At 45.9% G+C, this 144,179-nt stretch overlaps 1 protein-coding gene and 1 long non-coding RNA gene across 3 annotated transcripts; one reads left to right on the top strand and one right to left on the bottom strand.

Annotated features, from left to right (window-relative positions):
* Positions 1 to 22,164: 22,164 nt before the first annotated feature.
* On the top strand, positions 22,165 to 25,760 carry LOC135051003 (uncharacterized). The gene is made up of 2 exons (XR_010241985.1): positions 22,165 to 22,217; positions 25,572 to 25,760. It is a non-coding gene; the product is annotated as an uncharacterized LOC135051003 (long non-coding RNA).
* A 39,318-nt stretch (positions 25,761 to 65,078) lies between these two features.
* Positions 65,079 to 129,877, bottom strand: LOC135038474 (lysophospholipid acyltransferase 2-like). 2 transcript variants are annotated; one of them, XM_063954655.1, is made up of 13 exons: positions 120,587 to 120,678; positions 106,726 to 106,871; positions 105,679 to 105,756; positions 98,794 to 98,883; positions 98,633 to 98,688; positions 97,960 to 98,014; positions 94,634 to 94,763; positions 90,852 to 91,026; positions 90,037 to 90,140; positions 76,798 to 76,862; positions 73,534 to 73,666; positions 72,518 to 72,669; positions 65,079 to 70,371 (listed from the first exon to the last, which is right to left on the bottom strand). In XM_063954655.1, the coding sequence occupies exons 1-13, from the start codon at positions 120,662 to 120,664 to the stop codon at positions 70,242 to 70,244; spliced, it is 1,392 nt and encodes a 463-aa protein (XP_063810725.1). In that variant the 5' UTR covers positions 120,665 to 120,678; the 3' UTR covers positions 65,079 to 70,241. The 2 variants fall into 2 exon arrangements, with proteins under 2 accessions (XP_063810725.1, XP_063810726.1); XM_063954656.1 differs by lacking the exon at positions 120,587 to 120,678 and adding an exon at positions 129,654 to 129,877 and having other exon boundaries at positions 65,080 to 70,371.
* Between the last annotated feature and the right edge of the window lie 14,302 nt (positions 129,878 to 144,179).

Here is a 144,179-nt window from a genome sequence, read left to right as displayed (position 1 = left end):
CGTGTGTGGGGCATTTGTCCAGTTATCGCGGCCCGGTCTCATTCGTCCGTACGGCCTCCAGTGCCTTCCGGGTGGCTCGTCCATAGTGACGGTTACCCGTTGACTAGATTTCAATTTCGGTCGGTTTTGGGACGTTGTGTCTTATACCTGGGTCTATCTCCGGCCGACTATGGGACTCACTCTTTCTGCATCGGCACTGCTTCAGCTGCTACTGCGGCGGGTTGGTACGAAGTCGAAGTCCGGGCACTGGGTAGGTGGAGGTCTGGTGCAGTCAGGCGCTATATCAGGCCTTTTCCTCCCAGTGCACCTATTTGAGGATTAGCTGCTTGTCGCAGTTGCACTTTGCGACTGCGGGGGCCTTGAGGAATTTTTGTTTTATCGTTGGTTTTAATTACGGCTGTTGCCAGCTGACGAAGTTTTGCGTTTTTGCCTCAAGTCAAATTGGGCGACCCCCCCCCCCCCCCCTCCCCACCTCCCCCTGTTAGGGACGCAGGTTAGGTTACCCATTTTCTCCATACCATGTTTCATTTATTAACCTCAGTCACACCCTTCTTTTGCAGGAAGGCGGCAAGACCCGCGCTTTATATGGCTTGTCGGCCGTGGGTGGCAATGATCTGGTCTTTTTAGCTTTGTGTTCTGTTTTCTTTAGTTTGAGTGAGTTGAGTCTTCTTCGTGTTATGCTTTTATTAGTTGAGTTGAGTTTTTTGGTTCAGGTGGCGGTGGCAGGTTGGTAACCTGGCAGTTGGCCGGTTTCTGAACGGTTATTTTAGTTTAACTTAAGGACTTTATTGTTAGTAAGTTCGGGTGAACTTTTAGGTATTATTATAGTCTTAGTATTAATTGATGGGCACCACCGTACCTGGTGGGGCCCATATCATAGACCATAAACATGTGTGGATATAGGGGCCGGAGGCCCAATTTTTTACCCAGTAGGGGCGGAGCGTACCTCCGTCCATACAACTGTTGGTGGGCAGGGGTAGTGGCAGAAGGTCGACCCCTGGCCTTGGATTTTGGATTTCCGATGTCTGGGATGGAGGCAGGAGGCCGATCCCGGAACATCTGGGGCAGAAGGCCCCCTCACACATATGTTTTTATTGCCCGGGATGGAGGCAGGAGGCCGATCCCGAAACATCTGGGGCAGAAGGCCCCCTCACACACATATGTTTATTGCTCTATTTTGTCATATAATTTTGGATCACCCTTATTAAGTTGTTTATCATGCTTAACCGTTCTTCTCCCCGCCACCTTAGTTAGAGAGGGAAGTCTGCATTTTTAGTTTTAGTATTAATAGGCCTTCCTCTCAGTCAAAATAAAAAGCTGACCCCTTTCACGCCAATTACGGTTGTTGTGTCTTTATTTACTAAGATAAGTGTGCTTGAATGGCGTGCGGATGCATCTGACGTGTGAAGTTTAAGACTGCGTAGGTCATGAATGTGGCCGAAACAGCATAAACTCACCGGCAGGGCTTGCGGCACGCCTCTTAATGCAACACCCTGGCACTGAAGGGGTTACAGTTTTTGTGGGAGGAACTTAAGAAAAACTGCCTGGATTGTGATTGGCTGGATTCTGTATAGGGGCTGGTCTGACATACATATAGTCTTCAGACCTAGGACATCCTGCCTCTTCCAGTTTTTTCCGTGACCCACCCTCCCGCCCTGGGGAGTTGTTTTTTTGTTGCTCCAATGGGGTTACTTGTGTCGGCTTTTGGTGGCTGGTTTCTGAACGGTTATTTTAGTTTAACTTAAGGACTTTATTGTTCGTAAGTTCGGGTGAACTTTTAGGTATTTTTATAGTCTTAGTATTAATTGATGGGCACCACCGTACCTGGTGGGGCCCATATGATAGACCATAAACATGTGTGGATATCAGGGCCGGAGGCCCAATTTTTTACCCAGTAGGGGCGGAGCGTACCTCCGTCCATACAACTGTTGGTGGGCAGGTAGTGGCAGAAGGTCGACCCCTGGCCTTGGATTTTAGATTTCCGATGTCTGGGATGGAGGCAGGAGGCCGATCCCGGAACATCTGGGGCAGAAGGCCCCCTCACACATGTTTTTATTGCCCGGGATGGAGGCAGGAGGCCGATCCCGAAACATCTGGGGCAGAAGGCCCCCTCACACACATATGTTTATTGCTCTATTTTGTCATATAATTTTGGATCACCCTTATTAAGTTGTTTATCATGCTTAACCGTTCTTCTCCCCGCCACCTTAGTTAGAGAGGGAAGTCTGCATTTTTAGTTTTAGTATTAATAGGCCTTCCTCTCAGTCAAAATAAAAAGCTGACCCCTTTCACGCCAATTACGGTTGTTGTGTCTTTATTTACTAAGATAAGTGTGCTTGAATGGCGTGCGGATGCATCTGACGTGTGAAGTTTAAGACTGCGTAGGTCATGAATGTGGCCGAAACAGCTGACAATACTAAATTCCGTTGTCGTATAAACAACCCTTTATGAAGTCTAAGAACACTGTACGCTGTTTGCTTAAGAAGTACCGTAATGGTACGCTAGTTGCGTAACGATCGCTCAGCCGTAGGCGAGACGCTCAAGCGTCACGTTCGCTCACGGCCCAGTGATCACAGGACACGTTATTGGTTATGACTAGAGTAATGATTCGCTATGGCGTAGCATACGCTCGAGACCACGAGGAGGTCACCAGCGGCGCAGACGCTCACAACGCTATACCTTAATGTTTAAACCTTATACCAATGAAATACACAGAATAACTTAATGTGAATACAGGGTGTAAGTGCAACCTTGTGTAACCTGACTACCTACAAAGCTGCTTGAGCGTCACCGACGCTCAAGTGAACACTTAACACTATAGAAAATACACAGATACTGGTTTAGGTTCCAAAGCCTATTAACTGTATTATATCTAATATTTTTGAAAAAGGGGATAACAGTACAAATGATACACTACAATATAACAGAGACTTCCTAACCACAGAACTAAACAATAAATACAAAAAGACAATACTACACTGACCTAAATGCAATACAATACAATACTATCTAATACAATACAATACTAGCCTAGTCTAGGGGAGATATGAGAGAACAGAACAGAGAGAGAGAGAGAGAGAGAGAGAGATGAGAGAAATTGGCTCACAGAAAGACAATGATTACGGAGAGAAACTTACGCACAAAGGGTATGATCGCCTGCGCCTCGATATCCAGCTCCCGGCTATCAGCAGATAACCGTTGATGAGAGAGAGTGAGCTGGATGTGGTCGGCCTGCCTATTTATGCCCCACACACAATGCAATCTCCTGGTCCTACAATCCCATTGTCCATTGGCCGAAGGAATTCGGCCCTGCATCATAACAAAAGGTCATAGGGTGATTCATACAGGTGGGCTGTGACGATTTCCAACAGCTCAGGTGGGTGGGAAACTAGGTTTCCCGCCGCATACCTGAGTATGTGTAAATAATAGAAATGGACATAAACTTCTTATGTCCATAACTATTCGCACGAGCGATTAATACGCTCCAAACCAACACCGGAATATTACTAATTAAATACTCTTCCGATGGGTACCAAACACTGCTGTATGATTCCTGTCAGACCCTTCGTACAATACAAAGAGGGATTCCTTTAAACAGGGACCTTCTATTTTAACCAGACTTTCAGAATCTATCAAGGTGACCATGATCTACAAACTACATTAATTGTGAACATTTGTAACGAATGAGTCGCACGCTACGACTACATAAACTCTACCGTAAATACGCATACCGCGCCTGCGAGTGCACGCTATCGCGGGTATGCGCCTTCACGGGAGAGCGTACGCATGCGCAGCGCGGACCAGTGTGCGGTGCAAATATGGCAACGTGCATAGAGACATTTTTCTGACTTTGACAGTCCACCCTTTGGCAGTCAATAATAACTGCCACCTTCTAAAATATTTAAGGAGAAAAATGTAAGTCAGGGGTTAATTAATTTCCATGGTTGGGTAGGGGAGAAGAGTGGAGTAGGTGTGAAGAGGGTATGACCTAGTGAGAAAGCAGAAGCATGTGTGTATGAGTCCATGTTTGGAGGGTCATGTATCATCGTGCCGTACGTGTGGTAAATCAAGCTTCGAGGTATTGCGAAGTATACATTTGAATTCCTTCTTATCCTGTGGTACAGGTCTGTGGATGGGCTGTCAAACTCTACCGAGCTCATTTCGGCTGTGGTTGTAACAAAATGGGGATGCACATTTTAGTTGATGATACATGAATGGGGGAGGTATGTGGTTGCTGCTATCTGTGCCTGTATTCCCTATCGTCTATGTGTGTCATTACCTGGGGGTTGTAGAGATGAAGATAAAGAACACTTACGAAAAATGCAATGATATTCTATGTCAGGGAAATGTACATCTGTTGTTGAAGTTGTGTTCGGTATCTGTTGAGAGTCGTCTTCTTTGCGCTGTATTGCTCCTTGGGCATGAGCAAATAGCTTTGTCTGAGCCATCAGATTTACAAAAATGTTGGGCTAGCGTGAGTTTAAAAATACTAGGGAAACTGGGGATCCATGGCAAAGTTCATCAAGTGTCCATATTTAAAGTTGTCAAATCTTCTTCTTTGGTGCTTGTCTGTTGTCTGTATAGCGTCTCGTCAACTTCCTCGTCCAAGGGGGTCTTTGTATCTTGGGGAAAAGCAGAAAAACAGGTGAAAGAAACGGACCGTATAATCGCATTTTCATCACATTCTGGTTTCTATCATTGGGTCATAAATCAAATCCAGGTTAATTACAGTTTCCTCACTCCTCAAGCTCATCACTTTTGTACTTTGTTTGCACATCATTAAAGCCTGCCCGCATCTAAATATCAATCCAATCGATATAACAACACCCAAGATACATAGTAGAAACTTTCCAACATCCATTATGACTCCTTGAGCCCAGTCTCCTAAACCGGAGAACCAATTTCGCGGGTTCAACCATGACACCCAACCAGTCAGCTCATTACCTACAGCAGCAAGGGTGAGATTGTGTTTTCGACGAAATTCCCACTTCAATTGGAGAATATCGTCCATCTTTTGGTCTATGACCTCTACCGGGTCCTCGGTGCTATTTGTGATATACGTGCAACACTTTATGCCGTACTGTGTTGCCAATGTAACACAATATCCGCCTGTTACTGCTGTAAGATAATTAAGAACCATCCTATGCTGAACTAGTTCTGTTTTGTAAGCTTGAAGTTCTCTTCCAGTGTATCTAAACGTGTCATCATACATTTCAGTGATATTATCTAACAAATTGGCGAGTGCGGAAATGTATCTATAATTCATCACACCTCGAGCGGTGCGAGTGAAATCTAACGCTACCAGAACCTGAATCCCGGTGGATTCATGGATAAGATCAGAGGCCGGATGCTCTAACCTTTCTGACAGTTGTCTCTTAACTCGGTGCTCGTAATGAGTGTGAGTATAAGGAGCTTGGGCACCACGGTGTATGTCCTTCATTTTGTCATGTGTAACAGTCATCACTTCAGGCAATACTTTTCCAATATAACACAATCCTTCAGAGTTTGGGGCAAGCCACTTGTACGCCTTTCTCCCGCATATGAAATATGCATCATCGGGGAGAACATAAGGGACGGAGAAGGACATGACCATGTTACAAACCTTCCAGGTGAAATCTCCTGACCCTAATTCTTCCAACTGCTTAATGCACGTATCAGTTTGTACGATATGTGCACAGTATCCTGGTGATACCTCTCCAACTCTAGTAATCCTATTTCCTAAGGTATATCGATACCGAAAAGATTTTCCTCTACTGGCTATATGGCGTACGAGCTCTGTATCTGTAGGCATTCTATCTGCTCTGTGTGAAAAGGTCATGGTAAGGTTGCTCCACGACACTTCCCAATTTCCCGGTTTTCTGGGATTGGAGATGTTGAAACATAAGAGGGACCTATCCACATGGTATTGGTGAAGCTTCAAACTAGGAGGGCTGGAGATGTTAAACCTCCGATCCACCGGTCTCCCACCACTTAGCTCAAGTACCTCCCCTAACGTTAAAGGAAATGGTACTAGCCCTGATTTGCTGTGACCCTGAGGTACTTGAGAGCATACCCAACAATCTGTTTGGTTTAACACGTTACCCACTAAGGAGTGATAGTCACTCAATGGATGCCGGTCCATATGGATATTAAAACTAGATTGGCATTTCTTTATGCATCCATCTTCAACCAGATTATCACAGAGCCTACAGATACAATTTTCTTCAGCTAACAATCCATCACAATTTCTTCTATCGGATCGTTTTCTGATACTCGCCTTTGCTTGTTGGTTTGGTTGATCTTGGAAAACTACGCCTCCATCATCATAATCGGAACCCATTCCAGAACCTCTCTCGACCTCTATGGTACTCTCGCCGGAACAGACTGCTCTGGTCAACATCATGGTTAACATCAAAATCCGGATCACAGTCTCTTGGGGCAAGTCCATCTTTGAGGAGGAAATAGAGAAGAATGAGAAGGGGGAAAAAGAAATTTTTTTTTAAGGGAGAGGGGCTGGGAAGTGGAGAAAAACAATAAAAGGGAGAAGGGAGTCGACAACTGCTTTCGGTCTTCAAGGCTCAGGTGCCGCCTCAGTCCTCCTGGAACAGACACTCTAGTGATACAACCTCTACCGTCTGTTCCTTATCACGGGACTTCTCTGGATCAGCAACCTTTTTGCAGTGGGATGAATGGACCCAAGTCTCTCTCTCAGCAACCTTCAATGCTGTGGTGCTAGTCAATAAGACCTGGTATGGTCCTTCCCATCTATCAATAAGACAACCTGAGCGTAGAAAATTTCGTATCATTACATAATTCCCAGGTTCAATGTCATGACAATTACTATCTGGTAAATCAGGAATCACCAACTTCAGATTATCATTTTGATTCCTCAACTGTTTACTCATGTTAATTAAGTATTTTACAGTTACTTCATTGTTACATTTCAAATCATCCTGAGGGTTAATCATGACATGCGGTTGTCGACCAAACAAGATTTCAAAAGGAGACAGATTAAGAGGGGACCTGGGAGTGGTTCTGATGCTATACAAAACAATGGGTAAAGCTTCTGGCCACGTCAATCCTGTCTCTGTCATTACTTTACTCAATTTATTTTTAATAGTGCTGTTCACTCTTTCGACCTTCGCACTCGCCTGTGGACGGTACGGAGTGTGCAGCTTACTATCAATTCCCATCAACTTACACATTCCTTGAAAGACATCACCTGTAAAATGGGTACCCCTATCACTTTCAATGATTCTAGGGATACCATATCTACATACAAATTCCTGCACAATTTTCTTAGCTGTAAACATAGCGGTATTTGTAGCTGCTGGAAAAGCTTCGACCCAATTCGAGAAAACATCTATACAAACAAGTACATATTTCAAATTTCGACATGGGGGTAATTGAATGAAGTCAATTTGTATTACCTGGAAAGGCCCGCCGGCAGGTGGGATATGGGATGGTTCTGTAGGTATTGCTTTTCCAATATTCTTTCTCAGACAGGTAAGGCATGACATTGCTCTTTTACTCGCATGAGAGGAGAATCCTGGGGCGCACCAGTATGCTCTTACCAATTTGCACATCCCCTCCTTGCCTAGATGAGTCAGCCCGTGAGCTGCTTCAGCCAGACATGGAAGGTATGCCCTGGGGGCCACCGGTTTACCATGTCCATCCGTCCAGAGCCCTGAGGACTCCTGGCCATATCCCTTTGCCTTCCAGACTGCTCTCTCCTGTGTGGAACACAAATTCTGCATCTCACACAACTTTTGTGTGTTGATGGTATTAAATACCATCAGTTGTGTGGTGTCTGTCTGTATGGGGGTAGCAGCTGCAAGCTTTGCGGCTTCGTCTGCTCGGCTGTTACCAAGGGACACTGGGTCTTGACTATATGTATGTGCTTTACATTTGATAACAGCCACTCTGTCGGGTTCCTGTATCGCTGTTAGAAGCCTTTTTATATGAGCTGCATGCGCTATCGGTGTGCCAGCTGCCGTCATGAAATTTCTGAGCCGCCATAGGGCTCCGAAATCATGGACTACCCCGAAGGCGTATCTGGAATCGGTGTAGATATTGGCAGACTTACCCTTAGCCAATTCACATGCTCTGGTTAGGGCGACCAGTTCAGCAACCTGGGCTGAGTGAGGTGGGCCTAGCGGTTCCGCTTCTATGGTGTCTTGGTCATCTACGACTGCGTATCCAGTACACAAGTCTCCCGAGTCTGACTGTCTGTGGCAACTACCGTCCGTGTAGAACGTGAGTTCTGCATCTTCCATTGGATTGTCACTGATGTCAGGCCTTGCGGTAAAATTTTGGGTCAAATATTCCATACAATCATGTGTATCTTCCTTTGCATTAAATCCTCCTTCCCCATCACTCTCACCTTCCACCCTTTGTGCCTGACCAGGCACACCTGGGAGAAATGTTGCAGGGTTTAATGCGCTGCATCTCCTTATGGTGATGTTTACTGGGGCCATTAATGCCAATTCCCATCTTGTAAACCTTGCTGATGAGACGTGTCTGGTTTGGGCAGAATTCAATAAGGCAGATACCGCATGCGGTGTATGGATTGTGAGGTTGTGGCCTAGCACGACATCTTCGCTTTTTGTCACTAGCAATGCTATCGCCGCAACGCTACGCAAGCATGTGGGGAGGGATCGCGCTACCGTATCTAGCTGAGCGCTGTAATATGCAACTGGCCTGCTGGCATCACCGTGTTTTTGTGTTAGTACACCTGCTGCGCACCCAGCACTTTCTGTTCCGTATAGTTCAAAGGGTTTCCCATAGTCTGGCATACCTAGTGCTGGTGCCTGCGTTAGACACTGTTTGAGTCTCTCAAATGCTGTTTCGGATTCGTCTGTATGCGAAATCCGATCAGGTTTGTTTGAAGAGACCATTTCCTGCAAAGGTAGCGCCAATATGGAAAACCCTGGGATCCAATTACGGCAATACCCACACATTCCTAGAAACGTCCTGATCTGTTGTTGGGTTTGTGGCAGTGTCATGTCTCTAATGGCTTGGATTCTATCAGCGGTCAGGTGTCTCAGTCCTTGTGTTAGACAGTGTCCCAAATATTTTACCTTAGCTTGGCATAATTGCAACTTGTCTTTGGAAACCTTGTGACCTGTGTCTGAAAGATGAAACAGGAGCTGTTTCGTATCCTTCAGGGATGCCTCCAATGAATCAGAACACAGTAGTAGATCATCCACGTACTGTATCAACACTGATCCACTCTCCGGTTGGAAAGACTGTAAACAATCATGCAAAGCTTGAGAAAATATACTTGGACTATCTATGAAACCTTGGGGTAACCGAGTCCACGTGTATTGGACTCCTCTGTATGTGAATGCAAACAAATATTGGCTGTCAGGATGCAGAGGTACCGAAAAGAATGCGGAGCAGAGGTCAATAACAGTGAAAAATTTGGCAGTGGGAGGAATTTGCATTAGGATGACAGCTGGATTAGGCACTACGGGGAACTGACTCTCAACTATTTTATTAATCCCCCTTAGATCCTGCACTAGCCTGTAACCCCTCCCCCCACTCTTTTTAACAGGGAAGATGGGACTATTTGCTGTGCTGGACGTTCTTACTAGAATGCCCTGTTGTAGCAAGCGCTCTATTACTGGGAAAACTCCTAACTCCACCTCTGTCTTCAGAGGATACTGTGGGATTTTTTGGAGCTATCCTACCATCTTTTACTTGTACAACTACTGGAGCTACATTTGCCATTAATCCAGTGTCCTGTCCATCTTTTGTCCAAAGTGACTCTGGTATCTGAGATGTCATCTCTTCTACTTGGGATGGATTCCTATTTGTCATAATGGAATGTGACATTAATTTTGATGGGGAGTCTAACATGTCTCGTACTTCCTGAGCGTGATTCTCAGGGATGTCCAAGAATACACCTTCAGGAGTACAATAAATGACGCAACCCATTTTACATAGTAAGTCTCTTCCCAGGAGATTAGTTGGTGCCGATGCAGCCAGCAAAAAGGAATGCTTGGTATGCAAAGGCCCTATTGTAATCTCGGCTGGTTTGCTAACAGGGTAGTGCTGGACTACTCCTGTTACTCCCATGGCTGGAATTGTCCTACCAGTGGTTCTCATGCCCACTGTCGAATTTATCACTGACTTGGCCGCCCCTGTGTCTACAAGAAAGTTTAAAGTTTTACCAGCTACATTGATTGCAATTTCTGGTTCGCTTCCAAGACTAGCAATCAACTTAACTGGGTGCAGATTACAGGTATGGCCACACCCCTATTGGGTATGCTGACCTCCCTGAATCCCGTTGGCAGCAACTACTTGTGAGGGGGTTAGCTGGGAACTACCAGAGGCATGCCAATCTCTGTTCGGGGGATATCTTTTTGTTTCCCCTGTATGTGGCTCAAAACTCCGCCTCTGTGGACCCTGCTCCCAATGTCGTGTGTTGTGTTGCTGTCTAGGGGGTTGAAAAGATCTTTGTACATTCTTTGTTCTACATTCTCGTGCAAAGTGTCCCGGTCTGTTACAAGAAAAACATGTTATTACACTTGCCTTACCCACAGGATTCGGTGGTACATACGCAGGCTGCTTTGTGGTCAGCGCCTGTATACTTACTGACATCAACTTATCACTTTGCGACTCCCTGTGCCTAGTGATATTTCTGTCGTGATCAATAGCAGCCTCTCTCAATGTGGACACTGACAGACCTCGCCAGCATGGTTGCGTGGTCTGTACCCTAGCTTTTAATGTTTCTTTCAAACCATCCATCAGTACAGATACTGCTACTTCTCGATGGTTTGGGTTGGTCTTAATGTCTTCTATACCAGTGTACTTTGCCATTTCTAATAGTGCCCGGTGAAAATATTCTGTTGCCGTTTCGGACTCCTTTTGCTTAATGGAAAATATTTTATTCCATTTAACAACGGCTGGGAAATACTCCTTTAGCTGTAAATTTATCCTTTTTACATTATCCTTGTTGTACACGTCTGTAAGCGGTACATCTTTATCCAATGCACAGTCAGCTAGAAATTGAGTTGCGTCAACATTGGAAGGTAAACAAGCTCTTAGCAGTATCTGCCAATCCTTGTTGTTGGGTTCTACAGTGTTACCTAGATCCCTGATGTATTTTTGGCTAGCAACTAAATCCTTCCTGGGGTCAGGAAATTCGGACACTATTGTTCTTAATTCCATTCTGGAAAATGGAGTGTACATGGCAATGTTCCTTATGGGAGTGGCTCCAGACACATCTGTTTTTCCATTGGGAACTGCTATTACCCTTACAGGAGCAATTCTAACAGCCTCTTCCTGTGTAGATTCTACAGCTTGTTGTGGTACAATTGTTTCAGTGTAGTGCATGGTGCCGTACTTACCCGTTGACACGACCTCACCTATCCCTCCGCTAGGGGCTTTCACTAATCTCGTGGGTGTCGCTGTGCCTACTGTGGTCTCTGCTATGGTGGCTGCAAGAGAGAGAGCTGAAATTGTTGCTGAATCGTCTTCTTGATCACACTCCTGAGGAAGGTTCAAAACAGGGTACATCTTGCACGGGTTAATACTTGCATGAGTTATTTGGTTAACATCATTAACATTTACAAGGTTACTAAGAGTTTTTGTTTTATAACCCAGTGCGTTTCTCTCCGCAATCAACTTCTCTCCTGCAATGTATGGTGGAGGAGGAGCTGTGGCTATCAGCTTCCTGACTGCCCCAGATCCTGCCGCCAGAGCCAAACCTCTCTGTATCTCACCTTCCTGGTGCCATAACTGTAAATAATCATGATGCTGAATTCGTCTCTTTGCTGATTTTACGAGACATATCCTCCTCCTTAAATTTTGTAACACTTCTGGACTAAAGCTACCTATTCTTGGGAATTTGTCCCTGTCTTGTACAGTCATTCTCTCCCATTCATCACATAAAGATTCGGTGTGACTTCCATATTTTTCACACATTACATATCGTGCCGACCCAACTGGTCGGTTCACAGAATCAACCTGAACCAAGGTTGATCGCCCCCTACCTGAGCAACTGGCCCCCATAGTCTGCAGGTGTTGCTTAGTCCTCCTTGGATCTCTGTATCAAGGTTTTCAGCAAGCCTTTACAGACAACCAAATTACTCCACAGTAGGCCGGCGGTGGCGGTTTACCGAGTACCCCACTCACTCGCCCACCTCGACCAATACGACCTGATCACACCGACGTGGTGCTGGCGTACTCGATACAGGGCCCCTATGGAACCTTCAGTTTACTGGAACATATGAGGGTTACCCGCAGGACACTTACTCTTTCCAGTAAAGTTGGGGTTGTTAGATAGTTCCTGAGTGACCAGCGAACTTCCCTTTAAAAATAAAAAAATTACACAAATCACGTCAGAATGTACAAATAGCGTTTGTGACCACTTTACTCTAATGGTATTAGGTCAGATTACTAACTACTGCACACAATTACGTGTGGTCCAATCGTTCAGTACACAAGCACTACTTGTTATGTACTGAAAGATCAATGGAATCGATGTTTCCGGCCGCGATTCCTTCAGCAAGAGCTTGTATGGCCTATATGGGTTCTGCACCAACACCCCAGGCGTTGTGCCACTGGACTTTTATAGCGGACCTTTTACCTTACGACCTCCTGGTCTTGTTACCTTATGACCTCCTGGTCTTGTTACCTTATGGTCCGCTATACTCTAATGCTCAAATATTATTTAACCAGGGATGCCTCCCTAGCCACCGTATATGTCACTTACACGTATGTCCCTTGACGAGTACCCGGCTTTCCTTTTGGTTCCACCTTAAAGTTGTATAAACTTATGTATACAAAACCACACTCACTCAACACATGTACACTTTGTTTCTATATCTATTTCTGCGCAGAAATTGTCTTCAGTCCAACAGTGTTACCAATTAGGAGCAGGATCTGTTAAACTAAATTTCAGATTTTTTTTTTTTCCAAAAATAGATTTGCGTTATTTACCGCTTCGCGTTATCTACCGCTGTGCGTTACTTATCGCCTTTGCGCTAATTCTCGCTTTGCGCTAATTCACCTTTTTCGTGACTTGAGCTACGTGAGCGTAACCAGACGCTACGTTGCGTAATGTACGCTGCGTGCGTCTGCCTTTTGGATTGCGTACGCTAGTCTTTGTTAGCGACACGTGTACGCAATGCAAAGATCCAGCTTAACACAATATATACTTTTATCAATGTAAATGATCCCTGATCATCTACCGCAATCCACACTGACTGCCTTGTATCTCAGACAAATCGTGTGTTGTTCTATACTTTAACTATTACCTCTATTATGAAATAACAGCAAATCTCTTTTTAGCACTTTCTATCAACTATAAAAATTGGCAAACAGGAATAGTGATATACGAAATTGAAAAAGAAATGCAGATAAATGTATGCGTGCGTGTATACGCAAGACAGAAGAGAAATAAAACAGTTTTAAAAGACACAAGCGTTTTGTTCTTACTTCCGGTTCCCGGATTCCTTCAGCACTCTTTATCTAAGCGAAGCAGACGCTTATCCCGTCAGCACTGGGAGACAACCTCCCACCCTTTGCTGGGGGATAATGTCTGCTGATCTACCTAGTGCAGATATGAGAAGGATAGGACGAGTCCCCAATTGACAATACTAAATTCCGTTGTCGTATAAACAACCCTTTATGAAGTCTAAGAACACTGTACGCTGTTTGCTTAAGAAGTACCGTAATGGTACGCTAGTTGCGTAACGATCGCTCAGCCGTAGGCGAGACGCTCAAGCGTCACGTTCGCTCACGGCCCAGTGATCACAGGACACGTTATTGGTTATGACTAGAGTAATGATTCGCTATGGCGTAGCATACGCTCGAGACCACGAGGAGGTCACCAGCGGCGCAGACGCTCACAACGCTATACCTTAATGTTTAAACCTTATACCAATGAAATACACAGAATAACTTAATGTGAATACAGGGTGTAAGTGCAACCTTGTGTAACCTGACTACCTACAAAGCTGCTTGAGCGTCACCGACGCTCAAGTGAACACTTAACACTATAGAAAATACACAGATACTGGTTTAGGTTCCAAAGCCTATTAACTGTATTATATCTAATATTTTTGAAAAAGGGGATAACAGTACAAATGATACACTACAATATAACAGAGACTTCCTAACCACAGAACTAAACAATAAATACAAAAAGACAATACTACACTGACCTAAATGCAATACAATACAATACTATCTAATACAATACAATACTAGCCTAGTCTAGGGGAGATATGAGAGAACAGAACAGAGAGAGAGAGAGAGAGAGAGAGATGAGAGAAATTGGCTCACAGAAAGACAATGATTACGGAGAGAAACTTACGCACAAAGGGTATGATCGCCTGCGCCTCGATATCCAGCTCCCGGCTATCAGCAGATAACCGTTGATGAGAGAGAGTGAGCTGGATGTGGTCGGCCTGCCTATTTATGCCCCACACACAATGCAATCTCCTGGTCCTACAATCCCATTGTCCATTGGCCGAAGGAATTCGGCCCTGCATCATAACAAAAGGTCATAGGGTGATTCATACAGGTGGGCTGTGACGATTTCCAACAGCTCAGGTGGGTGGGAAACTAGGTTTCCCGCCGCATACCTGAATATGTGTAAATAATAGAAATGGACATAAACTTCTTATGTCCATAACTATTCGCACGAGCGATTAATACGCTCCAAACCAACACCGGAATATTACTAATTAAATACTCTTCCGATGGGTACCAAACACTGCTGTATGATTCCTGTCAGACCCTTCGTACAATACAAAGAGGGATTCCTTTAAACAGGGACCTTCTATTTTAACCAGACTTTCAGAATCTATCAAGGTGACCATAATCTACAAACTACATTAATTGTGAACATTTGTAACGAATGAGTCGCACGCTACGACTACATAAACTCTACCGTAAATACGCATACCGCGCCTGCGAGTGCACGCTATCGCGGGTATGCGCCTTCACGGGAGAGCGTACGCATGCGCAGCGCGGACCAGTGTGCGGTGCAAATATGGCAACGTGCATAGAGACATTTTTCTGACTTTGACACAGCATAAACTCACCGGCAGGGCTTGCGGCACGCCTCTTAATGCAACACCCTGGCACTGTAGGGGTTACAGTTTTTGTGGGAGGAACTTAAGAAAAACTGCCTGGATTGTGATTGGCTGGATTCTGTATAGGGGCTGGTCTGACATACATATAGTCTTCAGACCTAGGACATCCTGCCTCTTCCAGTTTTTTCCGTGACCCACCCTCCCGCCCTGGGGAGTTGTTTTTTTGTTGCTCCAATGGGGTTACTTGTGTCGGCTTTTGGTGGCTGGTTTCTGAACGGTTATTTTAGTTTAACTTAAGGACTTTATTGTTAGTAAGTTCGGGTGAACTTTTAGGTATTTTTATAGTCTTAGTATTAATTGATGGGCACCACCGTACCTGGTGGGGCCCATATGATAGACCATAAATATGTGTGGATATCAGGGCCGGAGGCCCAATTTTTTACCCAGTAGGGGCGGAGCGTACCTCCGTCCATACAACTGTTGGTGGGCAGGGGTAGTGGCAGAAGGTCGACCCCTGGCCTTGGATTTTAGATTTCCGATGTCTGGGATGGAGGCAGGAGGCCGATCCCGGAACATCTGGGGCAGAAGGCCCCCTCACACATGTTTTTATTGCCCGGGATGGAGGCAGGAGGCCGATCCCGAAACATCTGGGGCAGAAGGCCCCCTCACACACATATGTTTATTGCTCTATTTTGTCATATAATTTTGGATCACCCTTATTAAGTTGTTTATCATGCTTAACCGTTCTTCTCCCCGCCACCTTAGTTAGAGAGGGAAGTCTGCATTTTTAGTTTTAGTATTAATAGGCCTTCCTCTCAGTCAAAATAAAAAGCTGACCCCTTTCACGCCAATTACGGTTGTTGTGTCTTTATTTACTAAGATAAGTGTGCTTGAATGGCGTGCGGATGCATCTGACATGTGAAGTTTATTTAAATATAGTGGCAATGGAAGTCCATCTCTACCAACCTCAAATAAAAACTTATCTAAAGTGGCATTTTGAAGCGATGTCTACGCTCTGTCACAAGATCAGCACTCACTTGAGCCTGACATATAGTTAATCAAAAATAACCACATGGTCTGTCTAAGAGGTATATTTATTAATATTTGTGGCCAGCCCCTGAAAATAAAGATTCCAATTCACGACAGTAAGGAATCTTTATTTCTCCTGATGTATCATTTCTGAGTTGCAGGTAAAGGTGATCAGTGAGAAGTAATGTGATTTCATTGCAATCGCATTACTTCCTGCTTCACCCCCCTTAGCTGCGCTACTACACATTCACGGATAGACGCTACTAGAGAGGGATCCTTTATATCCATCTCCCCCCCCCCCCCCAAAAAAAAAAAAAAACAACCTATGAAAGGTAGCCCATAGGCCACTATAGGCTAAGAAGATGGTTTTAGCAGCTAATAAATCCAGCAGCACAATAGCTCCCTCATACCCCTTTTATACCTAAAATGTTGGTCACAGCCGGGAGCCTGACACGGGTGCTACCAGGCTGCAACCCGCATCAGTCCCCTTTCCTACTGCAGTCACCATCCCGGCATATCACATGATCTCCCAGCGATGCCCTTCCATACACTGTGACCGAGAGCCAGGTCGCATCGACCTGGCTTCTGTTTACACAGCACAGCTTACAGTGCCGGATTTCCCACTAGGCACATGAGGCACATGCCTAGGGGCGGCACAGGAATCCAACCCCCCCCCCCCCTCCTCGTTTTGCTTGTAAGTGCGGCGGCGTTGTTAGAGTGGGCAGGCAGCTGCTGAATGGAGTAAATAGTGTGAGGTTTGACCTTCACACTGGTAGCCTCCTGCTGGCCGCACCTCCCCTGTAGTGTGCAAATCCTGTTCCACGCAACTGTCCACGCAGCAGCCGGTCGGTAGGGAACTGACCACACACACACACACACACACACACACACACACACACACACACACACACACACACTCTTGCTTTCTCTCTCCCCCCCAACTCCCCCATCCCCAGTGCTATAAGGGGCTACCTGGTGCAACGTGTATAAGGGGTAACCTTGCGCAATGTGAATAAAAGGCTCGACCTGGCGCAGTGTGTATAGAGCAGTACCTGCCCCCCCCTCCGCATCAGAGCAGCAGCGCAGCACAGCATTCTCCCCTCCTGCCGCCGCATCAGAGCAGCAGCGGATGGAAAGCGGACGGACCTACGGGTCGTGAGGAATGGCTGTAGAGGCACCGAGCAATATACAGCAATATACAGCTGGAGAGTTATTAAGCCGGGGGAGGGGGGGGGGGGGGGTTGGATGCCCAGTGGCAGATATCATTGTGCTTGAAAGGGGGGTGGCCTATATCATTGTGCCTAGGGGCGGCCTGACCGCTAAATCCGGCTCTGACAGCTTAACGAGTTGAACCAGTGTTCAACCCTGCAAACTACCCGAGTTGGAATACTGGGTCACTCGATCCGGATTATTCCAACTCAGCCCTTTTACACCAACCAGCAATTTGGGTTATGCGCGTTCGTGTGCAATAACCCGTGTTCTATGCTGGATGGTGTAAAAGGGGTATTAGAAACCTATGGGGGCTTTTGTTGCTGTTGGAAACACAGGACTGTACAGATATCGGTACAGCTCAGGGATACTAAATAGTTTAGGAGTTGCGATAAAGGTCGGGGACTAATAATTTAATTTTAATGATAGTTCATTTATTGGAATCATTTAATGGGTAATGGGGCATCCTATTAATTTAAGGAGGGGTGATGGGACTAATCATTTAATGGTGGGATGATATAGGTGCTATTAATTGATAGTGGGTCTAAATTTAGGAAAAAAGGAGAGTTATTTATTAAATGTGAATGTTCATTTTTTTACTGTAGGGACTCGGAGGCATGTCAAACTCAAAATCCCAACTGGGCAGAATAATCCAGGTCTAAGTCTTGTGTGGGCCGCAATAAAAATAAAAGTCTTATATGCAATTTTAAAAGGTTTAATAGAAAACCAACAAAGAGAGATGTCTAGTATAAGGAATAAAACAACTTTAATAGTGTGTGCCGTGAACCGTGTCATTCCCCCTCATTAAGGCCGTAGCTACCATAGGTACAGAGGATGCGGCTGCATTGGGGCCCAATTCGTCTCTGGGGCCAGAGCCTTCCCCTGCACCTAGGTGCTGAGCCCCAGCGCTGGCAGCTATTATTACCTTACAAGTGTGCTGCTGTACTGCAGCCACACCTGTTCACCCAGCCGGCTCCGCCTCCCCTGGGTACTAAGTAATGCTGGGAGGAAGCATGGCTGAGTATGCAGGGGCATCCCTGGAACAAGGCCACGCCTCCTCCCAGCACCTGTGAGGAGACAGGAGAAGGAACCGCGCTGGACGGGAGAGCGGATGTGGCGGCAGGTTAAAAACAAATGGGGCCCCAATGGTGAGTGCTGCTGACAGTTTACTGGGGAAGGGGATCTTTAAGTAGTCGTGGGGGGGGGGGAGTAACTTAGGGTAATTCATAGGGGGCGCCTCTGTGCAGTCATGGGGGGGGGGGAGGGGACATGGAACTATGCTATGGGGCCCCAAATGGCATAGCTACGCCCCTGCTCCTCATCGGTGCTGTTTCTTGCTGTGAAGGAGCCGTGCAACCGCACAGGGTGCCCGCCGCAGCCCTTACTGCTCCCCCTCCTCTTCCCGTTCCTAGTACTCCGCTCGGGGGGGGGGGGGGAGTTTTACAGAATGACGCGGTTGCGTTGTGACGTCACAACACAATCGCATCATCGTGCCAAACTCTGCCCCCTAAACGGAATACTAGGGAGGATGGGGAGCAGAGCACAGCCCGCCTACTTGCTATGTAATCACAGCGGGGGTTGCCCACTATGGAGTGCTGCTGTCATTGGGCAAATGTCTTCTCTGCCTACTTGGACCTTTAGAGGCTCATAACCTCCCCATAAATACCTGCATTCACCCCCATGTACACACAGCAAGTAGAGTCCATCACTGTCCAAACATGCTAAGCCTGTCCTGGGGTGCACAGGATTGGGCTGTGGGTCGTGCCCAATAAGATGCCACATTTTGCAGTGCTGCTTACTGACCTGATATCTTTACCATCCCAGCTCTAAGGTACCGAGCCAGTTTCTACTCATCGCGTATGCAAATATTTATCACACGGGTGGAGTAAAAGATTAGACATTTAGGAGCCAATCTGTCAAATCTAGGAGCTAGCATTCAATTTTGAGGAGCCAAGGAAATCATCCACTAAGATCAATAGAACATAACACTGACGATGACCCTCCCATCCTACTGTATATGGATTTTCTTTTTACTTTTTGGAGCCTAAAGCTCTCCATTCTTACAGCCACCCCATCTATACCCCTTTCCCACATACAGGAAAATCCTGGATTTATTCTAAAAGGGGTATTATTGATTCATTGAGCAGCTGATCTCCGGGTCACGGAGGAACAGGAGGAGGACGCTGGCAGCAGCAGCAGCAGCCTCAGCGGATTCAGCTTTTCCCTGCTGCCCTGCGCATCGGCAGGAGGACGCAGCCATCCCTCAGCTGGCAGCCCCAGACACCCAGCACATGAAACCCCTGGCAACAAGCATGACACCCAGCACATGAAATCCCTGGCAACAAGCATGGCACCCAGCGCATGATACCCCTAGCAACAAGCAGGTAATTTTAAAGTAATTAGAAGCTTTACTATGGGGTATAATTTATCACGGGCATTGCGGTGTATTGCACAATATGGTGCAGGGAGCATAATATTATGCAAGGGGCTTAATATGTGTGGGGCTTAATATGGTGGAATTTTTTTTTCCCCCCTGTGGTGGCCAAGGTCTTTTGGTGAAGGGTAAAAAACTGGGGTGTAAGGTAGTCTTTTCAGGTGAGACCACACCCATTTTAATGAGACTACGGGCATTTTAGTGAGGTCATGCCCACTCGTTTCTTATAATATATATATATAAAAAGGGCCACGTTTTTTAATGTTGATGGGGGGTGCGCATTTTTAAATCTCGCGCTGGAAGATTGGCTAGAAACAGCCCTGCCCCTCATATATCACTGTGCGGTCCCCTCTCCTTTATAATAAATCAGTGTGGGCTAGTAAAATGTGTCACTTCCAACCCCCCTCTATCCCTCCAGTCCAGCCACATGCTCCCTGGCATCCCCTCTTGCTCCTTGTGTCCCCTTCAGCCACCTCTCTGTGCCTCCTGTGTCTATTCAACCTCCAACACCTGTGCCAGCACCCTCCAATTTACCTTCTTCGTTAAGAGACGTTTTTCTATCATTTGGACTCACACATACAGGGTGTGACGGCTTCAGTGCAGCTGCCCCCGTGGACATTTCCCCATCTCTATAGGGGGGTACACGCGGAGAGACCCGTGTTTAAAATCTAAGCAATCTGACCAGATTGCTTAGATTTTGAGCACGGATCTGCCGTGTGTATGCCCCCCAGCGATAGCGATGCGCAGCCCTGCGTATCGCTATTGCCGGTGCTAGATTGAGCCTGCATGCAGGCCAATCTAGCGGGTCACTCACTTCACCATTGTGTGATGTGAGCAGCCCCCCGTCCGTCCGTCCCCTCGCTCAGCACATCGCGCTGTGCTGAGCGGGGTGAGAGATGTGTGCTGAGCGGTCTGTGTTAAGATCGCTCAGCACACATCTCTCCCGTCAGTACCCCCCTTATCACCATCTTCTTACACATGCTCCCATTCGAAGCCAAGCTTCGATCACAGCAGATGGGCCAACAGTAACTCATCCAACAGTGACGGGCCGCATTCCATTGTTTAAAAAAAAGTAAACTTGGGCCGCAAAAGTATGCGTTGTTGGCCACAAGCGGTCCACGGGCCGTGCATGTGACGCGTCTGCTGTAGGGTTTTATGGTGATATAGTTATTTATTAATAATAATACTACATAAAGTAACTGTGAATGCTATTAATAATGCTGGTTTGTTGGGGACAATAAACTTATTTATTAAATGTGAATGCTACTTTAATATCTGGTGATGTTTGAGAGGCAGATGTCTTTATTAAATGTGAACACAACTAATTTAATATTGTTTTTTTGTTTTTGGGGATGTCTATTACAGGTTGCGTCTACCGTATCCGTTATTCTGTTATCTGAAATATTCAAAAAACTTTCAATATTCTTGGGCAGCCATGACATCATCAAACCTGGAAGCTGAGACACAGCAGAGTCTCCCTGACGTGTCCTCCAGCAAGCAGGCTGCCCCCAGGACCCCCGCAGAGTGTTCCGGCGTGTCCTCCAGGAACCAGGCTGCTCCCAGGACCCCAGCAGAGTGTTCCGGCGTGTCCTCCAGGAAGCAGGCTGCCCTCAGGACCCCCGCAGAGTGTTCCGGCGTGTCCTCCAGGAAGCAGGCTGCCCCCAGGACCCCCGCAGAGTGTTCCGGCGTGTCCTCCAGGAAGCAGGCTGCCCTCAGGACCCCCGCAGAGTGTTCCGGCGTGTCCTCCAGGAAGCAGGCTGCCCCCAGGACCCCCGCAGAGTGTTCCGGCGTGTCCTCCAGGAAGCAGGCTGCCCTCAGGACCCCCTTCAGAGTGTCCTGGTGCATTCTCCAGTAAGCAGACTGTCTCCAGGACCCCTGCAGAATGTACCGGCGTGTTCTCCAACAAACAGGCTACCCCAGGACCCCTGCAGAGTGTCCCCGGGCGACATCATTACGGGTATGTAAATATTCGAAAATCCGGAAAAATCCCATATGGGAGACTCAACCTGTATTTTAAAAGTCAGGGCATCTGGGTGCTTACTTTAGACAAATCCATAATAGTAAGAAATCGAGCCACTTCGTATGACATCAGCAGTGCATACGCATACACCTCTGAATCAGACCGAAACTTTCATGTGGAATTATAAATAGAAACCACTGATTATTCCTTAATTTCTATGGTACAATAGTGTGCTTGTTAAAAATGACGGTCCTTTACTGTACCAAAATAACCACCTCCTTTTAAGATTATAAAAGTTTACAGAACTTTTTTTTTTTTTACATTCACTTGACCGATGCATTGATGGCAATAGTTTTTCACAGCAGTACAGACGGACATATTAAGAGTTAAGTCATTCTTGGGTGCTGTCCAACTTAAATTCTGCTGTGGAGGGACGTCACTGCTAGGCACCTGCAGGTACAGAACCTATGTCATGCGCATTCCACTGCAAGTCTTTCTGTGGTAGGAAAAGTTCTCACTTGGCTGAGAGTGAAGGAGATAAGCTACAATAAATAAGGTATATTTCTACTGCAAAACATAGGATGCGATAATTTCTAGAGATAGAAAAGAATGTAAATAAATAGCTGGGGCTATGTTCTGAGGAAGATTTTAGTCCAGCTGTTATGCACTATGCTAGTGGTTTCTGCAAAATTACATGCATTGTTAAGCAACACTTGTTGTGCACTCAGTATTTGTGACATGTTCACTAATGCAAGATATTGTAAAAAACAACGCAATACGCTAGCACTATATAAATATTAATGAATAAAAAATAAGCATGTTTTCCTATATAGCTGGGGCATATCTGCCTACTTCTGGAAAAAAAAATTCAGGGAGACGTGAAAGTAAAACCTATATCAGTGCTGAATGTGATGTATACGTCTACATCTGAGAGGCGTGTCATAAAAATACCTTACATCCAAATGGAAATGAGCCCCAAAGTAAGATCTACTTGTTGAAGAAAAGACTGATATTTTACAGGATTTGTTTGCGTATTGTGTTGTACAAGAGGTTCCATATATTTGTAAGTGGCCACGAGAACCTTATTTAAAATGCATGTAGCCATAGGGATCATTGTGCCTTATAACCAATGCAGGGGAATGGCACTGATGATCCCATTTGAATGTATGTAGCTCTGATTTCTCTTCTTGGCCAAGAATGTAACAGCTACATAATGGGGGTAAGGTGCAATCAGGGAGATTGTTGCTATTTTAGGGAGTCTCCTGCAGAATGCAACTATGAGCTGGGGCCACTATCCTGTTGGTGCTCTATCACTAAATGTATTCAGGGCCGGCTCCAGGCCTACTAGCAGCCTCAGTGAAAAAATTTTGCACGCAGAAGGCGCTCAGGCTCCTGGTAAAGTGGGCGTGGCCTCGCAACTTCATATTATCAGACTATAAATAAATATATTTTCTCACCTCCTCTACACACACACACAATTAGCAGCCTTACATATAACAGCCACAGTAGTGTTCCTTACACATAATGGGGGTAATCCAGAGTTGATCGCAGCAGCAAATTTGTTAGCAGTTGGGCAAAACCATGGCCCTCATTCCGAGTTGATCGCTAACTGTTTTCGGACGCAGCGCGGCTATTAGGTGAAAAAGCGGCATTTCTGCGCATGCGTACTGGCCGCAGTACGCACGCGCGAAGTACTTTCACACAAAACTATGCAGTTTTACACAAGGTCGAGCAACGCTTTTTTGTTGCTCTGTTGATCGTTGAGTGATTGACAGGAAGTGGGTGTTTCTGGGTTGTAACTGAGCGTTTTCCGGGAGTGTGCTAAAAAAACGCAGGCGTGACAGGTAAAAACGCAGGCATGCCTGGGGAAACGGGGGAGTGGCTGGCCGAACGCAGGGCGTGTTTGTGACGTCAAAGCAGGAACTACACTGACTGAAGTGATCGCAAGGTAGGAGTAGGTTTTGAGCTGCTCAGAAACTGCATGAAAATTTTACAAGCAGTTCTGCTAACCTTTCGTTCGCACTTCTGCTAAGCTAAGATACACTCCCAGAGGGCGGCGGCCTAGCGTGTGCACTGCTGCTAAAAGCAGCTAGCGAGCGATCAACTCAGAATGAGGGCCCATGTGCACTGCAGGGGGGCAGATATAACATGTGCAGCGTGAGTTAGATTTGGGTGGGGTGTGTTCAAACTGAAATCTAAATGGCAGTGTAAAAATAAAGCAGCCAGTATTTACTCTGCACAGAAACAAAATAACCCACCCAAATCTAACTCTCTGTGCAAATGTTATATCTGCCCCACCTGCAGTGCACATGGTTTTGCCCAACTGCTAACAAATTTGCTGCTACAATTATGTCTGATTTACCCCCACTGTCTCCAGTATAGTGTCAGATACATATAATGACCCTAGTAGTGCAGTGTCAGATACACATAATGACCCCAGTAGTGCCAGATACACATGATATGCCCCCACAGTGCCAGATACACATACTTCCCCAGTAGTGCCAAATACACGATATGCTCGCCAGCAGTGCCAGATACACATACGCCCCCAGTAGTGCGTGCCAGATACACATGATCTGCCCCCCCGCAGTGCCAGATACACATGATCTGCCCCCCAGCAGTGCCAGATACACATGATATGCCCTGCAGCAGTGCCAGATACACATGATATGCCCCCCAGCAGTGCCAGATACACATGATATGCCCCCCCAGCAGTGCCAGATACACATGATATGCCCCCCAGCAGTACCAGATACACATGATATGCCCCCCAGCAGTGCCAGATACTCAATATGCCCCCAGCAGTAACAGATACGCATGATATGCCCCCAGCAGTGCCAGATACACATGTCCCCACAGTGACAGATACATATATACCCAGAGTGCCAGATACTCATCTCCCCACAGTGCCAGATACATATATACCCCACAGTGCCAGATACATATATGCCCCCAGTGCCAGATACACATGTCCCACAGTGCCAGATACATATATGCCCCACAGTGCCAGATACACATGTCCCACAGTGCCAGATATGCCCCCAGTGCCAGATACACATGTCCCCACAGTGCCAGATATGCCCCAATGCTCGATACACATGTCCCCACAGTGGCAGATATGCCCCCAATGCCAGATACACATGTCCCCACAGTGCCAGATATGCCCCCAATGCCAGATACACATGTCCCCACAGTGCCAGATATGCCCCCAATGCCAGATACACATGTCCCCACAGTACCAGATATGCCCCTAATGCCAGATACACATGCCCCACAGTGCCCCCCCCCCCCCCCCAAGTGCCTCTCCTGTCTCCAGCGACGGCGTCTAGCTCTATTTAGGCGCCAGTCTGTGAGCCAATCAGGAGCCTTAGCTGCCGGTCCGTGAGCTCTGATTGGCTCACGGGCCGGCGCAGGTTAGCGGGGAGGGGGTGTACTTGTGGGATGCAGTGCAGCAGTGTGCACACGTCTCTGCTAGGATTGCGGGCCACGGGACAGACCTGGCTCCAGGCTAGCAGCGCCCATTAAGTGTGGCGCCCTGTTCGGCCGCTCTATTGGAATGTGCCTCGAGCTGGCCCTGAATGTATTTATATGGTTCCAGTAGTTATGCATAAAAGCTATTTGTTCCTTCTGCATAATATGCAATCATTAAATACAGAAAACATGAGAACTGTTTTTGCTAAACTTCTGCACTGAAGTTGCTATAGAAACCTGGCAACCTCATAGTGACATCTCAGGGATCTGCTTCCATAAAGGGGCAACTCAGTCTCCACTGCACCAGTGAAATAACAGATAACTTGTAATAAAGATCTAATGCATTTAACCTCTGGTTAAGAGTATTATGTACTAACAAAAATTAATATTAACAATTAAAAATTACTTTTTTTTTTTTCAATGTATGTGTTTTACACAGGATGAAGGTCACCTCAGCTCACAGATGGTGGCAATTTATAACTGCACAGAACTGGGCAGCAATTGAATTGCGCCTATACACACACACACGCCCCTAGAATACATAGCAAACGTGTAAATGCCCCTTTGTCACCCCTTTCGTCACACCCATTCAGACACAAATGTTATAAAATAAAGTTTTTTTTCCAGGCACCAGTGTTATACATATTTCCCAACATCAGTGGTCTCCAATGTGTGATGTGGGTGAGGCCGTTGCACATTGCTCCCAGAAGTCAGTTTTGGTTTATTGTTTCTGAAGAAAGAACATTTTTATGCCTAAATGCTGTGAGCCTAGCTCCACAGAATAACTCCCCATGCAACTCAAGACAAACTTCCTGATGGAGGGAATCTAAAATTGTGACTGTCCCACCAAAATAGGATGGCTCAGAGACACTGGCGTATCTATAATGAGTGCAGTGTGTGTGGTGCACGGGAAATGCTTGCAGTATCACGGGACCCGTTCTGCACATGCGCAGCATGGAGATGTTTGTCAATCGACGGATTAATGTACATCACTGAATAAGGCCCTAAGAGGACTACCATCACACTCGGAGCAGAGCCTTGGGGAAGGTAAGATGTACATACCTAGGGGCTAGGGCTCATTACTATGTCTTATTGCATACCTCCTAGCATGACCCATTCCGGGAGGGACAAAATGCTCTGTTGCTGGAATTCCCTCTTGATGTATGATTGCCCCCACCTGTGTTGAACTAGTTAATTGATAAGAAAGGTGTTTCAAAACAAGTGAGGGTAATCCTAAATTAAGAGCGAAGTCCACGAATAGAGCTTTCTGAAATGGGTCATGTTGGACTCGGAGGTATGTTATTGGACTTAAAACTGTTCATGTTCTATCGGCTCACCAGAATATCCCTTAAATTTGGGATACCTATGATTTATAAGTTATAACCCTTTTCAACTTCCACTGCCACAATAACCTGGGTATATAAGCTGAGTCTACCCAGGTTGTGGCTCATTGTAAAAGGGTCCTTGAAAACTAACCCTGGTCAAATGAGTAGCTATCAGGGTTGGGCTTGGGTAAGGGTGCAGTGTAAATGGCGCAACATGGGTTATCCCATGCGGGTTATGCTTAAAAGCTGCTGATTGGCTGTTTATGCAGAGGTCCACCTCAAGGGAGTGTCCATACCTCCCAACATGACCCTCTCCAGGAGGGACAGAATGTTCTGCTCCTGGACTTCCCTCTTTATTTATGATTGCCATCACCTGTGCTGAAACACCTTTCTTATCCATTAACCTGTTCAACACAGGTGCCGGCAATCATAAACTAAGAGAAAAGTCCAGAAGCAGAGCATTCTGTCCCTCCTGGAGAGGGTCATGTTGGGAGGTATGAGCATACTTGCCTACTCTCCCGGAATGGCCGGGAGGCTCCCGAAAATCGGGTGACCCTCCCGCCCCCCCGGAAGAGCAGGCAAGTCTCCCGGAATCAGGGGTCCCCCTGCCCGTCCGCCCACTTAGTGTGTAAAGTGGGCGGTCCGGGCAGTTGATGACGCAATTCTTGCTGAATCGCGTCATCATAGCCACGCCCCCTGCAGTGTAATGCCGGGGATCGCGGCATTACAGAGCAGGGGCGTGGCTTAAAGGATGTGCCCCTGAAACTCCGCCCCCGGCCCACCCCTGCTCCACCCCCGTCCCGCCTCCGGTCCACCTCCTCCCCACGTCACAGCCCTCCCCTGCCCCCCTGCTGAGCCGACCTGGCTGCTCTCTCCCGCAGAGAGCAGCCAGAATGTCGGCAAGTATTGGTATGAGTGTCTGTGAGTAACATGCAGAGCAGACACGACTGCTGTGTAAAGGTCTGACCTGGGTTGGAACCGTGGGGGTTATTCCGAGTTGTTCGCTCGCTAGCAGTTTTTAGCAGCCGTGCAAAGGCTATGCCGCCGCCCACTGGGAGTGTATTTTAGCTTAGCAGAAGTGCGAACGAATGTATCGCAGAGCGGCTACAAAGTTTTTTTGTGCAGTTTCAGAGTAGCTCAAAACCTACTCAGCGCTTGCGATCACTTCAGACTGTTCAGTTCCTGTTTTGACGTCACAAACCCGCCCAGCGTTCGCCCAGCCATGCCTGTGTTTTTTCTGGCACGCCTGCGTTTTTCCGAACACTCCCTGAAAACCGTCAGTTGACACCCTGAAACGCCCACTTCATGTCAATCACTCTGCGGCCACCAGTGCGACTTAAATACTTTGCTAGACCCTGTGCAAAACTACATAGTTTGTTGTGCGCATACGACGCGCGTGCGCATTGCGCCACATACGCATGCGCAGAACTGCTGATTTTTAGCCTAATCGCTGCGCTGCAAACAAATGCAGCTAGCGATCAACTCGGAATGACCCCCCGTGTCCAGAAACCTGAGTTGAACCTGGGTTTTCGGTGGAAAAGTCGTATAACACAGGCTCTATGGCTCATTAAAAACAGGTGAAATGCAGTCTCGAATTTAGCCAGCCACAGAACCTGTGTACTTCATATGTGTCCCGCATTAATATGCTTCTCTATTTTATACATATATCACAGCTAGATAACGGGGATATGGTGCAAATGTGAGCCAAGTGATTCTAAGTTTTGAAAACCATAAACAGTCACACAGTGACGTGCGGTGTGGTCAATGGCTGGGGAGGCACTGGCTAGTAGCAGGGCCGGTTCTAAACCTTGTGGCGCCCAGAGCCAGGGTTTTCTTTGCCCGACAGGTAAAATAGAGTAGGTGCGCGGTGAAGGGGCGTGGCCACAGTTATGGCCCCTGTAGTTGTGCCCCCTGTAGTTGTGACCCCCTGCTATTCCCCCAGTAGATTTGCCCCCTGTAGTTGTGCCCCCAGTAGCGCCGCTTACAAACACAAACACACAATACTTACCAGCCCCACTCCTGCTTCCCGCCTGCTGCTGCGCTGCCCCCTGTCTCTGGCCGCCCGCTCCTCTCTATGGTAGAGACGTCTCTCCCATAGCAGCGCCGCACAGACGCTAGAGGTCAATTATGACTTCTAGCGTCTGACAGTGGCGCCGGCTGCAGCGGGTGCCCACACAGCCCACGGCGCCTGCTGCAGCCGGGGTGCAGGATGTGGGGTGCGGGTGGGCGGCGGGCGCCAGCGGGGTGACTGCGGCCTTGCCTTGAACCACTCCTGCTAGTAGCCGCCCTGCTTGCCCGTACCTTGAACCACTCCTGCTAGTAGCAGGTTTACACACATAAATAAACCTGATGGTTCATGTGAACATTATACAAAGGTGCAGCAGTGTATATACTGTATAAAGGGAACACTTAAACAACACATCCTAGATCTGAATGAATGAAATATTCTTATTAAATACTTTGTTCTTTACATAGTTGAATGTGCTGACAACAAAATCACACAAAAATTATCAATGGAAATCAAATTTATTAACCCATGGAGGTCTGGATTTGGAGTCACACTCAAAATTAAAGTGGAAAAACACACTACAGGTTGATCCAACTTTGATGCAATGTCCTTAAAACAAGTCAAAATGAGGCTCAGTAGTGTGTGTGGCCTCCACGTGCCTGTATGACCTCCCTACAACGTCTGGGGATGCTCCTGATGAGGTGGCGGATGGTCTCCTGAGGGATCTCCTCCCAGACCTGGACTAAAGCATCCGCCAACTCCTGGATAGTCTGTGGTGCAACGTGGCGTTGGTAGATGGAGCGAGACATGATGTCCCAGATGTGCTCAATTGGATTCAGGTCTGGGGAACGGGCGGGCCAGTCCATAGCATCAATGCCTTCGTCTTGCAGGAACTGCTGACACACTCCAGCCACATGAGGTCTAGCATTGTCTTGCATTAGGAGGAACCCAGGGCCAACCGCACCCGCATATGGTCTCGCAAGGGGTCTGAGGATCTCATCTCGGTACCTAATGGCAGTCAGGCTACCTCTGGCGAGCACATGGAGGGCTGTGCGGCCCCCCAAAGAAATGCCACCCCACACCATTACAGACCCACTGCCAAACCGGTCATGCTGGAGGATGTTGCAGGCAGCAGAACGTTCTCCTTGGCGTCTCCAGACTCTGTCACGTCTGTCACATGTGCTCAGTGAGAACCTGCTTTCATCTGTGAAGAGCACAGGGCGCCAGTGGCGAATTTGCCAATATTGGTGTTCTCTGGCAAATGCCAAACGTCCTGCACGGTGTTGGGCTGTAAGCACAACCCCCACCTGTGGACGTCGGGCCCTCATACCACCATCATGGAGTCTGTTTCTGATCATTTGAGTAGACACATGCACATTTGTGGCTTGCTGGAGGTCATTTTGCAGGGCTCTGGCAGTGCTCCTCCTGTTCCTCCTTGCACAAAGGTGGAGGTAGCGGTCTTGCTGCTGGGTTGTAGCCCTCCTTCGGCCTCCTCCACGTCTCCTGATGTACTGGCCTGTCTCCTGGTAGCGCCCCCATGCTCTGGACACTACGCTGACAGACACAGCAAACCTTCTTGCCACAGCTCGCATTGATGTGCCATCCTGGATGAGCTGCACTACCTGAGCCACTTGTGTGGGTTGTAGACTCCGTCTCATGCTACCACTAGAGTGAAAGCACCGCCAGCTTTCAAAAGTGACCAAAACATCAGCCAGAAAGCATAGGAGCTGAGAAGTGGTCTGTGGTCACCACCTGCAGAACAACTCCTTTATTGGGGGTGTCTTGCTAATTGCCTATAATTTCCACCTGTTGTCTATTCCATTTGCACAACAGCATGTGAAATTGATTGTCAATCAGTGTTGCTTCCTAAGTGGACAGTTTGATTTCACAGAAGTGTAATTGACTTGGAGTTACATTGTGTTGTTTAAGTGTTCCCTTTATTTTTTTTGAGCAGTGTACTTTGTTACTCTATAAGAGGGGAGTTATAAATAGCTTCTTTGTATTATTCTAATAATTTTTACAGTCAAATTTCTGGAGTATACTGGAGTATGACAGGTGAGGTTCTATATCCTCTGCCTACCCTGACCAGAGGCGGAACTCCGGGAGGCAGCGGAGTCGGCTGCCGCCGGGCTCCTGCCCTGAAGAGGGCGTCTCGCCTCCATGTGAGTTCTTCTGTGCAGCGCGCAATGAGTCAAACTGACTCATTCCTGTAAGCCGCGGGCTGTAAAGAGGCCACTCCAGCGCTAACCCCGGGAGAGTACGCTGGTGCGCGCCTGCTGTGGGACGGGAGTTAGGAGAGGAGCTGCTGCTGCTGCCGCTGCCCCGCTGCTGTGGGGAAGGGGGGGACGGGACGGATGGACACACGTGCGAAGCGGTGTTCAAGAGCTGGTGCCACGCTTGCCTTGGATTCCACTGCCTAATTGCGCTCTGCCTCCGGTAATTGGGGAGGAGAGAAGAGCCTTCTTTCACTACACAAGGTATCCATCCATGCTCCCTTTGTCCCTCTGTGAGTGCACTGCCAGTATAGTGTGTGTGTGTGTGTGTGTGTGTGTGTGTGTGTGTGTGTGTGTGTGTGTGTATATATGCACTTTTTGGATAATCGACACCAGGTTGCTAACCTCAAGTGCATGCTGATTGATTGGGTACCTCCCTTTCCAAATGGGGGAGACCGGCTGTTGGCACTGAAGAGAAGAGAGAGTTATTGGATCAGTGTTCTTGATACAGTAGCACCTAGAGGTTTTAACGAATATAACACCATGTAGATTGGTTGCCTAGATTACTATATAATTATAGGATAGATATTCATTACACAGATCTAGTTATATACACCTGAGATAGGAATTTTTTAGCTTTATGATTTTTTCTGTTTTGTCTTTATATACATGTAGTTATTTGTGTATACTTAGTTATAGATATACATGTAAGATACATGCACACTGATGCATTTGCTCTGTGTTATTTTATATTTTTGTCTATTTGTATATACCTAATATTTTTTGCAGTTAAGTTAAATGTATGTCTCTCTCACACGGGCCTGGACATGCATTGCAACCACCATATTTAATTACTCATTTTTTGAGAAACAGTTTTCTGTTTCGTTTAGTTAGTTGTGGCTTGATATTGAAATTGTGATCTGTATTGAGATATGGTCCGTGGCTCACAGTGTGGGTTAAATTGGGACCATGATAGGGGTGTATTTTGTGTTACTAGGGATGCTGGGTCTTTGGTGGAGCGCATGTTGTGTAACACTCAATGGTGATTCGAGTTTGGGCTTCAACTAAGTAATTTCCCTTCATTCATTCTCATTGTTCTCTTACCAGGTATGTCTAGTGGAACAACACTGCCCAGCAAGCTGTACTGAGTCTGCTAATTATCATACAGGAATATCCTGAATGCTTAGCCATAGGTATGTCTAGTGGAACAACACTGCCCAGCAAGCTGTACTGAGTCTGCTAATTATCATATAGGAATATCCTGAATGCTTAGCCATAGGTATGTCTAGTCACTAGTGTATTAAATATTAGCAGATTTATTCAAGTTTTATTTGTAGTTATTTGGGGAATGTGTAATGGTTTCATCCCTACACATCATTTGCTTAAGTTTTATTGCTCCAAATGGGTGATGGGCTAGGGGAGGGTCCAATCAATCAATGTGCTTACATACACATGTTTGGGCTTTATATTAGTGTGTAGTTTAGCTGAATTAGCGTAGCTGAATCATTGTGTGGAGAAAATCTCTAAGGGATTCGTCTGGGACTTATACTGGACTTTAACTGGACGGAAACTGCATGGAAACTCCAAACAAAAGCAAATAAATCATCACAATCCACCAAAACTTGGACTGCAGCTACAAATGTATGTACACACCTATTATTCTCCAAACCTCACTTACCCGGACACTAAACATTCACTTTCTGCAAAAAACCTGCAATACAACTTTTACTCTGACCCTGCAAATACCTGGAAAACAAATGTTTAATTGAGAAGCATATTTGATGAAGTAACACTGACTTGTGGTTTGCCAACACTGTGTAATTTTCCATCTAACATCAACAAATATTTGATTTACTGGTAATCTGTAGATATTATCATTTTAAATACTTGCAAATCGTATTTCTTTCGGCAAACTTCACTGCTCTCTCAAACAGCCACCACTCCTTCTCCTATTCTCATTTTACTACCAGTTTACACACCATCCACACTATGGCCAGGCTGGCAACCCCCATTACTCATTGTCCTTCTAATCCTTTATTCTGTCCCCTGTTACCACCTCTATCCCTCTCTCACAGTCTCCTACATCTCATCCTCTCTCCTCTCCTCTGTCTGCCTCCCTACCCCTCTTCTGTTTCCCCATTGCAATTCACTTCTGCCCCTTCACACCACTTATACCCCACCACTCAACCCTGCTCTCTCCCTCCTCTGCCTGTCTCCTCACCTCTCCTCCACCAGTATCAAACTGCACTCCCTCCCTGTTTCACGCATGCAGTCTCCCTTCCTAGCCAAGGCCCCACCACCATCATCACACCCTCTTTATCCTCTCCTTCCAAATTACTCCTACCTCAACGCTACAGCAATCCTGATAATCTCATTCACATCTCTCCCACAAACTCATACCCCCTATCTTGTGCACTCTGGAATGCCAGATCTATTTGCAACAAACTGGCCCCCACTCATGACCTTTTCATTTCCAACTCCCTGCACCTCCTGGCCATTACAGAAACCTGGATTACTCCTCATGACACCACTTCTCCTGCTGCTCTCTCTGCTGGGGGCCTCACATTCTCACACACACCCCGACCCGGGGGTCGCCATGGGGGTGGTGTTGGGATCCTTTTACCCTCAAGCTACACATACCAACTTATACCTCCAGAACCTTCTCTTACATTCTCTACATTTGAGGTCCATGCATTACGCCTCTACCAACCTACTAATCTTCGAGTTGCTGTAATTTACCGTCCACCTGGCATTTCCTCCAAATTCCTTGACAACTTTGCTTCCTGGCTACCTCACTTCCTCTCTTCTGACATTCCCTCCATTATTCTAGGTGATTTCAACATCCCTATCGATAACCCCACAAAATCACCTGCCTCTAAACTCCTTAACCTCACCTCTTCACTTGGACTCTCCCAGTGGACCACCTCACCCTCCCATGTGAACGGGAGCTCACTGGATCTGGTTTTCACTCACCGCTGTGATATTTCTGATTTCTCCAATTCCCCTTTTCCCCTCTCTGACCACCACTTGCTCTCTTTCAACTTATCTATCTCTGCTTCCCCATCTCTCCCTCCTAAGGCTACCATCACGAAGCGTAACATTGAGGCTATTGACACCTCATCCCTGTCCTCCCTGTTTGACTCCCTTCTCTCTCCTCTTCTCTCTCTCACATGCCCTGAACAAGCCACATCCCTATACAATGCATCTCTTACTTCTGCCCTTGACTCTGTTGCTCCGCCAACCACTATTCACCCTCGCAGATCAACACCTCAACCCTGGCACACCAAATGCACCAGATACCTACAAAAATGCTCACGTACTGCCGAGCGACAGTGGAGGAAATCACGCTCTAAAGCAGACTTCCTCCATTTCAAATTCATGCTCTCATCCTTCAGTACTGCCCTTTCCCTTGCTAAACAATCATACTTCAAAATCCTCATTTCTACACAGTCTTCCAACCCCCGGCGCCTCTTTGCCACTGTCAACTCCCTCCTCTGCCCACCACCACCTCCTCTCTCTTCCTCATTGTCTGCTCTTGACTTTGCCACTTATTTCACATCCAAGATTGACTCCATACGTCAGGATATCACTTCCCACCAGACCAGCAACCAGCCACCACCCATCCCTTGCCACCCCTCCCCTTCCCTCTTACCAACTCTGACATCTTTCTCCCATGTATCTGGCGAGGAAGTCATGGCCCTCATCCGTTCCTCCCCCCCCCCCCACAACCTCCCCGCTCGACCCTATCCCCTCCCACCTCCTCCGTTACCTCTCCCCTTCTGCCTGTTCCAATCTTGCCCACCTTCTCAATCTCTCCCTTTCATCAGGCACTGTCCCCTCTGCCTTCAAGCATGCTCTTGTCTCCCCTATTCTTAAAAAACCTACCCTTGATCCTAACACTCTCTCCAACTATCGACCCATCTCTCTCCTCCCCTTTGCCTCCAAACTTCTTGAGCGTATTGTCTATAATCGCCTCACTGCCTTTCTTTCCTCTCACTCACTGCTTGACCCATTCCAGTCTGGTTTCCGTTCTCTCCACTCCACTGAAACTGCCCTCACAAAAGTCTGCAATGACCTCCATGCAGCCAAATCTAAGGGCCACTACTCTCTGCTTATTCTTCTTGACCTCTCTGCTGCTTTTGACACTGTGGACCATCCTCTCCTTCTGCAAATCCTTCACTCTCTTGGTCTGCGTGATACTGCCCTCTCCTGGCTGTCCTCCTACCTCTCTGATCATTCCTTCTCTGTCTCCTCTCATGATGCTACCTCCCCCCCACTTCCACTAACTGTTGGTGTCCCCCAAGGCTCTGTTCTTGGTCCTCTCCTTTTCTCTCTCTATACGTCCTCTTTATGTGAACTCATTAGTTCTTTTAACTTCCAATATCACCTCTATGCTGATGACACTCAAATCTACCTCTCCTCCCCTGATCTCTCCACGGCTCTCCTCACTCGTACCTCAAACTGTCTTTCTGCTATCTCTTCCTGGATGTCTCAGCGCTTTCTTAAACTCAACATGTCTAAGACTGAGCTGATCATCTTCCCACCCTCCCGCACAGCCTCACCTCCCACAATCTCATTATCCATTGATGGCACGACTATCTCCCCTAGCCCCCAAGTACGCTGTCTTGGCGTAATCCTTGACTCCTCCCTCTCCTTCAAACCACACATTCAGCACCTCTCACACACCTGTCATTTTCATCTCAAAAACATTTCTAGAATCAGACCTTTTCTCACACAGGATGCCACTAAGATCATTATTCACTCACTGATTATTTCCAGACTGGACTACTGTAATCTCCTCTTAACTGGCCTCCCTGACAATCACCTCTCTCCACTCCAATCTATCCTCAATGCTGCTGCCCGGCTCATCTTCCTCACCAAACGCACTACGTCTACCTCCCCTCTCCTACAGGCCCTCCACTGGCTTCCCTTCCCTTTCAGAATCCAATTCAAACTTCTCACACTCACTTACAAAGCCCTCACCCACTCCTCTCCCATCTACATCTCTGACCTTATCTCCCTTTACTCTCCCACCCGTCCTCTTCGCTCTGCTAATGCACGCCGTCTCTCCTGTCTTCTGATTACTTCCTCCCACTCCTATCTCCAAGATTTTTCACGTGCTGCTCCCTTTCTCTGGAATTCTTTACCTCTCCCCCTCAGACTCTCCACCTCTCTACAAAACTTCAAACGGGCTCTTAAGACCCATTTCTTTACCAAACCTAGCCAAATCTCAACATAACCCTCTGTTCCACGCTCTCTATGTACCCCATCTGTGTCATCCCTGTCTGTCTACCCCTCCCCTTAGAATGTAAGCTCTCACGAGTAGGGCCCTCTTCCCTCATGTGCTTATACTTTTCTTACTTTAATAATCCTCAACTGCCCAGATCCCACAGTTTTTTGACCACCTGGAACTTATCTCTATGTTTACTGGTGTAGTTATGCTTAGTTGCCCTGTACTTGTCCTATATTGTATTCAACTGTAAGTCACTGTTTTCCTATTTTTTATGTGCATTTGTACTCTGTAATTGGGCGCTGCGGAACCCTTGTGGCGCCATATAAATAAAGGATAATAATAATAATAATAATAATAATAATAATAATTCATGGGCCCTCTGGTACTTTACATCTGTCAAAGTCAGAAAAATAGCACGATGCACACTGCCATATTTGCACCTCATACAGGTCCGCGCTGCGCATGCGTGCGCTCTCCCGTGCGTGCGCATACTCGCTGTTGCGGGCACCCGCGGGCGCGCAGTATGTGCATTTACGGTAGAGTTCATGTGTTCGTAGCGTGCGACTCAATCGTTACATATTTTCACTATATAATGTATTTTGTAGATTATGGTCCCTTTGATAGAATCTGAAAGTTTAGTTAATGTAGCATGTTCATGGACAGAGAAATCCCTCTTTGTTTGATACGAAGGGTCAGACAGGAGTAATACAGTGGTGTTTAGTATCCATCGGAAGAATATTTAATTAGCAGTATTCCGGTGTTGGTTTGAAGCGGATTAATCGCTCGTGCGAATAGTTATGGACATAAGAAGTTTATGTCCATTTACTATTATTTGCACTTACTTATCCACCCACCTGACCTGAGCAGTTGGAAATCGTCACAGCCCACCTGTATGAATCAACCTATGACCTTTTGTTATAATGCGAGGAGGAATTCCTGTGTCCAATGAACAATGAGATTGTAGGGACCATTGAATTGTATTGTGTGTGGGGCATAAATAAACAAGCCGATCACATCCAGCTCACTCTTCAACGGTTCTCATTGCTGAAAATCGGGAGCTGGATGTCCAGAGGCGCATGCGATCGTTCCCCTTGTGCGTAAGTTTTCTCCGCAATCATATTGTCTTTCTTGTTATTATGGGCCATATCTCTCTCTCTCTCTTCTCTTTCTCTCGTATTCTCTTAAACGTAATAGTATTGTATTGTATTTCATGTGTAGTTACCTGGTTAGTTAGTCTATGTTATATTGTAGTGTGTGACTTGTATTGTATTATTCTTTTTGCAAGTATAACATTCATATAAGGCGTTAGACCCTAAGCACGGTATCTGTGTATTTCTTATAGTGTTAAGTATTCACAGAGCGTCGGTGACGCTCAAACAGCTTTTAAGTTAATAAGGTTACACTGTGTTGCATCTACACCCTATCTCTACACTAAGGTTTTACAGCATATTACATTGTTTATGGTTTAGATATAAAGGTTTAACATTGTGAGCGTCTGCGCCGCTGGTGATCTCCTCGTGGTCCCGAGCGTCCGCCACGCTATAGCGAACCATTACGTTAGTCAGCAGCCAATAGTGTGCCTGCCTGTGATCTCTTGGCCGTGAGCGAACGTGACGCTTGAGCGTCTCGATCTCGGCTAAGCGATTGCTACGCAACGTGCGTACCCTTACGGTACTCCATACGTCAATAGCGTACAGTGTTCTTAGGCCTCTCAAAGGGTTTTAAATAAGATAAATATTTAGCTTTATTAATTGGCGGCTCGTCCTGTCCTTCACATGTCTCTGCTAGGTAATTTCAGCAGACATTATCCAGCAGCAAAGGGCGGGAGGTCATATTCCTCGTAGTGCTGTTTGGATAAGCGTCTGCTTCGCTTAGTAAAGGGTGCTGAAGGAATCCGGAACCGGAGGTAAGAACAACACGCTAGTGTCTTTTAAAACTGTTTATTTCTGTCTTGCGTACACACGCACATATCTGCATTTCTTTTTCATTCATGTATTTTCATATCACTCTCCTGTTTGCCATTTTATAATTGATAAAACGTGCTAAGAGAGATTTGTCGCTATTTCATAGTTAAAGTGTAAATGTAATATATAAAGGGATAAAGTGTAAAGCCCACACGCAACTCTACCTAAGGTATAAAGGAGAGATTGGTGTGTTGCGCGGTAGACGATCGAGGATCATCTACATTGATAAAACGTGTTAGTTGTGTTACGGTGGATATTTGCTTTGCGTACACGTGTCTCTAACAAAGGGTGAGACTCGCGTACGCAACTCAAAGGCCGACGCACGCAGCGTAAATTACGCAACGGAGCGTCCGGGTACGTCCACGTAACTCAAAATCACACGATAGTGTTATTGCAACAAGCGGAAAGGTGGCAACGTGGTAAGTAGCGCAAGTCTATTTTAGTGTCCGAAATTTAGATTAACAGATCCTTCTCCAAATTCACAACACATCTGGTCTAAAGAAAATTTCTGCGCAGAAATAGAAATAGAAACAAAAAGTGTACATGTGATGAGTGAGTGTTTTTAAGTTTATACAATTTTTGAGGTTGAACCACAAGAAGTCGAGTTCTCGCAGGAGTACATACATGTAAGTGACGTGCATGGTGGCTAGGGAGGCATCTCTGGTTAAACATAAAATTTGAGCAGTAGAGTATAGTAGACCAGGAGGTCATACTACAGATCAGGAGGTCCAGGTACAGCAGACTAAGAAGTCTGCCATAAATAAGAGAAAAGGGCACAACCCAGGGGGTTGGTGCAAAACCCATATAGGCCAATAAAGCTCTGGCTGAAGGAATTCGCAGCCGAAATTTTCAATTCCACTGGTCGCTCAGCACATAAGATTAGTTGCTTATGTGCTGAACGATTGTACCGCACGTAATTGTGTACATTAGTTAATCTGACCAGTACCATTTGTGTACGAACCCGGTCATAAAACTATTTGTACACTCTGATGTGATTTGTGTAATTTTTTTATTTTCTGAAGGGAAGTTCGCTGGTCACTCAGGAATTGTCCAACAACCAATAGTTACTGGAAAGAGTAAGTGTTCTGCGGATATCCCTCGCATGTTCCAGTAAATAGAGGTTCATAGGGGCCCTGGGTCGAGTACGCCAGCGCTAAGGCAGTGTGTGGGTCGTATTGGTCGGCGTGGGCGAGTGAGTGGGGTACTCGGTAAACCGCCACCGTCAGCCTATCGTGAACATTTTGGTTTTTGTAAGGGTTCGCTGAAGACCCTGATTGAAGGTCAGAGGTGGTGAAAGCAACGCCTGCAAGTTATGGGGGCCAATTGTTCAGGAAGGGGGGCGATCAACCTCGGTTCGGGTTGATTCAGTAAACCGACCAGTCGGGTCGGCAAGGTACGTAATGTGTGAAAAATATGGTTCACATACAGAGGTTTTATGTGATGAATGGGAGAGAATGACAGTGCATGACGGGGAGAAATTCCCAAGAGTAGGTAGCTTTAGCCCAGAAGTGTTGCAAAATTTAAGGAGGAGGATATGTCTCATTAAATCAACAAAGAGACGAATCCAACATTATGATTATTTGCAGTTATGGCAACAGGAGGGTGAAATACAGAGAGGATTGGCTCTGGCGGCGGGATCTAATCCTATCAAGAAATTGATAGCGACGGCCCCGCCGCCACCATACATATCAGGAGAGAAATTGGTTGCGGAGAATGACGCATTAGGGTGTAACAAACAAACACTTAGCAACTGTGTAAATGTTAATAAGTTAACAAATGCAAGTATTAACCCGTGCAAGTTGTACCCTGTTTTGAACTTTCCCCAGGAGTGTGATCAAGAGGACGAATCGGCAACAATATCGGCGCTCTCTCTAGCAGCCACCATAGCAGAGACAACAGTAGGCACGGCTCCACCCACGAGATTAGTAACAAAAGCCCCTAGCGGAGGGATAGGTGAGGTCGTATCTACAGGTAAGTACGGCACCATACACTACGCTGAAACCATTTCACCACAGGCTGTAGAACCTACACAGAGTGATGTTAGTAGACTTAATCCTGTTAGGGTAATAGCAGTGCCAAATGGGAAAACTGACACGACAGGAATCACACCTGTTAGGAACATTGCCATGTACAGCCCATTTTCCCGAATGGAATTAAGAACCATAGTGTCTGAATTCCCTGATCCTAGAAAAGATTTAGTTGCTAGCCAGAAATACATCAGAGACCTAGGAAACACTTTAGAGCCCAATAACAAAGACTGGCAGGTATTGCTGAGGGCATGTTTACCCTCCAATGTCGACGCAGCTCAATTTTTAGCTGACTGTGGATTAGATCAGGATGTACCTCTTACAGATGTGTACAACAAAGATAACGTAAAAAGAATAAGTTTACAGTTAAAGGAGTATTTTCCAGCGGTAGTTAAGTGGAACAAGATTTTCTCCATTAGACAGAAAGAGTCAGAAACTGCTGCAGAATATTTTCACAGGGCATTACTAGAAATGGCAAAATACACAGGTATAGAGGACATTAAAACAAACATAAACCATCGAGAAGTAGCAGTATCTGTACTAATGGATGGTTTAAAAGAGACATTAAAGACAAGGGTACAGACCACGCAACCATGTTGGCGAGGTCTGTCGGTGGCTACTTTGAGAGAGGCTGCTATTGATCATGACCGGAATATCACCCGACACAGGGAGTCACAAGGTGATAAGTTAATGGCCGTAAGTATACAGGCCCTGACCACAAGGCAGCCTTTGTATAAATCAGCAAACCCTGTGGGCAAGTCAAATGTGGTAACTTGTTTTTCATGTCATAGACAGGGACACATGGCACGAGACTGTAGAGTGAAAAATTCACAAAACTCATATCAACCCCCTAGACAACGACACGACACACGACATTGGGAGCAGGGTCCGCAGAAACGGAGTTATGAGCCACATGCAGGGGAAACAAAAAGATACCCCCCGAACAGAGACTGGCAAGCCTCTGGCAGTTCCCATTTGACCCCTTCACAAGTAGTTGCTGCCAGCGGGATTCAGGGAGGTCACCATACCCAATAGGGGTGTGGCCATACCTGGAATCTGCAGCCAGTAAAATTGATTGCAAATCTTGGAAGTGAACCCGAAATTGCAATCAATGTAGCTGGTAAATCATTAAACTTTCTTGTAGATACAGGGGCGGCCAAATCAGTGATAAATTCAACAGTGGGCATGAGAACCACTGGTAAGACAATTCCAGCCATGGGAGTAACGGGAGTAGTCCAGCACTACCCTGTTAGCAAACCAGCCGAGATTACAGTAGGGCCTTTACATACCAAGCATTCCTTTTTGCTGGCTGCATCGGCACCGACTAATCTCCTGGGAAGAGACTTATTGTGTAAAATGGGGTGCGTCATCTATTGTACTCCTGAAGGTGTATTCTTGGACATACCTGAGAATCACGCTCAGGAAGTGCAAGACATGTTAGACTCCCCATCAAAATTAATGTCACATACCATTATGACAAATAGGACTCCATCCCAAGTAGAAGAAATGACATCCCAGATACCAGAGTCACTTTGGACTAAAGACGGACAAGACACTGGATTGATGGCAAACGTAGCTCCAGTAGTTGTACAAGTAAAAGATGGTAGGATAGCTCCAAAAATCCCACAGTACCCTCTGAAGCCTGAGGTGGAGTTAGGAGTTTACCCAGTAATAGAGCGCTTGCTACAACAGGGCATTCTGGTAAGAACGTCCAGCACTGCCAATAGTCCCATCTTCCCTGTGAAAAGGAGTGGGGGGAGGGGTTACCGGCTAGTGCAGGATCTAAGGGGGATTAACAAAATAGTTGAGAGTCAGTTCCCCGTAGTGCCAAATCCAGCTGTCATCCTTATGCAAATCCCTCCCACTGCGAAATTTTTCACTGTTATTGACCTCTGCTCCGCTTTCTTTTCGGTACCCCTGCACCCTGACAGCCAATATTTGTTTGCATTCACATACAGAGGAGTCCAATACACATGGACTCGATTACCACAAGGTTTCATAGACAGTCCAAGTATATTTTCCCAGGCTTTGCATGATTGTTTACAGTCTTTCCAACCAGAGAGTGGATCAGTATTAATACAGTACGTGGATGATCTACTACTGTGTTCTGATTCATTGGAAGCATCCCTGAAGGATACAAAACAGCTCCTGTTTCATCTTTCAGACACAGGACACAAGGTTTCCAAAGACAAGTTGCAATTATGCCAAACTAAGGTAAAATATTTGGGACACTGTCTAACACAAGGACTGAGACACCTGACCGCTGATAGAATTCAAGCAATTAGAGACATGACTCTGCCACAAACCCAGCAAAAGATCAGAACATTTTTAGGAATGTGTGGGTATTGCCGTAACTGGATCCCAGGGTTTTCCATTCTAGCGTTACCTTTGCAGGAGATGGTCTCCTCAAACAAACCTGATCGGATTTCGCATACAGACGAGTCCGAGATGGCATTTGAGAGACTTAAACAGTGCCTAACGCAGGCACCAGCATTAGGTATGCCAGACTATGGGAAACCCTTTGAGCTGTACGGAACAGAAAGTGCTGGTTGCGCGGCAGGCGTCTTCACCCAAAAGCACGGTGATGCCAGCAGGCCAGTAGCATACTACAGCGCTCAGCTAGACACGGTAGCGCGATCCCTCCCCACATGCTTGCGAAGCGTTGCTGCGATAGCATTGCTAGTAACGAAAAGCGAAGATGTAGTGCTAGGTCACAACCTCACAATTCATGCACCACATGCAGTGTCAGCCTTGCTAAATTCTGCCCAAACCAGGCACGTCTCATCAGCGCGGTTTACAAGATGGGAATTGGCACTAATGGCCCCCGTAAACATCACCATAAGGAGATGCAGTGCATTAAATCCTGCAACATATCTCCCAGGTGTGCCTGGACAGGCACAAAGGGTGGAGGATGAGAGTGGTGGGGAAGGAGAATTTAATACAAAGGAGGACACACATGATTGTATGGAATATTTGACCCAAAATTTTACCGCAAGGCCTGACATCAGTGACAACCCACTGGAAGATGTAGATCTAACTTTCTACACGGACGGTAGTTGTCACAGACAGTCAGACTCGGGAGACTTGTGTACTGGATACGCAGTCGTAGATGACCAAGGCACCATAGAAGCGGAACCGCTAGGCCCACCTCACTCAGCCCAGGTTGCTGAACTGGTCGCCCTAACCAGAGCATGTGAATTGGCTAAGGGCAAATCAGCCAATATCTACACCGATTCTAGATACGCATTCGGGGTAGTCCATGATTTCGGAGCCCTATGGCGCCTCAGAAATTTCATGACGGCAGCTGGTACACCGGTAGCGCATGCAGCTCACATCAAAAGGCTTCTAACAGCGATACAGGAACCCGACAGAGTGGCTGTTATCAAGTGTAAAGCACACACATATAGCCAAGACCCAGTATCACTTGGTAACAGCCGAGCAGACGAAGCAGCTAAGTTAGCAGCTGGGACCCCCAGACAGACAGACACCACACAACTGATGGTATTTAATACCATCAACACACAGAAGTTGTGTGAGATGCAAAATTTGTGTTCCACACAGGAAAAGGCAGTCTGGAAGGCAAAGGGATATGGCCAGGAGTCCTCAGGACTCTGGACGGATGGACAAGGTAAACCGGTGGCCCCCAGAGCATATCTCCCATGTTTAGCTGAGGCAGCTCACGGGCTGACTCATCTGGGCAAGGAAGGAATGTGCAAGTTGGTAAGAGCATATTGGTGCGCCCCAGGATTTTCATCTCATGCAAGTAAGAGAGCAATGTCATGCCTTACATGCTTGAGAAAGAATATCGGAAAGGCAATACCAACAGAACCATCTCATATCCCACCTACAGGCGGTCCTTTTCAGGTAATACAGATTGACTTTATTCAATTACCCCCTTGTCGAAATTTGAAATATGTACTTGTTTGTATAGATGTATTCTCAAATTGGGTCGAAGCATTTCCTGCGGCCACAAATACCGCCATGTTTACTGCTAAGAAAATTGTGCAGGAATTTGTATGTAGATATGGTATCCCTAGAATAATTGAAAGTGATAGGGGTACCCATTTTACAGGTGATGTCTTTCAAGGAATGTGTAAGTTGATGGGAATTGATAGCAAGCTGCACACTCCATACCGTCCACAGGCGAGTGCGAAGGTGGAAAGAGTGAACAGCACTATTAAAAATAAACTGAGCAAAGTTATGGCAGAAACAGGATTGACATGGCCAGAAGCTCTACCCATTGTACTGTACAGCATCAGAACCACTCCCAGGTCCCCTCTTAATCTGTCTCCCTTTGAAATCTTGTTTGGTCGACAACCGCATGTTATGATTAACCCTCAGGATGATTTGAAGTGTAACAATGAAGTGACTGTAAAGTACTTGATTAACATGAGTAAACAGCTAAGAAATCAAAATGATAATTTGAAGTTGGTGATTCCTGATTTACCAGATAGTAATTGTCATGACATTGAACCTGGGGATTATGTAATGATACGGAATTTTCTACGCTCAGGTTGCCTTATTGACAGATGGGAAGGACCATACCAAGTCTTATTGACTAGCACTACAGCATTGAAAGTTGCCGAGAGAGAGACTTGGGTTCATTCGTCCCATTGTAAGAAGGTTGCTGATCCAGAGAGGTCCCGTGATAAGGAACAGACGGTAGAGGAAGTTGTATCACTGGAGTGTCTGTTCCAGGAGGACTGAGGCGGCACCTGAGCATTGAGAATCACAAGATCAAAAGCAGTTGTCGATTCCCTGTTCCCTTTTATTGTTTTTCTCCACTTCCCATCCCCCCTCCCTCAAATTATTTTTCCCCCTTCTCATTCTTCTTCGTTTCCTCCTATAAGATGGACTTGCCCCAAGAGACTGTGATCCGGATTTTCCTGTTGACCATGATGTTGACCAGAGCAGTCTGTTCCGGCGAGAGTACCATGGAGGTCGAGAGAGGTTCTGGAATGGTTTCTGATGACAGAGATGGAGGCGTAGTTTTCCGAGAACAACATAATCAACAAGCAAAGGCGAGTATCAGAAAACGACCTGATAGCATTGACCATAGAAGGAATTGTGAAGGATTGTTAGCTGAAGAAAACTGTATCTGTAGGCTCTGTGACAATGTAGTTGAGGATGGATGCATCAAGAAATGCCAATCCAGTTTTAATATCCACATGGACCGGCATCCCTTGAGTGACTATCACTCCTTAGTGGGTAGTGTGCTAAATCAAACAGATTGTTGGGTATGCTCTCAAGTACCTCAAGGTCATAGCAAATCAGGACTAGTACCATTTCCTTTAACGATAGGGGAGGTACTTGAGCTAAGTGGTGGGAGGCCGGTGGACAGGAGGTTTAATATCTCCAGTCCTCCTAGTTTGAAGCTCCACCAATATCATGTGGATAGATCCCTCATATGTTTTAACATTTCCAATCCCTGAAAGCCGGGAAATTGGGAAGTGTCATGGAGTAACCAAACCATGACCTTTTCATATAGAGCAGATAGAATGCCGACAGATACAGAGCTTATACGCCACATAGCCAGTAGAGGAAAATCTTTCCGATATAGGTATACCCTAGGAAATAGGATTACGAGAGTTGGAGAGGTATCACCAGGATACTGTGCACATATCGTACAAGCTGATACGTGTACTAGACAGATGGGAGAATTAGGGTTAGGAGATTTCACATGGAAGATGTGTAATATGGTTATGTCCTACTCCGTCCCATATGTTCTCCCCGATGATGCATATTTCATATGCGGGAGGAAGGCGTATAAGTGGCTTGCCCCAAACTCTGAAGGATTGTGTTATATTGGAAAAGTATTGCCTGAAGTAATGACTGTATCACATGCCAAAATGAAAGATATACACCGTGTTGCCCAAGCTCCTTATACTCACACCCATTACGAGCACGTAGTTAAACGGCACCTGATAGAAAGAACAGAGCATCCGGCCTCTGACATGATCCATGAATCCACCGGGATTCAGTTTCTAATCGCGTTAGACATCACTCGCACCGCCAGAGGAGTGTTGAATTATAAATACATATCTGCGCTCGCAAATTTGTTAGACAATATCACAGAAATGTATGATGACACGTTTAGGTATACTGGAAGAGAACTTCAAGCTTATAAAACAGAACTGGTTCAGCATAGAATGATTCTCAATTATCTCACGGCAGTGACAGGTGGATATTGTGTCACACTGGCAACGCAGTACGGCGTGAAATGTTGCACATATATTACAAATAGTACCGAGGACCCGGTCGAGGTCATAGACCAAAAGATGGACGATATTCTCCAACTGAAGTGGGAATTTCGCAGGAGACACAATCTCACTCTTGCTGCTGTAGGTAATGAGCTGACTGGTTGGGTGTCATGGTTGAACCCGCAAAATTGGTTCTCTGGTTTAGGAGAATGGGCTCAAGGAGTCATAATGGATGTTGGGAAGTTTCTCCTATGTATCTTAGGTGTTATCATAACGATTGGCTTGATATTTAGATGCGGTCAGGCTGTAACGAAGTGTAAACGAAGTACCAGGGTGATGAGTTTAAGGAGTGAGGAAATTGTAATTCCAATGGATTTGATTTATGACCCAAATGTAGAAACAATGATGTGATGAAAATGCGATTTCTACGGTCCGTTTCTTTCACCTGTTTTTCCGTTTTCTCCAAGGTAAAAAGACCCACTTGGACGAGGAATTTGATGATCCTGTATACAGACAACTGATGGATTAAAGAAGAAGTTTTGACAACCTTATACACAGATATTTGATGAACTTTGCCATAGACCCCCAGTTTCCCTAGAAATTTTAAAATTACGCTAGCCCAACACTTTTGTAAGTCTATGGACATTGACAAAGCTTTTTGCCCACACGCCTTTTGGCAAAAGCACAAAGAAGACTGCATTCAACAGACACCGAACAAGACTTCAACCGACAAATGTTCATTTACCTGACATAGAATACCACTGCATTTACCGTAATTATGTCTTTTCTTCATCTCTACAACCTTCAGGTAATTACACACATAGTCGATAGGGAATACAGGCACAGATATCAGCAATCACATATTCCCCCATTCATGTATCATCAACTAAAATGTGCTCCCCATTTTGTTACAACCACAGCCGTAAAAGAGCTCGGTAAAGTTTGACAGCCCATCCACAGACCCGTACCACGGGATAAGAAGGAATTCAAATGTATACTTCGCAATGCCTCGAAGCTTGATTTAAAACACGTACGGCACGATGATACATGACCCCCAAACACGGATTCATACACACATGCTTCTGCTATCTCACTAGGTCATACCCTTTTCCTACCTTCTCCTCTCCTCCCCTACCCAACCATGTAAATGTATTAACCCCTGACATATATTTTTCTCTTTTTGAAATGTTTTAGGAAGTGGCAGTTATTGTTGACTGCCAAAGGGTGGACTGTCAAAGTCAGAAAAATAGCACGATGCACACTGCCATATTTGCACCTCATACAGGTCCGCGCTGCGCATGCGTGCGCTCTCCCGTGCGTGCGCATACTCGCTGTTGCGGGCACCCGCGGGCGCGCAGTATGTGCATTTACGGTAGAGTTCATGTGTTCGTAGCGTGCGACTCAATCGTTACATATTTTCACTATATAATGTATTTTGTAGATTATGGTCCCTTTGATAGAATCTGAAAGTTTACTTAATGTAGCATGTTCATGGACAGAGAAATCCCTCTTTGTTTGATACGAAGGGTCAGACAGGAGTAATACAGTGGTGTTTAGTATCCATCGGAAGAATATTTAATTAGCAGTATTCCGGTGTTGGTTTGAAGCGGATTAATCGCTCGTGCGAATAGTTATGGACATAAGAAGTTTATGTCCATTTACTATTATTTGCACTTACTTATCCATGCGGCGGGAAACCCAGTTTCCCACCCACCTGAGCAGTTGGAAATCGTCACAGCCCACCTGTATGAATCAACCTATGACCTTTTGTTATAATGCGAGGAGGAATTCCTGTGTCCAATGAACAATGAGATTGTAGGGACCATTGAATTGTATTGTGTGTGGGGCATAAATAGACAAGCCGATCACATCCAGCTCACTCTTCAACGGTTCTCATTGCTGAAAATCGGGAGCTGGATGTCCAGAGGCGCATGCGATCGTTCCCCTTGTGCGTAAGTTTTCTCCGCAATCATATTGTCTTTCTTGTTATTATGGGCCATATCTCTCTTCTCTTTCTCTCGTATTCTCTTAAACGTAATAGTATTGTATTGTATTTCATGTGTAGTTACCTGGTTAGTTAGTCTATGTTATATTGTAGTGTGTGACTTGTATTGTATTATTCTTTTTGCAAGTATAACATTCATATAAGGCGTTAGACCCTAAGCACGGTATCTGTGTATTTCTTATAGTGTTAAGTATTCACAGAGCGTCGGTGACGCTCAAACAGCTTTTAAGTTAATAAGGTTACACTGTGTTGCATCTACACCCTATCTCTACACTAAGGTTTTACAGCATATTACATTGTTTATGGTTTAGATATAAAGGTTTAACATTGTGAGCGTCTGCGCCGCTGGTGATCTCCTCGTGGTCCCGAGCGTCCGCCACGCTATAGCGAACCATTACGTTAGTCAGCAGCCAATAGTGTGCCTGCCTGTGATCTCTTGGCCGTGAGCGAACGTGACGCTTGAGCGTCTCGATCTCGGCTAAGCGATTGCTACGCAACGTGCGTACCCTTCTGGTACTCCATACGTCAATAGCGTACAGTGTTCTTAGGCCTCTTAAAGGGTTTTAAATAAGATAAATATTTAGCTTTATCACATCTGTCAGGAGCGGGGTTTTTTTTTCTTCTCCCCTCTGTGCGTCCACTTCCAGTAAGTGGAACGCATGACGTGGTTCCACTTTCGGTCGTTGGAACGCACGCCGCGCCGCGGTCTGTTCTGGCTGAGTATCTGATCTGGCTATCACACTATGCACTGGTTTAACTCTACCCATTGTTTATATTTCGGTGATATAGAGGGTATATTTTTACATTAGAGATTAGGCTGTATGATTTACAGAGTGCACACTCCGGGTAGCGTCACTTCCGGTCACGGACCTATTTAAACAGTGTGTATGTGACATGCCACCATCCAGCTCCCATTCCTTGACAGTGGTCCTCCTAATTGCAGGGTGAGTCTGAGCATAACCCCTCTTCTATGGGTTAGTGTCTTTATGGGTTATTGTGCTTTTTCTTGGCTTAGAGCATATTGTATGTTTGATATTATCTAGCACACTATTTAGTGCTATTGTTTAACAATTGGGATTGTCCCTTTAGGACTGCAGTTACACCGGTTGTCTGATATGAGGATAGTAGGCCATTTGATCCCCTGTTCTGAGTAAGTTTGACTCTATACGTACCTTTATTACCTTTATTATCCTTGGATGTGATCTGCATTTTCTACCTTATCTGTAATGGTTGAAGTTCATTCATGTTCCTTTTAGGACTGTTACATTGAGTAGGTCGTAGGACCACAGGGCCACTTGTCTGTGGAGTTGGTGCAAATTGCATGAGTGAGTATATAGCTTATGAGTATTGGTGTTGTGGCATCTCTTGTGACCCATATCTACCCCCTATACCTGGGCACTTATTTCTGGGTGCTAGGTAATTTTTCTTTCACCTGGTGGCGGCGGTTGCTGTTTGGGCCCGTGAGAGTAATTGTGCTATGTTTGTTTTTTCTTTTTGTTTTGTGAATTACAGCTTATATTTGCTGATTTGACTTCTATGGATTGGAATAATTTATGGCTTGTCTTGAAAAAGGCTCGTACTGTTGAGCCGAAACGTCGACTGAATAAAGCATGTGATTACGCCCTGATGTGATGTTCTGATCCATTTTCTTAAGGAGAGTGCCCTTCCAGGATACTGGAACTTTTTGTTTATATCTGTGGACCTACCTATTATTGGTGGATCTCACTGGGAGCACCCCAAACAGTAATGAATGACGGATGAGAGTGCAGGATCTACACGAATATATATATATATATATATATATATATATATATATAGCAGCTAGTGTCGGATCGGCACTCTCCACAATGTGGAACAAACTGCTCAGGTGCCTTCTGGAGAGATTGATGCAGGTAAAGAGCTGTATAGCAAACAGCGGCACTCAGAGACTGACAAAGCCAAATGAAGATAAAGTGCTGGTGCTTTTTATTCCATAATACATGCTGGGTGTTCCAACGTTTCGGGGCGCGCAAGCCCCTTTGTATAGGTGAGCCAAAATACAGAGTGATAAGAAAACATAAAACAGTTACCTTTATAGTGAAGGAGACCCACGAGTGGGAAGAACAGCAACGGCCGGAGGAGCGTGGTGCTTCCGTCCCGGGTGTGATGACGTATGTGCGCCGTGTTCACGTGATGTTCCTGTGCGTCACGGACCATCGCGTCACCATGGCAACCTGACGCGCCGTGCTTGTCCTGGATGCTTATGGTTGACGCGAATGTCGGGGTCGCAGAGGATGGGTGAATCAGGCTGGGAAAGTGCAAAAGTGTAAGATTAGTGTTATAAAGTGGGAAGAAACAATTTTGAAGTGTTGCATCAAATTGGAGAACGTAACTGTCTGGGGTGATCGAAAGCAGCATGTGTTATTGCCTGATATATAAAGGTTACTGACATATGTAAACATATATAAACATATATAAACATATATAAACATGTATGAACATATATAAACATATATAAACAAGTTTAAGCAATATTTCTAAAAAATACCGCACATCCACAGTCATCCATCTAAATGACTGCTACATATGCTTATAATCTGCCACAGTCGGGACTTCTGCCTATACATTTCTGGGTCGAAGCCCATATAACATGCCTCAACTATACATCTATAAGATACAGGTCTTCCCTTTAACCGGCAGAATGTTAAGCGCCCCTTATCCTAGACATTCCAATGCATAGTTATTGCTTAAACTTGTTTATATATGTTTATATATGTTCATACATGTTTATATATGTTTATATATGTTTATATATGTTTACATATGTCAGTAACCTTTATATATCAGGCAATAACACATGCTGCTTTCGATCACCCCAGACAGTTACGTTCTCCAATTTGATGCAACACTTCAAAATTGTTTCTTCCCACTTTATAACACTAATCTTACACTTTTGCACTTTCCCAGCCTGATTCACCCATCCTCTGCGACCCCGACATTCGCGTCAACCATAAGCATCCAGGACAAGCACGGCGCGTCAGGTTGCCATGGTGACGCGATGGTCCGTGACGCACAGGAACATCACGTGAACACGGCGCACATACGTCATCACACCCGGGACGGAAGCACCACGCTCCTCCGGCCGTTGCTGTTCTTCCCACTCGTGGGTCTCCTTCACTATAAAGGTAACTGTTTTATGTTTTCTTATCACTCTGTATTTTGGCTCACCTAGACAAAGGGGCTTGCGCGCCCCGAAACGTTGGAACACCCAGCCTGTATTATGGAATAAAAAGCACCAGCACTTTATCTTCATTTGGCTTTGTCAGTCTCTGAGTGCCGCTGTTTGCTATACAGCTCTTTACCTATATATATATATATATATATATATATATATACCAGTCACAATGACCCCCATTCTGCCTCATCCCGTCCTCCAGACCTCTGTTGCTCCATCCGCCCCCCCCCCCCCCCCCCTCCATTTGGTAAGGTCTTCTGCCCACCCACGACCATCCCTCCCCAGCTCCCTCCCATAATTACATTTCCTCCTGCAGGGAATACATATGTTTTACTGACAGATGGGATGCCGTCTATCAGCATCCTGATAGCAGCATCCCGCCCGTCAGAATGCTGGCAGGGGGCGTGCGCAATGAAGCCCCTTGTATGCTTGTTGCGCTCGCAACGCAGTGGTCTCTGTGGTTCTCATCCCACTCTATTGGTGTTGTGGACACCCACGAGTGGGAATCAGACCTGTGATCCGGTATTCTGGTGTCGGTATCCTGACCGTTAGGAATCCCGACAGCCATCAAACTGATTGCCTCCCCTCCCGCAGTATCGGCCACATAATAGACCCTACATCACTTTCAGCTCCAGGCCCATGTGGACCCTAAACTGGCACTGGTCTGCTGCGCCTGCTGGGATGTATCATTAGCACAAGGTTAAAAATGCAGCCAAACCTCCAAAAATGCAGTTTTCAGAGGTTTGGCGGCTTACTACTTACCACCAAGCCTAGACCCCAGTGCTTGGATGCGGTGGGCAACACCATCTTTAGATGGGCTTCTATCACATTTCCCATTGGACCCCTCTCAGCACCCCCCAGCGGGGCGCGTCAGCCCACGCATGCTCAGATAGGACTCCGGGTCATACACCGGGAAGTCCTACTGTATCATGGCAAAGAATAGCTCTCACACCAAGACCTGTCCTTTGGAAATTTCTTCATGCATACGCCATTATGCTTGCAAAGAATGGCAGGATATATAAATATATATAGTCTGCAGAAGGTGGGGGGGGGGGGGGGGGGGGGGGGGGGTGTGTGTGTGTGTGTGTGTGTGTGTGTGTGTATTTGCCTCTATATAGGGGGGAACCAATGTTTATCTTGCCTCCGGGCGTCTAGGACGAACTTGCGCCACTGACCCTGACCGCACATCACTGCAGTCACATTAACAAAAAAAATGTGCAGTGATCACAGAAAGAACCTGTACAGATGGCCAATAATACCCCTTTCACACTAGCACAAAAGTCCCGGTCTTTACCAGGGTTGGGGCTGAGGCCCGGTAATTTGCTGGCTGCTAGATTCAGCAAATTCCTGGCTCCGATGTCTGAAGGGTATAAGTCTGCTGTTTAGCTCATTATCCCACTAACATAAAATGTTTTACCATGCTTATCTTGAAGCTAAACTAGTGTCCACTCCACCTGAGCCTCTGTGAGTATAGCCAGTAAATATTCTGGACATATAAAATTCCTATTATATAATGCTGCAAGGTGTGAGTCTAGGAGCTGTGCTTCAGAGAGCTGCAGGGAGGCCGACTTCCTCCCCTCATATCTCTCACTGGCTGCCTGCTAGACACAGCATTACATCTCCACAGCCAACGCTAACAGTATCTGGAGCGGTGTCCTGTCCCCCCTTCTCCCTCTCTCACCCCTTTTTAAAGATGAGAGATATGGGTAGAGAAGGCAGTGATGAAATAAAAGGGTGGCAGAGATGAAAGAGAGGGACAGACAGGGGAAAGAGGGACAAAGATGGTGTGGGAAGACACTTGTCAGTGCTTGAAGCTGGCACACTGAAACCCCCTAAATAAACACACAAACACCCTTGCACTGCCTCCAATCACAAGACAAAGAGAATAAGAGCGTGGCATGAGGCTGGAGACACATAGGGAGGGCTTGAAAGACACAGGAAAGATCAGGCTATAAAGCTACCACACTAGCTAGTGGCCTGGCAAATGACAGGATAAAAATACTATTACGTACTGTGGCAATAGGGGTAGTGCGCACAGGGGTGGTTATCTGTTAAGCCCAACAAAACCTTGCATTTGGAGGACAGGAAATTTCTGTCTTACCTGCTTGATAAATTTCAGTGCAATTTTCCTCTCCAGCTTGGGGCAGCTGAAGGCATGTGATTTATCAACCAAAGCAGCTGTGAAGAGCTACCTTTTAAAGTCAAGGTGGGAGTATTGTTTGTCTGGGGAAGGGGAGGAAGAATCTAAGGTATAAAAAGACTGTGGGCGGGATGTACTAAGCGGAAAATGCGGTAAACTCCCTGTTTACCGCATTTTCCTGATGTACTAACCCCCGGCCGGCAGGACAGCGCCGCGGCGGGGGGGGCGTACGTCCATAGAAGCCTATGGGCTTCTCTCCGCGGCGCTGTGTGAGGGATCGGATCCCTCCCAGCATGCCCTGCGGTCGCCCCCGTCACCCCGCGCATGCGCAGACTGACTCCTGGGGCCGAATCCCGGAAGTCAGGCTGCCGCTGCGCATCACGGAGGACAGATCTTATCGGAGGAGCTGTCCTCCGCAATGCTGATCGCATATGTTAGTACATATGCGATCAGCATCGTTGCGCAGGGCGGCGATGTACATTAGTACATCCCGCCCTGTTTGAGGGGATTTATGTTTATGACTGATGCCAGGAAAACTGTCTGGTGACTAGGGGGTAGATCTCTTTTAGTCAGTGACAGGGCCATGAACATTTTACTGTGTAATGGTTGCTGGTCTGCGGTCATCCTGACGAAAAAAAAAAAAGCCATAGTGAAGTCCAGATTCAGTGTGTGCTTCCACTACACAGCTTCTTTACAACAATGCATAATAATAGCAAATAATTCTGTCCGCTTTGCAAAAATACATGCAGCACATAATTAGAAGACAGTAATGCTCTATACCTATATATTAATAGCAGAAGGGTGACTTTTATGAGTGACATATTTCTATGATGCTGTTGTCTGAGCAGGGCACATATACCAAAATAATGGTATTGGTCCGTAGATTGGCAGAAATATATTATCATTGTAATTGGTTGGTCATTTTGGAGTTATGTGCCAAAATGACTGCCTGCCACTTACAATGCATCACCATTGTGCTCTGGAAAATATGACAACTGGTGAACTCCCTGTGCACCTGCTTGGTTACCTGGAACATGTGACCTGCTGGGTGGTCTGGAAACTGTGACAATTATTTGCAGTCACCCACTAAGCAGGGATTTTTCTTAATTCAACTCCTAAGGGTGAAAAAGGGTAAAATGTTCCACCCAGCAAACTTTTGCCTCGTTGAAACCGGGTTTATAATAAATGCTGTGGTGAGTTAGGTATCCAGGCTATGGATAAACAGTGTTTAGATAGACAGTCAATAGATCAACACCATATGATAGACAAGCATTAGGTCGACAGGGTCAAAAGGTCGACAGGGTCAAAAGGTCGACAGTACAAATGGTAGACAGGTACAAAAGTTTGACATGGCAATGGGCGACACGAATATGGTCGACACAAATTTATCTGGGTTTTTCACATTATTTTAAACTTTTGCTTGGTTTACCATCCACACACTATGATTAGCAATAGTAACCTGTGTTGAGTGCATCGGTAGTGAAGTGAGGCACCTTGCCAGAAGCGTTGCGAACGACTCCGTTTCAACTAATTGGGATCACAGATGACGAAACATACAAAATTATATTAAAAAAAAAACAATAAAATTGTGTAGACCTTTTTTTTGTGTCAACCATTCCCATGTCGACTCAGTATGATAAATAAAAATTGTTTAACTACTATGTGATATATATGCTGAGTAAAACAACTCCTATATTGTATGATTTGTACCAGTTATAGTATTATGGATATTCCTATATTTAAATGTATACAGCCTAGTACCGGTACACCAAACAGAAACACACATACATATAAAACACAGACAAAGACAATAAACAAAAGAAAAAATTAAATAAAAATATATGAAATAAAAAGCAAGCAATTGTAGGCTTATATGTGGTAGTGTGATGCGCTAAGTAGCGTCTTACTCTCATCCACCTGTTTTAGCAGTTGAACATATGGTAATGGCCCAGTTAGCAGAGTCTGTCTGTATAAAGGCTGTCTCTCCTGAATAAAAACACAGTCTCGTGCAGTAAATGATGAGATTAGATACTGTATAGCAGAGTTTTTATCCCATAAGATCCTGGGTGCTGGCGTATATCTCACCTCCTCCGTGCACTAATGTATCTACTGTGAGATTCTCCGTGCAGAGGGAGTGAGTCCTCTCCGTGCAGAGTAAGGCAAGGATGATCTGCTTACCTCCTCTGCTCTGTGTTCTCACTATCCGGTTCTCCCTTGGTAGCGTGCGTCCTTCTCCGGGAGAGTGGAATGGATGTCTGCCGGCAGACTAACTTGCAGTGCGCCTCCGTGATTCGGCGCCGCTGTCAAGGAATCAGTGGTATCGGCAATCAACGCGTTTCGCCTGGAAGGCTTCATCAGGATCTCCGATGTACTGATTCTCCCTCCTCTCTCCGTTCATAGGATGCTAATGCGCTCCAGCGGTTAATTACTTCCTGTCACTTGCGTTCCACGTCTTCTTCCGGACACTTTCTCCTCATAATACAATTGGGGTTCCTTTTGTCCTTAATGTTACAGCCTCTCTAAGGGACTATGTCCCAGTTGTTACTATTCGGGCACTTTATCCATTATGCTCCCTCTAATGATTAATATATCATTATAAATTGTTATAATTTATTTTATTGCTTACCAATAAAACACAAGACAATAGACTACATTTAAACACACTATACAATTAGTGTATGAAGTATGATATTAATAATGAATATATAAATAAAAACAAAAATAAAAACAAAAATAAATAAAAAATAATAAAATAAAAAGTAAATAAAATATAAAAATTATGAAATAAATAACAAAAATAACACTTGCAAAAAAAAAAAAAAAAAAAAAAAAAAAGGGTAAATATGATAAGGAATATCCATAGATAAACTAAAAAGTAATATCAATCATAAATGAAAATTAATTTAATTAATTAATTAATAATAATGAATAACACTATAGTATCTGATGGTAACATTCCCCGTGAAAAACAAATGTCAATAATGACCATTCTCCCTACTGTTCCATTATAAAATGAATCATATGAAATTGAATGTGTTCTTAAGAAGTAATGTGTCTGGTACTTCATAACTGAATCCTACATGCATATATATATATACTCATACATACACACACATAGAAACATAGAAACATAGAATTTGACGGCAGATAAGAACCACTTGGCCCATCTAGTCTGCCCCTTTTTTATTTTATCCTTTAGGCAATCTCAACCCTTTTTTAACCTTAATTCTTTGTAAGGATATTCATATGCCTGTCCCAAGCATGTTTAAATTGCCCTACAGTCTTAGCCTCTACCACCTCTGATGGGAGGCTATTCCACTTATCCACTACCCTTTCTGTGAAGTAATTTTTCCTTAAATTTCCCCTGAACCTCCCCCCCTCCAGTCTCAATGTATGCCCTCGAGTTCTAATACTTCTTTTCCTTTGAAGAATGTTTCGCTCCTGAACTTTGTTAAGACCCTTGATATATTTGAAAGTTTCTGTCATGCCTCCCTTTCCCTTCTCTCCTCCAAACTATACATGTTAAGATCTTTTAGCCTTTCCGGGTAAGTTTTGTGATGTAGGCCATGCACCATTTTAGTTGCCCTTCTTTGTACACTCTCTAATGTATTTATATCCTTCTGGAGATAGGGTCTCCAGAACTGGACACAGTATTCCAGATGGGGCCGTACCAATGACCTATACAGTGGCATTATCACTTCTTTTTTCCTGCTACTGATTCCTCTCCCTATGCAACCAAGCATCTGACTTGCCTTTCTCATTGCTTTGTTGCATTGCTTTCCTGCCTTCAAGTCACGTGAAATAGTGACTCCTAAATCTCTTTCCTCCTCAGTAGTTTTCATTATAGTACCCTTGATACTATACTTAGCCTTTGGGTTTTTGAGACCCAAGTGCATGATTTTGCATTTTTTAGCATTAAACTGTAGTTGCCATGTTCTTGACCATTTCTCAAGCCTACCTAGGTCATTAATCATTTGTTTGACCCCTCCCGGTGTGTCTACCCTGTTGCATATCTTTGTATCATCTGCAAAAAGGCATATCTTCCCTTCAATACCATCTGCAATGTCACCAACAAAGATATTAAAGAGAACTGGACCAAGTACAGATCCCTGGGGTACTCCACTGGTAACATTTCCCTCCATAGATTGCACTCCATTAACTACGACTGTCTGTTTCCTAACCTGCAACCAGGTTCTTATCCATTAAACTGATTTATAATCCACCCCCAGGCTTTCAAGTTTATTTAGCAGTCTGCGATGTGGGACAGTGTCAAATGCCTTACTAAAGTCTAGATATGCTACATCTACAGCTCCCCCTTGATCTATTATTTTCATCACAGAGTCAAAAAAGTCAATAAGATTTGTTTGGCATGATCTCCCACCAGTAAGTCCATGCTGTTTTGGATCCTGTAAGTTGTTTGATTTAAGATATTCCACTACTCTTTCTTTTAATAGTTTTCCATTACTTTCCCTACTACTGATGTGAGATATATATATATATATATATATATATATATGTATAGGCACATACATACACACATATAGTCAGCTGTATTCTAAACTGAACCTAAGAGGGAAGCGAGGGATCTATTCTGTTGGCAGATTTTAAGGGGAACTGGTTCTACTTCCGTGTGGGGTGAATATCTAAACTAAAAAAGGTTTTATGTCAAAATCAATGTTGAGTCCTTTTGGGGCAAGTGTGCCCATTTCGTAGATACATTTGGTCTCTTCCCTTATAAGCAGATCTTCTAAATTCCCTCCTCTCCATGGTACAGTTATTTTCTTTATTCCGATAAATTGGAGTACATGTTGGTTTCCATCGTGTTTTTCTTGAAAATGGAGCGGGATACTATGATCCTTTTTCTTATTTTTTATGTTACACAGGTGTTCTTGGATCCTTACGTGTAGTTTCCGTTTAGTTTGCCCTATGTACTGTAATCCACAAGGGCAATACAGCAAATACACTACTCCCATGGTGTTGCAGCTGATTCAGTCTTTGATCTTAAAACTCCTCTGGTTTCAATATGATACTACTTCATTTACTATCCTGACCGAGTTTTTCCTGTTTTTTTTACACGCCGTACACACCCCACATATTGAGAAACCAGATATCTTCCTTTGGTCAGTAGATCCTACTACAGGTTGATGACTTTTTACTAAAGTTGTTTTAATTGTTGGGGCTCTCCTATAAACCATACGTGGAACAACTGGTAGTACATTGCATAGGTTTTCATCTGACAACAAAATATACCAGTGTTTCCTAATGCTCTTTTCCAAAAGGATACTTTGACTGGAATAGTTTGAGATAAAAACGACCTCCTGTTTCTGAGGAGTTGGTTTGGAACTGCATCCCAAAAGATCATTCCTATCTATTTTTTGTGCTTTTTCTTTCGCCTTCTTTAATAACACTTCATTGTAATTCTTTTCTTTGAAATTCTGTAACATTTCCTCTGCTTGTATGTTATAGTCATCCTGTTTGGAGCAATTGCGCCTAATTCGTCGCAGTTGGCCACCTGGAATGTTCTTTAACCATGCTTTATGGTGGTTACTTCCTGCATGAAGATAATTGTTGCTATCTGTTGGCTTGCAATATGTTCTAGTTTCTATTTGGATGTTTTCAATAAAGATGGTTAGGTCAAGGAAGTTGACTATATTCTTGCTGATGTTACTTGTAAATTCTAGATTGACATCATTGTGGCCTAGTTCGGAGATGAAGTGTAGCAGTTCACTTTCCTCTCCTTTCCAAACCACAATGATGTCATCTATATACCTTGCCCACAAGATTAGTTTTTCCCCTTGGACCGGATTCTTCCATATATGTTCATCTTCCCATTCTGCTAGAAAAAGATTCGCATAAGAGGGGGCGAATTTGGTACCCATCGCCGTACCTCTACATTGGACGTAAAACGTCCCATTGAACCAAAAAAGTTGTGGTGTAAGATAAATTCTATTGAGTCCATTAGGAACGTGATTTGCTAATTTCAAATGTTGCTCTTTCTCCATCCTTTTCCTTACAAAATCACACCCAATCTTATGGTCGATACACGTATATAACGCTTTTATATCATATGTAGCAAGAACATAGTCTTCTTCCCACTGTATTTCACTCAAAATATTGATGACATGGGTCGTATCCTTGATATAACCTCTCTGTTTAATGACAACGGGTTGCAAAAAAGTATCCACGTAGCCTGATAGGTTCGTGGTGAGAGAACCGATGCCCCACACTATGGGCCTACCCGGGGGATTGATGGGATCCTTATGAAGCTTGGGGAGATGGTAGAAAATGGGAATCTTGGGGTCTTTTATATCCAGAAACTCGTGTTCCTGTTTTGTCAGAACCCCTATGGTCCTACCCTTCTTTAGTAGGGTTCTCAATTCTTCTCTATAACCACATGTAGGATCATTCCTTAGTATACGGTATGTTGAAACATCCTCCAATTGACGTAATGCTTCTTTGGTATAATTCTCTATATCCTGAATTACCAGACTCCCTCCCTTGTCCGCCGGTTTGATAATGATACTCCTATCTCTCCTCAGAGATTGGAGTGCTAGCTTTTCTTTTTTGGTCAAATTACATTTGCTGGCTGGTAATTTTCCCGTAATTGCTTCTATGTCATGTTCTACTAGTCTCTGAAAAATTTGGACAAGGTGGCCCTTCAGATGTTGTGGATAAAAAGAGGATTTCACCCGTAGGTTGGTGTGTGAATATCCATCTAAAAGCTCTTCTGGTTTGGACTCCTTCTCTTTAAAGAATTTTTTCAGAGTGAGCTTCCTTATAAACTTTTGGAGGTCCAAAAATGTATCAAATTTATTTAACTTATTTGAAGGTGCATATTTTAAACCTTTTGTTAATACAGTAATTTCAGCATCTGCCAGAGTACGTTTGCTTAAGTTGACAATGCTCTTTGTTGGCCTTTCTGCCCTTTTTTCCTTTTGTTCCTTCCGCTTGCTCTTACGTCCTCCACGTTGTCCCCGCTTTCGCTTGAATTTTGTCTTCCTCTTTTTCTCTTCCCCTTCTCCTTCTTGTGGTTGGTAGTGGGCTTGATTGTTGCCGCTGGATCTTTTATTGTCTGACTGTTGTACACAAGGTCTAAAAAAGTATCTAAAAAATCATCTGCATCTTCCCCCTTTTTTTTTTTGCAAGTGTTATTTTTGTTATTTATTTCATAATTTTTATATTTTATTTTCTTCTTATTTTATTATTTTTTATTTATTTTTGTTTTTATTTTTGTATTTATTTATATATTTATTATTAATATCATACTTCATACACTAATTGTATAGTGTGTTTAAATGTAGTCTATTGTCTTGTGTTTTATTGATAAGCAATAAAATAAATTATAACAATTTATAATTATATATTAATCATTAGAGGGAGCATAATGGATAAAGTGCCCGAATAGTATCAACTGGGACATAGTCCCTTAGAGAGGCTGTAACATTAAGGACAAAAGGAATCCCAATTGTATTATGAGGAGAAAGTGTCCGGAAGAAGACATGGAACGCAAGTGACTGGAAGTAATTAACCGCTGGAGCGCATTAGCATCCTATAAACGGAGAGAGGAGGGAGAATCAGTACATCGGAGATCCTGACGAAGCCTTCCAGGCGAAATGCGTCTATTGCCGATACCACTGATTCCTTGACAGCGGCGCTGAATCACAGAGGCGCAATGCAAGTTAGTCTGCCGGCAGACATCCATTCCACTCTCCCGGAAGACGCACGCTACCAAGGGAGAACCGGATAGTGAGAACACAGAGCAGAGGAGGTAAGCAGATTATCCTTGCCTTACTCTGCACGGAGAGGACTCACTCCCTCTGCACGGAGAATCTCACAGTAGATACATTAGTGCACAGAGGAGGTGAGATATACGCCAGCACCCAGGATCTTATGGGATAAAAACTCTGCTATACAGTATCTAATCTCATCATTTACTGCACGAGACTGTGTTTTTATTCAGGAGAGACAGCCTTTATACAGACAGACTCTGCTAACTGGGCCATTACCATATGTTCAACTGCTAAAACAGGTGGATGAGAGTAAGACGCTACTTAGCGCATCACACTACCACATATAAGCCTACAATTGCTTGCTTTTTATTTCATATATTTTTATTTTTTCTTTTGTTTATTGTCTTTGTCTGTGTCTTATATGTATGTGTGTTTCTGTTTGGTGTACCGGTACTAGGCTGTATACATTTAAATATAGGAATATCCATAATACTATAACTGGTACAAATCATACAATATAGGAGTTGTTTTACTCAGCATATATATCACATAGTAGTTAAATGAAGAAAAATACCAAAATAAACAATTTTTATTTATCATACTGAGTTTATTGTATTCTCTGTGAAATATTGCGCAGGGAGCTACCACTTACCTACTAACACTTTCAAATTGGGCTGACGTAGTACGGCCACGCCCCCAGCTGCATTTTCTTCACAGATGCCCATTATCGCACAGAGAGCGCAGTATCACCCTTTTTCCTTTATCTCATTCCCATGTCGACCTTTTGACCCTTTTGTACTGTCTTCGTCCTTTTGACCCTGTTCACATTTTGACCCTGTCGACCATATGGTGTCAACCTATTGACTGTCTATTTAATTTACTAGGTTGAATATGTATACACTGGAAAAGAGCCGTCTAAGAGGAGACATTATTAATGTCTTCAAATATGTAAAGGGGAACTACAAAGAGTTATCAGAGGAATTATTTATTAAAAGAACTCTGTTTAGGACACGTGGGCACTCGTTGAGGCTGGAGGAAAAAAAATTCCGTACGCAACGGAGGAAAGGGTTCTTTACCGTTAGGGCAATCAGGATTTGGAATTCCTTGCCAAAGAAAGTGGTAATGGTGGACTCTGTAAATGCATTTTAAAAAGGATTGGATGAATTTCTGGTTGAAAAGGATATCCAAGGTTACAACATTTAAATTACTGGCATTTTAAATCCGGGTGTAACATGACTTATAGTTGTTAACTAGTCATAAAAACATTCTTCAGCAGGTACAGTAAAATCAACTCAACTTAATACAGAATACAGGTTCAGGACGATGGGCATTTTGCCTCTTTTCAACCTCAATCACTATATTACTATGTAAACTGTAGATCTTCTATACCACACCCGGTAAGTTTATACAGAGGTCCTAGGATGCCTTTCATATCTATAGAGCACCCTCGCCTTCTGCAAATCCTTCACTCCATTTGTCTGCGTGATACTGCCCTCTCCTGGCTGTCCTACTACCTCTCTGACCATTCCTTATCTGTCCCCTTTCACGACTCCACCTCACCCCCACATCCACTAATTGTAGGTGTCCCCCAAGGTTCTCTTCTTGGCCCTCTCCTTTTCTGTCTCTATACGTCTTCTTTAGGTGAACTAATCAGTTCTTTAGACTTCCAATATCATCTCTATGCTGATATTCAAATCTTCTTTTCCTCCCCAGACCTCTCTCCTGCTCTCCTCACTCGTATCTCCAACTGTCTCTCTTCTTGGATGTCCCAGCGTTTTCTTAAACTTAACATGTCTAAGACTGAGCTGATCATCTTGCCACCCTCCCGCACAACCTCACCTACCACAGTTTCATGCCTCCAAGTGTGCTGTCTTGGAGTAATCCTTGACTCCTCCCTCTCCTTCAAACCACACATTCAGCACCTCTCACAAACCTGCCGTATTCATCTAAAAAAGATTTCCAGGACCAGACCCTTTCTCACCCAGGATGCTACTAAGACCCTTATCCACTCACTGGTCATCTCCAGACTAGACTACTGTAATCTCCTCATGACTGGCATCCCTGACAAATGCCTCTCTCCACTCCAATCTATCCTCAATGCTGCAACTCATCTTCCTCACCAAATGCACTACATCCACCTCCCCACTTCTACAAACCCTTCCCTGGCTTTCCTTATCTTTCAGAATCCAATTCAAGCTTTTTACACTCACCTACAAAGCCCTCACTCCTCTCCCATTTATAATCTCTGACCTTATCTCCCTTTACACTCCCACCCGTCCACTTCGCTCTGCTAATGCACTCCGCCTCTCCTGTCTACTGATTACTTCCTCCCACTCCTACCTCCAAGATTTTTTACATGCTGCTCCCTTTCTCTGGAATTCTATACCTTTCCTCTCTCTACAAAACTGCAAACGGGCTCTTAAGACCCACCACACCCAGCTAAATATCATCCTAACCCTCTGTTCCACGATCTGTTTACACCATCTGTGTCATCTGTCTGCTCCTCCCCTTTAGAATGTAAGCTCTCACAAGTAGGCCCTCTTGCCTTCTGTGTTTATCCTTTTCTTACTTTAATAATCCTTGAATGCACCAAATCCTGCGGTTTTCTGCCACCTGATACTTATGTCAGTGTCATCTGCTGATGTAGCTATGTTTATTTACCCTGTACATGTCCTATATTGTCTTCAACTGTAAGTCACTGTTTTCCTGTTTTCATTATTTGTTTATGTACTGCCTCCAATCCTTATTTTATCCGTGTGTTGTAACCAGTGTCTGTCGAATAAATTGTGTAAACGGTATCACGCTATGTGGGTATTGATTTCCTGTTCCCACATATATGAATGAGATTGGAACCGTTGGAAACAATATTGAAGACCCATGCAATAACTACATGCTTGAAAACGACTTTTATCTGATACAGCCTACAATTCTACACTCAACGTTGTAGATATATATAGTTTAATTACCACACGCTTCTCTGTTTTTCGCACCACATATGTGACATAGTTGAAACAGCATTACACTATGTATATTGTTCTTGTTTGTTCACATGTCCATTGACGCTTGGTGCATAAGAAGCATATTTATTTGAATTATCCACCTCTACTACGAGCTCAGAGCTGGGTTTGATATAAGTATCAATATCACATCAAGGGTGCTGCGTGCACACATTTCACTTGATAGAACCTTAGCGCACTTCATTTTCTGTCACCACCACATTCTTTTGAAAACTGCAACTGAAGCTGAATAAGGTCTGAAATCCCAAGTCAGGCAAGTATCTGCTTGGAAACTGGTCATGCTGGCATGTCTGGAAGACATATACTGTATTCTCTGGGCAAATACTTTTAATGGTATACTCTGTAATGGGAGGCATTCGATATGCCGGCTGTCGGGATCCCGGCGCTCACCATACCGACGCTGGGATCCCGACAGCCGGCACACAGACAACTATTCTCCCTCTTGGGGTGTCCATGGCACCCCCGGAGGAAGAATAAATAGCGTGGCGCACGTAGCGCGCCACCGTTCCCGCAAGGGGCTCTTTTGCGCTTGCCCCGTTGCCGGCATGCCGGAGTTCAGGATCCTGGCGCCGGGATACCAAGCGTCGGTATAACATAGTACACCCCTCTGTAACACCAACAGGTTAACCAGATTAAAGCACTGAGATACCATACAATCATAGTTAAAGAGAAATAAAATAATTAAATTGTTGCATTACTTTCTAAAGAAGTAAATCACACAAATTGTTAGATAATAAAAATGCTTTGCTCATTTTTTAAAAAGTGTGATTTGCTAACGTGGAAAAATAATTAGGTATGCTGTAGCACAAAGTTATCTTATCGACTCAAGTCAAGTGACTTAGGATGTGGATTGGAATAGATTTTACATATATGGATATGGTAGTGTGTCACTAGCAACTTCAAATAATTTTGAGTAAGCAGAGATGTCCTCACAGTATGACAGCACATTTCACACTCCCCTATAACATGTCTTGATCTATTTAATGGTTTATTTCCACATTAACTACCTTCATCAGATTTTACATACCTTACAGGGCTGTATATATTACACACAATGTACCATCATTCAGAAATAAAATATACATTATGCAATAATAAATATAACTATAAAAAGCATAGCAAATGAAAACACGCATAGAACAAAGAGTAATACAGTATTACAATTAAATATGCACCATTTATCAAGATTTTTTTTTTTATTAAGAATGTAATATATAAAATAAATCTGTAATTATAAATCAATAACAATAATATTAAAATCGGTATTAAATACTTAAGCAACAGTTCAGAATAAAAAAATCTGTACGCTATCAGTGCCAGTGGTATGCTTTGTTCAAGTTGCGTTCAGTAAAAAGGGCATTAGAAAACAGAGAACATTTATTTCTATAGTGAATGAGACTCCAGACTACATTTTCTCAATCTTGAACACAACACACAGCGCTTGTAAAGTTTATGGAATACTCGTATGCTACTGTCTCTTGCCCTATCCATATTAGCCCATATACAGCCAGTTCGTATTCTAGGCCACTAAGTACAATTATTCTTAATATCACATGCTACTGTACATGTTTTTATTCACTTTACTCTAGTACTAACTAAAGTTGAATGTTTTGCTCAGCCCTTATTGATGACATAAACCACAAACAAAGACAATAGATGTGCAAAACATAAAAAAAACACATTAAATACTACATAATATTACACTAGCAGGCTTTTCTGTATTACGTTGCATATCTGTACATAAGGACATGCTTGTTACAAAACCATTCAGCATTACTAGCCTCAGTCTCAACTATCTATATTTTGTCATGTTAGTCTAAATTGCATGTTTCAATTAACTTTGTATACACTTTAGTATGTTATTAGATTTGTCACTGTAAGACTATTTACATTGAAATACATTTGTGTGTGCCATGACATTGCACAAAAACACAGTACACTAACAGTACACAAAGAGGTCAATCCTATTCCACATGGAGGGTGCAAGGTGTTGTTGTCGTGGTGTGCAAATACTGGTAATGGCACCTGAACTCACACCCCTTGCGGTCCCTTTTAGTGATTGACTCGCAGATATGAACAAAAATCATGTCGGCGGTACCATGACAGCGCCACACTTGCGTACACCTGCAAAAACATCACAGGGAATAGGACTGACCCCGAAGAAGGGGTCTATTCATGAAGCAGTGAAAAGTATGGAGAAGTGAGCCAGTAGAGAAGTTGCCCATGGCAACCAATAAGCATTGAAGTAACATTTATAATTTGCATACTATACAATTGTATGGAGCAGCTGATTGGTTGCCATGGGCAACTTCTCCACAGGCTCACTTCTCTACTCTTTTCACTGCTTCATGAATTGACCCCAAAGTGCAAGTGGGAAGTAGAGAGTACGCTAAATGGGGGTCATTCTGACCCGTTCGCTCGCTGCTGTTTTTCGCAGCCGAGCGAACAGGTCTCTACTGCGCAGGCGCCGGTGCCATAGTGCGCCGGCACATGCCAGACGGCGAAGGCTGTAGCAGGGCTGCGATCGCCTCTGCCTGATTGACAGGCAGATGCGATCGCTGGGCAGGAGGGGGCAGAACGGCGGTGTTTGTCCGCCGTTTCGTGGGAACGGTCCGGCCAACGTAGGTGTGGCCAGACCAAACGGGAGGCGGGCCGCAGCGGCTGTGTGACGTCACAAGCAGCCACTGCAGGCCGGGGAGAGATGAGTAGCTACCGGCCAGCACGCTAAAGCTGCGCTGGCCGGGAGCTACTCTTGAAGTGCAAAGGCGCCGCCACTGTGCAATGCCTTTGAACTTCTGCGCGGGGGGGGGGGGGGGCGGCACTGACATGCGGGGCGGACTAGCCCTGTGCTGGGCGTCCCCCCGCATGTCAGTGTGATGGATCGTAGCTATGCTAAATTTAGCACAGCTACGATCAACTCGGAATGACCCCCAATATCTCTAGGAGTTTCTCCGCTAACAATGATACATTCTGTCAAGCAAACCAAACTTTTCAGTGATATTTGTTACCTGGTTCTATATATTTGTCTGTTCCTGTGTGACTGCTGTCCACTACGGCCAACAGCCTGTGAAACTACTGTGAGTCAGAACTGCAAGGTATAGTGTTCCATTCCTACCAATGAGCAACATTTATAAATCCAGACACTGAAACTGAACATGTTCTACTAAATAAGGGAAAACTGTACAAATTAGCATCACGTTTTTGGCACTTCTGAACCTAGTAAAACGATAAAATCATATTGGAAAGTTTGTTTCCAGTTTTGTGATATTTGGTGGTGGTGATCCCAGTGGCATTAAAAGTGAATGCAATATAAACAGTAGACGACCGCACTTTTATTTATAATGCAACTATGGATGTTTACTCTGGAGTATATCAACATAAAATATGGGTAAAATGAGCACCTGTTCCACCGCTAGTGTACTACAGGTGTTTGCTAAGTAGTCTTGCATGCTGTTTTCCCTGTTTACTTAATTTTTATAGAGTGCACTGCATTCTTTTGTTTTTAAAGTTAATTAATCAGCACACTTTTCCCTATAAAGATCAAAGATCACATACAATTTCATAAGCCACAGTGGTTTCATAAAAGTTGCTTAATATGCTATACATAATGGCAGGTGCTGATTTTTATTGAATTTTCAGTTAGCTCCAGACAAACGCCATTACATTTTAAATAAAGTGCTGCTTAACCCAGGTCTACTTTTTAAATCGCTGTGAAGAATTGCAAGATCGGAAAATAAAACATGCAAACTGGTATATACATCTGATTTGTCAGGCACAGTAAGCACCTCTTTTGGAGTATTCCTAAATATAGTGCTATTTGTCAGAGGGGAAAGATGACTGTGGTAACAGAGAAAGTGATCAAATAGGAGGAATATTCAAAAAGTATTTTTGCTGGTAAACACACTGGCAAACAGCTATGCTTTTGCCTATTTAATAAAGAGTTAATGCTGGAGAATTTGCTTCCAATACCCTAGTTACTGCAGCCTAACACTGTTCCCATGGACCTCTATGAGGAGGGTGACTGTTAGCAATTTATTAAGTGGTAAAAAAAACGTAACGCCGGGAAGCGTTTAATGTGCTGGCTGTCGGATCCCAGCAGTCAGGATACCGATGCTGAAATCCCGACAGCCAGAATCCCAGCGCAACAGGACTATTCCCACTCATGGGCGTCCACGACACCCATAGAGTGGGAATAGATCCTGTGGCGAGCGCGGCGAGCCACCAAGCCCGCAGCATGGTGTGGCATGCGCAAAAAGCCCACAAGGGGTCTCTTTGCGCTCTGGCGGGCAGGATGCCCTGTTGGGCTATAGACAGGGCATCCCATCCGCCAGTAAATCACACTGAATCCTTAACGCCATCTCAGAGTGGCATTTGTATTACCCAACAAGTGGAGACCAGCAAAGCCAGCGAAGTAGGGATGGCTACCGACCATCGATGATTCAAAATCATCAATGGTCTATGGCCGATGTTGAATACCAAATGGTTTCTTGCAATCGATGGTATAGCCCAAGGAGCATAGCTTCACCCCCCAACATCCGTGAAGCCCTGTCCCCAGTCACTGATTGGCCGGCAGACCACTCCTTAGTAAAGGAAGGATGACCATCAGTCGGTGAAACCACCGGTGATTCCCATGCAGATAATTCTATACCATTGATGTTAGCCATCAATGGTGACCATCGATGGATAGCCCACCAATGGCCATCCCTACAGTGAAGCATTGCTATATCCCTCCTGGGTCAAATAACTATCCAAGGAAGTTAGCCATACATAGAAATGTCATACTCCTTTATCACCGGCAGCATTAGGCTGAGGATGAATAGGAAGAGCAGGGAGCTAGCCTAGAGTACAGTAGCGAGCAGGGAGCTAGCCTAGAGTACAGTAGCGAGCAGGGAGCTAGCCTAGAGTACAGTAGCAGCGGGACATTATTTTGTATCGCTGCAATATGTAGCAATACAGATTGTCAAGTTTATCTCCCAGATAAGCTTTGAATATAGAATATGTACTACAGGTTGAGTATCCCTTATCCAAAATGCTTGGGACCAGAGGTATTTTGGATATCGGATTTTTCCGTATTTTGGAATAATTGCATACCATAATGAGATATCATGGCAATGGGACCTAAGTCTAAGCACAGAATGCATTTATGTTACATATACACCTTATACACACAGCCGGAAGGTAATTTTAGCCAATATTTTTTGTAACTTTGTGCATTGAACAAAGTGTATCTACATTCACACAATTCATTTATGTTTCATATACACCTTATACACACAGCCTGAAGGTCTTATAATACAATATTTTTAATAACTTTGTGTATTAAACAAAGTTTGTGCACATTGAGCCATCAGAAAACAAAGGTTTCACTATCTCACTCTCACTCAAAAAGTCCGTATTTCGGAATATTCCGTATTTCGGAATATTTGGATATGGGATACTCAACCTGTATCTTGTAGAATTTACAAGCATTCGCTATATGTGCACTAGCTATCATGCCGTAAACACAGTCAAATTATGGAGCGGATTCTTTATTCAGGGCTATCCAGATTTCATGGATTTCCATTCCTATGTAAAGAAACCCATGGAAACTGCATAGCAGTGCATGGTACCTAAAGCTTTGGAAGGCTTCCTACACAGTCCTTGGTATAATCACTGTTCATTATAACAGGCCTTCAACTCTGTTCAACTTTCAATGCACAAAGAAAATACAAACAACATAGATGAAGGCAAAATGTATGAATTCAAGCATTCATTTCCATAGCCAACATCTGAATATAATTCAGAAAATACTAGTTGGCCAGAGGCAACACCAGGGCAATAAGTTGTAACAAGGATTGTTACAATATTTGGGTATGGCTATTGTAGAATCTCACCTCAGGAGACTACCAGATCCTGGACCGCCTCAGTTTGGTATGTTACGTAACACATACAAATACAGACTCTTCCTTAAAATAAGTTACTGACATGTACTAATAAAATTATTAATCTGAGGCTCACATGCGCATTTGTACAAAAAATACATGGTCATCAACTTTACATTTCCTTCTTTAGGTGGTTGAATGTTGTCTCTGTAGGTCTTGATTTTACTGGCTGAAGTCTTTTTCGCTCAGGGAGAATAAGCAGTAGCAGGAAAGGTAGAATGTGTAAGAAGAAGCCCAAAGATCTGTAAAGAGGTAAGGCAATAATTATACAGGATGACAAAACGTTAATTGTGCTCATTCTTTAATGGTGCCTGTTTAATAAATAATCTCTGAATTTCTAAACTTTATATCACATCTAAACTATCATGTGACTAGTTTTCAAGTGGGTAAAGCATATGTAAAGCATTTCAGTGGTACAGGAGAGTAATATTTCTATTTAAGAGCAGTACTGACAGCTTTACATACAGTATACCATAATATTCCATATATAACATCTAAGTATTCATATCAGGAGAGCAAGTTCATCCCAGTTGCCCGTAGGCAACTGAGATGAACTCTTAAATAAAGAGAAAACAAATATAGTGTGTGGTATGTATAGGCTGTTAGGGTTAGGCTGCGGCAGTGGTTGCTTGCAGTTAGGGTTGCGGTTAGAGTTGGCCTTAGAATACTTACCAAAAATTGCTGCCATTTTCACCTTTGGGATCCTGCTGCCGGCATTCTGACCGTTGGGTTTCTGACCATCGGGATGCCGTACCCAACCCGTACTGTATGTGGAGTGTGTGTCTGAGTTGGCTAACTCCACGCCAGATAGCTAGCCAATTAGTATTTCCCACACTGACAAGTAATTCTCTCCAAGCTTTGATAAATACCCACACAGGGGTATATGCAATTGCGGAATTCGACCGTTTTTGAATTCGACACAATTCGACAGTCGAAATCCTCTCGACATATTCAATAAAAAACGGATTCGACAGTCCCGCTGTCGAAAAACGGACCAATTGACGAATAGCGGGCGGCCTGGATTCGACTTCATGGACGGTACAAAAGTGTTCAAAAAATCGTGAAAAAAATTGCGTGGGGTCCCCCCTCCTAAGCATAACCAGCCTCGGGCTCTTTGAGCCGGTCCTGGTTGTAAAAATATGGGGGGGAAAATGACAGGGGTTCCCCGTATTTTAACAACCAGCACCGGGCTCTGCATCTGGTCCTGGTGCAAAAAATACGGGGGACAAAAGACGTAGGGGTCCCCCGTATTTTTCACACCAGCACCGGGCTCCACTAGCCAGAGAGATAATGCCACAGCCGGGGAAACTTTTATATAGGTCCCTGCGGCCGTGGGATTAAATCCTTAACTAGTCACCCCTGGCCGGGGTACCCTGGAGGAGTGGGGACCCCTTAAATCAAGGGGTCCCCCCCTCCAGCCACCCAAGGGCCAGGGGTGAATCCCGAGGCTGTCCCCCCGATCCAAGGGCGGCGGATGGGGGGCTGATAGCCATGTGTCAAAAAAAAAGAATATTGGTTTTTGTAGCAGAACTACAAGTCCCAGCAAGCCTCCCCGCAAGCTGGTACTTGGAGAACCACAAGTACCAGCATGTGGGGGGAAAACGGGCCTGCTGGTACCTGTAGTTCTACTACAAAAAAATACCTAAATAAAAACAATACACACACACCGTGACAGTATAACTTTATTATATACATGCACACCAACATACATACATACATACTTACCTATGTTGACACGAAGAGTCGGTCCCCTTCTCCACGTAGAATCCACAGGGTACCTGTAAATAAAATTATATTCACAACAATCCAGTGTAGATCGGTCCTCTTCTTGTTTGTAATTCACGTACTTGGCAAAATAAAAAACCGGAAACCACGGACCACGCACTGAAAGGGATCCCATGTTACACATGGGACCCCTTTCCCCGACTGGTGGGACCCCCGTGACTGCTGTCAAAGAGGGTCCCTTCAACCAATCAGGGAGCGCCACGTCATGGCACTCTCCTGATTGGCTGTGCGCGCCTGAGTTATCAATCAGGCGGCGCACTCGAGATACACTGTAGCGCATAGGCGCTCCATTGTATCCAATGGTGGGAACTTTGCGGTCAGCGGTAGACCACAAGAGTGACCCCACACAACCACTGTATTGCATTGTCGAATCAAATTCGACAGGTTTTTTGTGTCGAAAATTACCCTTTTTTCGACATTTTCGGCAATTCTACCGCAATTGCATATACCCCATAATCTTTATCAATCATCAGCTTTATATGGTTGCCACCATTCACACATTTTATAATGTTGTAGCATTTTCAGACATTCTCTGTGTTGAGATTCTGTTCATCATAATTACTATACGTTTGCAATAATCAGCCTCCATCACCTCCCCTTTACCTGTATAGTTGCAGCGATGGTCCAAGTTCTAGCAGTATGAATGGTGCCACAGTGTAGCTCATTGCTATCTGTGTACAAGCCCAAGTGGTCACACTATACACTGATTTGCTCCATGATGTATGCTGGAACCATGGACGTACTGTTTGCCTCACCTTAGTAAATGTATAGAAAACAATTAGTACTGTAGACAAGAAACCCAGACAAAATAACTTTCTGGTTTCTGTAAACCTTTTATTTCATATAAAGTATATTGTGCAGAAGAATGTTTCTTTCAGCTTATTGTATGGAATATATAAACAGGACTCTGGGGCCCTTTCACATATACAGATGGGTCCACGGTTATCTTGACTAATTTTCTGCGCCTAGGCACAACATGACTTATTCATCTATTGTTCTCAGCTGCAATACAATACAGAGAACAATACAGCCGGGAATTAAGTCATTACAGCAGGGAATTAAGTCCGACTGGCCAGTCTCAGTTAATCCTATTAAAGGTCAAGATAAATGTGGACCCATCTGTGTGTTGGCATACCTCCATAATCTCTATATCTCATTTAGTGGGCCATATATGTCAGAGCTCCTTTATATAATACAAGATGGGAAGATACCCCACCACCACTTCTCTAGATGACCTCCACACTTCTTCAAAGCCACAGATTGCTGCCTCCTTGGTGGTATATCGTGGTCTTTGCAGCCTAAGAGTGCTCTTGTATAGGCTACATAAAGTGAAATCGGACCAAGTTGTAAGTGTGCATGTGTCTGTATATATGGGAAAAAGTGTGTGGATGCAGAATGCCTGCATGTGTGCCTGGGGCAGAATGCGCGAGTATGTGTATGTGTGCCTGGGGCAGAATGCGCGAGTATGTGTATGTGTGCCTGGGGCAGAATGCGCGAGTATGTGCATGTGTGCCTGGGGCAGAATGCGCGGGTATGTATATGTGTGCCTGGGGGTCATTTCTTTGAGTGCCAGTCTCACTTACATTTACTTTCTGCTACCTACAAATTAAGTGACTTACCTTGCGAGCAGCAAGTGTGATAGGCGCAGCGGTGAGAAAGGTCAAGTAATACCCTGGATTTACACCATGCCAGGCTGCTGAGAGCAGGAAAGTAGAAAGCAGTGGGCAAAATGGACTTCGATCATAACAAACCCTGCATGAGAAAGTAGTGTAAGTCTGGTATAATTGTAGTAATCGTAATCCAGAATATGGCTTAAAGAGATACACCTATGATCTAGTGCAGTGGTTCTCAACTCCTGTCATCAAGTACCCCACAACAGGTCATGTTTTCTGGATATCTTTAATCATGCACAGGTGAGTCATCCATTATGCCAGGTCAGTAATTATCCCACCTGTTTTCACAGAAAACATGACCTCTAGTGGCACATACACAAAATTTTCACCTCCGTTTAATCAGTTGCCAGTATAACATTATTTATTCATTTCTCTATGTGAGCAAATGTGTAAGAATTGATAGCTAAATTAGACCAATTCAATGTGAACATACATGGGGGGTGATTCAGATCTGATCGTAGATGTGCTAAACTAAATTTAGCACATCTACGATCAATTTCTCAGATATGCGGGAGGACGACCAGCGCAGGGCTAGTCCGCCCCGCATGTCAAGCCTTACCCCCCCACGGGTGCAAAAGCATCACACGGTGGCAATGCTTTTGCACCCGCCGAGTAACTCCCTGGATGCGCTGGCAGGAGGCTACCCGCCGCGTCCCGGACGCAGCGGCTGTGTGTGATGTCATGCAGCCGCAACGGTCCGGACATGCCTGCGTTGTCCGAACCACGCCCCACCAACGCCATTCTAATGCCGATGGCACACCCCCTACCGCCCTGCGGCCGCCTCTGCATGTCAATCAGGCAAAGGCGATCGCAGCCCTGAGATGCTTTTGCATCTCAGTGGGCTTCACGGGAGAAACACATGCACAGTGTGCCCACTGCGCGAGCGCACACCCCAAAGGGCTTCAGACTGCGATCGCTGCCACTGCAGCGATCCAGTCTCAACGACTCCCAGGGTGTCATAGGTGTAATAGAGAAGAAATACAAAGCTCTGGCATACACCTAAGTCAGATGCCAAGCTGAATATGTATAGACAATATGGCAGGTAGACTTAGTTCCCAGATCACACTTAGGGGTCTATTTACTAAGCCTTGGATGGAGATAAAGTGGATGGAGATAAAGTAGAAGCCAATCAGCTCCTAAAGCCCAGTACCCACGGGCCGATGCATGAGAGATGTGTGCTGAGCGAACCGCTCAGCACACATCTCTCCTGCCGCTCAGCACAGTGCGATCTGTGCTGAGCGTGCGGAGGGAGACGGGGGGGTGGTGGTGGTGCTCACTTCACCCAGCGGGTGAAGTGAGCGACCCGCTAGATTGGCATGCATGCAGGCCAATCTAGCGGCAGAGATAGCGATGCGCGGGGCTGCGCATCGCTGTCGCTGTAAGGGGGTACTCACGGAGCGATCAGGCTAATATTCTAAGCAATCTAGTCAGATTGCTTAGAATATCGCTCCGTGAGTACCCCCCTTAACTGTCATTTTTGAAACCCAGCCTGTGACATGGCAGTTAGGAGCTGATTGGCTGGTGCTTTATCTCCATCCACTTATCTCCATCTGAATAGCCTACAATTTATCTTCATGCTGTTGGATCACTTATCCTACTGTACGTGTGAATGCCCAGTTGACAGCCAGTTTCACACACTTATCTACAATTAAAGATACATCTGAATAGCCTGTAGTTAATGTAAGCTATGTATGCCTGACTACAGAGCTTGTTCAATGTAAAACATAGAACGATCCGTTGGACTTGCCAAAAGTGGTCATTTGCAGAATGGAATATCAGGCATTCCTAGATAGAATCTGATTATTTGCACTTTTATCAGACTGGGACACACACTGATATTAAGTTATTTATGCTGCTTTTGTGGTCAGGTCTTTTTTCTCTTGGTTTATGACCAGGGCGAGCAATCACCATGATACTCCTTCCAGCTTCTCCCAGCAACAACTTTCTATATAGTGCCAAGCATTCAGGTTCCCAGACGTGTGTAGGAGTGTTGGCGCTCAGTATTATGCAGATGACAAGTGTTGGAGAGAATAGAAAGAGTGTGAATAGAAAAAGATAGGGCCTCTGGTCACTAACACTGATGATGCCCCTGTAGACTGGATCTTCAATAACTGCATATGAGCCAAGAGCATGAAAACATGATCATGCTAATGAATATACTATTCATGTTTTTTTTTCTTCAAATTATTATTATTATTATCATCTATATATTAACAACAGAAGGACGACTTTTATGAGGGATATATTTCTAAGATACTTTTGTCTGAGTAGAGCACATCATATTAAAGGTCTTGGTCCAAAGAATTGCAGAAAAATATTGGGGTTGTAATTGGTTGCTTTGTTTCAGAGTTATGTGGCAAAACGACTACCTGCCATTTACAATGCATCACCACTGTGCTCTAGAAAATGTGGCAGTTGGTGAACTGTTCCTGTGCACCTGCTGGGTGACCTGGAACATGTGACCTGCTGGGTGGTCTGGAAACTGTGACAGTTATTTGCAGCCACCCACGAAGCAGGTACTTTTCAAAATTCGACTCCTAAGGTGGTGAAAAAGGGTAAAGTGTTCCACCAAGCAATCCTTTGCCCAGTTCAACTCAGGCACATAAGCTAGTTAGTATTATTATTATTATTATGTAGTCTCCAGTCTGTGGCGATGGATGCTTAACTACTGAAGCATGTCAGCATTGCTCTGATGCAGGGACGGTGGCTCTGAAAAGCTGCTGTCTCCGTAATCCCTAACACTGCTGCCAAACTCATGCATGCACATAGCCAGAGGGCACACAGGGGCAGATTTATTAAGCTCGGTGAAGTGATAAAGTGGAAGGTGATAAAGGACCAGCTAATCAGATCTTAACTACCATGCCACAGGCTGGGTTTGAAAAATGACAGTTAGGAGCTGAGTGGCTGGTGCTTTATCACCTTCCACTATATCACTTCACCAAGCTTAATAAATCTGCCCCACAGTGCACAGGTGACACAGAGATCCAATCAGATCCCTCTGTGCAATCCAGCGCTCCTTCCCATAGGAAGGAGCAGAGCTCTGAGAACCAACACCATCTGCTCCAACCCACAAGTATATTGAATATTAGTGATTTGCCCATTACAAAAAAACACGCCCCTTAGAGAGTTGGAGCAGAATAAGAGGAAGACACCATATAGATCTCCATCACAGTATACAGATGGACTTATATTGTAAAATTGGTACTTAACTCTTTTAACCATACTGCTGTCTGTATGTTCCAGTTATCAATAAACATCTTGAAGCTGGTCGCTGTCTAAAAGAAACAAAGTCATAAAAAAGAGCAAGAGACTGAATTGAAATTGTACACAATGCTATAACGTCATTTACACGGGTGTAGTATGGTATGCCGGCGGCCGGGCTCCCAGCAACCAGCATACCGGCGCCGGGAGCCCGACCGCCGGCATACCGACAGTGTGGCGAGTGCAAAGGAGCCCCTTGCGGGCTCGCTGCGCTCGCCACGCTGCGGGCACGGTGGCGCGCTATTTTATTCTCCCTCCAGGAGGGTCGTGGACCCCCACGAGGGAGAATAGCTGTCGGTATGCCGGGTGTCGGGATCCCGGCGCCGGTATACTGTGCGCCGGGATCCCGACATTCGGCATACTGAAGACCACCCCATTTACACATGTATGCCTAGTTTACCCTTTATGTTATGCACTGGGGGGGGAATTCTGAGTTGATCGCAGCAGGAACTTTGTTAGCAGTTGGGCAAAACCATGTGCACTGCAGGGGGGGCAGATATAACATGTGCAGAGAGAGTTAGATTTGGGTGGGGTGTGTTCAAACTGAAATCTAGATTGCAGTGTAAAACTAAAGCAGCCAGTATTTATCCTGCACAGAAACAAAATAACCCACCCAAATCTAACTCTCTCTGCACATGTTATATCTGCCTCCCCTGCAGTGCACATGGTTTTGCCCAACTGCTAACAAAGTTCCTGCTGCGATCAACTCAGAATTACCCCCTGGATGTCTAGTATACTTCATAAGTGAGGGCCACAGCTACTGTTAACAGCTACTGATAATATAATAAATATGTAAAGACTGTAACAATGGAAAATACAATGAAAACAAAATATTTCTAATACAGCATTTTTCCCGTATAACATGTAAGCCATTTATTTTATAAATGATTACTTGTTCTCCTTTGCAAAAAGTAATTTCCCGGATCTAATAGGCCTTGTAGCAATATATCATTAACGTCTATTTTTTTTTTTAAACAATGGGAGTCATTCTGACCCGATCGCTCGCTGCAGCTTATCGCAGTGCAGCGATCGGGTCAGATCTGCGCATGCGCAGGCACCGCAGTGCGCCGGTGCATGCTGGACGGCCGAAGGCCGTTGTACCCTAACGATTGCCTCTGCCTGATTGACAGGCAGATGCGGTCGCTGGGCGGGAGGGAGCTGTACGGCGGCGCAGTCCGGCCAAAGCAGTCTTGTCCGGACCATTGGGGGGGTGGGCCGCGGCGGCTGCGTGACGACACACGCAGCCGCTGAGACCCGGGCAGCGAAGGGGTTCTCCTGGCCAGCCGCAGGAGCTGCGCTGGCTGGGAGTTACTCCTCAAATGCAAAAGCATCGGCGCTGTGCGATGCTTTTGCAATTCTGTGGAGGAGTGGGGGGTGGCACTGACATGCAGGGCGGGCTAGCCCTGTGCTGGGCGTTCCCCCGCATGTCTGAGTGCCTGATCGTAGCTGCTACGATCAACTTGGAATGACCCCCAATGAGCTGTATCCTATTAGCCCCAGCCATTTTGGACGACCAAAACGGGCAGATATCGCGATTCATGACCGATTATCATTATCGCGGTATCCAATTAGAGGCCATTTTGATTGGTTGAAATTGGTCCCGCAACCACACGGAAACACAAGATCCTATGGGGTATATGCAATTCCGGGCGAATTGCGGCACTTTTTCGCCCGTTTTTAAATTCGACACAATTCGACCGTCGAATTCCGGCTGGTGGGTGCCGGAATTCGACATATTCAATAAAAAACGAATTCGACAGACCCGCTGTCGAAAAACGGCCGATTTGACGGATTTTGATAAGATTTTTAAAAATGTTTAAAAAACGGAAAATAACGGTAAAAAACCCGAAAAAAAATTGCGTGGGGTCCCCCCTCCTAAGCATAACCAGCATCGGGCTCTTTGAGCCGGTCCTGGTTGCCAAAATACGGGGGAAAAAATGACAGGGGATCCCCCGTATTTTAACAACCAGCACCGGGCTCTGCGCCTGGTCCTGGTGCAAAAAATACGGGGGACAAAAAGAGTAGGGGTCCCCCGTATTTTTTGTACCAGCACCGGGCTCCACTAGCTGGACAGATAATGCCACAGCCGGGGGTCACTTTTATACAGCGCCCTGCGGCCGTGGCATTAAATACCCAACTAGTCACCCCTGGCCGGGGTACCCTGGAGGAGTGGGGACCCCTTCAATCAAGGGTTCCCACCCCAGCCACCCAAGGGCCAGGGGTGAAGCCCGAGGCTGTCCCCCCCATCCAAGGGCTGCGGATGGGGGGCTGATAGCCTTGTTGAAAATGTAAGAATAGTGGTTTTTTGCAGAAGAACTACAAGTCCCAGCAAGCCTCCCCGCAAGCCGGTACTTGGAGAACCACAAGTACCAGCATGCGGGGGGGAAACGGGCCCGCTGATACCTGTAGTTCTACTGCAAAAAAAATACCCAAATAAAAACAGGACACAGACACCGTGAAACTATACGGGGGACCCCTACTCTTTTTTCTTCTTGAGACCATGCACTCTCTAATGGTTAACCAAGCCTCTGTGTCAGCTGGCCACACCCACTCTGGAAATGCCACACCCCTAAGCATGGACCCCTACCATTGCATATCCCTGGCGGGCCCTTCATTCCCCAGTCCGACACTGCCCCCCGCAGAAATGCAAAATCATCGCACAGTGGCGATGCTTTTGCATTTGAGGAGTAGCTCCGGCCAGCGCAGCTCCTGCGGCTGGCCGGCAGAACCACCTCGCTGCCCGGGTTGCAGCGGCTGCGTGTGATGTCACGCAGCCGCCGCTGCGGCCCGCCCCCCCTAACAGTCCGGCCAAGCCTGCTTTGGCCGTACCGCGCCCCCCTAAACGGCAACTTAATGCCGCCGTCCACCCCCTTCCTGCCCAGCGACCGCCTCTGCCTGTCAATCAGGCAGAGGTGATCGCTATGGTACAACGGCCTTCGGCTGTCCAGCATGCGCCGGCGCACTGCGGCGCATGCGCAGATCCGACCCGATCGCTGCGATAAACTGCAGCGAGCAATCGGGTCGGAATGACCCCCCATGTCTTTTATTATTATTTTCAATAAACGGGCAACAAGTTATTCCTACTGTACAGTGTTTATGAGCAAGGATGCCTGTGCTGTGGCCTGCCATGGAACCCTGGTTGTGACACCTAACAAATGGGACAAATTTCTCAATTTCCTCCAGCCAACAGCTTCGGCCCATCTGCCTAAAGATGCACAGTACTGTTTTTTTCTGTGTACGGCCATGTAGGCAAGGGCGTAGCTACACCGATGAAGGCAAATGCAGATGAGAGGGGCCCACCTTCCCTGGGAAGTATGAACTGTGACATGATTTGAAATGTGGACACTGTGTGTCAGAATGTGAATAGGGGTACTGTGTTGTATAATGTGTACTGGCAGCCCTACAATGTGACATAATGTGAACTATGGCACTACTATGATACATACAATAAACTGGGGCCCTACTATGGGGCATAGCATTAACTAAGACACTACTATGGTTCAGAAATGCACTAGGGCACCACTAATATGGGGCATAAAATGAACAACTGCTGTGGAGAAGTGTCTCACTACAAGCATTTGGACAAGAGCTTTGTCGTTTAGTATAATTAGTGATGAGCGGGTTCGGTTCCTCGGGATCCGAACCCCCCGAACTTCACCCATTTTACACGGTTCCGAGGCAGACTCGAATCTTCACGCCTTGCTCGATTAACCCGAGCGCGCCCGAACGTCATCATCCCGCTGTCGGATTCTTGCGAGATTCGTATTCTATATAAGGAGCCGCGCGTCGCCGCCATTTTCACTCGTGCTTTGGAGATGATAGCGAGAGGACGTGGCTGCGTTCTCTCAGTTTCTGTGTTCAGTGTGCTACAAATATCTGCTCAGTGTGCTGCAAATATCTGTGCTCAGTGTGCTTGCAAATATCTGTGCTCAGTGTGCTGAAAATATCTACGTTCTCTGCCTGAAAAACGCTCCATATCTGTGCTGCATTGTAGTATATAGTAGGAGGACAGTGCAGAATGTTGCTGTGACCACAAGTATATATATAACAGTACGGTACAGTATTCCACTGCTCTACCTCTGTGTCGTCAAGTATACTATGCATCCATACCTGTGCTGCATTTTAGTTGTGCGCAGTATATAGTAGGAGGGGACAGTGCAGAATGTTGCTCTGACCACCAGTATATATATAGCAGTACGGTACAGTAGTCCACTGCTCTACCTCTGTGTCGTCAAGTATACTATGCATCCATACCTGTGCTGCATTTTAGTTGTGCGCAGTATATAGTAGGAGGGGACAGTGCAGAATGTTGCTGTGACCACCAGTATATATGTAGCAGTATGGTACAGTAGTCCACTGCTCTACCTCTGTGTCGTCAAGTATACTATGCATCCATACCTGTGCTGCATTTTAGTTGTGCGCAGTATATAGTAGGAGGGGACAGTGCAGAATGTTGCTGTGACCACCAGTATATATATAGCAGTACGGTACAGTAGTCCACTGCTCTACCTCCGTGTCGTTAAGTATACTATGCATCCATACCTGTGCTGCATTTTAGTTGTGTTCAGTATATAGTAGGAGGGGACAGTGCAGAATGTTGCTGTGACCACCAGTATATATATAGCAGTACGGTACAGTAGTCCACTGCTCTACCTCTGTGTCGTCAAGTATACTATGCATCCATACCTGTGCTGCATTTTAGTTGTGCGCAGTATATAGTAGGAGGGGACAGTGCAGAATGTTGCTGTGACCACCAGTATATATATAGCAGTACGGTACAGTAGTCCACTGCTCTACCTCTGTGTCGTCAAGTATACTATGCATCCATACCTGTGCTGCATTTTAGTTGTGCGCAGTATATAGTAGGAGGGGACAGTGCAGAATGTTGCTGTGACCACCAGTATATATATAGCAGTACGGTACAGTAGTCCACTGCTCTACCTCTGTGTCGTTAAGTATACCTGTGCTGCATTTTAGTTGTGCGCAGTATATAGTAGGAGGGGACAGTGCAGAATGTTGCTGTGACCACCAGTATATATATAGCAGTACGGTACAGTAGTCCACTGCTCTACCTCTGTGTCGTCAAGTATACTATGCATCCATACCTGTGCTGCATTTTAGTTGTGCGCAGTATATAGTAGGAGGGGACAGTGCAGAATGTTGCTGTGACCACCAGTATATATATAGCAGTACGGTACAGTAGTCCACTGCTCTACCTCTGTGTCGTCAAGTATACTATGCATCCATACCTGTGCTGCATTTTAGTTGTGCGCAGTATATAGTAGGAGGGGACAGTGCAGAATGTTGCTGTGACCACCAGTATATATATAGCAGTACGGTACAGTAGTCCACTGCTCTACCTCTGTGTCGTTAAGTATACCTGTGCTGCATTTTAGTTGTGCGCAGTATATAGTAGGAGGGGACAGTGCAGAATGTTGCTGTGACCACCAGTATATATATAGCAGTACGGTACAGTAGTCCACTGCTCTACCTCTGTGTCGTCAAGTATACTATGCATCCATACCTGTGCTGCATTTTAGTTGTGCGCAGTATATAGTAGGAGGGGACAGTGCAGAATGTTGCTGTGACCACCAGTATATATATAGCAGTACGGTACAGTAGTCCAATGCTCTACCTCTGTGTCGTCAAGTATACTACAAAAGTTCAGTAAAATGACCCAAAAATCAAAATTAAAAGCGTCTGATGAGAAGCGTAAACTTGCCAATATGCCATTTACGACACGGAGTGGCAAGGAACGGCTGAGGCCCTGGCCTATGTTCATGGCTAGTGGTTCAGATTCGCATGAGGATGGAAGCACTCATCCTCTCGCTAGAAAACTGCAGTGCCACTCCTAGATGGGCCAGGTGTTTGTGTCGGCCACTTGGGTCGCTTAGCTTAGTCACACAGCGACCTTGGTGCACCTCTTTTTTTCTTTGCATCATGTGCTGTTTGGGGACTATTTTTTAAATCTGCCATCCTGTCTGACACTGCAGTGCCACTCCTAGATGGGCCAGGTGTTTGTGTCGGCCACTTGGGTCGCTTAGCTTAGTCACACAGCTACCTCATTGCACCTCTTTTTTTCTTTGCATCATGTGCTGTTTGGGGACTATTTTTTAAATCTGCCATCCTGTCTGACACTGCAGTGTCACTCCTAGATGGGCCAGGTGTTTGTGTAGGCCACTTGGGTCGCTTAGCTTAGTCACACAGCTACCTCATTGCACCTCTTTTTTTCTTTGCATCATGTGCTGTTTGGGACTATTTTTTAAATCTGCCATCCTGTCTGACACTGCAGTGCCACTCCTAGATGGGCCAGGTGTTTGTGTCGGCCACTTGGGTTGCTTAGCTTAGTCACACAGCTACCTCATTGCACCTCTTTTTTTCTTTGCATCATGTGCTCTTTGGGGACTATTTTTTTAAATCTGCCATCCTGTCTGACACTGCAGTGCCACTCCTAGATGGGCAAGGTGTTTGTGTCGGCCACTTGGGTCGCTTAGCTTAGTCACACAGCTACCTCATTGCACCTCTTTTTTTCTTTGCATCATGTGCTGTTTGGGGACTATTTTTTAAATCTGCCATCCTGTCTGACACTGCAGTGCCACTCCTAGATGGGCCAGGTGTTTGTGTCGGCCACTTGGGTCGCAAGGCTTAGCCATCCAGCGACCTCGGTGCAAATTTTAGGACTTAAAATAATATTGTGAGGTGTGAGGTGTTCAGAATAGACTGGAAATGAGTGGAATTAATGGTTATTGAGGTTAATAATACTATGGGATCAAAATTACCCCTAAATTCTATGATTTAAGCTGTTTTTGAGGGTTTTTTGTAAAAAAACACCCGAATCCAAAACACACCCGAATCCGACAAAAAATTTTCAGGGAGGTTTTGCCAAAACGCGTCCGAATCCAAAACACGGCCGTGGAACCGAATCCAAAACCAAAACACAAAAAAATAAGAATTTACTTACCGATAATTCTATTTCTCGGAGTCCGTAGTGGATGCTGGGGTTCCTGAAAGGACCATGGGGAATAGCGGCTCCGCAGGAGACAGGGCACAAAAAGTAAAGCTTTAGGATCAGGTGGTGTGCACTGGCTCCTCCCCCTATGACCCTCCTCCAAGCCTCAGTTAGGTACTGTGCCCGGACGAGCGTACACAATAAGGAAGGATTTATGAATCCCGGGTAAGACTCATACCAGCCACACCAATCACACTGTACAACCTGTGATCTGAACCCAGTTAACAGTATGATAACAGCGGAGCCTCTGAAAGGATGGCTCACAACAATAATAACCCGATTTTTGTAACTATGTACAAGTAATGCAGATAATCCGCACTTGGGATGGGCGCCCAGCATCCACTACGGACTCCGAGAAATAGAATTATCGGTAAGTAAATTCTTATTTTCTCTATCGTCCTAGTGGATGCTGGGGTTCCTGAAAGGACCATGGGGATTATACCAAAGCTCCCAAACGGGCGGGAGAGTGCGGATGACTCTGCAGCACCGAATGAGAGAACTCCAGGTCCTCCTTAGCCAGGGTATCAAATTTGTAGGATTTTACAAACGTGTTTGCCCCTGACTAAATAGCCGCTCGGCAAAGTTGTAAAGCCGAGACCCCTCGGGCAGCCGCCCAAGATGAGCCCACCTTCCTTGTGGAATGGGCATTTAAATATTTTGGCTGTGGCAGGCCTGCCACAGAATGTGCAAGCTGAATTGTATTACACATCCAACTAGCAAAAGTCTGCTTAAAAGCAAGAGCACCCAGTTTGTTGGGTGCATACAGGATAACAGCAAGTCAGTTTTCCTGACTCCAGCCGTCCTGGAACCTATATTTTCAGGGCCCTGACCACATCTAGCAACTTGGAGTCCTCCAAGTCCCTAGTAGGCGCAAGACACCACAATAAGCTGGTTCAGGTGAAACACTGACACCACCTTAGGGAGAGAACTGGGGACGAGTCCGCAGCTCTGCCCTGTCCGAATGGACAAACAGATATGGGCTTTTTTGAGAAAAAAACCACCAATTTGACACTCGCCTGGTCCAGGCCAGGTCCAAGAGCATGTTCACTTTTCATGTGAGATGCTTCAAATCCACAGATTTGACTGGTTTTAAACCAATGTGTTTTGAGGAATCCCAGAACTACGTTGAGATCCCACAGTGCCACTGGAGACACAAAAGGGGGTTGTATATGCAATACTCCCTTGACAAACTTCTGGACTTCAGGAACTGAAGCCAATTCTTTCTGGAAGAAAAATCGACAGGGCCGAAATTTGAACCTTAATGGACCCCAATTTGAGGCCCATAGACACTCCTGTTTGCAAGAAATGCAGGAATCGACCGAGTTGAAATTTCTTCGTGGGGCCTTCCTGGCCTCACACCACGCAACATATTTTCGCCACATGTGGTGATAATGTTGTGCGGTCACCTCCTTTCTGGCTTTGACCAGGGTAGGAATGACCTCTTCCTGAATGCCTTTTCCCTTAGGATCCGGCGTTCCACCGCCATGCCGTCAAACGCAGCTGCGGTAAGTCTTGGAACAGACATGGTACTTGCTGAAACAAGTCCCTTCTTAGCGGCAGAGGCCATAAGTCCTCTGTGAGCATCTCTTGAAGTTCCGGGTACCAAGTCCTTCTTGGCCAATCCGGAGCCATGAGTATAGTTCTTACTCCTCTATGTCTTATAATTCTCAGTACCTTAGGTATGAAAAGCAGAGGATGGAACACATACACCGACTGGTACACCCACGGTGTTACCAGAACGTCCACAGCTATTGCCTGAGGGTCTCTTAACCTGGCGCAATACCTGTCCCGTTTTTTGTTCAGACGGGACGCCATCATGTCCACCTTTGGTAATTCCCAACGGTTTACAATTATGTGGAAAACTTCCCCATGAAGTTCCCACTCTGCCGGGTGGAGGTCGTGCCTACTGAGGAAGTCTGCTTCCCAGTTTCCAATCCCGGAATGAAACACTGCTGACAGTGCTATCACATGATTTTCCGCCCAGCGAAAAGTCCTTGCAGTTTTTGCCACTGCCCTCCTGCTTCTTGTGCCGCCCTGTCTATTTACGTGGGCGACTGCCGTGATGTTTTATCCCACTGGATCAATACCGGCTGACCTTGAAGCAGAGGTCTTGCTAAGCTTAGAGCATTATAAATTTACCCTTAGCTATATTTATGTGGAGAAAAATCTCCAGACTTGATCACACTCCCTGGAAATTTTTTCCTTGTGTGACTGCTCCCCAGCCTCTCGGGCTGGCCTCCGTGGTCACCAACATCCAAAACTGAATGCCGAATCTGCGGCCCTCTAGAAGATGAGCACTCTGTAACCACCACAGGAGAGACACCCTTGTCCTTGGATATAGGGTTATCCGCTGATGCATCTGAAGATGCGATCCGGACCATTTGTCCAGCAGATCCCACTGAAAAGTTCTTGCATGAAATCTGCCGACTGGAATTGCTTCGAAGGAAGTCACCATTTTTTTACCATGGCCCTTGTGCAATGATGCACTGATTTTAGGAGGTTCCTGACTAGCTCGGATAACTCCCTGGCTTTCTCTTCCGGGAGAAACACCTTTTTCTGGACTGTGTCCAGAATCATCCCTAAGCACAGGAGACTTGTTGTCGGGATCAGCTGCGATTTTGGAATATTTAGAATCCACCCCTGCTGTTGTAACAGTATCCGAGATAGTGCTACTCCGACCTCCAACTGTTCCCTGGACTTTGCCCTTATCAGATCATCGTCCAAGTAAGGGATAATTAAGACGCCTTTTCTTCGAAGAAGAACCATCATTTCGGCCATTACCTTGGTAAAGACCCGGGGTGCCGTAGACAATCCAAACGGCAGCGTCTGAAACTGATAGTGACAGTTCTGTACCACGAACCTGAGGTACCCTTAGTGATAAGGGCAAATTTGGGACATGGAGGTAAGCATCCCTGATGTCTCGGGACACCAGATAGTCCCCTTCTTCCCGGTTCGTTATCACTGCTCTGAGTGACTCCATCTTGATTTGAACCTTTGTAAGTGTTCAAATTTTTTTAGATTTAGAATAGGTCTCACCTAGCCTTCTGGCTTCAGTACCACAATATAGTGTGGAATAATACCCCTTTTCTTGTTGTAGGAGGGGTAATTTAATTATCACCTGCTGGGAATACAGCTCGTGAATTTTTTCCCATACTGCCTCCTTGTCGGAGGGAGACCTTGGTAAAGCAGACTTCAGGAGCCTGCGCAGGGGAAACGTCTCGACATTCCAAACTGTACCCCTGTGATACTACTTGTAGGATCCAGGGGTCCTGTACGGTCTCAGCGTCATGCTGAGAGCTTGTCAGAAGCGGTGGAACGCTTCTGTTCCTGGGAATGGGCTGCCTGCTGCAGTCTTCTTCCCTTTCCTCTATCCCTGGGCAGATATGACTCTTATAGGGACGAAAGGACTGAAGCTGAAAAGACGGTGTCTTTTTCTGCAGAGATGTGACTTAGGGTAAAAACAGTGGATTTTCCAGCAGTTGCCGTGGCCACCAGGTCCGATGGACCGACCCCAAATAACTCCTCTTCCTTTATACGGCAATACACCTTTGTGCCGTTTGGAATCTGCATCACCTGACCACTGTCGTGTCCATAAACATCTTCTGGCAGATATGGACATCGCACTTACTCTTGATGCCAGAGTGCAAATATCCCTCTGTGCATCTCGCATATATAGAAATACATCCTTTAAATGCTCTATAGTCAATAAAATACTGTCCCTGTCAAGGGTATCAATATTTTTAGTCAGGGAATCCGACCAAGCCACCCCAGCTCTGCACATCCAGGCTGAGGCGATCGCTGGTCGCAGTATAACACCAGTATGTGTGTATATACTTTTTATGATATTTTTCCAGCCTCCTGTCAGCTGGCTCCTTGAGGACGGCCCTATCTATAGACGGTACCGCCACTTGTTCTGATAAGCGTGTGAGCGCCTTATCCACCCTAAGGGGTGTTTCCCAACGCGCCCTAACTTCTGGCGGGAAAGGGTATACCGCCCATATTTTCTATCGGGGGGAACCCACGCATCATCACACACTTCATTTAATTTATCTGATTCAGGAAAAACTACGGTAGTTTTTTCACATCCCACATAATACCCTCTTTTGTGGTACTTGTAGTATCAGAAATATGTAACACCTCCTTCATTGCCCTTAACGTGTGGCCCTAATAAGGAATACGTTTGTTTATTCACCGTCGACACTGGATTCAGTGTCCCTGTCTGTGTCTGTGTCGACCGACTAAAGTAAACGGGCGTTTTAAAACCCCTGACGGTGTTTTTGAGACGTCTGGACCGGTACTAATTGTTTGTCGGCCGTCTCATGTCGTCAACCGACCTTGGCGCGTGTTGACATTATCACGTAATTCCCTAAATAAGCCATCCATTCCGGTGTCGACTCCCTAGAGAGTGACATCACCATTACAGGCAATTGCTCCGCCTCCTCACCAACATCGTCCTCATACATGTCGACACACACGTACCGACACACAGCACACACACAGGGAATGCTCTGATAGAGGACAGGACCTACTAGCCCTTTGGAGAGACAGAGGGAGAGTTTGCCAGCACACACCAAAAACGCTATAATTATATAGGGACAACCTTATATAAGTGTTTTCCCTTATAGCATCTTTTTTATATATTTCTAACGCCAAATTAGTGCCCCCCCTCTCTGTTTCAACCCTGTTTCTGTAGTGCAGTGCAGGGGAGAGCCTGGGAGCCTTCCCTCCAGCCTTTCTGTGAGGGAAAATGGCGCTGTGTGCTGAGGAGATAGGCCCCGCCCCTTTTTCGGCGGCCTCGTCTCCCGCTCTTAACGGATTCTGGCAGGGGTTAAATATCTCCATATAGCCCCCGGAGGCTATATGTGAGGTATTTTTAGCCAAAAAAGGTTTTCATTTGCCTCCCAGGGCGCCCCCCTCCCAGCGCCCTGCACCCTCAGTGACTGCCGTGTGAAGTGTGCTGAGAGGAAAATGGCGCACAGCTGCAGTGCTGTGCGCTACCTTAAGAAGACTGAGGAAGGAGTCTTCTGCCGCCGATTCTGGACCTCTTCTCGTTTCAGCATCTGCAAGGGGGCCGGCGGCGAGGCTCCGGTGACCATCCAGGCTGTACCTGTGATCGTCCCTCTGGAGCTAATGTCCAGTAGCCAAGAAGCCAATCCATCCTGCACGCAGGTGAGTTCACTTCTTCTCCCCTAAGTCCCTCGTTGCAGTGATCCTGTTGCCAGCAGGACTCACTGTAAAATAAAAAACCTAAGCTAAACTGTTCTAAGCAGCTCTTTAGGAGAGCCACCTAGATTGCACCCTTCTCGGCCGGGCACAAAAATCTAACTGAGGCTTGGAGGAGGGTCATAGGGGGAGGAGCCAGTGCACACCACCTGATCCTAAAGCTTTACTTTTTGTGCCCTGTCTCCTGCGGAGCCGCTATTCCCCATGGTCCTTTCAGGAACCCCAGCATCCACTAGGACGATAGAGAAATTTACGGTGCACATCACTAATTATAATGGGTGCTATGTCAATATCAGAGACACTTTAAGAGAGGAGGGGGGCCGTGTGCAGGCTCCGATCGGGCCCTCTCCTCTCCAGCAGCGCTACTGTCTAATGCGCATGTGCAGGTCTCTGGGAACATGGAGCCTACACAGCGTCCCACAGGACATCTCTATCGTGCATTTGCGAATCACAGGAAAATGGCTGTGGCAGCCATTTTCCTGGTGATATTTACAGCTCTGCAGACAGTGCCAGGCTGATGGTGCAGTTACATATAACTAAATGGGGGCAGGGTGTGCGGTGTGTGTGCCCCCTGGACCCAGTGGCCCGTGTGCACCGCATTACACCCATTATAGTTGCGCCAGTGGTCAACATGCTGACTATTGACACACACAATGTTGACATAATGACCATGTAATGACCATATCAAAATTATGCCATGCCGACATTGTGTACGTTTGCATGCCACATGTCGACATAACGTCCATGTCGCCATTCAGAATATATCAACATTCTGGTATTAACATTCTTACTGTCAACATTCTCAATGTCAACATAACATACCACACCCACTTAAGAGACCTCAGCACTGAACAAATGCCAGTACATAAGGACATCCCAACTACTGCCAGGACAGTACCCTATAATATGGACTTTACTACCTAAATGGGACAGTTGGGTGGTTTATGGTCACTCACCTCAATTCCTATTATATTCAGGTTGGACAGCAGGTCCCATCTCTCCAGCCCATCTTCAGAGATTCCATTAAACCCAAAGCCAGCTGCATTATTTATGGCATCCGCTAAACACACATAAAAAAACATGATTGATCAGGACAAAAATAAAAACATATAGAATATATGTATTGCAGTATCGGGGTGATTCAGAGCTGATCGTAGATGTGCTGAATATAGCAAATCTACAATCAGTTTCTCTGACATGCGGGGGGACGCCCAGCACAGGGCTAGTCTGCTCCGCATGTCAGGCCCTACCCCCCGCAAGGGTGCAAAAGCATCGCGCAGCAGCGATGCTTTTGCACCCGCTGAGTAGCTCTCTGCCAGCGCAGCTCTTGCGTAGCCTAGCTGCACTGGCAGGCGGCTGCCCGCTGCGTCCCGGGTTGCAGCGTCTGCGTGTGACATGACGCAGCCGCCATGGCCTGCCCCCGCAATGATCTGGCCCGCCCCCGTAATGGTAAAGATACATGGCATCACTGTACACACTGCATGGTCCGCTGTATTATGGTGCAATGTATCACTGCATGCTGCAAGTAACACTGCGTGATTCGTGGAATCGACACCTTGGGCATGCAGTACATCCAGTAGGAGGATGTAACCATCCAATTCATCTAACTGTCAGATATATAGTATATGATTGAACTTACAGCAGTTTGATCTGCCTTTATTTGTCTGAGTGCTATCGCAGCACACACTAGCAAAAGTGAAACATTTGGATTCCAGTGGCATTCTATTTATCAACATATTAGTCCCATCTAAAATAAATCTTAATATCTCACCTAGTGTCCAGGCAAAATAGTACTTGGGCCTTCTAGACGCTGCAGTGAGGTAGAGGTTCACAAAATGTCCAGTCACTGAGCGGTGGGGATCACTAGATACAGAAAATCGATCTGACAAGGTAATATGAGCAGCCAGAAGAACAGAACATAGGCACAATTTCTTGCACACTGCCACCTAGTGTAAAAAAACAACACCACAACATTACTGTATAGTCACAGAGGATCTTGCTTACTATGGACACAATCTGGACTGTGCCCAATGTGAAATGGCCCTAATGGGGAACTATTGCATTTTGCTACTTATGCAGAGTTAGCCAAAAAGAATATTTGAATAATTAGGTGTGTTTTATATGCTGTCATTGAATGGCCATCATCATAAGCTTGCAACTTGCTGCAGGGGAGTACCCTCCAAAGTCAACTCCCTTTAAACAGGCAGATATGAGCCTGATAGGTGCCATTGTGGGACGCATTTCACGTCAACATACTGCTACTCTTCTTTGGTCGCATCTATATGCTCGCTCCAACCCATATTTGGGGCCTAATTCAGACCTGATCGTAGATGTGCTAATGTCAGGCACATTGACATGCAGGGGGACACCCAGCACAGGGCTAGCCCACCCCACATGTCAGGCCCTCCCTTCCCGCAGAAGTACACGCAGCCAACGTGGCCCGCCCCTGCACGGTCCGGGCACGCCTGCGTTGACCGGACTGCGCCCCATAAACGGCGGCCAAACGCCCCTTCCCGCCCAGCAACTGCCTCTGCCTGTTAATCAGCCGTCGGCTGTCTGTCTGCCATGCGTCAGCGCACTGCGGCACTGGCGCATGCACAGTTCAGACCTGATCGCTGCTGTGCGAACACGCATAGCAACGATTAGGTCTGAATTAGCCCCATGGTCCATTTGGAGAAAGCAGCCGCAAGTGCAAAATGTGTCTGGGTTGCCAGTGTCACCAATAAATGGCATGCGTACTAAAGAAACAAATGAGGCTATTTATCTGACTGGGCCAGGGCTGTATGTGAAGGGCAGAGGGCCCACAGATAATACAGCGCCATCCTGTCCAGCTGAGCACTGGTCGGTATTATAGCAAGGAGATCTAATGCTTCCAGGAGGGAGATTCCTAGTTCATATGCTTTTAACTTTCTTTTATTTAACTATCTTTTACAGATAACGCAAAGTCCATTCTGATGATCATGATCATCAACACGGATCTTGCAATGAGTGTGGTATATATGGCCGACGGTCAATATGTCAACATTCATCACGTAGACATGTTTGTAATGCTAACATTGAACATGTTGATGCATTCATAATGTCATCATTGTCCATGTACACATTTAGCATATCTACACAGATGTTATGTCGACATTATTAGCATGTCAGCACAGTAGTTGTATTGTAATTCTGTCCCTAATTAACATTCTGAACGATGACATCATGGGGGTATATTCAAATAAAGTCGGATCCATTTCAACATGCACTTGTCGGAATGGATCCGACAAGTCCTATTCAATGAGCGGACAAATCAGACTGTCGGATTTGAGCCAAATCCGACAGTCGGTGTCCCGTCCGTGATGCTGCTGTCAGCAGCTTCCCGTGTGTGAGATCAGAGAGCTGCTGGAGGGAGCCGCACTCAGCCGTGTAGCCCAGTGCCAGCCGGGAGGCACTGCCGGGAGTGAGGAGCTTGGCCGGGGGGATGCCCTGCTATAGAGGTACCCGTGCCCTGCTGCCCCTATAGCCCGCCGCCCCGTTCCCCCGTCTCATCTCCTCAATCAGACTTTTTTAAAGTCGGATTGAGACTGACGGATTTGGCCCCGTCTCCGACAGAAGCACATGGATCGGCGGCTATTCCCCCGATCCACGTGCTTTCCAACAAGTTGGAATTCCCGACTTCTCGGAAAAATTAGGGGTCTATTGAATAGGTCGGAAACCACTTCCGACCTAAAATAGTCGGAAATTGACGTCTTTCCAACAAGACGACAGTTTCAAATTCAATTGAATATACCCCCATGAGTACATACCTTTGCAACATGGGGGAAAAGGTAGCAACATAGGCCTCATAAGAAGCATATATGTAACTGCTGCACCCCTATATAAGGTGTGTGAACATACCCTCGCTGTACTTAAGTTATGCCAGCCGACCCTGATTCACCCCATTTTGTCCAAGCATAGAGAGGCACAACTGGGAGAGTCAGCTCAGTCTGCCACCGCGCACATGATCAGCATGAAAACTCACATTTGGCCCTTCCCTGTTTGATGTCTGTCCAACTCTACATGAAGCCCTATGTGATGAAGAGCTGCAAATTGCAACTATCTACACGTTATTAACAAAAAAAATCACCTGGATTAGATAGGTAAACTACTGGATCATACGATAAGTGTATTACTATATTATCCCTCGATTAAGGCACACTAACACCATTTTTCCCATATGGTTCATGTAATGGGCGGGATGTACTAATGTACATCGTCGCCCTGCGCCACGATGCTGATTGCATATGTACTAACATATGCGATCAGCATTGCGGAGGACAGCTCTTCCGATAAGAGCTGACCTCCGCGATGCGGCAGCGGCAGCCTGACTTCCGGGATTCGGCCCGGGAGTCAGTCTGCGCATGCGCGAGGTGACGGGGGCGGCCGCAGGGCATGCTGGGAGCGATCTGATCGGATCCCTCACACAGTGCCGCGGAGAGAAGCTCATAGGCTTCTATGGACTATAGCTGGCGTACCCCGCCGCGGCGCTGACCTGCCGGCCGGGGGTTAGTACATCAGGAAAATGCGGTAAACAGGGAGTTTACCTCATTTTCCGCTTAGTATATCCGGCTCAATGTATCTATAAACTGGAAAGGTCTCTTTTAGTTCTGTGACAATACCTGCCACAAATGGTAGTTAAACTGTACTACCATATCCATTTGCACCTAACCAATATGGCTTTATAGAAGGTTACCTTTCATCAAGTTGCTAAGGAAAAATTAAAGGGAAAAAGGATTACTAACTTCCAATTAGCAATAATAACAGTTTATTCTGAGTTGCAGTATGGTCATCCTTTTATACCTTTATTATACAGGTATAACAATCCATAGGCGAGATGTAATAGCTTACAAGATTGCCGGAGGTGTGGAATGGCGGATGATCTCGGATGTTTTTTTAAAGAGGCAGTCATTTACAAGACATGGTTTTGCCTTGTAAATTACTGCTACTTTAAAAAAACATCTGAGATCGTCCGGCATCCCGCACCTCCGGCAATCTCAGACGCTATTATATCTCACCTCATATGTCAAATATGGGTGTAGTATGGTATGCTGGCGGCCGGGCTCCCGGCATACCGACAGTGTGGCGAGCGCAAAGGAGCCCCTTGCGGGCACGGTGGCGCGTTTCTCCCTCCAGGGGGGTCGTGGACCCCCACGAGGGAGAATATCTGTTGGTATGCCGGGTGTCGGGATCACGGCGCCGGTATACTGTGCGCCAGTATCCCGACATTCGCCATACTGAAGACCACCCGTCAAATATTTACTTACATATAAAAGCTACAGCAATTTTTTTTTTTAATTTAAATATGTTGAATTTCTGATGTGAAATATACTAGGTTGTTTTATTTATAATTACAAGTAAAACCCTAATGGTCTGTTAGGACTCTTGTCAACCCTTTATAGACACCACCTCTAGTAATAGATGATATATTGGTCTAGAAATAGCACATGGAGACAACACAGACACCTGCCTTTCCATACGGTACAATGAAACAACTGCAGCTGCTTTCTACTCTCACAACACTGTTCTACTTACATTTGGGTTCCTTTTCTTCTCCTCTCCATGTATAAATATCTGGTAGTCATTGAAAGAACAGAGAGGTCCAGCAAGAAGTCCTAAAAACCCGACTGTGTAACTTAAATATGGGAGGATTCCAGGAGGAGCACTATACAGTAAGAAAGAAAATATGAGTGAAACAATGTGCTAGAAATACTAATTTCCATGATTTGTTTATTTAAAATACAGCATGGTCTTATTTGTGCAAATACTCTTCATTGTATACAGCCCACACGTGTATTGTTCTTTTTCCAATGTTTTGTTGAGGACACACACAGAAGTGTTAACCATCTTTGTGCAAGAAAAGGGTGAATGCAAAGCTCTGCACAGTGGGAACTGGGAATACTTGGTCTGGACCAATCCTGGCCTATGTCAGCCAATGTCCGTATCTCAATTAGCAGCATGCTGCAACGTTTCATCCATATAACATGGAAAATTTCCAACTATACCAACTCCACTAATTCGTGGTGGAAGTTTTCTAATTTGTTATTGATAGCTACACTTTCTACAAATAACTAGCATTATATATTGAAGTGTCTGTATCCATATTACATACTATATAAATAGGAATCCATGGGTCCAACCAAAGTAACACAGCAGAACTCCACAGGTTTTCATGTTGAAAGAGATTATTTAATCCCTCCTATCCATAGACTAGAGAGCCCTTACATCACGTATATCGACAAAAACAAGGGTGGCATCTTTAATGTTGTAGTGTAATAAATATACTTTAACACAGGTCATTTATAAAAGGATTATCATTATGAACATTTTCAGAGTCTTCACCCAGGCATTCAAATCAAGAACCAGCTCCTGCTGTTCCTGTAGTTGAACTGTCTAGCTTTGATTCTTCATGAAACATGATTACTTTTCACATAATTTATTAAAATTATTTAGGGGTATATTCAATTGATGTCAGGTCCTTTCCGGCGGAAAGGATCAGACATCTCAGTATTCAATGAGCGGCCAAATCCGACAGGAGTTGGGCATTCCCGACAATGCCAATCCAACTTTTTTTTTAATCGTATTGACATTGCCGGAAACGGGGCTAAAACCTGTCAGATTTGTCCGCGCTTCCGAAAAAACACGTGGATCCGTGGCTATTCTGCTGATCCACGTGTTTTCCGACAAATTGGAATTGCCGACTTGTCGGAAAAAAAGGCAGGAGGATTGAATAGGTCGGAAACTGCTGTCTTTCCGACAAGACGGCAGTTCCAACTACAATTGAATATACCCCTATATGATCATCCTGCTCCTAATAAATTTCTTAAGCAAATGATTAAAACCTTCATTGACTGATCTCCTTGTCTTACATTATACTTCTATGGGGTCTATTTAGCAAGCAGATTTTCATTTTAATTATATGGTAACTTTTGATTTGATTAGCCCATCTACAGTATGTAGGAAAGGGTAAATATTCGAGCCAATATTGGGATGCTAAATAGACCCCTATATTCTCACACACACACACTACTAGCTGCACACTGATACCTGTCCTCCTAAAAACAAAAGAGATGCTGGGTAGTAGGGTTCTAGATTTAAAGCTTCTGCTTTGGAATTAAAACTGTAAATAGCAAAAAAAGAGACTGAACTATATTATTTCCTCTTTTTTTAAAACCGTTCTGGTTCCAAAGCAGCTTGGTTAGAATTTATTCATTGAACACTGCTATTCAAGCCTGCCCTTGTCTCCCCTATTATTAAAAAACTCACTCTTGATCATAACATTGTCTACATTGTACTGCCTACAACTACCTTTACTTCCTCCTACTCACTGCTTGACCCATTTCAGTCTGGCTTCCTTGCTCTCCAATGAAACAGCCCTCACGAAAGTCAGCAATGGCCTCCTTGCTGCCAAATCCAAGGACCACTACTCCCTGCTCATTCTCCTTGACCTCTCTGCTACTTTGACGCTGTGGACCACCCTCTCCTCCTGCAAACCAAGCCTTCCCTTGGTCTACATGATACTGCCCTCTCCTGGCTATCCTCCTACCTCTCTGACCATTTCTTCTCTGTCTCCTCTCATAACCCTACTTCCCCACACTTCTACTAAAAGTAGGTGAATCCCAAGGTTCTGTTCATGACCACTTCTATTCTCCCTCTATACTGTACATTCTCTTTAGCTGAGCTCATCAGCTCTTTTAACCTCCAATATCATCTCTGTGCTAATGACACTCCTATCTACCTTTCCTCTCCTGACCACTCCCCTCACTTGTATCTCCAACTGTCTCTCTGCTATCTCTTCCTGGAACGCAAACCTAACTTGTCTAAGAATGAGCTGATCATCTTCTCACATAAACTCACCTCACTCAATTTCATTATCTATTGACAGCAAACTATTTCCTCTAGCCCCCAAGTGCTTTGTCTTGGAGATACCCTTGATGCCTCCCTCACTTACAAACAACACATTCAGTAATTTTACCAGTCCTGTCGCTTCCATCTCAAAAATATATCCAGGATCAGATCCATTTTCATCCTGGATGCTACTAACACCCTCATCCAGACGCATCGACTTAAGGTCGACCCCTGCCAGTGCAGCCTGGCTGCTCTGGCAGGAGGTTTGGCACCATTTTTTTGCTGCTATGTGTTACGTCATGCAGCTGCCCCATAAATACTCCAGACACCCCCCTCCAGTTTTACCCGTAATGCCCCGACGACGCACCCCGACGGCTGCCTCTGTCAATCCCCTTGTGGCTGCAAGGAGAAGGGATGCGCACTGTGGTAGGTGCACGTACGCCCAGCATCTACCTTACTACACAGCAGCTCTTTTGTCCTTAGGAGGACAGGTATTAGTGTGCAGCTAGTATTGTGTGTGAGAATACAGGGGTCTATTTAGCATCCCAATATTGGCTCAAATATTTACCCCTTATTCAGGTTTGTTAGCAAACCAAAAAAAAAAACAACACACAACTGGACAAAACAGTGTTGCACTGCAGGTGGGGCAGATATAACATGTGCAACATGGTTTGCCTGAATAACCCCCTAATTTACAAAGGGGTTTTATTTACTTATGTGGTGGCAGAGTTGACTATGCATGTGGGGAATTTCTGTCTTTTGCACACTCTTTGGTACAAAGATAAAGGTGTGCTGACTGCAGTGCATGACTTTCCTGTTTAACTAGTTTGACAAAAATATTAATCGTCCTCATATATATTCCTGTGCCAACTCTCAAGCTAATGCACATGGTATTTCGGGCAGACTATGCTTGCGAGTGACTGTGAAAAACAAATAGGCTTAAAATAATATTAATCTAAATAAAAAACGTAAATGAAAAAAAAAAGAAAAAATTGTTGATGGAGAAAACTTACTGAATAGCAAGGCGTGTCTGTGAGGGGCTCAGGGACTGATCACTGCGCACTGAACCTGCAATATGGTATAGGACATCTTAGATGTACACTGACACCGCTGTACTTACACAAAGACCTTATTGAATACTGACCTAAGAAGAACGGTCAATTCAAAGGAGATTAAAGTGATAGCTCTGTATGTTGCAGTTATTATAAAGTACAGCAAAACATCACAACGGTGTACTTCTTTTCCTTTACACAAATGTTTAATTCCACAAAGGTTACAGTTCTTTTGCACGTGAGTTGGGAGCTAACAGAATCAAAATGGCAAGATGGAGTAACAAATTCAGAGGATCTTTATGGGTGAGAATTCCTACTTCACCCAACCTGTGAACAGCTGTGGGCGGGGCATTTAGTCATTTTCCAGCTGATCTGGAGTACTCCACATCCCAGCATTTCTCTGGTGGGTATGGAAGGACTAGCAGTCACACAGCAGGTTTGCATACATGGCCCATGGGCCTAACAAACTACATCATGAATGGCCTTCATTTCTACGTGAGCCATATACATGGCATCTGTATGTGTGGGCTAAGAGCAAGACATCAGACTTCCATGAACGGCAATAATACCATAGTGTTTAGTGAAGAAGGCCTTGTACCTCTCACACCCCATCAAGGTGATTGTATTGTCTTACCATCATGATATTCAAATGCCACCCTGCTTAATTTCTGGGTCAATGTCATTAAAGCCCTACAAAAAAAAAAGTAAAAACAGAACTCAAGCTTCTTTAGGAACATATAAATTATGTGAATAAAAAAATTAAAAATCTGTCTGTTATATGCACAGGGTACTTACACAGTGAAGTCCAGGTCATCCACCAAAGGGTTTGCATATCTTCGGATGTGGAAGAAAGTGAGATAGAACATGGTCAGCAACAATGTGTACCTGTAGAGAGCAGCAACAAAAGAACGTTCTTAGGTACTTCAGACACAGCAATCTGTTCTGTAACCCATTTTACACATATTGTCCCAGTACACTGTATCAAAATTTCTGGAGCTGTAGACAGCAATGTACAAGAGATTCAGTCTTTACCCAAACATATAACAAGTGGGTGTGTACAAAACAATGTGACAGTTGTTGGCTGTAGGGACACTGAGCAAAACATAATTGTATAATGCATTATAAATGGACAAGAATGGAAAAGTAGCAAAGTTCTGGAACATGGTATTAAGCCTGGAAAACCTCCCAAAAAGGGAGTAACTGCTCTACCTGAATGGGCTCACTATTGGGCAAGGGTATGAGAAGGTAAGAGATTGTCCTGAGCTCCAACATGTGTGTCTTCAGGAGAGTCACTGTCCATAGCAATGGGTGTTCTGACACCCTCAGTTGGTGTCAAGGCAGGTGAATATTGAAATTCAGACACTCCCAATTGGTGGCACTTGTTATGCTCATACAAAGCACCGTCTGCTTCCACAACATAGATGTTGGGCCTGTTAGAGAATCCCTGGAAATCCGACAGGGGTCTGGATGCGAACCGTCTGCCCAGGATACAATTGACTCAACCAACTGAAGGATCTGTCATGGCTGGTTATAAGCCAAAGCCTGGCATTCAGTAGCGCACCATGAATGTTGTTCTGTGGCTTTAGTTTAAGTATGGTGGTGCGTCTAGATAAAAGGCGTTGTACAGGAGATGGAAGTCCACCTCTCTCCCTCACCTCTCTAATTGAGAAGCACCATGAATACATCAGATCCATTTCTGGAGCATTTTTATAGCAAGTACTTTGTAGAAAGGACTGTCCTTTTTGCCAACCCCTTGGACTATGGATAGTGAGAACTGCTGCTGATGTGTGTGATGTACCATTGGCATGTAAAGGCATGGAACGCACCACTCATGAATTGCATGACGCTGTGCATTGAAACCCTGAAGAGAAGGAATAAAAATAAACGCTAACCATGCAGAAGGATGCCATCAGAAAGGGTCAATTCACAAAAAGGGGACATAAAAAAAAAAGACTTCAGGTCATGAGGCAATTCCCTGTACAAAGATGGACAGCCATTGAGGACAATTTGAGACAGAGGTCATTCACGAGACCTCAAACTCCATGACATCAAGGTCTTAATCAGCATCAGATACACCTCAGTCTGGGAAGTGAGCAGAGGACATGGTATCAGCAACATGGTGGTCCTTGTCACATTTGCACACCACATCTAGGTGGTATGCTGGAGTATAAGCATGAAGTGCTGAATCCTCACCGAGGCAGTGTGCAAATGTTTGTGTAGAATGGTTATCAATCAGCAAGTGCCATCCATAAATAAATCCATGAAACGTATTACAAGCAAAGATAAAGACCAGCAGTTCCTTCTCGATCTGAGCATAGCAGGACTCCGTCTCAATGAGGGCCCTTGGAGCAAAAGCAATAGGTATGTCACAGGCATACAGAACTAAGACCTTGAGAGGCATCTGCAGAATTAGAACCAGAAAGTGAACGTCAAAGTAATGGAGTGGCTGGCAAAGCGGTGCAGTAACCTCACTGTAGTGTTTCAACAGTTTTTAGAGGTAATTGGGCATTACAAGAAAATGCTGCAGGACCAGCTTGTAGGCATTCGTTAAAGAAGAGAAATACCAAGGTACTTTTCAGGCACTTGTTATGGTCTGCTATATAAAGGCATGCAGGACCAGCAGGGGTAGGCATTCGTTAAAGAAGAGAAATACCAAGGTACTTTTCAGGCACTTGTTATGGTCTGCTATATAAAGCAGCTACCACAAATGGGTATAGTCAGTCCCACAATACAGAACAAAAATAGCAGCGCTATTAATGAACACAATTCCATTGTGCAAACAAAATATAAATGAAATCTGGATATATAAAAAATAAAATTTATATTAAATATATAGGCTCAGATTTATCGAGCCTTGGAGAGTTATAAATTGCTCGATGATAAAGTACCAACCAGTCAGCTCCTAGCTGCCATGTTACAGGCTGTGTTTGAAAAATGACAGTTAGGAGCTGATTGGTTAGTACTTTATCACTGTGCAATTTATCACTCTCCAAGGCTTGATAAATCTGGGCCATTAGTAAGGCTAAGGCTAGAGAAGCTGATCACCCTTTACATTCAATTTGCAGTGTAGCAGGGTACAAAATCATTCATACAATCAATTAGTGTCCATTCCTATATACTGTATACCCCACTGTGGAAATCCCAAAATAGCTCCTTAAGTAAGGCAGTGTCCCATTTAATGTATAGTTACCAATTCACCGCTAGAGGGATGGTGTCCTCAGTTATATAAGCTGTATGGCAATAGTGGAGTCCTTAAATAACAAGGTGTGGATACTTGGTCCAGTGCAATGGTCTCCAGTTGTACAGCTTCTTGACTGAGCTTTATAGGATAGATTGAAGTGGAGGCTGGTTCAGGTGCACAACGGTTATTCCACAGGCCAGTCAAATGGGATCAGTACTAAATCCCGCTGGACGGGATCCCGGCGGTCGAAATACCAACGCCGGAATCCCGACCACACAATCCCGACAGGGGTGGCGAGCAGACCACAGCCCCTTGCGGGCTCGCTTCGCTCGCCACACTATTATATTCTCCCTCTATGGGTGTCGTGGACACCCACGGAGGGAAAATATCTCGTGATTGTGCCGGTTGGGATTCCGGCGTCGGTATTTCGACCTCCGGGATTCCGTCCGGCGGGATCTTGACCGCCTCCCAGTCAGATGGGTGATATGGATGCACCTATATCACCAATTTGACCTTCCTGTGGAACAACCGTTGTGTTCCCTGAACCAGCCTCCACTTACATCCATTGGACTGGACCAAGTACCCACACCATGTTATTTGAGGACTCCATACATATATAACTGAGGAGAGCATCCCTTCCTTGACTGTATGAACGGTTTTGTACCCTGCTACACCACAATTTAAATGTAATGGGTGACTGATTTGTTGGAGAGCCAGTATCTTGGCAGGATCTGGCTTAACGCCCTCAGACGTCAAAGAGTGAACAGCATATGGAACCTCAGTCACTCTGAATCAGCACTTGTCAGGGTTCAATTTCATATTGATCTCACAGATACTCTGCATAACTTTGAGGCACGTACAGAGGTTAATGTAACTGCCTGTGAACTGCAGGCAACGGCAGCTCCCCGACAAGTTTGGCTAATGTTTTAAAGTGGCATTCATTTAAAGGTCAAAACTAACCTGGTTTTGCCTTTTAAATTATACTTTAAAACAACTGTCATACTCACCGGGAATCCGCCCATGCCTGCAGTTCGCAGGATATTACATTTACATCATAGTGTTCATGCATGGCGTGGCCACAAATCTGGGTGTCCTCTGATGATCTTAGGGTATCCCTCAAATAATTGCTCCATGCTTTGCTGGAATACCTCACTACCAGAGCATATACCATATGGTATTCTGAGGAAAGTATATCTACACACAGGGGTCATGAATGTTGTGAGCATGGATAATTCCTTGTCCAGAGTAAAATAGCAAAATCCACATTTGGCATCCAGAGTCATGAATACTTTCAGTAAGCACTTGCATCATGGTTTTGAAAGGGGGATGGGGTCTCCTAAGGGCCTTGTTCAAGTGCATTTGGTCGATGCAGATATATACAGGGGATGTATTCAATTTACCTACAATCAAATTCTCGACAGTCATAATACTGACAACAATTGACTGATAATCAATATACTGACATGGTCAAAATCCCGACATGGTCAAAATACTGACATTAAAAATGTAGACACTGTCCAAATACCGACATTTAAAATGTCGACAAGTCAAAAATGAGTTTTTCATTGAAACCAACTTGTTCAAACTTTACCATCCCAGTGGACGTGGAGGGGGAATATAATAGTGTGCCGAGCACAGGGAGTGCAGCGAGCCATGCGAGGGGACGTGGTACACTCATACGGGGTCCATGTCGACCTTGACATATGCACACAATTTTTTTTTACAAAAAAACTTGTATCGACTTTTTGGCCTGTCAACATTTTAAATGTCGTATTTTGACCTTGTCGGGATTTTGACCATCGGTCAAATGTTGTCTGTATTTTGACCTTCGGGATTTTGATTGTAGGTAAAATCATACTAATCCCATATACGGAGCTGTCCCTTTTCTCTGCAGCATCCATGGCCGATGTCCACTACGTGGCTTCTACTACAGGTGCAATGATAGGTAAATTGAAGTTTCCTAATAGTATTACATGCACTTCAGCACTTAGGGGTCTACTTACTAAGCCTTGGATGGAGATAAAGCACCAGCCAATCAGCTCCTAACTGTCATTTTTCAAATACAGCCTGTGACATGGCAGTTAGGAGCTGATTGGCTGGTACTTTATATCCATCCGAGGCTTAGTAAATAGACCCCTTAGTTTGTCAGTTCAAATGATATACTGTCTGTTTTTTACATCACTGTCTACTACATGAAAACTGCAGCAGGAAATTTGTGGAATGAAGTTTGGCCATGTTCATGGTCTTGATTACCTGGAGACCATAAGCAATTAAATTCACTGTGCGAGAGTGGCCAATAGGTGTCTTGGGGTTGGTGCGACGGAGGAATTCCCGTGTAATGATGTTACACTTGGTGCCAGAGTAACCTTTTTTTTTTGTTTTGTTATGGTGTTAAATATTTTTCAGTCCTAAGGTCAATGTTTTCACATTGGAAACTGGCTTCTGCTGTGTTCTGGTGCAGATTCCATGGTGTTACCCCAGTGTGGGGGACTGCTGGATTGTATAATATGAGGCTTTTTGCCTTGTTTCTTAGGGACAGATGTATTAGTGGAAAAGATTACCATAGCAACCAATCAACTTCTAACTAGCACTATGCTAGATCAAATACAGATGCTGATTGGTTGCCTTGAGTAACTTCTACAACTTTATCACTCTCCAAGGCTTGATGCATCTCCTCCTTAGGCTGGATCTGCACCAGCGTGCACCAGGGCCAGATTAAGCCCTCAGGGGGCCCAGGACACCCAAGACAGGAGGGCCCCCCGCCGACCGCCAGCACCGCCCCCCCTTCCCCGGCTGCACGCGCTGCTCACCTCCTCCGGTCACAGGAAACGGGAGCTGCGCTGCAGCAGGGGGAGAAGAGAAGACACCAGGCTGCCGGGGCAAGAGGGATCCACGCTGCCGGGGAAGGAGTGCAGCTGTGCATGCGGCTTCCTCCTCTTGGGCAGCACGGTCGGGGAATGAGTCAAGCAATCTCCAGCCTCCGCCACCAGCAGCATCTCTCCTGGCAGCAGCGAAGGCTGGAGATTGCTTGACTCAGTCCCTGACCGTGCTGTCCGAGAGGAGAGGGGAGGAAGCCACATGCACAGCTGCACTCCTCCTTTGGCAGTGTGGATCCCTCCTCCACTCCTGCCCCGGCAACCTGAAGAGTTGTGCAGAGCTCCAGCCAAGAGGCACCATAAAACAGGGGGGCCCGGGGTACTGACCCCCTGGGCATCCCCTTAATCCGGCTCTGGCGTGCACAGTGATTCGTTTTGCCACAAGCATTGCAACGTTTATTGAAGACATGACATTTGTAATGTTCATAGGAATGGCAACCACAATAACTCACAGTGTGCCAGCTGCTGATTGTGATGCTGGTGATCTCATACATCAGACTCTAAAATTCTAGGGCACTTTTGTTAGACTGCTTGTGCAGCATGTAAAATGTGTTTTTCAGTTTCTTCCCATGCAGTGTGTGCATGAGTAGCATCATTAAGTCTCATACACAATCCTGTCCATGATGAGGTCACTTCTTAGTGCACCATAATCACATTTCTTTGGTTGTAGCTTTAACCTGGCAGCATATGATCAAATACACTGCAGAAAGTATTCCTCTCCATGATGACATTTAACTAGTAAGCATCAAATTCCTAACATTTTCTGATGTTTCTGGATCTGCTTTATCCTACCCCTCTGAATAAACAAATGTACCTGCCTAGTCAACAGCATCCGTACCTGAAAGGTTGAGAAGAGAATAGGCCTGTACTTTTTTGGATTTGTCCAATTGCCCAGTACAGAGGTAAAATCCTCATTCCTTTTCAAACCTGAGCAATTTCACTCGCAATGGCATCACTGAAAACCAGTTGGTTCTATGGGTTGGGGCAGCGATACCGGCGGTCGTGATCCCGGAGGTCAGCATATTGACCCTGGGATCCTGACTGCAGAATGCTGGCGAGGGCGAGTGCAACAGAGCCCCTGGCGGGCTCGGTGGTTCGCTGCGTTCACCACAGGTTCTGTTCCCACTCTATGAGTGTCGTGGACACCCACGAGTGGGAATAGTCCCTGTAGGTCGGCATGCCGACTGCAGGACGTCTGATTGCTCGGGATCCTGGCGTCGGCATGGTGACCGCCGGGATCCTGTGTCACAGCCGAGCTTCTGACACCATGTAAAGTAGACTAGATGCAAATCACCACAGGACGCCAGAGCACTGCAGAAAAGGTGTCCTTACTAACCAGAGACATAACCAACTTGGCCACCATGCCATTTCCTGAACAACAAGTGGATGGCAGTGATGCAATGTCCGCCATCCACAATACCTCACATATCTACAGATATAAATACCAGTATTTTTGCAAGATTGAAATATCAGCATTCAAATTACAGTCAAACAGAGACAACACAAAATATGCAAACTAAAACTTAAACTATTAATTATACATCATTTTGATGACAGTGTCATACCAGTAAAGTATACAATAGGTTAAATAGTTAAAACCACCAAGAATCCCTTTAAACTTACATATGAACTCTTCTAGGATCAACCATAAGAAGCATGAGATAGCATAGGATGACTTCTCCTATGAGAAACATGGTGAGCCTGGGTGTGTAGAAAAAATGAAAATATGGTTACCAGTTATCTAGTTAGCAATTCATATATGTCAGACAGGAGAGAGACAAGAAAAATAGCAGAATAACACAAACTGGTACATCTCTGCATATAAGTGACCAAAAAGATCTATTGCTGTGGGCTACTCAGTTATATCGTTGCTCCCTGACGCTGTGCATGTCCAGTCTCAGAAGACTCTCAGATGACCAGAAGAGAGCTGCTTGGTCTCTTATTCATGTAAGAGTAGTGCTTTATGAAGTACTTTCCTGAATATTGAGAGGAAGGTAAATAATAATTGAACGCTATGGGCCTGATTCTGAGGTGGCCAAGTTGACAAGAAAAAAGCAAGTGAGTTATCCCCTCCTAGGGGCCGTGTTCTGCAGCAATAGACTGCATGGCTCCTGTCTCTTTCTCACTGACAGCAGCCTTGGCGGGATCTTCCTGACGAGCAGCTGATTGATGCTTCCTGATTCCTGCGGCTGTATGGCTGCAACAGGATGAACTGATATGATCTCTAACAGGAACGTTATTGTATAAACGGGTGGGCTATAAATTATGGTAGGTTATAGTAAGAATAAGGAGGTAAGGGGTTAATGCAGTGGTTTACAAACTTTTTTGAATCACGGCGCCCTAGAATATCAGAATTTTTTTCACGGCACCCCTAGGCCAAAAATTTCTTATTGAGAAATTTAGAAAGAAATATTACATTAAGTAGATTGCGTTTATATGTCATCCTTAGGGTCAGTTGTGTGGTGAGGGACAAGATTTGCTTCTGTTTGGCCACATATTTTATGACTGGCAGCCACCAGCACTGGTTTTGCCTATTATATTGACCATGAATAATTTGAATTGGTCCTGGACCACCAACCCAGGGCACCCCTGCAAGTGTCCCGAGGCACTAGTAAGTGGTTCAATGTTCTGGAGAATAATAGCTCTGAGTGCTGTGATGTTCTGTCTCACCATCCAAAGCAGTAGATCGACAAACATATTCCCAGCATGGAGGCCACACCATGTCTGACTTTTGCACCACATTGAGAGGGAGGCAGACAATATCGGAACAGGAAGGCCAGGATCAGTGCAGAGAGCTGTCCGATGAGGAAGATACGCTGTAGAAGATGATAAAGGGGAATTTATGTGACATTATTTCTGTGAAATACCATTTTATCATGACAACAGTAAGTTGTTACCGAAATATTTATAGTTATGATAAAACAGAATACATTTTTTCTTCTGTTTGCATTATGTTGCCCTCTTTCATAATGCGGTTATGCTGAATTGGTTGTTAAAGGCGATTATTATGACCACCTCCTGCATTTAAGGTTGTTAGCGTGTAGCCCATGAAGTATGTCACATGTCATGCGCTGGCTTGGTGGGTATATAAGGTGTGCGGTAGGCCATCTGCACACATACAGTATCACTTGTTGCTGTCATGGGTAAAAGGGGCGATTTATCGGAGTTGCAAAAAGGGATGATTATCAGCTTTTGGGCCAAGGGTGGCAGTAATTCTGAAACAGCGCAGTTTGTCAACTGTTTGCATGCTACTGTGAAGGTCTATCGTGATTGGATAAATGGCACCATTCCGAATAACTGACGTGGAAACTGCGGAGCACCATGTGCCATTGATGTGAGTGGTGAACGTTAGCTACAACGGTGCACGTGGGTCGACCGTCCACCGATAGTGGAGCTGCTCAATATCATAATGAACCTGGGGCTGTCCGTGCTGCACACACCAGTTACTCTGGCTATTAGCTAGTGGTGGTCATAATAATGTGACTCGACTGTGTATGTGTATATTATATATATATATATATATATATATATATATATATTAGAGAGAGAGAGAGCACTGTAGGTGCGGCACTCAAGCTGTATATTCACAAAATATGCTCAAACAGCAACCTGCTTTTTCAACGTTTCAATCTATCTATTCAAATTGTCATCAGGAAAATAACAAACAAATAACGACTCAAACCTTTATATACATCAGCAACCAAAGAACAAACAAGTGTCCGGCGGGAATAGCGCCCGCTTCACCGTCCATGACCATTGCTGAAGTTACAACCAACCGACCAAGGAGGTTGAGTGCCGCAATCACAGTATTCTATTGGTTTTTCCTGTGAAGGCACCATCAAAGTTGTTTTTACTTCACTGGGAGTGCCAGAACTTGGTTGGATTATATATATATATATATATATATATATATATATATATATATATACCTGCTCAAAAAAATAAAGGGAACACTAAAATAACACATCCTAGATCTGAATGAATGAAATATTCTTATTAAATACTTTGTTCTTTACATAGTTTAATGTGCCGACAACAAAATCACACAAAAATTATCAATGGAAATCAAATTTATTAACCCATGGAGGTCTGTAATGTCCTTAAAACAAGTCAAAATGAGGCTCAGTAGTGTGTGTGGCCTACACGTGCCTGTATGACCTCCCTACAACGCCTGGGCATGCTCCTGATGAGGTGGCAGATGGTCTCCTGAGGGATCTCCTCCCAGACCTGGACTAAAGCATCCGCCAACTCCTGGACAGTCTGTGGTGCAACGTGGCGTTGGTGGATGGAGCGAGACATGATGTCCCAGATGTGCTCAATTGGATTCAGGTCTGGGGAACGGGTGGGCCAGTCCATAGCAGTTCCTGCAAGACGAAGGCATTGATGCTGACACACTCCAGCCACATGAGGTCTAGCATTGTCTTGCATTAGGAGGAACCCAGGGCCAACCGCACCAGCATATGGTCTCACAAGGGGTCTGAGGATCTCATCTCGGTACCTAATGGCAGTCAGGCTACCTCTGGCGAGCACATGGAGGGCTGTGCGGCCCCCCAAAGAAATGCCACCCCACACCATTACTGACCCACTGCCAAACCGGTCATGCTGGAGGATGTTGCAGGCAGCAGAACGTTCTCCTTGGCGTCTCCAGACTCTGTCACGTCTGTCACATGTGCTCAGTGAGAACCTGCTTTCATCTGTGAAGAGCACAGGGCGCCAGTGGCGAATTTGCCAATCTTGGTGTTCTCTGGCAAATGCCAAACGTCCTGCACGGTGTTGGGCTGTAAGCACAACTCCCACCTGTGGACGTCGGGCCCTCATACCACCCTCATGGAGTCTGTTTCTGATCGTTTGAGTAGACACATGCACATTTGTGGCTTGCTGGAGGTCATTTTGCAGGGCTCTGGCAGTGCTCCTCCTGTTCCTCCTTGCACAAAGGCAGAGGTAGCGGTCCTGCTGCTGGGTTGTTGCCCTCCTACGGCTTCCTCCACGTCTTCTGATGTACTGGCCTGTCTCCTGGTAGCACCTCCATGCTCTGGACACTACGCTGACAGACACAGCAAACCTTCTTGCCACAGCTCACATTGATGTGCCATCCTGGATGAGCTGCACTACCTGAGCCACTTGTGTGGGTTGTAGACTCCGTCTCATGCTACCACTAGAGTGAAAGCACCGCCAGCTTTCAAAAGTGACCAAAACATCAGCCAGAAAGCATAGGAGCTGAGAAGTGGTCTGTGGTCACCACCTGCAGAACAACTCCTTTATTGGGGGTGTCTTGCTAATTGCCTATAATTTCCACCTGTTGTCTATTCCATTTGCACAACAGCATGTGAAATTGATTGTCAATCAGTGTTGCTTCCTAAGTGGACACTTTGATTACACAGAAGTGTGATTGACCTGGAGTTACATTGTGTTGTTTAAGAGTTCCCTTTATTTTTTTGAGCAGTGTGCATATATGTAGATAGATAGATAGATAGATAGATAGATAGATAGATAGATAGATAGATAGATAGATAGATAGATAGATAGAATTATTTATTCATTTTTTTAAAAAATTGAAAAACCAGAATTAGACTATTGTCACGCTGCGAGTGTGCGAGTCACATTGGCAGGTGAACCAGATGGGAGGCACTCGATGTATCGGCTGTCGGGATCCTGGTGCTCAGCATACCGGCGCCGGGATCCCGACCGCCGGTATGCCGGCACCTAATCCCCCTCTTGGGGTGCCCACGACACCCCTGGAGGAAGAATAAATAGCGTGGTGCCCGAAAGGGGCGCTTCTGTGCTCACCCCGCTGCCGGCATTCCGCCGGCCGAGATCCCGGCGCCGGTATTCTGGGTGCCGGGCAGTCGTAGTACACCCGAACCACACAGGTATAAAATACCTGCTTTATAATTAATTTATAGGTGTGCTGTATTCATTGATTTGTTACTATGGGAGCATTAATCTGGACTATGGGCCTGATTCATGTTTCAAAGTAAAGCAAAAAAGCAATCAACTGGGCAAAACCATGTTACACTGCAGGTAAGGCAGAGAGATTTAGATTTGGGTGGGGTGTGTCTACATGCAAGCAGCCAGTATTGACTGCACAGAAAAAAATATAAATGTATTTGCTCCCCTTGCATAGCCACACGGTTTGTTCCAGACACAAAGTTACTTTTTTTTTTCTTTGCTTACATACATGAATTCGGCCCTAAGAACATATGTATATCATGGCTGTAAAAGAGTTTCATAGCAATACTCCACATGGAAGATAATTAGATCAGATAAGGAAACAGACATCCACACTAATCACTTAAGTCATAGGTTATCCTGCAACAGTGGCCAATATCCTGATAGATAAGACCCATTATGAGTTACTTTATCTATCTATTTAGTTACTAACTATTCCAATTATCCTAAGTTCATCTACTAAAGCTGTTATACAGAAATGTGTGTAAGTGCGGTATTCTATTGAAACGTGTATAAGAGAGGTAATGATTTTGCACAGCTAGCCCTTAGCACACATCCACACGTCCAACATGCCGTATTTCATATGTCCATGCCCCGAGTCAAATGATTTTAATGCAGGCGATGGTCGTCATGCACAAATACTACTCTGGGAGAAAGTTCAACTTGCATTGGCACTGTGATGTTTCAGTGCTGAACGTTGTACTGAATGTGCCATTACCGGTGAGCAGGGCCGCAACTAGTGGGGGGGGCTAAGGAGGCATGTGCTCCGGGTGCAGGATTTGAGGGGGCGCCAAGGAGTTACAGGTGAGCAGGGTTTTTTTTTAAGGTTTTTTTTTTACCGGCAGTGCTTTGCTGCTCCAGTGAGACAGCAGACGGCTCCCGGGACAGTGTCTCTGACCCACCTGTCTGCCCGCAGCTGGCTCCGATGCCGTACGGGTGAGCTCCGATGCCGTACGGGTGAGCTCCAGTACCTGGGATCTCCCCTATGTCGGCTACTGTCTTATACTCTCTTCTTTGCCATGCAGTGCAGCGACTAGCTATGATCCCTTTTATTTAAAAGGCACCACAAATTCCACAAAAACAGACATTCGTCATAAAAAAGAAAAGGATGCAAGTAATATAAGGGAAGATGTATGTAGTTGTGAAAAGAGTGGAGAAGTTTGCAAGTGGAAAAGTTGCCCATGGCAACCAATCAGCTGATACCTATAATTTTATAGATAGAATGTACTTGATAAATGTTACTCAAAGCTGATTGGATGCCATGGGCAGCTTCTCCACTAGCCCACTTCTCCACTCTTTTCACCGCTTTATACATTTCCTCCATATTAACATACAGCACTATGGGGGTCATTCCGAGTTGTTCGCTCGCAAGCTGCTTTTAGCAGCTTTGCACACGCTAAGCCGCCGCCTACTGGGAGTGAATCTTAGCTTATCAAAACGAAAGATTAGCAGAATTGCGAATAGACACTTCTTAGCAGTTTCTGAGTAGCTCCAGACTTACTCGGCATCTGCGATCAGTTCAGTCAGTTTCGTTCCTGGTTTGACGTCACAAACACACCCAGCGTTCGCCCAGACACTCCTCCGTTTCTCCAGCCACTCCCGCGTTTTTCCCAGAAACGGTAGCATTTTTTCACACACACCCATAAAACGGCCAGTTTCCGCCCAGAAACACCCACTTCCTGTCAATCACATTACGATCACCAGAACGAAGAAAAAACCTTGTAATGCCGTGACTAAAATACCTAACTGCATAGCAAATTTACTTGGCGCAGTCGCACTGCGGACATTGCGCATGCGCATTAGCGACTAATCGCTCCGTTGCGAGAAAAAAATACAGAGCAAACAACTCAGAATGACCCCCTATATGTAGGAGGATATCAGTGTCAGTAAGTATAAATGGGACACAAGTAGAGATGGCCACAGGAGCAAGCACAGGAAGTGATCAGGAGAGGCCATGGAGTAAGGATGATGTAGGCCAGGCATTCCCAACCACGGTCCTCAAGGCACACTAATACCCCTTTCACACAGCCATAAATTTCCCGGGTTAAAACACATGAACGCGCATCAACCCGGGAAATTTCTCGGTGTGAAAGGGTACAGGGACAAAAACCCGGGATTTCTGTCCCTGCATTTCAACCCAGGGTTGGTCCCAGGATGATCCCTGGACCCTGGACAGTGTGAATGGTGCAGGGACATGTCCCACCTTCCCAGGTTGCCTCTGCTGATGCTGATTGGCTATTCAGGGCACTTCCTGGTCTTGTGTTTTTTTCTGAGACGCCCATTCTCAGAAAATGCAGGGCCATCCCGGGTTCAGTATGAAAGGTGCAGACCCGGGATGTCTTGGCAAAAAATGCTGGTGTGAAAGGTGCCAACCCGGGAATGTCCCTGCATGAGCCCGTGGCAGTATTCACGGGTTTTGCCCCTGCATTTCAGGTGTGAAAGGGGTATAACAGTGCAGGTTTTAGTGATATCCAGGCTTCAACACAGGTGACTTAATTAGTAGCTCAGTTATTTTGAGTTAACCATCTGTGCTGCAGCCTGGATACCACTAAAACCTGCACTGTTGGTGTGCCTTGAGGACCGTGGTTGGGAATGCCTGATGTAGGCCATAGTGAGGAAGTAATTTTAAAGGGAGATTCTGCATGGGAGAAGTGTTGAAGGGGGTGTGAAAGGTGGTTATTAGAGGGAAGGAAAGATGCAGCTGAGATGTAGTGAGTTTGAGTGAAAGTTTTGCAGGTGATGTTGAGGATCTTAAATTTAATTGTATCATTTCAAAGAGAATGGAAAGACAGCAAACGGGGGTGGGTTGGTTGCAGTGGTTGAGGAGTAATGAAAGAAGATGGTTCAAGACAGATGGTATCATGAAAGGGTGAAGGCCAAGTAGGAGGAGGTTGCAGTAGTTCTTCAAGCCAGGGATGAAGATAGAAAATACCAGTGTTGATGAGTGACACAGGTGGGAATTCTGGCTATGTTATGGAGCATTAAGGACTGAAAGAAGGACTTTATATGTGGAGTGAAACAGATGGCACAATTTTTTAATGTCACACAGCCAGCAGGCATGAGTAAACAAAGGAAAGTGCCATACTGTTAACCATGAGGAAGAAGCTGGAAAAAGGAGTGATATTAGTAAGGGCAAAAATTAAGAACTCCATTTTGTAGAATCTGCAACCCTGGATTAACGTATGGGCACACTGGATAGCTGCCCAAGGACCGAAGTTTAGGGTCCTTTGAGGTGGGGTCCTCCTGGTTGGTGCTTCTGGAGCTTCTTGGGAGGCAGGTAGAGAATACTGCCTGATCACCCTGACTGTGAATTACAACTAATCAGAGCAACCACACAGTATTCTCTACCTGCCTACCAGCCTGCTGCCACCAATGCTGATTGGTGGATGGCTGAAGCTAGTCACCACTTAGAGTGCAGCATTTTCTGCATGCCTCCCAGCCTGTAGCCAGTGAATGGCTGCCAGCATGATGATTGTGGATTTATATATCCCCAGAATTCAGGGGAAGGGTAGCAGATAGGCAAGTACAAGTTCTCTGGACAAAAAGTTGAGACAAACAGATGCCACTGACTTGCCAGACAACACAACTATTCCCAAATAACAAATCCATTGATTAAGTCCTGTGTATTACGTCAGCATTTTTGTGTGGTCCCCACAATGATAGGTCTATGGCTAAAGCTAGCCACAAAGCAGAGTGCACCATGCTGTCACATGTGCTGTACAGTATGCCAAAAGACAGGGTAAGTAATTTAACTGAGTAGCCCCCACAGATCTAGCATCTACTTTTTTTTTCTACAGAGATTAGCAAAGGAAAGGGACTCTGCCACTCACAAAAGAAAAGTCTGGATCCACCCTTGATGTAATATAATGGCATCTAAAATTTACTAGAAATCTCAGTTGTTTTTTTCTTCTTGAAACACTGCATCTCTTTACATAAATTCTAAAATTATATTGCAAACTTATGTACTGTGTTCTAGTGCCCTTCATTAATTAAAGTCTGTCAATATCAACCTTAATGTGGCCCAGCAATCTACATTAACAATAGCAACATCAGTAGTAATGTGGCTCGGTCAACACTAAGGGGAGTATCCACTTAGATGCGCTACTTTTTAAACTGGAAAAAAATAGACTATTATTATGATTTTAGCCTGATGGCTATCCAATTATAGTCCATTTTTTTCGTCCAAAAAATTACCCGTTTTGGAGCGATAACACACGGGAACCGGGATAAGTATCCAGACCCATGTGTAATCACGGCTCTGAGGGCCCGCATAATCCCTGATAAATGCCGGGAATCAGGGCTAATTGGAAAGCCCCTGGCGAATCCATTACCTGCTGCAAATTACCGCAGCTAATTGGATACCTCCCAACATTCCTTATGACTTATTAAAGCACATTAAGAAAAATAAGAATTTACTTACCGATAATTCTATTTCTCGTAGTCCGTAGTGGATGCTGGGGACTCCGTAAGGACCATGGGGAATAGCGGCTCCGCAGGAGACAGGGCACAAAAGTAAAAGCTTTAGGATCAGGTGGTGTGCACTGGCTCCTCCCCCTATGACCCTCCTCCAAGCCTCAGTTAGGATACTGTGCCCGGACGAGCGTACACAATAAGGAAGGATTTTGAATCCCGGGTAAGACTCATACCAGCCACACCAATCACACTGTACAACCTGTGATCTGAACCCAGTTAACAGCATGATAACAGCGGAGCCTCTGAAAAGATGGCTCACAACAATAATAACCCGATTTTTGTAACAATAACTATGTACAAGTATTGCAGACAATCCGCACTTGGGATGGGCGCCCAGCATCCACTACGGACTACGAGAAATAGAATTATCGGTAAGTAAATTCTTATTTTCTCTGACGTCCTAAGTGGATGCTGGGGACTCCGTAAGGACCATGGGGATTATACCAAAGCTCCCAAACGGGCGGGAGAGTGCGGATGACTCTGCAGCACCGAGTGAGAGAACTCCAGGTCCTCCTCAGCCAGGGTATCAAATTTGTAGAATTTTTCAAACGTGTTTGCCCCTGACCAAGTAGCAGCTCGGCAAAGTTGTAAAGCCGAGACCCCTCGGGCAGCCGCCCAAGATGAGCCCACCTTCCTTGTGGAATGGGCATTTACATATTTTGGCTGTGGCAGGCCTGCCACAGAATGTGCAAGCTGAATTGTACTACACATCCAACTAGCAATCGTCTGCTTAGAAGCAAGAGCACCCAGTTTGTTGGGTGCATACAGGATAACAGCAAGTCAGTTTTCCTGACTCCAGCCGTCCTGGAAATCTATATTTTCAGGGCCCTGACAACATCTAGCAACTTGGAGTCCTCCAAGTCCCTAGTAGCCGCAGGTACCACAATAAGTTGGTTCAGGTGAAACGCTGACACCACCTTAGGGAGAAACTGGGGACGAGTCCGCAGCTCTGCCCTGTCCGAATGGACAATCAGATATGGGCTTTTGTGAGACAAAGCCGCCAATTCTGACACTCGCCTGGCCGAGGCCAGGGCCAACAGCATGGTCACTTTCCATGTGAGATATTTCAAATCCACAGATTTGAGCGGTTTAAACCAATGTGATTTGAGGAATCCCAGAACTACGTTGAGATCCCACAGTGCCACTGGAGGCACAAAAGGGAGTTGTATATGCAGTACTCCCTTGACAAACTTCTGGACTTCAGGAACTGAAGCCAATTCTTTCTGGAAGAAAATTGACAGGGCCGAAATTTGAACCTTAATGGACCCCAATTTGAGGCCCATAGACACTCCTGTTTGTAGGAAATGCAGGAATCGACCGATTTGAAATTCCTCCGTGGGGGGCCTTCCTGGCCTCACACCATGCAACATATTTTCGCCAAATGCGGTGATAATGTTGTGCGGTCACCTCCTTCCTGGCTCTGACCAGGGTAGGGATGACCTCTTCCGGAATGCCTTTTTCCCTTAGGATCCGGCGTTCAACCGCCATGCCGTCAAACACAGCCGCGGTAAGTCTTGGAACAGACATGATCCTTGCTGAAGCAAGTCCCTTCTTAGTATCTCTTGAAGTTCCGGGTACCAAGTCCTTCTTGGCCAATCCGGAGCCACGAGTATAGTTCTTACTCCTCTCCGTCTTATAATTCTCAGTACCTTGGGTATGAGAGGCAGAGGAGGGAACACATACACCGACTGGTACACCCACGGTGTTACCAGAGCGTCCCAGCTATTGCCTGAGGGTCACTTGACCTGGCGCAATACCTGTCCAGTTTTTTGTTCATACTGGACGCCATCATGTCCACCTTTGGTCTTTCCCAACGGTTCACAATCATGTGGAAGACTTCCAGATGAAGTCCCCACTCTCCCGGGTGGAGGTCGTTCCTGCTGAGGAAGTCTGCTTCCCAGTTGTCCACTCCCGGAATGAACACCGCTGACAGTGTTATCACATGATTTTTCGCCCAGCGAAGAATCCTTGCTGCCATTGCCCTCCTGCTTCTTGTGCCGCCCTGTCTGTTTACGTGGGCGACTGCCGTGATGTTGTCCGACTGGATCAGCACCTGTTGACTTTGAAGCAGAGGTCTTCCTAGGCTCAGAGCATTGTAAATTGCCCTTAGCTGCAGTATATTTATGTGGAGAGAAGTCTCCAGACTTGACCACACTCCTTGGAAATTTCTTCCCTGTGTGACTGCTCCACAGCCTCTCAGGCTGGCATCCGTGGTCACCAGAACCCAGTCCTGAATGCCGAATGTGCTGCCCTCTAGTAGATGAGCACTCTGCAGCCACCACAGAAGAGACACCCTTGTCCTTGGAGACAGGATTATCCGCTGATGCATCTGAAGATGCGATCCGGACCATTCGTCCAGCAGATCCCACTGAAAAATTCTTGCGTGAAATCTGCCGAATGGAATCGCTTCGTAAGAAGCCACCATTTTTCCCAGGACTCTTGTGCATTGATGCACTGACACTTGGCCTGGTTTTAGGAGGTTTTCTGACTAGCTCGGATAACTCCCTGGCTTTCTCCTCCAGGAGAAACACCTTTTTCTGGACTGTGTCCAGAATCATCCCTAGGAACAGCAGACGTGTCGTCGGAATCAGCTGCGATTTTGGAATATTTAGAATCCACCCGTGCTGTCGTAGAACTACTTGAGATAGTGCTACTCCGACGTCCAACTGTTCTCTGGACCTTGCCCTTATCAGGAGATCGTCCAAGTAAGGGATAATTAAGACGCCTTTTCTTTGAAGAAGAATCATCATTTCGGCCATTACCTTGGTAAAGACCCGGGGTGCCGTGGACAATCCAAACGGCAGCGTCTGAAACTGATAGTGACAGTTCTGTACCACGAACCTGAGGTACCCTTGGTGAGAAGGGCAAATTGGGACATGGAGGTAAGCATCCTTGATGTCCAGGGACACCATATAGTCCCCTTCTTCCTGGTTCGCTATCACTGCTCTGAGTGACTCCATCTTGATTTGAACCTTTGTATGTAAGTGTTCAAAGATTTCAGATTTAGAATAGGTCTCACCGAGCCGTCTGGCTTCAGTACCACAAATAGTGTGGAATAATACCCCTTTCCTTGTTGTAGGAGGGGTACCTTGATTATCACCTGCTGGGAATACAGCTTGTGAAATTGTTTCCAATACTGCCTCCCTGTCGGAGGGAGACGTTGGTAAAGCAGACTTCAGGAACCTGCGAGGGGGAGACGTCTCGAATCTCCAATCTGTACCCCTGGGATACTACTTGTAGGATCCAGGGGTCCACTTGCGAGTGAGCCCACTGCGCGCTGAAACTCTTGAGACGACCCCCCACCGCACCTGAGTCCGCTTGTACGGCCCCAGCGTCATGCTGAGGACTTGGCAGAAGCGGTGGAGGGCTTCTGTTCCTGGGAAGGGGCTGCCTGCTGCAGTCTTCTTCCCTTTCCTCTACCCCTGGGCAGATATGACTGGCCTTTTGCCCGCTTGCCCTTATGGGGACGAAAGGACTGAGGCTGAAAAGACGGTGTCTTTTTCTGCTGAGATGTGACTTGGGGTAAAAAGGGTGGATTTTCCAGCTGTTGCCGTGGCCACCAGGTCCGATGGACCGACCCCAAATAACTCCTCCCCTTTATACGGCAATACTTCCATGTGCCGTTTGGAATCTGCATCACCTGACCACTGTCGTGTCCATAAACATCTTCTGGCAGATATGGACATCGCACTTACTCTTGATGCCAGAGTGCAAATATTCCTCTGTGCATCTCGCATATATAGAAATGCATCCTTTAAATGCTCTATAGTCAATAAAATACTGTCCCTGTCAAGAGTATCAATATTTTCAGTCAGGGAATCCGACCAAGCCACCCCAGCGCTGCACATCCAGGCTGAGGCGATCGCTGGTCGCAGTATAACACCAGTATGTGTATATATACTTTTTAGGATATTTTCCAGCCTCCTATCAGCTGGCTCCTTGAGGGCGGCCGTATCTGGAGACGGTACCGCCACTTGTTTTGATAAGCGTGTGAGCGCCTTATCCACCCTAAGGGGTGTTTCCCAACGCGCCCTAACTTCTGGCGGGAAAGGGTATAACGCCAATAATTTTCTATCGGGGGAAACCCACGCATCATCACACACTTTATTTAATTTATCTGATTCAGGAAAAACTACAGGTAGTTTTTTCACACTCCACATAATACCCTTTTTTGTGGTACTTGTAGTATCAGAAATATGTAACACCTCCTTCATTGCCCTTAACATGTAACGTGTGACCCTAATGGAAAATACGTTTGTTTCTTCACCGTCGACACTGGAGTCAGTGTCCGTGTCTGTGTCGACCGACTGAGGTAAATGGGCGTTTTAAAGCCCCTGACGGTGTTTGAGACGCCTGGACAGGTACTAATTGGTTTGCCGGCCGTCTCATGTCGTCAACCGACCTTGCAGCGTGTTGACATTATCACGTAATTCCCTAAATAAGCCATCCATTCCGGTGTCGACTCCCTAGAGAGTGACATCACCATTACAGGCAATTGCTCCGCCTCCTCACCAACATCGTCCTCATACATGTCGACACACACGTACCGACACACAGCACACACACAGGGAATGCTCTGATAGAGGACAGGACCCCACTAGCCCTTTGGGGAGACAGAGGGAGAGTTTGCCAGCACACACCAAAACGCTATAATTATACAGGGAACAACCTTATATAAGTGTTTTCCCTTATAGCATCTTAATATATAATAATATCGCCAAATAAGTGCCCCCCCTCTCTGTTTTAACCCTGTTTCTGTAGTGCAGTGCAGGGGAGAGCCTGGGAGCCTTCCTAGCAGCGGAGCTGTGTAGGAAAATGGCGCTGTGTGCTGAGGAGAATAGGCCCCGCCCCCTTTTCGGCGGGCTTCTTCTCCCGTTTTTCTGACAACCTGGCAGGGGTTAAATACATCCATATAGCCCCAGAGGCTATATGTGATGTATTTTTAGCCAGCATAGGTACTTTCATTGCTGCCCAGGGCGCCCCCCCCAGCGCCCTGCACCCTCAGTGACCGTTGGTGTGAAGTGTGCTGAGAGCAATGGCGCACAGCTGCCGTGCTGTGCGCTACCTTAAGAAGACTGGGAAGTCTTCAGCCGCCGATTTCTGGACCTCTTCTCTCTTCAGCATCTGCAAGGGGGTCGGCGGCGCGGCTCCGGTGACCCATCCAGGCTGTACCTGTGATCGTCCCTCTGGAGCTAGTGTCCAGTAGCCTAAGAAGCCAATCCATCCTGCACGCAGGTGAGTTCACTTCTTCTCCCCTAAGTCCCTCGTTGCAGTGAGCCTGTTGCCAGCAGGACTCACTGAAAATAAAAAACCTAACAAAACTTTTACTCTAAGCAGCTCTTTAGGAGAGCCACCTAGATTGCACCCTTCTCGGCCGGGCACAAAAACCTAACTGAGGCTTGGAGGAGGGTCATAGCGGGAGGAGCCAGTGCACACCACCTGATCCTAAAGCTTTTACTTTTGTGCCCTGTCTCCTGCGGAGCCGCTATTCCCCATGGTCCTTACGGAGTCCCCAGCATCCACTTAGGACGTCAGAGAGACAATAACAAATAAAATAAAACAAATTAAAAAAAAAAACATTTATGGCATAACTATTCAAATGCCTCAAAGTTATTGTAGGACATCAACAACTTGCTATAGTCCAAACAGACATTTGAGTATCATATAAGCAGAAGAACAATTAATCACAAATTATGAGAATTCTTTTGTGCTTCACTATTTTCCTTTATCAGCACAAATGATTGGCAGGCAGAGCACATCTATATTCTGCTATCGCTATTAATAGTATATTTTACTGGTTGCACTTGTACAGCTTGTTTCACTTTCATACTCTCCAGGGTAACCGATGAATGTGCACAAGGCTGCTTTCATTCCTCACCACAATCAATACACTTCTTTCATTCATTTGTTTCAGGAAGTCTGCTGATAACCTCTGTGACTGTGCCTCCGTCAGTCAGTCAATGTATTGCAGTAAGTTGCGTAGAGACTTTATAGCTGCACGCACCCTGCATTAACTGAAACACTACACTATAGCAGACAGCCATGCAGAATTACACACACACACAATGTCATTCTTCTCACATTTACATAAATGCATTTATATATGTACCTGTTCTGTAGGAAGATTTGTGATCATGTGCCTCACAAGATGCAGGGGTGACCCCTCATACACCCCTGCTACCTGCATGCTTGTACTGCCCGAGTGTTATACACCTGACAATCAATACCGGTTCTGGGATATACGTGACACTTTACCTACTATGACAGCCGCCCACACACCACACCCACAGAATAAACTGTAAGCAGAAAGTATGCAGTTAGGACAGCACCTTGCCCACTGAATGGAAGGAGGAAGTTAGGGAGGGTACGGAAAATACAAAAGAAGGAGTGGTGAAGGCTATTGTGACATTAAAGGAAATGGAATTCAGTTGCAGCTAGAGTAGAGAATAACTTTCTGAGAGAATGAAATGTAAAAGTAAAATAAAGAGAAAATACATATAGACAAAACATACATCTTGCCCGTACATTGTAGTATTTAAATAATTGTGTTTAATACCCTGTTCCACCTCTTGATATCATCCCCGCTGGCTTGTATTCCGAAAGTATCAGAGACTGACTGTACATATGTCACACATTTCATAATTTCATAAAGTGAACCCCCCTGACAGCCCTAAGTAATGTGTGTGTGTGTGTGTGTGTGTGTGTGTGTGTGTGTGTGTGTGTGTATATATTAGTATTTCTCTAACGTCCTAGTGGATGCTGGGGACTCCGTCAGGACCATGGGGAATAGCGGCTCCGCAGGAGACAGGGCACAAAAGCAAGCTTTTAGGATCACATGGTGTGTACTGGCTCCTCCCCCTATGACCCTCCTCCAAGCCTCAGTTAGGTTTTTGTGCCCGTCCGAGAAGGGTGCAATCTAGGTGGCTCTCTTAAAGAGTTGCTTAGAAAAAGTTTTTAGGTTCTTTATTTTCAGTGAGTCCTGCTGGCAACAGGCTCACTGCATCGAGGGACTTAGGGGAGAGAATTTCAACTCACCTGCGTGCAGGATGGATTGGATTCTTAGGCTACTGGACACCATTAGCTTCAGAGGGAGTCGGAACACAGGTCTCGCCCTGGGGTTCGTCCCGGAGCCGCGCCGCCGACCCCCTTGCAGATGCTGAAGATTGAAGAGGTCCGGAACCAGGCGGCAGAAGACTTTTCAGTCTTCCTCAGGTAGCGCACAGCACTGCAGCTGTGCGCCATTGTCTGTCAGCACACTTCCCACAGCGATCACGGAGGGTGCAGGGCGCGGGGGGGGGGGGGCGCCCTGGCAGCAATGTAGAATACCTGTATGGCGAAAAATACATCACATATAGCCCTTGAGGCTATATGGATGTATTTAACCCCTGCCAGACTTCACAATCTCCGGAGAAGAAGCCCGCCGAAAAGGGGGCGGGGCCTATTCTCCTCAGCACACAGCGCCATTTTCCCTCACAGAAAGGCTGAGGGGAAGGCTCCCAGGCTCTCCCCTGCACTGCACTACAGAAACAGGGTTAAAACAGAGAGGGGGGGCACTGATTTGGCGATATACATATATATTAAATGCTATATGGGAGGAACACTTATATAAGGGTTGTCCCTGTATAATTATAGCATTTTGGTGTGTGCTGGCAAACTCTCCCTCTGTCTCCCCAAAGGGCTAGTGGGTCCTGTCCTCTATCAGAGCATTCCCTATGTGTGTGCTGTATGTCGGTACGTGTGTGTCGACATGTATGAGGAAAATGTTGGTGAGGAGGCGGAGCAAATTGCCTGTAATGGTGATGTCACTCTCTAGGGAGTCGACACCGGAATGGATGGCTTACTTATGGAATTACGTGATAATGTCAACACGCTGCAAGTGGGTTGACGACATGAGACGGCCGGCGAACAAATTAGTACCGGTCCAGGCGTCTCAGACACCGTCAGGGGCTTGTAAAAACGCCCATTTACCTCAGTCGGTCGACATAGACCCAGACACGGACACTGATTTCAGTGTCGACGGTGAAGAAACAAACGTATTTTCCTTTAGGGCCACACGTTAAGGGCAATGAAGGAGGTGTTACATATTTCTGATACTCCAAGTACCACAAAGAAGGGTATTATGTGTGAGGTGAAAAAACTACCTGTAGTTTTTCCTGAATCAGATAAATTAAATGAAGTGTGTGATGATGCGTGGGTTTCCCCCGATAGAAAATTATTGGCGCTATACCCTTTCCCGCCAGAAGTTAAGGCGCATTGGGAAACACCCCTCAGGGTGGATAAGGCGCTCACATGCTTATCAGAAAAATATCCTAAAAAGTATACACACACATGCTGGTGTTATACTGTGACCAGCGATCGCCTCAGCCTGGATGTGCAGAGCTGAGGTGGCTTGGTCGGATTCCCTGACTAAAAATATTGATACCCTTGACAGGGACAGTATTTTATTGACTATAGAGCATTTAAAGGATGCATTTCTATATATACGAGATGCGCAGAGGGATATTTGCACTCTGGCATCAAGAGTAAATGCGATGTCCATATCTGCAAGAAGATGTTTATGGACACGACAGTGGTCAGGGGATGCAGATTCCAAACGGCACAAAGATGTATTGCCGTATAAAAGGGGAGGAGTTATTTGGGGTCGGTCCATGGGACCTGGTGGCCACGGCAACTGCTGGAAGATCCACCGTTTTTTACCCTAAGTCACATCTCTGCAGAAAAAGACACCGTCTTTTCAGCCTCAGTCTTTTCGTCCCTATAAGATATCTGCCCAGGGATAGAGGAAAGGGAAGAAGACTGCAGCAGGCAGCCCATTCCCAGTAACAGAAGCCCTCCACCGCTTCTACTAAGTTCTCAGCATGACGCTGGGACCGTACAGGACCCCTGGATCCTACAAGTAGTATCAAAGGGGCACAGATTGGAATGTCGAGGCGTTTCCCCCCTCGCAGGTTCCTGTAGTCTGCTGTACCAATGTCCCCCTCCGACAGGGAGGCAGTATTGAAAACAATTCACAAGCTGTATTCCCAGCAGGTGATAATAAAATTACCCCTCCTACAACAAGGAAAGGGGTATTGTTCCACACTATAGGGTGGTACTGAAGCCAGAAGGCTAGGTGAGACCGATTCTAAATCTGAAAAATTTGAACACTTACAAGGGTTCAAACCCAGATGGAGTCACTCAGAGCAGTGATAGCGAACTGGGAACAAGGGGACTATATGGTGTCCAGGGACATCAGGGATGCTTACCTCCATGTCCCAAAAGTTGCTTTTCTCACCAAGGGTACCTCAGGTTCGTGGTACAGAACTGTCACTATCAGTTTCAGACGATGCCGTTGGAGTGTCCAAGGCACCCCGGGTCTTTACCAAGGTAATGACCGAAATGAGGATTCGTCTTCAAAGAAAATGGACGACCTCCTGATAAGAACAAGGTCCAGAGAACAGTTGGAGGTCGGAGTAGCACTATCTCAAGTAGTTCTACGACAGCACGGGTGGATTCTAAATATTCCAAAACCGCAGTTGTTCCGACGACACGTCTGCTGGTCCTAGGGATGATTCTGGACACAGTCCAGGAAAAGGGTGTTTCTCCCAGAGGAGAAAGCCAGGGAGTTATCCGAGCTAATCGGGATCCTCCTAAAACCAGGAAAAGTGTCAGTGCATCATTGCACAAGAGTCCTGGTAAAAAATGGTGGCTTATTACGAAGCGCTTCCATTCGGCAGATTTCACGCAAGAACTCTTCAGTGGGATCTGCTGGACAAATGGTCCGGATCGCATCTTCAGATGCATCAGCGGATAACCCTATATCCAAGGACAAGGGTGTCTCTCCTGTGGTGATTACAGAGTGCTCATCTTCTAGAGGGCCGCAGATTCGGCATTCAGGATTGGATGCTGGTATCCACGGAGGCCAGCCTGAGAGGCTGGGGAGCAGTCACACAGGGAAAAAATTTCCAGGGAGTGTGATCAAGTCTGGAGAATTCTCTCCACATAAATATACTGGAGCTAAGAGCAAATTTGTAATGCTATAAGCTTAGCAAGGCCTCTGCTTCAAGGTCAGCCGGTATTGATCCAGTGGGATAACATCACGGCAGTCGCCCACGTAAACAGATAGGGCGGCACAAGAAGCAGGAGGGCAGTGGTCAAAACTGCAAGGATTTTTCGCTAGACGGAAAATCATGTGATAGCACTGTCAGCAGTGTTCATTCCGGGAATGGACGACTGGGAAGCAGACTTCCTCAGCAGGCACGACCTCCACCCGGGAGAGTGGGAACTTCATCGGGAAGTTTTCCGCATGATTGTGAACCGTTGGGAAAGACCAAAGGTGGAAATGATGGCGTCCCGCCCGAACAAAAAACGGGACAGGTATTGCGCCAGGTCACGAGACCTTCAGGCGATAGCTGTGGACGTCCTGGTAACACCGTGGGTGTAACAGTCGGTGTATGTGTTCCCTCTTCTGCTTCTCATAACCAAGGTATTGAGAATTATAAGACGTAGAGGAGTAAGAACTATACTCGTGGCTCCGGATTGGCCAAGAGGGACTTGGTACCCGGAACTTCAAGAGATGCTCACAGAGGACTAATGGCCTCGGGAGCTAAGATGGGATTTGCTTTCAGCAAGAACCATGTCTGTTCCAAGAGGAACCGTGGCATCTGCCTCTAAGAAAGGACCTGCTCCAGCAGGGACCTTGTCTGTTCCAAGACTTACCGCGACTGCGTTTGACGGCATGGCGGTTGAACGCCGGATCCTAAGGGAAAAGGCATTCCGGAAGAGGTCATACCTACCCTGGTCAAAGCCAGGAAGGAGGTGACCGCACAACGTTATCACCACATGTGGTGAAAATATGTTGCGTGGGTGAGGCCAGGAAGGCCCCACGAAAAAATTTCAACTAGGTCGATTTCTGCACTTCCTGAAAACAGGAGTGTCTATGAGCCTCAAATTGGGGTCCATTAAGGTTCAAGTTTCGGCCCTGTAGATTTTCTTCCAGAAAAAATTGGCTTCAATTCCTGAAGTCCAGACGTTTGTCAAGGGAGTATTGCATATACAGCCCCTTGTGTGCCTCCAGTGGCACCGTGGGATCTCAACGTAGTGTTGGGATTCCTCAAATCATATTGGTTTGAACCGATCAAATCTGTGGATTTGAAATATCTCACATGGAAAGGGACCATGTTGTGGCCCTGGCCTCGGCCAGGCGATTGTCAGAATTGGGGGCTTTGTCTTAAAAAAAGCTCATATTTGTTTTTCCATTCGGACAGGGCAGAACTGCGGACTCGTCCCCAGTTTCTTCCTAAGGTGGTGTCAGCGTTTCGCCTGAAACAACATATTGTGGTGCCTGCGGCTACTAGGGACTTGGAGGACTCCAAGTTGCTAGACGTTGTCGGGGCCCTAAAAATAGATATATATATATATATATATATTTCCAGGACGGCTGGAGTCAGAAAGTCTGACTTGCTGTTTATATTGTATGCACCCCAAAAGATGGGTGCTCCTGCTTCTAAGCAGACTATTGCTCGTTGGATTTGTAGTACAATTCAGCTTGCACAGTCTGTGGCAGGCCTGCCACAGCCAAAATCTGTCAATGCCCATTCCACAAGGAAGGTGGGCTCATCTTGGGCGGATGCCCGAGGGGGTCTCGGCTTTAAAATTTGGCCGAGCAGCTACGTGGTCAGGGGGGAACACGTTTGTAAAATTCTACAAATTTGATACCCTGGCTGAGGAGGACCTGGAGTTCTCTCATTCGGTGCTGCAGAGTCACCCGCACTCTCCCGCCCGTTTGGGAGCTTTGGTATAATCCCCATGGTCCTGACGGAGTCCCCAGCATCCACTAGGACGTTAGAGAAAATAAGATTTTACTTACCGATAAATCTATTTCTCGTAGTCCGTAGTGGATGCTGGGCGCCCATCCCAAGTGCGGATTGTCTGCATTACTTGTACATAGTTATTGTTACAAAAATCGGGTTATTATTGTTGTGAGCCATCTTTTTTAGAGGCTACTTCATTGTTATCATACTGTTAACTGGGTTCAGATCACAAGTTGTACGGTGTGATTGGTGTGGCTGGTTTGGGTCTTACCCGGGATTCAAGATCCTTCCTTATTGTGTACGCTCGTCCGGGCACAGTACCTAACTGAGGCTTGGAGGAGGGTCATAGGGGGAGGAGCCAGTACACACCATGTGATCCTAAAAGCTTGCTTTTGTGCCCTGTCTCCTGCGGAGCCGCTATTCCCCATGGTCCTGACGGAGTCCCCAGCATCCACTACGGACTACGAGAAATAGATTTATCGGTAAGTAAAATCTTATTTTATACTGTATACACACGCATGCACACATATATGGCAATAGTCGACATAGGAAAAGATCGACATGACTCTTAGGGGGGAATTCAAATTGAAAAGTCAGTTGGGTGCCTCTTTTTTCCTATTACATAGGAAAAAACAGACACCCAAGTGACTTTTCAAAGAATTGAATATCCCCCATAGCATACCTCCCAACTTTTCATTTGTAGAAAGAGGGACACATGCGTGGCGTAGCCGCGAGCTCCCGAAAAAGGGGAGTGATCTAAGAAAAGGGGTGTTGCTTCACATTGGATCCGCGATCGTGAGCCACGCCCCGTTTTCGTCACTGAGGTGGCATGCCCAGCGCTCTGTGAGCCGCAGACATGCCTCCTCTCCCTCTGACTCCAGTGAATAGACGCTATGCGCATGCGCACAGCGTCTATTCACCGCTGCTCTGCTGAGCAGGACAGCGAGTGAATGCCCCCCCCCCCCACCGCGGGACACTGCGGCCCGCGAGTGGGACAGCGGGACAGTCCCCAAAAAATGGGACTGTCCCGCAAAAATCGGGACAGTTGGGAGGTATGCCCTTAGACCAGGGGTGGGGAACCTCAGGCCCGTGGGCCGTATAAGGCTCGCAGAGCCACTTGATCCGGCCAGGCTCACCTAACCAAGGGAGATGCCAGGCGCCCGCTGAGATTTTATTACTAGCAGGCGCCCAGCTTATTCCCCTCAGCAGCAGCCGGAGGCAGGAGCTCACACCTGAGCTCCGACTTCCGGCTCTGGCAGTGTGCGTGTGCAGCTGTGTGGTGCTATCGGAGAGATATCATGACGTCTCTCCCATAGTTCTGAGGAGCGGACGGCCAGGCGGAGGGCAACGGTCCGGTAGCAGGAGCGGGGCTGGTGAGTATTGTGGGTTTTTTTTTTCCTTTTAATGTGTGTGTCGTGGCGCTATTGGGGAGCATATCTAATGGGGCATAACAAGTGACTGGGGGCATATGTTCTGAACACCTGAATGGGGGCATAACTACTGACTGAAGGCATAACTACTGGGGCATAACTACTGGGGGCATATCTTCTGGGGGCAGGCTAATTTTTAAGTTGATAATTTTTGTATGGCCCCCGAAGGATTTTATAAATACCTAAATGGCCCTTGGTAGAAAAAAGACTACTCCATCCGACGCTTGGCATTGGACTTGGTGATGTGAGGCATACATGCAGCTGCTAGCCCATAAAAACCCATTCCATTAAGCTCCAGCCGCACAGTTTTTGTGCTTACATTAAGGTCAGTGGAAATCTGGAACTCTTCAGCTATGGAATCAGCAGAGCGTTGGCGACTTTTACGCACCATGAGCATTAGCAGTCGTTGACCCCGCTCTGTGGTTTTACGTGGTCTTCCAGTTGCTGTTGTTCCTAAATGCTTCCACTTTTGTAGAATATCACTCACAGTTGGCCGTGGAATTTCCAGCAGGGATGATATTTCACGAACCGTCTTATTGCAAAATGGGTCTCCTATCGGGATGTGGTCAAGATCCCGCCGGTCGGAATACCGACACCGGAATCCCGACTGGCACAATTCCGACATATTCTCCCTCTGTGGGTGTCCACGACACCCATAGAGGGAGAATAAATTAGTGTGCCGAGCATAGCGAGGCACCGCGCCCGCAGCGTGGCGAGCGCAGCGAGCTCGCAAGGGGCTGCGGTGCGCTCGACCCCCTGTCAGGATTGTGCCGGTCGGGATTCCGGTGTCGGTATTCCGACCGCCGGGATCCCATCCAGCGGGATTTCGTACTGATCCCCTCCTATCACAGTGCCACGCTTGAAGTCACTGTTTTCTTGTTTTGGTCATTGTTTATGTACTTTCTTAGGCACTGTGGCACCATTGTGGCGCCATAAAAATTAACAATAAAAATAATAATGATATTGTAAACTCTTACCTGTTTGAGTGTCTGCTAATACCAAACCTTGTTTTATTATGTTTGTTCCCAATTGTAAAATGCTAAAGAATATGCTGTCTCTATGAAAAATATACCCCTTTCAGACCGCCAGCTATGAAAACGGGTTATTGGCACATGAACGCACATACCCATGTTCATCTGCGGTCTGAACAGGTGTTCAACCCGGCTCGCTGTGCGGTGTGAACGGGAGCCGGGTCGATGTGACCCGTTTCCCGTTCACTGTGTGTTGACGGGCGGCACTGATCTCCAGTATGCCGGGTTGCTTAAAGAGGTAGTGAGGTGCCTGAGGCGGGTCGCACACTGGGAGCTTCCGTGTCAGGCTCTCGGATGTGACCAGCCTCAGGCGCCTGAAAGGGGTATAAATTACACAAGGAACACATTTATTCTTCGAACCCTTAATAAAGCTACCTAGCTAGCAAGAGATCCATGTGTTCATAGTCTTAGGACTCATGCAAATCAGTTGCTTGTTTAAGCAGGTGCACACAACAGACTCAAGGGGTTCAGTATGCCGGCAGTCACATGACCGACAGCAGCATCCTGACACTGAATATCTGAAATCGGAGGGGGTAAGTATTTTAACCCTCCCCTACACTAACCCTCTGTTGGTGGCGGCTAGGGATAACCCTCTGGGGGTGGCGGCTAGGGGTACCCCTTTTAGGGGTAGCAACTAGGGCTAACCACCCTTCTTAGTGCCTAACCCGAACCCCAATTCTTACCTTTGGGATGTTGGTTGTAGGTTTTCCCGCACCGGTCTCCTGAATGTTGTCAGGATTCCATCGTCAGTCACATGACTGCCGGCATCCCAACCGATGGAATGCCAAACGCATCCCAACTCAAGTACTCGTAAATACATTGTAAGTTACACAGTCTCATTTCGCTCTTACAACTCTTTGTGCCGGAATGGGAATGGGAGAAAATGTATAGTCACGGCTAAAATACAGTAAGGGCATGCTTACCACTAAACAGATGCATATACTGCATATCTATTTGGAGGTAGAAAGAGGGTCGACTCTACCATTTTTTTCAGCTTTAGGCAGCCGCCTAGAGCATTGTGATCTGGGGGTAGGGATTGATTAAGAGAGGATGGTGGGGACTCCAGTCCCGGGCCCTGACTGAGAGGGGGACCGGGTGGCAGCAGTGAGGATCACGGGGACAGGCCAGCTGCCAGCGCACCGGCAGGGCAGGCAGCCACGGAGGCACACAGAGCTGCAGTTATATTCTTTCTGTTGAGCCGGCCGTGAGCCAATCGGAGCTCATGGACCGGCAGCCAATCAAGGGCTGCGAGCTCCTGATTGTCTCACGGCCAGCTTAATAGAAAAAATATTACAACCACAGCTCTGTGTGTGCTGCAGTTGTATTCTTTCTATTGAGCCAGCCGTGAGCTCACGGACCGGCAGCCAATCAGCTCCTGATTGGCTGCCGGTCTGTGAGCTCCGGTTGGCTCACGGCCAGCTTAATAGAAAGAATATTACAACCGCAGCTCTTTTTGTGCTGTGCCTCCGTGGCTGCCTGCCCTGCAGGTACGCCGGCAGCTGGCCCGTCCCCGCAATTCTCCCTGCTGCCAGGGACCCCCCAAGTTGGTAAGGTTTGGGGGAACTACAGGATGGGCCCCATCATTTCTGATGGCAGCCCTGAGGAATGGACATGTGTACAGGCTCCGTGTGGACTCCTTCCTCTCCTTGTCAGTGGCTGAAGCACTGTAGACTTTGGCTTTGTGCCGGAGTCTACAGCGCATGTGCAGGACTCAGGGAAAATGGAGCCTGCCCCTAATTCCAGGGAACATATCTACGGCGAATGTATGAATCATTGGGAAAATGGCTGCCACCGGTGCCGGCCACCACAGGTCAGTGTAATTATATGGGTGCAGGGTGTGCAGTGTGTGCCTCCCTGGATCCAGGGGCCTGTTTACACGTCACACACTGCCCCCATTATAGATATGCCAATGCCTGAGGTGTATATTGTTATGTGGGTTGGGGGAGGGGGGGGGGGGTAGTAGGCTGAAGTCTTGCCAAGGAACCTTGCACCAGCCCTGGGTAGATCATATAAAGTTGCTCAACACCTGGAGCACAGTACGCACCAATGATGATGATGATGACGACGACGACCACAATCGGCGCCTGGATCTGATTGGCTGAATAGGTCTAAATCTTTTCCATTTATGGTAAATGTATTGTAGTTTTTTGTCTCTTGTAAACCTTTTGCATTATTTCAGTAATATTAGCACTCAGCCTGCACTAATAAAACATATTTCCATGTTATATTTTAAAGAGGAAGGCAATTGATGTATCTATTGCTTTGTATTTAATAAAAACATAAATTTTGTCTTTGTGCTTGTTCTTATTTTCTATAAAATAAAATATGCAACCTAATTTTTAATTACACGATATGGTAAAGCATACGGGATCAGTATGGGATCCCAACGGTCATAATACCGACGCCAGAATCCCGACGGCGAGTGCAGTGCGTCCCCTCGCGGGCTCGCTGTGCTCGCCACGCTTCGGGCCTAGTGGCGAGCTTAGCTTAGCTTGCCACACTAATTTATTCCCCCTTGGGGGGGTGGAGTGGACAATCCCCCCCTGAGTGTGGATTCGAGCCCTGGTCGGGATTTCAAACCATAAGGATTCCCATGGATGTTGGGATTCCGGCGTCGGTATTATGACCGCCGGGATCCGGACCGTCGGGAAACTAATTGCTTCCCAAGAGTAAAAATTGTGTAAATAATATGCTATTATTTTATCTTTTAGATATATGAGGTGCCACCAAATTGCGCAGCTCAGTACAAAGCAAAGATACAAAACAGGAGGATAAATAAAGTAATACAGTATAACAATATACAATAAAAAATGTAGGCAGAATTATAATATATACCAACAGGCTGAGATAGTGAACCTAGGGGGTGTAGTATGTTATGCCGGCGGCCGGGATCCCGACCACCGGCATGCCGGCAGCTGGGCGAGCGTAAATGAGCCCCTTGCAGGCTCACTGTGGGCACGGTGGCACGTTACGCTATTTATTCTCCCTCCAGGGGGGTCGTGGACCCCAAAGAGGGAGAATGGTTGTCGGTATGCCGGGTGTTGTGATTCCGGCACCGGTGTACTGAGCGCCAGGATCCCAACAGCCGGCATACTGAATACCATCCAACCTAGGGGAGGGTTGAAACAAGAGGAGGGAGAGTCCTGTACTCAATAGCATAGTTTTAGAATGTAAGGGGAAGGAGTTTGGATATTGGGGAGATACAAGGTGTTAAGGATGTAGGAGGTAAGACTGATCAGGCAGAGATTTGGTAGGCTAGAGTGAATAAGTGAGTTTTGAGGGTTAGTTTTTAAGTAATAGATGTAGGGAGAGAATCTGATGAAGGGGAGAATACCATGACTTAGGGACAATGCGGAAGAAGTCTTGGAGATGGGAGTGATAGGTGGTAATAAATGGGGAGGTGAGGCAGCGGGGAGGCATTTGATATGCCGGCTGTCGGGATCCCAGTGCTCACCATACCGACGCTGGAATCCCGACAGCCGGCATACCGACAAGTATTCTCCCTCTTGGGGTGTCCATGACACCCCTGGAGGGAGAATAAATACCATGCCCGCAGCGTGGCGAGCGCAGTGAGCCCGCAAGGGGATCTTTTGCGCTCACCCTGCTGCCTGAATGCCGGCGGTCGGGATCCCAATCACCGGCATAACATACTACACCCGAGGCAGCGATAAGGGAGTATGTAGAGGAAAATGAGGAAGGCAGATGTAGGAGGGAGAGGGGAGCGATAGAGCTGTAAAGGTTAGGCATACCTCCCAACAATTAGCAATGGTGAATCGTGACTCTGGCGCACTTCCAAAAAAGGGGGAATGGCTTCATGGGAATGGTGCAATCGTGAGCCATGCCTACCATTTTTGTCATTGTGGGGGCATGCCCAGCTCTCTGTGAGCTGCTGGCCATTCCCCCAACCCTACTGTCTCCCGTGAATAGACACTGTGCACATGCACACATCATCTATTCACCACAGCTCTCCTAAGAAGAGCAGAGAGTGACAGGGAGCCTCCCCCACCATGGGACACTGCAGCCACAGGTGGGGCAATCCCAAAAAACAGGTTTTTCCATCAAAAATCTGGACAGTTGGGAGGTATGGGTTAGGAGTGAAACTGGACTCTGTCAGGGAGAGCTGTCCTTTGTAATTGTAGCCACAAATGTACAAGCATACAGCATTACTAAATGCTGCTATGCTTGCAAACGGTGATGGGATACAGCAAACAAACTAAACAAGTTTTTTTCAACGGTATTTACCAGAGAGCACCAAATGTTGGGTCTAACACAAAATCTCAACAAAGATAATGTCCCACTGCTAAATGCTTATTTATGTGAGGAGTTAGTCTGTGACCGATTAAAAAAGCTAAAGATTAATAAGTCACCTGGTCCAGATGGAATTCACCCAAGGGTTCTTCTGGAGCTGCACTCTGAACTAGCAAGACCTCTATTTTTGATCTTCATGGATTCGGTTAAATCGGGTATGGTTCCCAAAGGCTGGCGTATAGCGGAGGTAGTGCCAATATTCAAAAAGGGGAGCAAAGCTGAACCAGGTAATTATAGACCAGTTAGTCTTACATCTATAGTGGGGAAAGTATTAGAAGGTATTCTAAGGGACAGTATTCAAAAGTTCCTGGAAGCAAATAAGGTCATTAAAAGGAACCAACATGGATTTGTGAAGGACAGATCATGTCAGACCAACTTACTTGGCTTTTATGAAACAGTAAGTGCGAACCTTGATCAGGGTAAGGAGGTGGATGTAATCTTTTTAGACTTTGCCAAAGCTTTCGACACTGTACCACACATGCGTCTTATCTATAAGGTATAAGAAATAGGGCTAGGGAACACAATATGCACTTGGGTCAGTAATTGGTTAGATAATAGGGAGCAGCGCGTTGTGGTCAATGGATCATTTTCAAATTGGACTAAAGTACTAAGTGGTGTGCCACAAGGGTCTGTACTCGGACCACTTTTGTTCAACATTTTCATCAACGACCTAACAGTAGGTCTAGAGAGCATGGTGTCAATTTTCGCAGACGATACCAAATTGTGTAAGGTTATAAATACGGAGGGGGATGCTGAGTCTCTTCAGAACTACTTAACTAAACTGGAAGCATGGGCAGCAAAATGGAGAATGAGGTTCAACACAGACAAGTGTAAGGTAATGCACTGTGGGGGCAGGACCAAAAATAACACCTACATACTAAATGGGGTAATATTAGGGGATTCTGTACTGGAAAAAGACCTTGGGGTTCACATAGATAACAAAGTAAGCAGCAGTACCCAAAGTAGGAGTGCAGCAAAGAAGGCTAATGATGCAAGGGACGAGAGTATTATACTCCCATTATATAAATCACTAGTGAGGCCACATCTTGAATACTGTGTGCAATTTTGGGCACCATATTACAAAAAGGATATTCTGGAGCTAGAAAAGGTTCAGAGGCGGGCGACCAAACTAATCAAGGGCATGGAGACGCTGGGATACGAGGAAAGGCTTGCAAGGCTAGGCATGTTTACATTGGAAAAGAGGAGACTAAGAGGGGACATGATCAACCTAGACAAATATATAAGGGGTCAATACACAGAGCTTGGGAGGGACCTGTTTTCTATAAGAACAGCACAGAGGACACGTGGTCACTCACTTAGGTTAGAGGAGTTTCCGCACATTGAGGTGAAAAGGTTTTTTCACAGTAAGGACAATACGTGTTAAGAATTCCGTGCCTGAGAGAGTAGTAATGGCGAACTCAGTCAACACCTTTAAGAATGGGTTAGATAAATTCCTATTGGATAAAAATATTCAGGGTTATGGTGCGTAGACACGCATTATAGTTAATATAACTAGTCCTAGCATAAAAATAACTAGTCCTATAATAAGACTGCATAGGAGACCACAAATAGGTTGAACTCGATGAACAATTGTCTTTTTTCAACCTTAGTTACTATGTTACTATGATACATTGCATGCAAAATGCAATCTCTCTGGGTTTTTCTGGATTTGTTGTCTTTGTATTATAACATGTTCTATACTGTACTGTAATACCCAGTGATGTGTAGTCAGGGTAGGAAAAGGAAGCAGAACTTCACCTGTCACACTCCAGTATACAGTACTCCACAGTTTTGAGTATAAAAATAATTAGAATAATACAAAGCAAGGGCACCAATACTATAGGCTCTACATAAGGGGCACTACAACTGTGGGCACTACCACTACAGTGGGTATTGCATAAGGGGCACTACTACTGTAGGCATTATGTGAAATTGGGGTGCTGTGGGCTTTGTTAGAGTGACCATATTATCCCTTTTACCTGGGACGCTCATGTATTACACAGGTTCTGTGGCTGGCTGACTTCAAGCCTACATTTCAACTGGTTTTAATCAGCCACAGAACCTGTGTAATCCACGAGCGTCCCAGGTAAAAGGGATAATATGTTCACTCTAGCTTTGTGTATAAGGGTCACTAATGTGTGTCATAACATGAATAAGGGTGGTGTAATGTGAATAAGATTGTGCTACTGTGCGGCATAATTTGAATTGGGGATACTCTTGGGTGACCACGCCCCTTCCCTTTATTTCACAAGCATGGGGGCAGCCGTGGGGGTTGAGTTTTACCACCTCTCTAGGACCACTTTAAGCACTGCTTTATACAGTTAAAACTCTGGAGTATGACAGGAAAGGCTCTGCCTCACCTCACCTCACCGCACATCACTGTCCCCTGCCCCCTGCTTTTGCCTCTCCCCACTCATTATTACGTACCATCAATTTAATTTGTTGTAAGCTTTCTTACTAAAATCAAGAACAATTATTAATGAAAACATAGAAATAAGAAGGGGTGCTAAGTGTGAGAATGTGAACTGTATTCTCAATGCTGAGACTTCAAAAACATCTCCGCTCCTATCTCACCCAGGAGTTGTGATCCTGTTTAGATTTTAATACCAAATTGAAGTATATATTTTTATTGCTTTACCAGTATAATAACTTCACAAGGATGGCTTGGTTTTTTTTGTACGTTTTAAATATAAATCATACAGAAAGTAAATGTAGGAATTTGTTTATAAGAAATGAATACCAAGGAAAGGTTAAGACAGGTGACTCAGCAGTTGCGAGAGGTGTGGAACTAGGTGTTGTCCTGGCTAACAAAACAGATGTTTGTCATATAGCCAGATTTCTGAGGGCATTGCAAAGTATTAACCATTCAAGCACAACTGTCTTAATTGAATATAACTGTTTCATTGTAACTCAATCCATTATTTGGATAGTGATTTACTAATGATGTAAATGACTAGATCTAGTCTCTTCAACAGGGTTTTGGTTACCATTAGATGATTCCACTTCTTAACCAAACAAGATGATATGAATCATACTTACTTACTCTCCCGGTATGTCCGGGAGGTTCCCGAATCTCGGATTGCTGGCCTGGAAAAGTAGGCAAGTCTCCCAGCAGCCACTTCATGCCCACATCACTTGGGCACAGGCAGCTTGATAATGACATTTGCAGTGCCAGAAACAAGACAATGATAAAGCAGTCAAGATGCCACACCACCCAGCATCTATTTCCTGGCTGTGCCACGCCCCCATACCTCCCAGTTGGCATCCCCCTGCCACAAACAAAACATTTATATACACACAGGGCTACCTTTATAAAATCTGTTTCCTAGAAAAACTGGTGCTTCTTTGTTGCCGAGTTTAACCCCTAATCCTCTGAGGTTTTCTCAACCCTCGCCATCAATATCAGTTATTTTTTTATACAATTTCCACACAAATTATGCCTTGTATTTTTCCAAAGGACTTTGAATTTGTAGAAAATACATTTTGTTTATACCTCCTCCCATGGCACAGAAAATATACCCAAAATGTTTTTCTTTTTTAATTGAAATTGCAAGAAAGTAAACTAATAGCAAGTGCATATAATTTTTTTTGTTCTACCTACCACCAAGAAGCACTTTGTGGTTTTTACGTTAGTATTAATCCACCTTTCCAAAACATCCCACAAAATAATTCTAGAATCAGGTTTTCATAATAAAATATGCACTTGAACACATTGGAGAGTATTTAATTATCTACGATAATTTACCGCAGATAATGAATTCACTGGGAGCTATCCAACTGGATAGCCCCGATGCTGGCTCTTATCCAATTGAATAGCCCTGATGCTGGCGCTTATCCCCTAATGCTAGTATTTATCAGGGATTATGCTTTGCGTGCATAATCCACAATATGTGCCTGTTTTACCCAGCAAAAATAGGTTGTCGCGGGACCTATGTATATTTGCCCCCCCAAATTTTTTTTTGGTGCAAGCTAATTGGATATGGGAAAGATGTGAAACCCCCTGCAGCACTATCTTAGGTACTTGGATACCCCTCTATAGTGTATTTATTTATTATTTTTTTATTAGCTGTTTCTTATATAGCACAGCATATTCCGTTGCGCTTTACAATTATAACAACAGTAATAGAACAAAACTGGGCAAAGACAGACAGACATAGAGGTAGGAAGGCCCTGCTCGCAAGCTTACAATCTATACGGAAATAAGCATTGATACACAAGGATAGATGCTACCTGTTGCATAATAGTCCACCAGATTGCTAGTTTCTTAATGGGTTGTATGATATGATCACCCAGCAATGTTGAAGACAAAATATGTGAGGTTATGTGGACTGTACAGCGAGGATTTAATTGGATAGGGAAGCATTGAAAGTTATGTGGGTGGGTCTGGAATTTGGTAGGCTTGTCAGAAGAGATGAGTTTTCAGGGAACGTTTAAAGGTTTGGAGACTAGAGGAGAGTCTTATTGTGCGTGGGATAGGGTGGGTGAAGCCCAGATAAAGTCCTGTAATTTTGAGTGGGAACAAGTAATACATGTGGATGAGAGATGCAGATCTTGTGCAGAGCGAAGAGGTCGGGTAGGGAGATATTTTAAGATGAGTGAGGAGATGTATGATGGTGCAGTTTGGTTAACAGCCTTGTATGTAAGTAAAAAGTATTTTATATTTAACACAGTAGAATACCGGTAACCAGGGGGTTAAAGTGAGCCATAAAGGGGTGGAACTGCTTTAAGTCAGTTCCACTTGGAGACGGAACGCAGTTCCGCCTCCTCCGGCTCACCTAACCCGATGTGTGCCGGCGCCGCACAGGGAGATGCCGGGTTCCCGCTGTGATTGTGTTATCAGCGGCGCCCGGCTCTCCCTGCACAGCCGGCGGCAGGCGCTCACTACTGAGCTCCTGCTTCTGGCTCCCAGCTCAGTGCACGCCATGAAGAGAGACGTCATGACGTCTCTCTCATAGTGCTGGGGAGCGGAGTGAAGCGGACGCCAGGAGGATCACAGCGGGAGCAGGGATTGGTAAATATGTTTTTTTTTTTTTAAACGTGTGACTACTACTGGGGGCATAACTACAGGGGGGCTAAACTACAAGGGCTAACTACAATGGGGCAAGCTACTGGGGCATTACTACTTGGGGCAAACTACTGGGGGCAAACTACAAGGGGGCAAGCTACTGGGGGCATTACTATTTGGGGCAAACTACTGGGGGCAAACTACATGGGGCAAATCTACAGGGGTGCATTACTACTGGGGGTATTACTACAGGGGCATTACTATTGGGGGTATAACTACAGGGGTATTACTACTGGGGGTATAACTACAGGGGCATTACTACTGGGGGCATAACTACAGGGGCTAAACTACTGGGGGCATTACTACTTGGGGCAAGCTACTGGGGGCATAACTACACGGGCGCATTACTACTGGGGGCATTACTACTGGGGGCAAACTACATGGGGCTAAACTGCATGGGCTAAACTACTGGGGGCATTACTACAGGCGACATTACTACTGGGGGCAATACTATACAGGGGCATTACCATTAAGGGCATTACTAATGAGGGCACTACTAATGAGGGCATTGTAAAGGGGGCACTTCATAAGGGGCATCACTCCATCACTCCTGGGGACATAAGGGGCATCACTACTGGGGGCATTGCATAAGGGGCACCACTACTATGGGCTCTATATAAGGGGCACTACCACTGTGGACACTACCAGTACAGTGGACATTGCATAAGGAGCACTACTACTGTGGGCATTGTAAAAGGGGCGCTACTGGGTGTCATGCCGCCGTCGCGGCGCCGTACTTGCCTCTCCGGGGGTGCTGGCTCTCCAGGCGGCCGTCCTCTCTGGCGGTCTCCGGCACCCGGCGCTCGTAGTGTGGACGTTGCGGGTGCGCCCGGCGTCCACTGGGGGACGGGTGACGTCATCGGCGCTTCCCCAATCAGGTGCTGGCGGGAAGTACAAATTCAGACGCCGGGCAGAGCTCCGGCGCCTGAGTATCATCGTTACTGCTGCTGTAGTTGTGATCTCCAGAGCTCCCGTATCCCTGTGGCGTCAGCACTTCCAGACGGACCTCCAAGCACCCCCGTGCCTCCAAGCACCTCCGTGCCTCCAAGCAACTCCGTGCCTCCAAGCAACTCCGTGCCTCCAGCACCTCCGTGCCTCCAAGCACCTCCGTGCCTCCAGCACCTCCGTGCCGCCAAGCACCTCCGTGCCTCCAAGCACCTCCGTGCCTCCAAGCACATCCGTGCCTCCAAGCACCTCAGCGTCTCCAAGCGCTTCAGCGCCTTCAAGCACCTCAATGCCTCTAGCACCTCAGTGCCTCTAGCACCTCAGTGCCTCTAGCACCTCAGCATCGCTCTCAGTGAGCTTATGGTATTCTTCACCAATTCATCAGCACCTTTGCAAGTCTTGTCTTTCAGGAGACCTTCAAGCGTCCACCCGTGCCTTCTGCCTACCGTCCTAATCCTGCATGAGGAAAACCTACATTCGGCCATCTCTACTTCGACCCAGTGGCGGTTCCTCTTCCCGGTCATCGGAAGAAACCCCGAGTCCACAACACTTCCAAACCAGGATCCATGGACCCGGGGGATCGGAACACAGAGTCGAGTGCCATCCAAAAGTTTGGCTTCCCGAGTTCAGACTCAGGAGGCGATACAGGGCCAGGTGATGCAATATCTCCAGGAATTGTCCGGCCGATTGGATCAAATTCAAGCATCTTTAGCTTCCGTAATTCCGGTTTCAGTTCCCGTAACTGCTCCAGTTGCCGTTTCTAGTAACGCCCAACCTCCGGCCGGCACCAGGTCACGCCTTCAGCTTCCTACTCCTTCCCTCTATAATGGGAATCCAAAGAATTGCCGTGGTTTTCTAAACCAGTGCGAGGTGCACTTCGAGCTTCTCTCTCATAATTTCCCTACGGATCGGTCTAAGGTAGCGTATATCATTTCCCTGCTTGAAAGGTCAGCGTTGGATTGGGTGTCTCCGTTATGGGAACAATCTGATCCCGTGGTTTCCAACTACACCAACTTCATTACGTCCTTTCGAAGAATCTTTGACGAGCCCGGCAGGATGACCACTGCTTCTTCTGACTTGCTCCGTGTTCGTCAGGGCTCCCGCTCCGTGGGTCAGTACGTGGTTCATTTCCAGACCATTGCCTCTGAACTTCACTGGAATAATGACACCCTGAGGGCTGCCTTCTGGAACGGTCTCTCCGACCGGCTGAAAGATGAGTTGGTCACTAGGGATCTGCCAGATCCATTAGAAGAGTTGATCTCCCTTTGCGTCAAGGTGGATCTTCGGATGCAGGAGCGTGGAGGAGAACGTAGTCGTTCAGATCGTTCCAGGTTCCGGCATCCTCCTCCTAGGCCGGCGGCTGTGCCCAGCTCGGACGATCCCATGCAAATTAACCGGTCCAGACTGTCTCCGGAGGAACGACAGCGTCGTTGTGAGGGTAAACTTTGCCTTTACTGTGGAGCCGCAGATCATTTCCTCAAGTTTTGTAAATCTCGTCCGGGAAACGGGCAGGCCTAGCTTGTTCTGGAGTAGTCAAGTTGGGGGTCACGACTAAATCTTCTCCGATTTTCAATTGTTTGCTCCCTGTGTCTTTAATCACCAAGTCAGTCTCCAAGTCTTGTGAGGCCCTGTTGGATTCCGGAGCTGCGGGGAACTTCGTTTCTTCTTCCTGTGTCCAAAGCATGGATTTAAAGGTACGGCCTATCGAGCGGCCTATTTAGTTGACGGCTATCAATGGTACTAGAATTTCCAAGGGTCTCATAACGTGGCGCACGGAGCCAGTTAAGCTGCAGGTCGGGGCTCTACATCAAGAATGTCTGGAATTCTTGGTGATTCCGGAAATGCATCATGATCTGGTCCTCGGAATGCCTTGGCTCAAAATTCATAATCCCCACATTGACTGGAAGTCCTCTCAAATTCTGTCTTGGAGTTCTTTTTGTCATGCTAACTGTCTCACTCCCGTTTGTCCGCTCCGTGTCTCTTCTAAGTCGGATGAAGAGCATATTCCGGAGGCGTATCAGGGGTTCAAGGATGTGTTTTTAGAACAGGCGGCTGACCAGTTACCACCTCATAGGCCTTGGGACTGCCCTATTGACCTTATCCCAGGGAAGATGCCGCCCCGTGGCCGCACATATCCTTTGTCACTTCCCGAGACTCAAGCTATGTCGGACTATATTAAGTCCAATCTGCTCAAGGGATTCATTCGCCCCTCTTCCTCCCCTGCTGGAGCGGGCTTCTTTTTCGTGAAGAAGGACGACGGGGGGTTGAGACCATGTATCGACTACCGCGGCTTAAACGATATCACCATCAAGAATAAATACCTCTTGCCACTAATCACAGAGTTATTTGATAAGGTTCGTGGCGCCCGCGTTTTCTCCAAGCTCAATTTGAGGGGAGCTTATAATCTAATGAATGGAAGACCGCCTTCAATACCCGGGATGGGCATTACGAATACCTGGTGATGCCATTTGGCCCTTAGTAACGCTCCTGCCGTCTTCCAGGGATTCGTCAACGAAATCTTCCGAGACATGTTATATCGAAGTGTTGTGGTATATTTAGACGACATACTGATTTTTTCCAAAGATCTTGTTGAACACAGGACTCAGGTCAAAGAGGTGCTCCACCGTTTATGAAAGAATCATCTCTATGCTAAGTTCTCCAAGTGTACCTTCGAAGTGACATCGGTTCCGTTCCTTGGTTATATCATCTCGGGGACGGAGCTTCGCATGGATCCGGAGAAGCTCTCTGCCATTCGTGACTGGACTCAGCCTCTCTCTTTGAAAGCAATACAAAGATTCCTGGGCTTTGTGAATTACTACAGGAAATTCGTTAGGGGTTTCTCCACAATTGTTGCGCCCATTACTGCCTTGACGAGAAAGGGCTCTAACCCGAGTTTGTGGCCTCCCGAAGCCATTGAGGCTTTTTCCCACTTGAAATCAGCTTTCATGTCCGCTCCAGTACTCCAACAACCAAATTTCGAAGAACCTTTCTTCCTAGAAGTTGACGCATCTTCGGTCGGAGTTTGGGCCGTTCTCTCTCAGTACTCCTCAGATAAGAAATTACATCCGTGTGGCTTCCACTCTCGTAAATTCTCTCCGGCCGAACGAAATTACACTATTGGAGACCAGGAACTTTTGGCAATTAAATCTGCCTTGGAAGAGTGGAGATATCTCTTAGAAGGGGCCAAACATGTGATTACCATTTACACTGATCACAAAAATTTGTTGTATATCAAAACCGCACAATGCTTGAATCCTTGCCAAGCTAGATGGGCACTCTTCTTCACTCGATTTTCTTTTGTTATCAAGTACCGGGCCGGGACTTTCAATACTAAAGCGGATGCGTTGTCCAGTTCACAAACTTCCACAGACGAAGATGATTCTTTCGAGCGGAGTTTAATTCTAAATCCAATTTCTGTCTCCGCTGCCTCAACTACTCCAGCTCCTCCCCCAGGAAGAATGTCCGTACCAGCTAAATTCTGGCCAAGAATACTACAGTGGGCCCATATCTCCAAGTTTTCCGGTGATCCCGGCGCCCAGAAGATGTACAAGTTTCTGCAAAGATCTTACTGGTGGGAAACCATGAGAAAGGATGTACAGGATTACGTTAATTCTTGTCCACAGTGTACACAACATAAATCTCCTCGCCTGCCTCTTGCTGGGTTGCTTCGTCCTCTGCCCATTCCTCTGAAACCCTGGACTCACATTTCCATGGACTTCATCACTGACTTGCCCTGTTCCAAAGGTTGCAACACCGTCTGGGTGATCGTCGACCGTTTTTCGAAGATGGCACACTTTGTTCCATTGACTGGTCTGCCGACAGCTCCTAAACTAGCTCTATTATTCATCCGAGAACATTTTCGATTGCATAGGTTGCCTCAGGAAATAGTCTCTGATTGAGGGGTACAGTTCACCGCAAGGTTTTGGAAAGCTCTCTGCTCTGCCTTGCAGATTAAACTTAAGTTTTCATCCGTTTATCATCCCCAAACGAATGGACAAACGGAACGAGTCAATCAAGATCTAGAGACTTTCCTCCGCCTTTATCTCTCCCCTTCACAGGACAACTGGGTGGAGTTGTTACCTTGGGCGGAGTTTGCCCATAACCATTCATTTCATTCTTCCACTGGTGAGTCTCCGTTCTTCGTCAACTATGGGTTCCACCCACGAGTTCCGGAATTACCAAGTCTTCCGACAGAAGAGGTTCCAGCTGTAACGTCCACTCTACTACACTTCAGACAAATTTGGAGTAAGATTCATGCTAGTCTTAAAAAGGTTTCAGTCCGATACAAGTTATTCGCAGATAAGAACCGGCGAGCCGCTCCTCAATACAAGGTTGGTGATAGGGTATGGCTGTCCACACGTAATCTCCGGTTGAAGGTGCCCACTATGAAGTTTGCTTCAAGATTCATCGGTCCTTACCCTGTGCTACAAGTCCTGAATCCCGTGGTCCTCTTGTCCTTAATCGTTTTCAAAGTCCTCTAGCCCTACCTCAGTGGAAACTGAAACAGGAACAGACTTCGAGATCAAAACTATTCTGGACTCTCGTTACCTTCACAAGAATCTGCAATATCTGGTGGAATGGAAAGGGTATGGTCCTGAGGAGAGAAGTTGGATAAAGGCTTCTGAGGTCTCGGCTCCTCGACTAATCCGGATTTTCCATTCTAGACACCCTACGAAACCAGGAAAGTGTCCAGGGGCCACTCCTAGAGGAGGGGGTACTGTCATGCCGCTGTCGCGGCCGCCGTACTTGCCTCTCCGGGCGGCCGTCCTCTCTGGCGGTCTCCGGCACCCGGCGCTCCGTCCGGCGCTCGTAGTGTGGACGTCGCGGGTGCGCCCGGCGTCCACTGGGGGACGTCATCGGCGCTTCCCCAATCAGGTGCTGGCGGGAAGTACAAATTCAGACGCCGGGCAGAGCTCCGGCGCCTGAGTATCATCGTTACTGCTGCTGTAGTTGTGATCTCCAGAGCTCCCGTATCCCTGTGGCGTCAGCACTTCCAGACGAACCTCCAAGCACCTCCGTGCCTCCAAGCACCTCAGTGCCTCCAGCACCTCCGTGCCTCCAAGCACCTCCGTGCCTCCAAGCCCCTCCGTGCCTCCAGCACCTCCGTGCCTCCAAGCACCTCAGCGTCTCC

This window comes from Pseudophryne corroboree, chromosome 2 (genome assembly GCF_028390025.1).
Source record: "Pseudophryne corroboree isolate aPseCor3 chromosome 2, aPseCor3.hap2, whole genome shotgun sequence".
Lineage (NCBI taxonomy): Eukaryota > Metazoa > Chordata > Amphibia > Anura > Myobatrachidae > Pseudophryne > Pseudophryne corroboree.
This window is presented reverse-complemented; position numbering and strand designations above follow the sequence as displayed.

What these genes read in the sequence shown, in the direction of transcription:
- LOC135038474 (XM_063954655.1), bottom strand. Translation starts at nt 120,664, where the DNA reads ATGCAGGTAGCAGGGGTGTATGAGGGGTCACCCCTGCATCTTGTGAGG. An exon ending in GATCCTAGAAGAGTTCATAT is followed by an intron (nt 98,884 to 105,678) that starts GTAAGTTTAAAG and finishes TGCTCTCTACAG; the next exon opens with GTACACATTGTTGCTGACCA. An exon ending in GGCATTTGAATATCATGATG is followed by an intron (nt 98,015 to 98,632) that starts GTAAGACAATAC and finishes ACCATATTGCAG; the next exon opens with GTTCAGTGCGCAGTGATCAG.